At 45.2% G+C, this 144,179-nt stretch overlaps 3 protein-coding genes and 1 pseudogene across 7 annotated transcripts; 2 read left to right on the forward strand and 2 right to left on the reverse strand.

Moving 5' to 3' along the window:
* Positions 1-7,362: 7,362 nt before the first annotated feature.
* Positions 7,363-39,840, reverse strand: LOC140905784 (GTPase IMAP family member 4). The gene is made up of 3 exons (XM_073329256.2): positions 39,425-39,840; positions 37,336-37,390; positions 7,363-12,766 (listed from the first exon to the last, which is right to left on the reverse strand). Exons 2-3 carry the CDS (start codon positions 37,388-37,390, stop codon positions 11,715-11,717), a joined length of 1,107 nt encoding a protein of 368 aa, XP_073185357.2. The 5' UTR covers positions 39,425-39,840; the 3' UTR covers positions 7,363-11,714.
* Positions 14,980-32,469, reverse strand: LOC140907951 (histone H2B 7-like; annotated as a pseudogene).
* A 15,770-nt stretch (positions 39,841-55,610) lies between the features above and the next one.
* Positions 55,611-67,358, forward strand: LOC140905797 (GTPase IMAP family member 2). Of its 3 annotated transcripts, none has more exons than XM_073329287.2 (4): positions 55,611-55,880; positions 58,521-58,593; positions 63,238-63,286; positions 64,925-67,358. In XM_073329287.2, exons 2-4 carry the CDS (start codon positions 58,558-58,560, stop codon positions 65,710-65,712), a joined length of 873 nt encoding a protein of 290 aa, XP_073185388.2. In that variant the 5' UTR covers positions 55,611-55,880; positions 58,521-58,557; the 3' UTR covers positions 65,713-67,358. The 3 variants fall into 3 exon arrangements, with proteins under 3 accessions (XP_073185388.2, XP_073185389.2, XP_073185390.2); XM_073329288.2 differs by having other exon boundaries at positions 55,611-55,846; XM_073329289.2 differs by lacking the exon at positions 58,521-58,593.
* A 10,227-nt stretch (positions 67,359-77,585) lies between these two features.
* On the forward strand, positions 77,586-91,332 carry LOC140905789 (GTPase IMAP family member 9). Of its 3 annotated transcripts, XM_073329268.1 has the most exons (5): positions 77,586-77,792; positions 83,113-83,148; positions 83,784-83,823; positions 87,243-87,351; positions 89,462-91,332. In XM_073329268.1, exons 4-5 carry the CDS (start codon positions 87,261-87,263, stop codon positions 90,436-90,438), a joined length of 1,068 nt encoding a protein of 355 aa, XP_073185369.1. In that variant the 5' UTR covers positions 77,586-77,792; positions 83,113-83,148; positions 83,784-83,823; positions 87,243-87,260; the 3' UTR covers positions 90,439-91,332. The 3 variants fall into 3 exon arrangements, with proteins under 3 accessions (XP_073185369.1, XP_073185370.1, XP_073185371.1); XM_073329269.1 differs by lacking the exon at positions 87,243-87,351 and having other exon boundaries at positions 83,110-83,148; XM_073329270.1 differs by lacking the exon at positions 87,243-87,351.
* Positions 91,333-144,179: the final 52,847 nt, after the last annotated feature.

Raw genomic sequence — 144,179 nt, forward strand, 5'->3', positions numbered from 1 at the left:
ACCAGTGCCGAAGAGAGGGGAATAATCACTTCCCTCGATCTGCTGGCAATGCTCCTACTAATGCAACCCAATATGCTGTTGGCCTTCTTGGCAACAAGGGCACATGGCTGACTCGTATCCATCTTCTCGTCCACTGTAATCCCCACGTCCTTTTCTGCAGACCTGCTGCTCAGCCAGTCGGTCCCCAGCCTGTAGCAGTACATGGGATTCTTCCTTCCTAAGTGCAGGACTCTGCACTTGTCCTTGTTGAACCTCATCAGATTTCTTTTGGCCCAATCCTCCAATTTGTCTAGGTCACTCTGGACCCTATTCCTACCCTTCAGCTTATCTACCTCTCCCCCCAGCTTAATGTCATTTGCGAACTTGCTGAGGGAGCAATTCATCCCATCATCCAGATCATTAATGAAGATGTTGAACAAAACCGGCCCCAGCACCAATCCCTGGGGCACTCCGCTTGATACCGGCTGCCAACTAGACATCAAGCCATTGATCACTACCCATTGAGTACGACAATCTAGCCAGCTTTCTATCCACCTTATAGTCCATTCATCCAATCCATACTTCTTTAGCTTGCTGGCAAGAATACTGTGGGAGACCATATCAAAGGCTTTTCTAAAGTCAAGATATATCAGATTCACCGCTTTCCCCATATCCACTGAGCCAGTTATCTCATCATAGAAGGCAATCAGGTTGGTCAGGCATGACTTGCCCTTGGTGAATCCATGTTGACTCTTCTTGATCACCTTCCACTCCTCCAAGTGCTTCAAAATGGATTTCTTGAGAATCTGCTCAATGATTTTTCAAGGAAAAGTAAGGAAATATTCCCCAATGCACCATATTCTGTCCTAGATCCCCTCCCCGAAGGTCTTGCAAAAAACATTTGGCACCACATTCATCTCCACACCAGAGCAGAACCTGGTATAGGGGTGTGGTGTTGGGATGGTTTCATGGGTCAGACAGGAATCAGTTTGATCCCCAGCACTATTTAGAGCAGTCCACTTGACCTTGGCTGCCCAAGGCCCATGTTGGCCATTCAGCAGCTGGGGACCTGCTGAGTTGTAGGTGCACCCAATCCCTCCCTGCTCCCACTTCCAGAATGCCTCCTACACTGGAATTTCTGGTGGAAGAGTGCTGGCTCTGGTCTGCTGGGGAGAGCCTCCTATAATGGGTAATGAGCCTGGAAGGGGCTCTCATGAACTCGGCCCTGGAGCGCAAAGCCCAAAGATTCTCCTGTGCACAGTTTATTGGTGTTAATCCATTCTTTTCCAGGCACAGTAGATTGTTGTCATTTTTCACAGTACAGCCCATGATGACGAGTACACCCCACACCAGGTCTGAAATGCTACAAGGGCTAATCGGACATGCTGTGCCTGGATGAGGTGTAGGCTGGAAGGACAGCCCTAACTGATGATGAATCCCAGCCAGGTAGGAAAGGGCTGGGCTGCAGGAAGGTGCTGAACTTGAATAAAACCTGGAAGAAGAGAGCAAAAGGGGGGTGCAGGGGGAGAGAGTCTGCAGTCACTCTCGGGGTTGAGAGAAAGGAGTAGGAAGAAGTCCACAGAAACAGCAGCAAGGGGTAAGACTGTACAGATCTTGGCCACTTGTTATAGGGTTTCTGGGCTGGAATCCAGAGTAGAGGGTGGGCATGGGTTCCCATCCCAGCCATTGAAGGAATGGCATAGGCAGGGCAGTGGGCTTTGAAGACTGCCTGAGGCAGTTTGTCCAGTGATACTCTCATACCCTGAAAGGGGCGAACTAAAGTAACCTGGCTGGAGGGCCAAGCCAGGAACAAGAAGTGCTGCAGGTCCTGGATGAGAGAGGCAATGGCACGGGAGATTGCGAAAACAGGCTGAGACTGTTGAGAGGCAGACAGAGACTTAATCCCCAGAGTAACCATGAGGAGGCACCACCTGTGGTGAGTGGAACCCGTCCCAGGCTCCCTAGATCCTTCCCCATACTGGCTGTGCCTGATGGACTCATTTAATCAGTTCTTGGTCGCTGGCTCTGGCTGCTCCTCCTTCCCCACGAGGCAGCTGATGACTGCATCTCGCGCCCAGTGAGGACACTGAGCAGCGACTAAGCCCCAGCTCCAGAAGCTTCCTATTAATCCCAAATATAATGAGAGCTAGTTAGTTAATCATAAAATCCCAGACCATGTGCTGTGTGACCACTTTTTCCTACAGAAACCAATGGAAGTCTCTCAATCTGATAAAGAAATTTCCTCAAATGACCTGCAAAACCAAAAACTTCCAACAATTTCTGCTTCAGACGCCAGAGTCAACATGACTTGGTACACCACCCCTAACCTCCCACCGCCATCAGCTGTGGAGACAAAAGAATCCTGAGTCCCATTCCTTTACCAATGCACTCTGCAGCTTTCTACCCAAATTCTCTCAGAGACCCTCCCTCGCACGTACTCCTCCTTCTCACAACTTCCTGATCAGGGAACCAGGGCTGCTCCAGAGAGTGAGAGACCCCCCCAAGCTGAACTGAGGTAGGAAGCCTGCAGCCTGTCAGGACACTTATCCCTCACAATGTGTGGGGGGGATTGAGGGGGGAGGGAGAAGTAATGTTTGGGGGGTGAGGGGGGAGGGAGAAGTAATGTTTGGGGGGTGGCAGCCGAGAGGGGTGGGGTGACTGTTCTAAGGGAGATGGTAGATTTGGCAATGGTGAGGCTGCTTTTCACTGAGGGTGGGAAGGTTTCAGCAGCAGAGGGCACTCAGTGTCCTGGCCAGTGCAGGCCTCAGGACCATTTGTCAGTGATCGGGTTGAGACTCCTGTTATGTGTGACTCTGAACTAACATTCTCACAGAACCAGGTTGGAGAAACCAAAGAGACAGCTCCTGACCTGTCTAGAAACTAAGCACATGTTCATGGCCTGGGCAATGACTAAGGAGCTGTGCATGAGCTCACACTCCCAATTCAGAGAGAGAAAGAAATTCCAGCTCAGTGAAGGTGACATGCCCCCATTCACACCCACACCCCCCCTACTGATTCTGCACATGCTTCAGATAGAGAGACAGGAAGAGAGACAGGAAGCGAAATTAGTCTCTGGTGCGGGAGACAGAGACCTGCAGTTACTGCTGATTAAGACAGAGGAGCGGGAACTGCTTCAGCAGAGTGTGACCACAATTGCACCCAGAAACATGTGTTTGCAAGTGCTCCCCAGCTACAAAAACAGGAAGGGAAAGAGGCACTAACACAGTGTGGGTAACCACCACGCCTCAGTTATCACACTGCAGACAGAGACAGGAAAGAAAGACGTGAACAGCAAGGTATCTAACTCTATTTCATCGTAAACAAGGTGACTTTTTCCTCTCAGCCTGCCCTGTTAGACGTCCCAGCATCTGACAGTATAGAAATGTATTTCAGATCACACATTTTACAATTAGCATTTTACAGTGTTATTCACACAGCTCTCTCCCATTTCATGGCAGTTACAATAATGGGAAGTCTGCAGTATAAAAGTGGGATGGTGTATGGGGGGGAACAGTGGAAACGGCCAGGTGGGAAGAGGCGTGAGGAACTGGTAAGCAGCTCTCTGATAATAGGTAGGAGAGAAGTGCTGGGTTTTGAGCTCCATTTTAAGATGGACTGGGAAAGCAGAGAAGTCCAGCTAGGTGGGCAGAGTATTCCAGACAGCTTGATGTCAGCAACAAAGAATCAATCCCTGAAAGATGAGAAAAGGGAGCAGGCGGCTGGTAAGGGGCAGAATTGGCAGAGAGGACGAAGCAAATAGGGATCTAGGAGGAGATCACAAAAGTAAGTGATAAGGAACAGGTGGAGTTATAGAGGAGGCCCCCCACTCTGAATTCTGACCCTCGAATTCTAATCCAGGGCTGTGGTCTCCCCTACACCCAAACATTCCCTGTTTCATACTCTCCTGTAGCTAATTCCTACCACTTCAACTTTCGTAGCTCTCAAAGCTTGCCAGAGAGTCCTGGTCATGGATTTTAAGGCCAAAGGGACAATTTGATGATCTAGTCTGACTTCATGCACAGTGCAGAACACCTGACGAAGCAGGTTCCAGCCCACGAAAGCTTATGCCCAAAAAAATTTGTTCGTCTTTAAGGTGCCACAGGACTCCTCGCTGTTAATTCAGAACATAGAACTTCACCCAGTGATTTCTACATCAAACCAAATAATGTGCTGGAATTAGAGCATCCATTTTACAAAGACATCCGATCCTCATTTAAAGATGGAGAATCCAGTTAGTTAGTTGTTCCAGAGGTTGATTATCCTCATTCTCAAAAATGTGTGCCTTATTTGTCTAGCTTTTACTTCCAGGCATAGGAGCTTGTCATACCTATAACTTGTTATTCTAGCCCTAGAAACTGTGATCAAGACATCTCTTAATCTACTCTTTGATAAGGTAATAGTTTGAGCTTCTTAAGCCTTTCATTGGGAGGCATGTTTTCCAGATATTGAATCACTCTCATGACTCTTCTGTGAACCTTTATATTTCTTTCCAGCATCATTTCTGAAGTGTAAACACAGTATTCCAGTAGTGGTCTCAACAACGCCATGTGCCAAGGTCATATAAACTCTATTCCTACTTGAGATTCCCCCGTTCGTGCATCCAAGGATCCCAATAGCTCATCTGGCCACATCTTTGCACTGGAAGCTCATGTTCAGTTGATTCTCTAACATGGACCCCCAGTCCTTTTCAGAGATGGTACTTCTTTCATATCATCCCCCATCCTGTAAATATGGCCTACATTCTTTGTTCCTAGATGCTTGTCCTTCCATTTGGCCACATAAAATGCAAGCTGTTTGATTGTACCCAGTATATGAAGTGATACAGATTGCTCCATAACACGGACCTGTCCTCATGTTATTTCACTTCACTGATCTCAGTTATATGCAAATTTTACCAACAGTTGTATTGTATTTTCTGCCAGATCACTGGAAAAACTCATAAGTAGTGTTGGGGCAAGAACCCATCACTCTGGGACACCACTAGCAACATACCCTGTTCTGAGGTCCAGAGGAAGGAGAGAGGTACTCCTGTTGAAAGTCTCTGGTTGAAGACAAAAGGGGGGTGGAAAGCAGGGTTGATGTCATTGTAGGGGGGTCTTCTATAGGCCACGCAATCAGAACAAGGAGGAGGTGGATGATGCATTTGTAGAACAAATAACAGATGTATCCAAAGCATAGCTAGTGAACAGGAGGGGCAAACAGGAATTTTGCAAGGGAGTTCTCCAGGTGAAGGAGGAGTGATGAGGTGACCCTTGAGGTGAGTTTGTTGTCTGTTAGTTTGTTTGTGTGTGGTGTGCTTGCTTAGTGTGTGACTGCTGGATTAAAGTGTATAATATGGTCTGTCTGAGGGCTGTGAGCTGAGCCAAGCAGTCTGCCAGGGTAGGCTGAGAGTTTACTAATGAGACTCCAGCCTGCCATCCTTCAATCCCTACTCCCTTTAGGATCCCTTGGCAAGGGGGCAGAGCTAACTCAGGGAGAACAGAGGTTTAAAAAGCCAGCTCCTCAGCAAACAGGGGAGTTTTGCAAGGGAGTATGAGACACAGATACACCCAACAAACATACTCTAAATTTGGACCAATAACTGCCCAAAACATAAAGAACAAACGCAGCCCTCCGCCCCGCACCCCATGCCAGGGTAAATGTAATGCAGGCAGAGTCCAGCAGCAGAGCGGGGGCTATCCAACTTATTGCTCTGAATGCAGCAGGTAGAAGTTCCTGCCTTGTGGGCAGGTGGCCTATGTGTGCATTCAGTGAAAGCTGCTCCTGGCCCACTGAGACTGCATACGTGCTCTGGAGGCCAGAGTGGCTGAACTGGAGGAGCTAAGAGAGACAGAGGGGTATAGATGAGACTTTCAGAGACACAGTAGCGTGGCCCCATCCCTGATGCAACAGCCTTTGTGCAGCTGAGGGGCATGAAAGCCCTAGGGAAGGAGAACATGTAGCTACAGTGGAGGGAAATGATCCCGGTGGTTTGGTACTTGAAAGTACCAATAACATAGGGAAAGGTAGGAGAGGACTCCTGGAGTCCAGATTTAGGCTGCTAGGTAAGGATTAAAGACCAGGACCTCCATGGTAACATTCTCTGAGATGCTCCCAGTTCCATGTGGAGGGCCAGTTACGCAGGTGGAATTGTAGGGTCTCAATGCATGGGGGATGAGATGATGATGTAGGGAGGAGGGGGTTAGGTCTATTAGGAACTGGGGAACCTTTTGGGAAAGGAAGAGCCTATACAGGAACAATGGGCTCCACCCAAACCCCCAAGCTGGATTTTGGAGATTTTTAAGAGCAGTTTAGACAAACCGTCAGGGATGATCTAGATACTACTTAGTCATGCAATGAGTGCAGGGGGCTGGACTAGTTGACCTCGTGAGGTACCTCCCAGTCCTACAATTTTATTAGATCTATTTTCTTGGCTCCCTGCAGTGCAGAGCTCAGGTCAGGTGAATGCCCCAAGTTCTGGGCTCTCCCTTTCACTAACCTGCCAGCTCAAATCCAGGCTGACAAGAAAGGGAAGCTTGACTGAAATGAACGAATGCCAGCTGACCTGGGCTGTAGTGTACAGAGTTCCCTGCCCAACAAGCAGAGGGCGCCATCCTGATGATGGCTGTGTGCTGTTGTAGGCAGCAGTGATAGTTATGGAAAGCAACATGCAGAAAGCTGTAGTATTTAAGCAATAATAATTTTTGCAGTCTATCCGAAACAGACGTCAAAACACAAAGCAGCCCATGCTCAGCGATTCCAAGAGGAGTGGCAGTCTCAGGGGCAGTTTAAGTTTGATTTCTGAAAACAGCTGGGCAGCTAACCTCAGGCCAAGCCAGGGGAAGGAGTAAAGAGGAGCTGAAATCAAGCTGGCTCCACCTTTGATCCTAATACGGAGCAGCGAGAAAGATCATCTGGACAAAAACAAGCCCCGGCTAATGTGCTGCTCTCTCCAAAGTGTGCCTGGCTTTCGTAAAACGTTGAATTAGCTTCCACAACCTTCCTTTCCTCCCCTGCAGACTACAGTGATCTCTGCCCAAGAAGCCCTGGAATGTGATTCCTCCCGAGGACATGCTCAATTCAGATGTAATGACATTGACTTGGGGTGCAACAGAATGTAGTGAGGAGAGCATGGAATGGATTGTATTAACACTAGTGAGCTGTTCGTGAATGATTTTATAACTAAACATATTGGTGACTTCTTTCTCTGAACGTCATTGTAGCCGGAAAAGTCGCTAGCTGTGTCGCTGGTCACTTTGATACTTCTTTCCTTGCTAGGGAAACCAAAAAGTCGCTAAATCTAGTGACCAAGTAGCTAAGTTGGGAAAACTCCCGTATGGATACCCACTCTAGACTCCAGGCTCATCAACCATTGCGTCTCTTGACTAGATACCTATATCTCCGTCCCTCCTGACAGGTGTTTCCAGGCAGCACAGTCCCCTGACTCTACTGTGACTTTCTTTGCCCAGCAAAGTCAGACTGCCTAAGCAGACCTGCTTTGCTTTTCTCCTCAGAAAACAGTGTAATTACCCACAGTTAAGTTACTACTCAGGTCGTTCTAAGCAAGCACATTTATTGTTAAGGTAAAATCATTACAGGTAAAACATGTTAAAACAATAAAAGAACTGACACATATGCTGATAAACTTACCAGAGATCACCCAAACTCCAACCAGGTCTCTGACCAGGGAGCAGTCCTTCAAACCCCACTCAGGGGTTTTTTGTTGTCCCAAGCTCCTAATAGTTTATACTCAGAACAAGCACACTCATGAATAATGGGGCCTCGGAGGCCAAAGTCCTTCCGAGCTTCCCTAAGGATTGGGGCCCTCCGTGGATCAAAGGTCTTGTCCATTTGCTGGATCAGGAAGAAGGCTCTGAGTCAGTTTAAACTCAGGTTATTGACTCATCTTTGACTTCTGGTCTCTAGAGAAGCCAGCTGGGACCAATCCATGTGAGTATTTCAAGGGGGTGGTGCCTCTTGGGAAGTGTTACAACCTGAGTGAATTTGCCTAATCGCTCCCCACTGTTGTTAGTTCCTGGAGGGATTTCAGTTCCCCTCCCTCATGGAATTACACACAATCACTGTCCCACAGTGATCCATGAACATAACGTAGCAAGACTTCCCATAATTCAGTCAGGAAATTACCAAACCCTGTCACAAGAGGCAATACATTTTTGTTCACATTACTTTTGCCTGTCAGGGAGGGGGAGTGTGAGATTTTCCTGTTGAAACAAACAATGTGAACACAAATATTTGACAATTATTGTGAAGACAAAAGCCTGCTAGGGAGGAGAGAAAATAAACATGGGAGGAAGAAGGATCATAGAAATCCCCGAATGCTGCTTCCATTCAGAAGTCAAATTGGGGGAAAGGGATGTGGTGACTCTCCTCCAAGATCCTTCCACCAAATAACTTCGGCTAAGGTGAGTTACCAGAATGAGGCATCACACCCAGCGTATTGTGCAAAATCTGATGGTGTGTATCACTGGGCTCCACTGAGCTCAATGAACTTGGTACCCGCATGGCAGAGCTTGAGTATGCCTAAGGATTTTTCTGGACTCATTGGGTTTGGCTCCTTGACTGGGGGAAAAAGTGATGACATCTCCCAAATGTCACCCCCTTGTCTCACCAAAATGAGACATCACTCACCAGAAATGGTGCACATTTGTGACTCTCCCTTTTCTTCTTACACAAGGAGTGAAAGTTGACTATGCTGACATTTAAATCGCCATGACTGGGCATCTGAGCTAACATGTCTCTGAGATGCATACGGCAGTTCACACCTGTTAAAGCTATTGGCCCGGGCTCTGCAGCGGAATCAGGTAGATGTTGCTGCATAGTCACATTTTAAGGTTTTATCTGCAACCATGATAGCTAGAGACCTACCATTTAAAAAAAAATGAAAGCTGAGACACTGGAGAACAAGACAGTATATTCGGTGATGCTCTGGTCATAGAATCATAGAATCATAGAATATCAGGGTTGGAAGGGACCTCAGGAGGTCATCTAGTCCAACCCCCTGCTCAAAGCAGGACCAATCCCCAATTAAATCATCCTAGCCAGGGCTTTGTCAAGCCTGACCTTAAAAATTTCTAAGGAAGGAGATTCTACCACCTCCCTAGGTAACGCATTCCAGTGTTTCACCACCCTCCTAGTGAAAAAGCTTTTCCTAATATCCAATCTAAACCTCCCCCACTGCAACTTGAGACCATTACTCCTTGTCCTGTCCTCTTCCACCACTGAGAATAGTCTAGAACCATCCTCTCTGGAACCACCTCTCAGGTAGTTGAAAGCAGCTATCAAATCCCCCCTGATTCTTCTCTTCTGCAGACTAAACAATCTCAGTTCCCTCAGCCTCTCCTCATAAGTCATGTGTTCCAGACCCCTAATCATTTTTGTTGCCCTTCGCTGGACTCTCTCCAATTTATCCACATCCTTCTTGTAGTGTGGGGCCCAAAACTGGACACAGTACTCCAGATGAGGCCTCACCAATGTCGAATAGAGGGGAATGATCACGTCCCTCGATCTGCTCGCTATGCCCCTACTTATACATCCCAAAATGCCATTGGCCTTCTTGGCAACAAGGGCACACTGCTGACTCATATCCAGCTTCTCGTCCACTGTAACCCCTAGGTCCTTTTCTGCAGAACTGCTGCCTAGCCATTCGGTCCCTAGTCTGTAGCTGTGCATTGGGTTCTTCCGTCCTAAGTGCAGGACCCTGCACTTATCCTTATTGAACCTCATCAGATTTCTTTTGGCCCAATCCTCCAATTTGTCTAGGTCCGTATGTATCCTACCCCTGGTGTGGGTTTCTGAGCCCTGCTTCCATTGAAATCAAAACAAAAACTCATTGACTTCACTGGAGGAGAAGCAGGACCATAGGAGGAAATGAATAAAAAAAATGATGTTTTTTATTTACCTCGTTTAAAAAGCTGTTTTAATTTCAGTAACTTACCAGCCCCATTTCCTTTGTTTTTTGGTAATTTTTTCTTCATTTTCATATAAATTTAGGAGTGTAAAAAGTGTCCTCAAAGTTATAAAGGTGCCTAACTCTCATTGATACCAATGGGTGTTAGGTACCTAAATACCTTTGGAGATCTGAGCCTGAATCTTTACTGAGAATTTCCATTAAGTAATTAGGAAAATCCTTGGGCCTGAATTCATAAATCCATAGATCTTAGGCCAGGAGGGATGCTGATGATCAATTAGTTTGCCTTCCTGAATGGCCCAGGCCATAGAGCCTTACCCAGTAATTTCTGCATCAAACCCATAACTTCTGTTTAAGCCATAATGTATCTTTTAGAAAGATGCACCATATCCCGGGGTAAATTGTTCCAATGGTTAATAACCCTCAAGACTAAAACTTTGTGCTTTATTTCTAGTCTTGCAGCCATTGGATCTTAGATCTTTTTTCTTCTAGATCAGTGGTTCTCAAACTTTTTTTTCACGGACTACTTGAAAATTACGGAGGGTCTCAGTGGACCACTTAACGATCTTTCCAAATGTTGTTTGGACCATTAGCTAACTATTGTAAAGCGCTTTGGATAAAAGCGCTGTCTGTAAAAACCCCTTAATAATAATTAACTATCCCTCTCGCATGCACACTGTCTGCACACATCGCTCAGCTTTAACATGCTAAACAAATCTAGGTGTCAACTAGAAACAGTCATGCTTTCATTGCAAATATTCATACAATATTTTCTTGCTCTGCTCTGTAGAGCCCCTCACGGATACAAAATAGGGTTACCAGATAGCAACTGTGAAAAAACGGGACAGGGGGTGGGGGGCGTAATAGCCGCCTATATAAGAAAAAGTCCCCAAAACTGGGACTGTCCCTTTAAAAACGGGATGGATGGTCACCTAGACAGTCGTTCCCCATTTGGGAGTTGTGCGTTCGATTTTTCCTTCCTAAGTGAAGTACTTTGCACTTGTCTTTATTTTTATTGAATTTCATCTTGTTGAATTCAGACCGATTCTCCAATTTATCAAGGTCATTTTGAATTTTAAACCTGTCCTCTAAAGTGCTTGAAACCTTTCCCAACTTGGTGTCATCTGCAAATGTCATAAGCATACTCTCTAATCCAGTATCATTATTTGTCACTCCACCAACTTTTGTATCATCTGAAAATTTTACCAGCAATATTTCTAAATCCAATAAAAAGATACTGTATAGCACTGGGCCAAAAACAGATCCCTGTAGAATTCCACTAGAAATACGACCAAGGATGATGATTCCTTATGTGCAGTTACATTTTGTGATCTGTTAACCAGTTTTTAATTCAGTTAATGTTGGCAACAATGATTTTGCATAGTATTAATGTTTTTTTCAGCAGACTTTCATGAAAGACTATGTCAAATCAATTGACTGACCGTCATTATTAGCCAATCAGTGCAGGGATTTGTTTAATACTATTAATGAGAAATAACCATAGAATGATTATGGAAATAACTTACCCGTAACCAATCACAGAGTCGGGTATTTCATAATTAGGAAAAAATGTGGGTACACTTCGGTGACAGTACAACATCCCTGTTCTCTGACTGCCTGAGATATTTCCATTTCTGCATAGTACGAAATAATTATTTATGGATGATTTTATTCATGCTCATTCAGTTGTCCCATGCTACTCTGACTGCAAAGTTAACAGAAGAACTAGACATGACACTTCAAAGACTGTACAGTCACAATGGGGTGAAACTTCATTAATAACAAGTCAGATTAAACCACAGGGGAAATGTAAAGAAACATAATTCATTCACCACCAGGATGGAAAATAATTGCCAAATGTGTCCCGGTTTGGCAAATATGAATATACCCAAAGCCACAGATCCCAAATCACACTCACTATTCTATAACTATTCTCAGCTTCTTCTCTGATTTGTTTTTGTTTTTCCTCATAACATTTCTGTATTTCTTCCAACTCTTTCAGCAGCTTTTGCTCCATGGCTTCCATTTCTTTTTGTTCCATGTGCTTCAGCTGCAGGAAAGCATCTTCTTTATCCTTCTCCTGCTTTTCCAGTTTTTCCTTTAATTCTTCTTCTCTCAGGTTTGACTCTTCCTTTATCTTCTTACAGTTCTCTGTAAACCACTGTATTATTTCTTCTTTCTTTCTTTCCATCTCTTCCCTGTACATTTTCTGTAACTCGTCCATTTTGAATTGGAGCTTCTTCTCAACATATTGGTAAGTCTCATTTGTATATCGGCCTCCATTCTCCTGTACCATTCTCTCCATCAATCCCATCAGTTCTTTAACCTGAGCATCCTGTTCTGCTCCTGTGGCTTTGTTGTTGAAAGCGCAGTATCGGTTCCCGCACTCATCAATCAGCCTTTGAAGATCTCTGTTATCTGAATGTGTTACATAGTCACTCAATGAGCCATCCCCTAAATCTTCCTTTCGGGTGAATAAGATAATGACATGCTTCATTACCTCAACTCCAAAAATCTCTTGCATTCGCTGCACGGCATCCTCATCTTCCTCAGTGTAACGGCCCAGCTGGATCACCAGCACCAGGGCGTGGGGGCCTGGAGAGGAGAGCACAACACAGCGACAGATCTCCTGGGAGGTTTCTTCGTCAGGTACCTTTGTGTCCAAAATGGCGGAAGTATCGATAACCACCACCTCCCTCCCATTCCAGCTCCTGCTCCCTTTAACACATTTCTCAGTTACTGGCTTTGCACTGAGTTTGGAGTCAAACACCTTCTGGCCCAGGATGGTGTTCCCTGTTGCACTTTTCCCAGCTCCAGTTATACCAACAAGGATGATTTTCCATTCAGGTTTTCCAGGGTATTGGTCACCATTGCCTTGGGCTGTTGGAACAAATATGACAGAATTGACACATCACTGCAACATTCACAGAGAAGAGATTATTTAGGAGTTCTCTTTCTGGAATAAAAAATGTTTTAACTCTTAAAGAGCTGTTTTAAAAGCACTACTCTTACTGACATGTCATAGCATAATAGTTGAAATATTCTATCATTTTTATTCTATCTTATTTTAAATCAGTAAAATCAGCTGCTGTATATTACTAGTTGAACAATCTTATCTTCTTTCTGGATCAAAGTGTCCCCTGTTTATGTTACAATGGAACAGTCTGGCTCTGTGTGCATGACTATTACTGACGTCATGAAATAAGGTAAAAACAATAAAGATATAAAAATGAAAACGCTCCACAAACTAAGATAAAATTCAGAATAATTTTTTTTCAGTTTGGAATGAAAACAAATTTTGCAACATCCTGCAACATGGAAATTCAGAGTTTTGAGTAGCTCCAGCAGAGAGCTTATGCAAAGTCAAGGCAGGCCCAGAATCCAGCTCTCAAACTAGTTTAGCGAACCCCAGTTTTATCCTGTGCAACAATTTCCTTTTCAAACAGATTACAGCAGACTGGGACATTCTACCCCAACCACTATAATCTCCACTCCTCCCCCATGGCCACAGGTAGAATTCAGGATTCCTTATAACCAATAGTCTATTGCTGATGAGTAAATAGTTGTGTAACACACTCAGAAAGTGTGTATCCAGTCCTCACTCCCGTAATGCAAGTAATAAGGGTCTAAAATATAAATGAGAAGATCAAAGGATTCAAACCTGTTGCTGATCTTTGAGGGGGTTGGTATGGTTTTATATATACCTCTAGAAAAAAAGAATGTCAGCCATACCTACAGGATGGGGGACACTAACCTGGGAAGCAGAGACTCTGAAAAATATTTGAGGATCATGGTGAATAATCAGCTGAACATGAGCTCCCAGTGTGACACTGTGGCCCAAATAGCTAATGTAATCCTGGGATGAATTTGGCACTGTTGAGACCGCGGCTGGAATATGATGCGCAGTTCTGGGGCCCACAATTCAAGAAGGCTGTTGAAAAATTGGAAAGGGGTCAGAGAAGAGCCAGGAGATTGATTAAAGGATTAGAAAACCTGCTTTACTGTGATTGAGCTCTTTGAGTCTATCTATTTAGTTTAACAAAGAGAAGGTTAAGGAATGACTTGATTACGTTCTATAAGTATCTACATGGGTAAGAAATATTGAATAATAAGCTCTTCAGTCTAGCAGAGAAAGGTCTAATATGCTCCAATGGCTGGAAGTTAAAGCTAGACAATTCAAACTGGAAATAAGATGTACATTTTAAACAATGAGAATAATTAACCACTGGAACAATTTACCAAGGGTCATGGGGAATTCGCCATCACTGACAATGTTTAAATCAAGGTTGCATTCTTTTCTCTAGGAATTATTTAGGAGCAGTTCTCTGGCCTGTGTTACACGCAAGGTCAGACTAGATTTAATTCTGTTTGAACCAGAGCAGATCATTTTTTAAAAAAATCCACTCGATTTAAAAATTGCCTGTGCTGGAGAATCCACCACAACCCTTGGTAAGTTTTCCAGTGGTTAATTACTCCCACTGTTAAAAAAGTATGCCTTATTTCCAGTCTGACTTTGCCTAGCTTCAACTTCCAGTCATTGGATCGTGTTATACCCTTCTCTGCTAGATTGAAGGGCCCATTATAAATATTTGTTACCCATGTACATACTCACAGACTGTGATACAGTCACCCCTTAACCTTCTCTTGTTAAGGTAAATAGTTGAGCACCTAACGTTTATCTCTAAGGCATATTTTCCAATCCATTCATTATTCTGAACCTCTACCATTTATCAACACCCTTCTTGAATTGTGGATACCAGAACTGGATACAGTATTCCAGCAAAGGTCATACCAGTGCCAAACACAGAGGTCCTATAACCTCCCTATGATTACTTGAGATTCCTCTGTTTATATATCCACGAATTGCAGTAGCCTTTTTGGCCACTGCATCACATTGGGAACCCATGTTCAACTGATTTAATATGATATTACCAGTACCACCCAGTAACTAATGTAGAAACTAAAAATGCAAAGCAGAGTGTGTATGTAAAGAAGCAATGCATGTTTTAGAGCTAAAGCTCTTTTGCCAAGAAGGTGAGTGTTCCTGAAAACAGCCTTTGGGTTACAGTTGTTAACATTCTTTCAACAGACCTTTACTTAGAGCTGGTGTACTTGGTAACAGGCTTTGTACCCCCGAGACAAAGTCGTGTCTGGCCAACTCCCCTTGAAGCAGCAGGCACACATTGCTTTGGATCTTCCAGGAAGTGATGGTTGAGCACTTGTTGTAATGCACCAAGTGAGATGTTTCTCTAGCAATGTGGTCGAAGACGTAATTTACAAAGGAATTCATAATATCCATGGCCTTAGAGGAGATGCCAGTGTCCACGTGAACTTACTTCAACTTGATTTTGGGGAAGTTCTATGGTCTGTGTTATACAGGACATCAGACTAGATAAGCACAATGGTTCTTCTGGCTTTAAAACTATGACTCTATGAACACTTTATGCACATGGATGCATTTTTTGTCCCCCTTCTTCTGGGTCATGGTCATGACTTTCTTTACAGCCCTTTTTCAGAGCAGGGGTAGATTTTGCTGGCTCAGGCAAGACTTTGCTGGCTCAGGCATTTTGACAGCTCCGTCTTCTCTCCAGTTCAATAACAACTTAGTTAAAATGGCTGCTCCTCTCTTTATTTATAGGTTTCTTATGCAAATGAGCTGCATATACTTTAAAGTTTTCTATTGGAACTTAGATGATGTATATGGGAAAATGTTATATTCTGCAACTTGCAGAAGAGAGATTCTCATCTCCTCTGATTGTTCAGACAATGACATTTTTCAGCCAATCATGAATCACTACCCCTCCAGGGAAAGGGATAAAAGGAAAAGAAACATTGAGTTGCATCACCACACTTATTCTGTGACTGTCTGTGAAAGGTAATTGTTGCAGTAAGAATTACAATGCCTGGTGCCAGGGTTCCAGATTTCTTGAAACATATAGATAGACTTTGATGTAGTGCTGGGGAGGAGTTAGTGGTTGCGGTACATGTAGGTACCAATGACAGGGAAGAATAGGAGAGAGGTCCTGGAGGCCATATTTAGGCTGCTAGGTAAGAGATTGAAGGCCAGAACCTCCATGGTAGCATTCTCTGAAAGGCTTCCAGTCCCAGACACAGGGCCACTTAGACAGGCAGAGCTGCAGGGTCCCAATGCATGGATGAAACGATGGTGTAGGGAAGAGGGGTTTAGATTTATTAGGATTTGAGGAAACTTTTGGGAAAGGGGGAGCCTATACAGGAGGGATGGGCTCCACCTAAACCAAAATGGAACCAGGTTTCTGTCCCTTAACATTAAAAAGGTCATAGAGGAGTTTTCAAACTAAGGGCTGGGGAAAGCTGACAGGTGCGGAGGAGCATGTGGCTCTAACAGAGACCTCCCTTAAGGGAGGATCTACTAATTGAAATTCTCTATGTCCTAGTAAGGAGGAGAGGATGGAAAATAAAATACAGGTGGGATCTGATGAGAAACAGTGAAATGAAAAAAAGTGCCATTCAATTACATCATGTAATGGGAGACAGCTAAAAAGTGACAAGTTTTTGAAGTGCTTATATACCAATGTTAGAAGTCTAAATAATAAGATGGTTGAACAAGAGTGCCTAATATTAAAGAGAATATTGATATAATAGGGTGTAACGATGCTGGTTCTGGCAGGACCCAACCGAGAGTGCCAATTCAGGACAAACTGCTTAAAGCAGGGCAGTTACAGCCCAAGGCTAGGGTTTCTGTGCATACCAAGGCAAACCAAACCAGCCAAACAGAGAAGACTTTGGTTTTACCCCACTGGCTAACCACAAGTCACGCAAGCAACTCCCTTAGACACCCCAGTTTCCCAGTATCACCACCAGTGCCACTCGTTATGGGGACAAATGTTATGAAAACCAATACCCCAGTAAAAGAAAAAAGGTTCTCCCGATCCCAAAGGACCAACCCTCAGACCCAGATCACTATACAAATCAGATCTTACCCACAAATCACGCTGTTGCCAACCCCTTAGAATCTAAAATCTAAAGGCTTATTCATAAAAGGGAAAAGATAGAGATGAGAGCTAGAATTGGTGAAATGGAATCCATGGCATACAGTCATGGCAAAGTTCTTGGTTCAGGCTTGCAGCAGTGATAGAATAAACTGCAGGTTCAAATCAAATCTCTGGAGAACATCACCAGCTGGGATGGGTCATTCAGTCCTTGGTTCAAAGCTTCAGTGTAGCCAAGTCCCTCCAGAGATAAGGAGCAGGATTGAAGACCAGATGGAGGAGCTGCAGCAGCTTTTTATAGTCTCTTGCCGTGTGGTCTCTGCTTCCTTTGTGCCAAGGACAAGCTGCCCATCCCATGGCCTGGAAAAACCTCAGAGTTCTGTCCATAGGCATGTCCCTGCATACCTTGCTGAGTCACAAGGTGTGTCTGCCTTCTCTCAATGGGTCACTTGTATCACTGATGGTCCTTAATGGGCCATCAAGCAGGCTAGGCAGAGCTGACACCAACTTGTCTGGGGTGTCACCCAGAAGCATAGCACAAGTTTGAACTACAGACAGTAGAGCACCAATAATTATAACTTTAAATACAAAAATGATACATGCATATAGATAGCATAATCATAACCAGCAAACCATAACCTTGTCTTAGACACCTTATTTGACCCCCTATATACAAGATTTGGTGCCACTACAGGACCTTCATTGCAACAATGTTCTATATGGTCCCAGTTCAAGTCAATAACATCACATAGGCATCACAGAAACTTGGTGGAATGAGGATAATCTATAGGACAGAGTTGTGATGTTATTGACATGAACTGTGAGCGTACAGATCATTGTTGCAACCAAGGTCTTATAAAAGAAAAGGAGTACTTGTGGCACCTTAGAGACTAACAAATTTATTTGAGAATAAGCTGTCGTGAGCTACAGCTCACTTCGTCGGATGCATTCAGTGGAAAATACAGTGGGGAGATTTATATACACAGAGAACATGAAACAATGGGTGTTACCATACACACTGTAAGGAGAGTGATCACTTAAGATGAGCTATTACCAGCAGGAGAGCAAGGGAGGCAGGGGGAGAAAACCTTTTGTAGTGATAATCAAGGTGGGCCATTTCCAGCAGTTGACAAGAACGTCTGAGGAACAGTGGGGGGTGGGGGTGCGGGAAATAAACATAGGGAAATAGTTTTACTTTGTGTAATGACCCATCCACTCCCAGTCTCTAGTCAAGCCTAAGGTAATTGTATCCAGTTTGCAAATTAATTCCAATTCAGCAGTCTCTTGTTGGAGTCTGTTTTTGAAGTTTTTTTGTTGAAGAATTGCCACTTTTAGATCTGTAATCAAGTGACCAGAGAGATTGAAGTGTTCTCCGACTGGTTTTTGAATGTTATAATTCTTGACGTCTGATTTGTGTCCATTTATTCTTTTACGTAGAGACTGTCCAGTTTGACCAATGTACATGGCAGAGGGGCATTGCTGGTACATGATGGCATATATCACATTGGTAGATGTGCAGGTGAATGAGCCTCTGATAGTGTGGCTGATGTGATTAGGCCCTATGATGGTGTCCCCTGAATAGATATGTGGACATAGTTGGCAACGGGCTTTGTTGCAAGGATAGGTTCCTGGGTTAGTGGTTTTGTTGTGTGGTGTGTGGTTGCTGGTGAGTATTTGCTTCAGGTTGGGGGGCTGTCTGTAAGCAAGGACTGGCCTGTCTCCCAAGATCTGTGAGAGTGATGGGTCATCCTTCAGGATAGGTTGTAGATCCTTGATGATGCATTGGAGAGGTTTTCGTTGGGGGCTGAAGGTGATGGCTAGTGGCGTTCTGTTATTTTCTTTGTTGGGCCTGTCCTGTAGTAGGTGACTTCTGGGTACTCTTCTGGCTCTGTCAATCTGTTTCTTCACTTCAGCAGGTGGGTAGTGTAGTTGTAAGAACGCTTGATAGAGATCTTGCAGGTGTTTGTCTCTGTCTGAGGGGCTGGAGCAAATGTGGTTGTATCGTAGAGCTTGGCTGTAGACAATGGATCGTGTTGTGTGGTCTGGATGAAAGCTGGAGGCATGTAGGTAGGAATAGAGGTCAGTAGGTTTCCGGTATAGGATGGTGTTTATATGACCATCACTTATTAGCACCGTAGTGTCCAGGAAGTGGATCTCTTGTGTGGACTGGTCCAGGCTGAGGTTGATGGTGGGATGGAAATTGTTGAAATCATGGTGGAATTCCTCAAGGGCTTCTTTTCCATGGGTCCAGATGATGAAGATATCATCAGTGTAGTGCAAGTAGAGTAGGGGTATTAGGGGACGAGAGCTGAGGAAGCGTTGTTCTAAGTCAGCCATAAAAATGTTGGCATACTGTGGGGCCATGTGGGTACCCACAGCAGTGCCGCTGATTTGGGTATACATTGGTAGGTATACATTGTCCCCAAATGTGAAATAGTTATGGGTGAGGACAAAGTTACAAAGTTCAGCCACCAGGTTAGCCGTGACATTATCGGGGATAGTGTTCTAGACGGCTTGTAGTCCATCTTTGTGTGGAATGTTGGTGTAGAGGGCTTCTACATCCATAGTGGCCAAGATGGTGTTTTCAGGAAGATCACCGATGGATTGTAGTTTCCTCAGGAAGTTAGTGGTGTCTCGCAGATAGCTGGGAGTGCTGGTAGCGTAGGGCCTGAGGAGGGAGTCTACATAGCCAGACAATCCTGCTGTCAGGGTGCCAATGCCTGAAATGATGGGGCATCCAGGATTTCCAGGTTTATGGATCTTGGGTAGCAGACAGAATACCCCAGGTTGGGGTTCCAGGGGTGTGTCTGTGCGGATTTGTTCTTGTGCTTTTTCAGGGAGTTGCACTCCTAGTGTAGACCTATAGTTGCACCAAATCTTGTGCACAGGAGGTCAAGAAAGGGACTATGAAAAGGTTGTAATTTGCTGGTTATAATTATGCTGTCTGTATGCGTGTATCATTTTTGTATTTGAAGTTATGAATATTGGCTATGTACTTGTATCTCAATGTGTTTGATTCTAAGTAGCATTAGTGAAGCATTTGACCAGCTTATTGTGAAGGGACTCTTCAGATTAAGTGCCCAATCAAGAAACACTTAACTGACAATGGACCTTGGGAGACTCCAGTCCACACATTAGGAGCCTTCCTGGGAACGTTCAAGGTAGCATGTGAGCAATGGCTGCTCTACCTGTAAAGAACTGAGTTAAGCATGGACATGTGACTTGCTCATGTGACTCCAAACTCCATTTTGCTGCTGTGATTTTCCACAGTAAGAACAAAGAGGTGTACTTCCACATGGCAGAGGATATTAAAAGGCCCTGGAATCCCCTCCATTTTGTCTTCATTCCTGCTTCTTACCTCTGGAGGAACTTTGATACAAACTGAAGCTCTGAAAAATGGACTGAATGACTCATCCAAAGCTGTGGATGTTCTCCAGAGACTTGATTTGAGCCTGCAGTTTATTCCATCACTGCTACAAGCCTGAACCAAGAACTTTGCCATTACTGTATGTAATTGATTCCTTGAACCAATTTTAGCTCTCATCTATATTTCTTTCTTTATATGAACAAACCCTTAGATTTTAGATTCAAAAGGACTGGCAACAGCATGATTTGTGGGTAAGATCTGCCTTGTCTGGGGCTTGGTCCTTTGGGATTGGGAGAACCCTTTTTCTTTTACTGGGGTATTGGTTTTCATAACCATACATCCCCATAAGGAGTGGTGCTGGTGGTGATACTGGGAAATTGGAGTGTCTGAGGGAATTGCTTATATGACTTCTGTTTAGCCAGTGAGGTAAAACTGAAGTCCACTCTGTTTGGCTGGTTTGGTGTGCCTTAGTAGTAAAGGAACCCCAGCCTTGGGCTGTGACTGCCCTGCTCTAAGCAATTTGTCCTGAACTGATACTCTCAATAGTGTCCCACCAGAGGCTGCTTTGTTACAACAGTAATATGAGGGTACAAAATATATCAGAAGGAAAGAACAGGTCATGCTGATGGGGGAGTGGCACTATATGTGAAAGAAAGCACAGAAGAGAAGAATGAGGGGGGATTTGATAGCTGCTTTCAACTACCTGAAAGGGGGTTCCAAAGAGGATGGATCTAGACTGTTCTCAGTGGTACCAGATGATAGAACAAGGAGTAATGGTCTCAAGTTGCAGTGCGGGAGGTTTAGGTTGGATATTAGGAAAAACTTTTTCACTAGGAGGGTGGTGAAGCACTGGAATGGGTTACCTAGAGAGGTGGTGGAATCTCCTTCCTTAGAGGTTTTTAAGGTCAGGTTTGACAAAGCCCTGGCTGGGATGATTTAGTTGGGCTGTGGGCGTAATGGAACACCTCCTTGTTGACCTGCTTGTTGGTAATGATTTTTTCTGTGTAGCTCAGGTTAAGGTATTTAGTTGGGGATTGGTCCTGCTTTGAGGAGGGGGTTGGACTAGATGACCTCCTGAGGTCCCTTCCAACCCTGATATTCTATGATTCTATGGGATAATTAGAAAGGCCAAAAAATAATCTGAAGAACCGCTAGCCAAAACTGAAAAAGTGACAGCAAATTTTCTTTAAGTAAATCAGAAGCAAGAAGCCTGCTAGACAACCAGTGGGGCCACTGGACAATCGAGATGCTGAAGGATCACTCAAGGACAATAAGGTCATTGTGGAGAAACTAAATGATTTTTCTGCATCAGTCTTAATGGCTGAGGATGTGAGGGAAATTCCCAAACCTGAGCCATTCTTTTTAGGTAACAAATCTGAGGAGCTGTCCCAGATTGAGGTGTCATTAAAGGAGGTTTTGGAACAAACTGATAAACTAAACAGTAATAAGTCACTAGGACCAGATGGTATTCACCCAAGAGTTCTGAAGGAACTCAAATGTGAAATTGCTGGACTACTAACTGTCATTTAAATCATCTTCTCAACCAAATAACTGGAGGATAGCTAATGTGATTCCAATTTTTAAAAAAGGGCTCCAGAGGTGACCCCAGCAATTACAGGCCTGTAAGCCTGATTTCAGTACTCGGCAAACGGGTGGTAACTAATAAAGAACAAAAGTGTCAGACACATAGATGAACATAATTTGCTGGGGAATAGTCAACGTGGTTTTTGTAAAGGGAAATCATGCCTCACCAATCTACTAGAATTCTTTGAGGAGGTTCAAGAAGCGTGTGGACAAGGGGGATTCAGTGGATATAGTATACTTAGATTTTCAGAAAGCCTTTGACAAGGTCCCTCACCAAAGGCTCTTAAGCAAAATAATCTGCCACGGGTTAAGAGGGAAGGTCCTCATGGATTCGTAACTAGTTAAAAGACAGGAAACAAAGGGTAGGAATAAATGGTCTATTTTCAGAATGGAGAGAGGTATATAATGGTGTCCCTCAGTGGTCTATACTGGGTCCAGTCCTATACAACATATTCATAAATGATCTGGAAAAGGCGTTAAACAGTGAGGTGGCAAAATTTGCAGATGATACAAAAGTATTCAAGAAGTTAAGTCCCAGGAAGACTGCGAAGAGCTACAAAAGGATCTCTCGAAACTGGGTGACTGGGCAACAACATGGCAGAGGAAATTCAGTGTTGATAAATGCAAAGTAATGCACATTGGAGAACATAATCCCAACTATACATATACAACGAGGGGGGTCTAAATTAGCTGTTACCACTCAAGAAAGAGATCTTGGAGGCATTGTGGAGAGTTCCCTGAAAACATCCACTCAATGTGCAGCGGCAGTCAAAAAAGCAAACAGAATGTTGGGAATCATTAAGAAAGGGATAGATAAGGAGACACTACTTTCGGCGGCATGTAAGACAGGTGTAGCTGCATGTCGCAGTGAGAAGTAGGCTGTGTTCACACTGGGGTGTGGAGCTGCATGTGTCCATGAAAGGCTCTGGTGGGGTGAGCAGTGGAAAATGGCCTCAGCAGCTCTGCACTGCCAGAGCCTTTCACTGGGACGAGGAAAGGCTCTGGTGGCATGGAGGCAGCAGGGAAAGCCTCAGCCTGCCCCTGCCGCCTCGCCCCTGCCAGAGCTTTTCCTGGCTGCCTCCCAGCTGCTGGCGTCTTTCCCTGTAGCAAGAAAAGGCTCTGGCAGCAGGGAGGCAATGGGATGCTACCCGGCTAAAAACAGCAGTGTAGATGGAGGCATGGCTTGGGCGAATAGAGAGCCAGACAGGGTGTGAACTCAAGTACATACCCACACCTTTCAGGTGTATGTGTACTCTACCTGCCTAAGCCATCCCTCAGTGAGTACACCACGATTTATACCCATGTTGAGGAGGGGAAGAAGGGAGAGGGCTACTCAGGTATGGACTCTACATGTGGCTGAAATAATGTGCAGTGTAGATACACTCCAAGTCTGGTTCCTTTCAGGCTGGATTTCAGTTCCCAGGGGGCCATGGTCATCGGCTGCTCTTGGAGGGTTATTTTGCTGAGCAAGGTGGGGCTACAGACCTGGTCTATATGGCTATGCTGCTGGAGTATCTGACCACTGAGATTCTCCAGCTGGCTGGTGATGCTGCTCAGGACAACAAGAGAAACCAGAATATAGAATGATAGAACCACAGCATTAGAAGGGACTGCAAGGGTCATGCAGTCTAATCCCCTGCCAAGATGCAGGATTTGTTGTCTAAACCATGTGGTGTGGGAAGGAAGGAAAGTATTTTGACTGTGGGCGTAATGGAACACCTCCTTGTTGGTAATGATTTTTTCTGTGTAGCTCAGGTTAAGGTATTTGCTCACAGCAAGTATTTGCTGGGACCCCCAAGGGAAAGGGTAAGGTCTCAGGAATTGCTTGGGGAATGGGAGAAAGCCTCCTTGATTCCTCTGCGGCAGCGGGAAGCCACATGCTTCCAGGTGTGGAGGTGGTTGAGACCTGCTCCTGCATTGCAGATGAGGGATGGGAGTATAGGGCCTGCCAAGGAGAGAATTGTCCAGGTTGTTAGCTGCCAGCAGGTTGCAGATGAACCAGAGACAGCCCCCGCTCTAGGGAGCATAGAGAAATGTGTATTAGAGGGGAGCCCAGAGAAGGGAGAGGGAACCTCAGAAACCACTGGGGTGGGTGAGGATTCCTGTGACTTTGTAACACAGGGAAGCAGGGTGCTTCCAAATACGGGAGGGGCTGAGACTAGCTCCTTTCCTGCAGAAGGCAGCATGCCTTCAGGATCAGGGGCAGGGGAGGTGTTGTCAGTGATTAAGGAAACTGTCCCAGTTGTTAGCTGGCAGGATTTTGCAGTTGAATAAGGACGGACCCCTTCTCAAGGAGGACAGAGAAATATGTCTTAGTCGGGGGCCCAGAGGAGGAAACTGGGGAGGGAATAGTCGGGGTACAGGAATGTCTCCTCACTGGTCACTCGGGAGAGGATTCCCAGGACCAAATGGATGAGACAGCATCTGAACACCCAGGCAGTCAGCCTGTGACCTAGGTATTCAGAGGGAAGTGTGTAACCGACCTCCTGGAGACACAGCCGACTTCTTAGGGACAGAGAAAGAGGTGACAGAGGGAACCCCAATCCAGGTCCCTGTTTTTCAGGATGCTGTTTCGGATACATTTTTGGAAAGTAACTGTCTCTTTAAACCAAGATGCAGCTCCAATGCCTGTGATAGCAGATGAGTTGAGACCAGAAAATTGCCAGGTGATGGTTTGTGAGAATGCAAACGACCCAACTAACAGAGACGGGGGTGTTTTCCCCCAGGCTGGTGAGACACAGGGAGCAGTTATGGAAAAGCTGCAGGGACAGGTGCACCTGATCAAAGGGTAAACACACCTCGCCCAGGGAACAGAGATCACAGTCCTCTAGGAAAAGGAGGCAGGGAAGGAATCAGGGCTGGGAGGGGGAAACTCAGGGTAACCCCAAAAAGGGAGCTGGATTTTTTCCATATGTACTGCCCTCAGATTGGGAGACAGCTCCCCAGAGGGCCCGCCAATGTGCAGGATCCCCCTGGACCCTTATCTCACCAAACCTTGAGGTACCAAACTCCCAGAAACATGATTAAATTAAGAGCCCACACTGAAGGGAGCACGGGAGGGAAAGAAAACCCAGTGACTGATGACATGGGAGAGAGTCAAAAAACAGGAGTTCTCACAACAAAATGTGGTGGCCTCACAAGGCGGCCATCAACTCGTGTTGGTGGCCACACTGACACGTTTTCCTAAAATATTTAATTAACTTTAGGAATAAATAAATATGCACAGATCCACATCCAAATCATTGTAAGTTAAGTAGGGTTTCTTTTTGCAGACTCGGTAATAAAAATAACACTTTGAAAAGTGATATTTGTATATTTGTTAGTATCACTTTTCACAGGACACTTAATAGCTCCATGGGAGGCTATGAAAAGCAATAAGTGACATCCACAAACATACACCTATCACTTTTCACAGCAAGCCCCAGGACGAGTTAGGCCCTGGGTGGGGAGGTCAGAGGTGGAGGCAGCTGGTGCCAGGGACAATGGTGGGATGGATATGGGGCCAGGGAAGGCAGCCAGGGGGCTTGGGAGGTGAATGCGGGGCCAGGAAGGCAGGAGGGTCCAGAGACGATGGGGTGGGGATTGAATGTGGGGCCGGGGGAGGCAGCAGGAGTCAGGGATGATGAGGGTGGGTGGTGAGCCCGCTGCAGTGTGGCTAAAGCTGGAGTTGGCGGCCTCTGCCACATGGCCAGGGGTCAGTGCCTGTGACCAGAGCCCAGAGCCCAGAGCAGGAGTTACGTGGCTGGAGCTGGGGGTTAGAGCCTGCTGCCAGGTGTCAGTGCCCATGGCCAGAGCCAGGGGTAGGAGCCTCATGGCCAGAGCTGGGAGTCAGAGCCTACTGCTGTGTGGCCAGAGCGGTAGGTCGATGCCTGGGGCCAGTGCCCAGCACCACGTGGCCAGAACCTGGAGCTGAGTGCCGAAGCCCGGGGCTGCGTGGCTGAAGCCAGGGGCCAGTGCTCGGCACTCGCTGCTATGTGGCCAGGGCCAGGGGTTGGCATCCAGGGCCAGCTCCCGCCATCACGTGGCCAGAGCCCAGGATCAGAACCGGATGCATCTGATGAAGTGAGCTGTAGCTCACGAAAGCTTATGCTCAAATAAATTGGTTAGTCTCTAAGGTGCCACAAGTACTCCTTTTCTTTTTGCGAATACAGACTAACACGGCTGCTACTCTGAAACCTGTATTACCTCACTGGTTACTCAGAAATTCAAACAACACAGTTCCCTTAAAGCACCCAGACTCAGGCCGCCATCCAGGTACACAAGTCAACATATGATGATGATTACTGAAAAATCTTATTTTATCATATAAAAGAAAAGGTTCTTCTGATCCCAATGGATCTGCCACATTCCCAGGTCAACATATAACTTAGACCTTACCCAAAATACACACTTATACCCAATTATTAACTAAAATTTATTAAAAAAGAAAAGGGAGAGAATATTGGTTAAAAGATCAATATACATACAGATATGAACTCAATTCTTGAGGTTCAGATTCGTAGAGTTGTTGAGCTTTGTAGATTAAGATAATTCTTTTCAGATCAGTCCAGAGTTATAAAGTCAATGTCCATTATGGGGCACCAGGAATCCTTGGATCTCATTCTTTGTAGCTTGCAGCTTTCCCATAAGCATTCAAGCAGATATGAGATAAAAAAGGATCGTATCCTAGGGTCTTTATAAATTTCGAGCAATCTCTTGGCCTGAGAGAACAATTCGGGTTAACCCTTTTGTCTCTCAAACATCATGGCAATTAGCATTGGGTAATTTATCCATTGAAAAGTTCATATACAGTTTACCACAACCTTCAAAGAGACATGTAGACAATAATACTACCTATTTCAATCAAGTGTCATCACAGATGTTAATATTCCTTTTGGATCTTGAATCAAAGCTAGAGTAACAGACAAGAATTGTTTGTTTACATCACAGGACCTGAGCAAACACCTACCCTTCTATGGCTCTAACAATGCTGGTTTGCATTTCAAAATTCTATTCTAACCTAATGCAATAACCCAACTACCATTTACCTATCTTCCTAACAAGTCTCTAAAGGTCAACCATGGCTCAGCTGGCCTGCAGATTTTCCTTAACCCTTTTCTGGCCATGTGTCATATTTCATAAGATGTTATATTATAGACAGATAACATCACATATGGTTTTCACTAAAATATGCTGTTGGTTTGGGAAGTGCCCAGACACTAGCTGTCCAGAGACAGTGACAAGGGAAGAGGTAACCAATGCCCGGGTGGGTGCTGAAAAGACATCACCAGCTATTGTCCAGCAGAGGAGTTACAATTCAATGACTCATTCACAGGAGACACACAGGAGTATTGATTCACCTTGTGACTGAGTAATGCCCACCAGACATGCCTGGACTTGTGTTCTCCAAGCACATGGGACTAAGGGTATATATCAGAATGCAGGGTCCCCATGCTTGGTTTTTCTCCCTCCCCACCTATGGTGCAAGCAACAAGGATGATCAGAAGACTGAAGACTCCTATGGAGGAGACTGGCCCAGGTTTCAAGAGTGAAATCTCTGTACTATGAACTGAAATGTCCAGTGGGGTGAGAAAAACTGCTTAATCTAGATGTTGCCCTGTGTAATAGGGTTGAGAGTTTAGGCTGCATGCTTATATTTTATTTTATTTTGGTAACTAACTCTGACTTTTTGCCTACCACTTATAATCACGTAAAATCTATCTTTTGTAGTCAATAAATTTGTTTAACTATTTATCTTTATCAGTGAGTTTGGCTGAAGTGTTTGGTAAGGGTGTTTGCTCAGGTTTACAAAGGCTGGTGTATATCCACTTTCCATCGATGAAGTGGTGAACCAATTAATAAATTTGCACTACTCATCTTGATCAGTGCAAAATGGTATATTCCTGAGGTACAGAGCTGGGAGCGGGGGGGAGATTCGGTTGGTGCCTTTCTCTGTGTGATTTATGAGTGGCTCTGGGAGCATTCATGCCATCTAGCTGGATGTGGGGCTCCACATGCGGTTGTGCTGAGTGATCACAGTGCCTGGAGGGGCTTGCTGCTTGTCATTAGCAAAGCATTGTGAGAGACAGCCCAGGTTGGAGAGTTAAGGGGGCACAGCAGTTCCACAGTCCCGGGCTGCACCCCAGGGATCCCGTCACACCCATTGCCTGTCGCTCCTGATGCTGCTCCAGGATGCTGACATTGCCCATTGCCCTGTCGCTCCTGATGCTGAGGAGCTGCTACCACTGTCCTTGGTGGTATATCCCGGGGAGACTGAGGATGACCCCTGGACGAGGTTTGCCCAGGGGGAGAGTAGGAAGCAGCCCAGGGAAACCAGGCAACAGTTGGGTTGAGAGCTGGCCTGGTACAAGGTCAGCGTATTATGGGCAGATCCCTGCTGACCCAGTGGCAGATCACTCTGCTATTAGGGCCTTGGTCTGGGATGTGATGGAACTGGGAGGGCCCACATCCCCCCTGCCACCCCACCCCTGAGGTGGCAGTACTCCCCCTCTTTAGGCCAAGAGGCCTGCATTCCTCGGACACCCCTGCCACAGTCCCATACATTGTGCTTGGCGCTCACCCCTGTTGGAGCCCCACAGACTATGCTTGGCGCTCACCCTGCCTGACTGCAGGCCAGAGCCCTGACTGCTGCCCTACCCTGCTTAAAGGCTGGGTGAGTGAACTGCTACAGCTCTTCCTGGTTGCCAGGCTATTTATAGCCCTGCCCCACTTGAAGGCTGAGGCCCGGTTGCAAGGTGCTAATTCCCCCTTTTCCCTTTGTTTGGAGAATACTCTAATAAGCCAAACTGAGAGCAGGTGTGACCTCCCTCAGAAGGAGGGAGGCCACGCCAACTTATACTCCACAACTCCCATTGGGAGGCTGTTCAAGAACCTCACTCCTCTGATGGTTAGAAACAGTCTTCTAATTTCCAACCTGAATATACTCATGGCCATATTAATAAAAAGAAACCAAGGAAAGAAGAAGTGGGAATTCTAAACCCTGAGGATGGGATGGAGACTAAAGATACACTGGGCATGGCCCAACTCCCAAACGAATACTTTGCCTCAGTTTTAAATAAGGGTAACGAGGAACCTAAGGGTAGTGGCAGAGTGGCTAATGGAAATGAGGATAGGGAAGTAGAAATTACCACATCTGAAGTGGGAGTCAAACTTATACAGCTAAACAATACTAAATCAGGGGGCCCAGATCATCTCCATCCAAGAATATTAAAGGAACTGGCACATGAAATTGCAAGCCCAATAGCAAGGATTTTTAATGAATCTGTAAACTCAGGGGGTCGTACCCTAAGATTGGAGAATTGCTAGTATAGGACCTATTTTTGAGAAAGGGGGAAAAGGTGATCAGAGAAACTATAGGTCTTTTAGTTTGACCTCAGTGGTACACAAGGTCTTGGAACAAATTTTGAAAGAGAAAGTAGTTAAGGACATAGAAGGAAATGGTAGTTGGGATAAAATACAACATGGTTTACAAATGACAGATCTTGCCTAACCAACCTGATCTCTCTCTTTGAGAAGATAACTGATTTTTTTTAGATAAAGGAAATGCAGTAGAGCTCATATGCCTGGATTTCAGTAATGCATTGGGTACAGTTCCACATGGGAAATCATTAGTTAAACTGGAGAAGATGGGGATTAATATGAGAATTGAAAGGTGGATAAATAACTAGTGGGATGCTGTATGATTGAAATATGACCATTTATATAATTAATATTGCCCCATTAGACAATTGCAACAAAACTTGTACAAAAAATATCATGTAAGATGTCAGTGGAAAAATTATGATTCCATAAAGATGATTATCCTGTTTAAATCCATGTATCATCAATGGATCTGAAGTTATGAATATCTGTGTCTCAATATCTGTATTTGTTCCTGGAGGAACACCCAACAGGTAATATCTACATCAAAGCCAGACAGCTTTGTGTTGATGGCCCATCAAAGGCAACTCTCACAGTCGGCCATAGAAGAAATTCATTCTGCCCAGATGGCTCTTCCTGCAGACAACTTAGCCTCCAAGTGGCCAATAGGATCCCCAGGGAGTCAGCAATCCATGTAAGGACAGGTGACTTGCTCATGTGACCCTGGACTCCATCTTGTGCCAGTAATTTTACACAAACTGTGCTGTGTGCTTTGTTTTGGGACAGTAAAATTCCAACCACATGGCAAAGGGTATAAAAGACCCTTCAATCATCTCCATGTTGTCTCTTTCCTGCTCTGATTCTCTGGACTGTGGATTTACAACTAAAAGGAGCACACTGAACTTTGGAAGCTACCAGAGACTTTACAAGCCAGCAGTTTATTCCATCACTGCTTCAAACCTGATGCAAGAAATTTGCAACGATTTATGTATATTATCTATTAACCATTTTAACTCTCTTCTCTTCTTTATAAATAAATGTTTAGATTTTAGTTACTAAAGGATTGGCAACAGCATGATTATTGGGTAAAATCTGAGTTACATATTGAACTGGCTGTGCGGTTGAACTCTTGAGATCAGAAAGAGCCTTTGTTTGATGAAACTGGTTTTCAGTAACCACTCATCATAATGTCTCGTGTCTGGGTGATGAAATAAGGGCTGGAATGCCTAAGGAGACTGCATTTTTGACTTCTTGTTAACCAGTGTGGTGAGATAGAAGTTTACTTTTCTTGCTGGCTTGGTGTAATCTAATAAGGCAGACTACTTCTCAGCAGTTTATCCTGAATCTGTTATCCTCATCTGTGACCAGGCATGGTGACAACTGGTTAAAGGGGAGACTACAAGGGGCCATGCTCAAAGGTGAACTGTCAAGATGGAGGGAGGTTATTAGTCAAGTTCCACAGGGATCAGTCTTGGGACCGATCTTATTTAATATATTAGTGACCTTGGCACAAAAAGTGGGAGTGTGCTAATAAAATTTGTGGATGACAAAAATTTGGGAGGTATTGCCAATACAGATGAGCAGAATATCCTACAATAAGCTCTGAATGACTTTGAAAACTGGAGTAATAGAAATGGGATGAAATTTAATCGCGCAACGTGACAGGTCATGCACTTTATGGACTAACAACAAGAATGTTTGCTATAAGCTGGGGACTTATCAGTTGGAAGTGACAGAGGAGGAGAAAGATCTGGGTGTATTGGTTGATCACAGGATGACTATAAGCCACCAGTGCGATGTGGTCATGAAAAAGGCTAATGAAGTGCTAGGATGCACCAGGTATTTCCAGTAGAGGTAGTGTTAGTACCATTATACAAGGCACTAGTGAGACCTCATCTGGAATACTCTGTGCCATTCTGGTCTCCCATGTTTAAGCAAGATGCATTCAAACTGGAACTGATACAGAGAAAGGCTACTAGGATGATCAGAGGAATGGAAAATCTGCCTTATGAGAGGAGACTAAAAGAGCTTGGCTCATTTATCCTAACAAAAGGACGGCCCAGGAAGATATGATTGCTCTCTATAAATACATCAGAAGGTGAGGAATTATTTTAGTTAGTTAGTTAGGCAGAGTGATGGGGCACTAGATGGGGAGGGCTCTGAGTTACTCCAGAGAATTCTTTCCCAGGTCTTGCAAAAATGCTCAGGGACTAACTGACCACCATATTTGCTGTTGGGAAGAAATTTTCCCCCAGTTCAGATTGGCAGAGACCCCGGAGGGTTTTCACCTTCCTCTGAAGCATAGGATAGTTGCAGATTTAAACTAATGTAAATGGTGGATTCTCTGTAACTTGGAGTCTTTAAATTGTGATTTGAGGACTTCAGTAACTAAACCAGAGGTTATGGGTCTATTAGAGGAATGTGGGGGCGGGGCGCCGAGGTTCTGTGGTTTGTGATGTGCAAGAGGTCAGAGTAGATGATCATGATGGTCTCCTCTGGGCTTAAAGTCTTTGAGTTTATCCCCATTTGTTCTTGTCTCAACATTGTCCTTTAGCTTAAATAGCTCGTAACCCACCCTGATGTTTACCCCTCTAATGTATTTATAGAGAGTAGACAGATCTCCTCTCTGATCAGCCTAGTAGCTGTTCCCTACACATCAATTCATTCTTCATCCAGCTTGAATTCATCCGTCTTCAACATGGGTGACCAGAATTGAACACAGTATTCTGATGACGTTTTACCAATGCCCTGTACAGTGGCATTGATACTTCTCTATCTCCTGATACCTCACCTGATACATCCTAGGATCACATTTGCCTTTTTTTTGCAACTGCATCACACTGGTGGCTTGTAGTCCTCCTGTGACTGACCCACAGTCCCAGGTCTCTCTCCTCTTCTGTCGCTTCCAACTGATGATCCCCCAGGATGTAGCAGAAATACTTACTATTAGACCCAAAGTGCATGACCTTGCACTTTGTATTATTGAATTCCATCCCATTTCTGTCACTCCAGTCTTCCAGATCTTCCTATATAATGTTCTGATCCTCCTCTGTATTGATGATGTCTCCCAATTTTGTATTGGCAGCAACTTTCATTAGCACACTCCTGTGCCAAGGTTATTAATAAAAATATTTAATATGATTCGTGACAAGACTGACCCTTGAGAAACTCCACTAGTAACCTCCCTCTAGCCCAATAATTCACCTTTCAGCACAACCCATTGTCTCCTCCCCTTCAGCCACTTCCTTCTCCTCTGAACATTTCTTGTACTGATTCCCATCTTCGCTAATTCCACTAATCATTTCTCAAGTGGTACTGTATCAAATGCTTTATTGAAGTCCAAGTATTTTAGATCTACTGCATTTCCCTTACCTAAAAAATCAGTTATTTTCTTAAAGAAGGAAATCAGGTTAATCTGGCAAGATCTATCTTTGGTAAAGCCATGTCACATTACATCCCCTTGACCATTTACCTCATGAATTTAATTATTCTTTCTTTCACAATTTGTTCTAAAGCCTTGCATACTACTGAGGTCAGACTCAGAGATCTGTAATTGTCTGGATCACTTTTTTTCCCTTTTGTTAAATACAGATATGCCATTAGCTCTTCTTCAGTCATATGGTACTACCCTCAAATAGACAGATTTATTAAAAATCCTTAGCATTGGAATAGCAATCTCATATGCAAGTATTTTTGGGATGGAAATTATCCGTTTCCCCCAGTTTGAGCTCATTAAGCTCTTTATGTTTTTTCTTCCATCTCTGATGTGATAATTTCCATTTCTACAGACACATTTCCATCAGCAGTCCTGCCTTCATGTTCATGTTCCATATTATCATCCTTATTGTAAACTGAAGCAAAGTATTTAGTTTGAGGGCCACAGCTAGATTATCTTTAATCTCCTTCCCATCCACATGGTGTAGCAGCCCCACCTCATCCTTCCTTAGTCTCTTCTTATTTATATAACTAAAAAACCTCTTATTTATTTTAATTACCTTGGCATGAGCTAATTCAGCTTGACTTGTAGTAATTCTGACTCCTCCTTCAACTCTGTTATCTCTCTAGTGATGCCGCACAACTTCGCCATTCGCATTGACTCCCGTGCCCATAACCCTAGCCACTGATTCAGAACTTTTGAATCCCTCCTAAACCCCTCACCCTCTTCCACACACTTTCTTCCTTCTTTGCACAGCATTCTGCCAGTTAGTTCAAAGAAAAAAATGACAAAAATCCAAGGAAACCCCTCTTCCCCCCCTTCTTCCATCACCTCCTGTCACAGTCTCCTCCTTTTCCTCTGTCACAGATACTAAGACTCTCCTCCACCTGCCCCAGTGACCCCCACACTCTCCAGCCTTTTGAACTTCCTCATCCCCCATTCTCGCCATTGCCCTCACCCTTCTCAATCTCTTGCTCTCATCAGCCTCCTTCTCATAACATGTGTGTGTGTCATCATCACCATCGTCATAAAATAATTGCAGTGTTGAGACAATCCCCCCTTCAAATTACCATCCCACCTCTTTTACCCCTTCAGTCTAGCTCCTGCTCCCTATACTGCACTGAAATGGCTCTTACCAAAGTCTCTAATGATCTTTTCTTGACCAGATTTCCTTCTTTATCTATGGGTGGCCTTTGACACTGTCACCCACAGTCTTCTTTTTCAAATCAGATCATCCCTGGGTTTTCCTGATGCCATCCTCTCTTGGTTCTCCTCCTACCTCTTGGATCACTCCTTCAGTGTCTCATTGGGTGGGTCTTCTTCTTCTCTCTCTTTCAGTAGAGGTCCCTTAGGGCTCTGTCCTTGGCACCCTCCTCTTCTCTCTCTCCCCACTACATCTCTGAGCAATCTCATCTGCAAATATGTCTTTGAAACCCATTCATACTGACGATGCACAAATCCACCTGTCTACTCTGGACCTGTCTCCCTCCAACCAAACTAATATCTGTCACCTATAGGTATAAGTTTTTGCTAGGTAAGGCATAGGTTTAAGTCAAGGCAATAATGCCAGGATCCTACAGGCCTCAAGGTCTGTAAGACAATAGCTTAGCTAAACTAATCAAGGCCTAAAAAGCCTTAGCTTAAGCAGTTAACTAGGAGTAACCCTAAATCATAAACTAACACAAGAGAGAGGGCTGTAATGCCTAAACTGCTGACAGGTAATCACAAGGTGATAGTTTATACCAGCTTGAGATATTTTAAGTTAGGGACATCAGCACATGTCTGACCACAGGAACGCCGTGGTAACTAATGGACGTGTATGCCAAGGAGCTTGAGGTAAAAGGACTAGTAACCTCTGGGAGAAGGGCACCCCAACATTAATAGGATGAGGAAATGCAGATAAGGAAAAGGGGGGAAGCTCCTGCTGAATATGCATCAGGCATAGTAGCTTCAGCATAACACATTATAAAAGCTGTATCTCAGCTGCTGTGCCTTGGGAGATGCCAGGAGGACGACCACTGGTGATGTGATGAGGATGACTAACATTTTAGGTGTGAGTATATGGATGCTCAGATGCTCATGCTGTATTATCTACTTTGCTGGGATGGAGTGTTTGTAACTTTGCTAACTGTATTAATAAAACTAATACAAATAAACACAGGTCTTTCCTAAGTGTAACTGTTGCAATCCTGCACATTGTGGTTGCCAAATTAATAGCAATTCTAATAACTATGGGTCTAATTTTGAGACTACAATCTACAAAACCCTACAGTGTTAAGTGGGCATTCTTGTTGGATCATATTAAAGAAGTTCTGTATTAAAATCACAAATGAGTTTGATTCCCCAGAGTTTAAATTCCAGGGTATTACTAATGAAGAGGTCTCTTGGTTTTTGGTACTGTTTCTCTCCCTCTATGTGTGAAACTTGCAAGCTGCTAACTGTGTTAGTACATTCTAAGACAGAGTCTGTTCTCAAAGCAGTTCACAGAGAGAGAGACTCAAAGCAATACTCTAACAACAGAAACAGCACCCAGAGACTCCCCGCCCTTTTGTTGTATTAACAATTGTGATTAAAATAGAGATAGAGGATGTATGTGGATGGATGTTTGGTGTGGATAATAACTGAATGATCAGGGAGGTGCCAGCCTAAGAATCCAGTGTCCATTGGCTGAAGAAGGCGTCGAGTGGAAATAACCAGAGGACCCCCAGAGGGCAGACTGGAATCCACCCAACAGCCTCAAGAATGGGAGAACCAAAGAACAAGATAACATCTTGGAGCCGTCAGGAATGTGCTATCTGCTGATTGATTCAGCAACAGCATGATGAAGCAATTCCCATAGACTGGCCTAGGAAGAAATTCCTATAAAAATGGACTCTAGAAAGTGAGAACTTTGGGGTCTGATTCTGCAAACCAACTTCCAGGAGCATCAGATGAGCATCTGACAAGGCCCTGCTCCCTCCTCATGTCCAGGCCACCTGGCCAGTGGCTTGGCATGAGCAACTCTAAGGCTGGTAACTATGATAACAACCTTGCAGAACCTGTGTGTGTGTTTGTATGAATGAGTGTGTAAATAAATATGAGATTGAATGGAATGTTATAGCTATAACTAACTGCTTACTATGATTCTCCTCTATTCGACATTGGTGAGGCCTCATCTGGAGTACTGTGTCCAGTTTTGGGCCCCACACTACAAGAAGGATGTGGATAAATTGGAGAGAGTCCAGCGAAGGGCAACAAAAATGATTAGGGGACTGGAACACATGAGTTATGAGGAGAGGCTGAGGGAGCTGGGATTGTTTAGCCTGCAGAAGAGAAGAATGAGGGGGGATTTGATAGCTGCTTTCAACTACCTGAAAGGGGGTTCCAAAGAGGATGGCTCTAGACTGTTCTCAATGGTAGCAGATGACAGAACGAGGAGTAATGGTCTCAAGTTGCAGTGGGGAAGGTTTAGATTGGATATTAGGAAAAACTTTTTCACTAAGAGGGTGGTGAAACACTGGAATGCGTTACCTAGGGAGGTGGTAGAATCTCCTTCCTTAGAGGTTTTTAAGGTCAGGCTTGACAAAGCCCTGGCTGGGATGATTTAACTGGGAATTGGTCCTGCTTTGAGCAGGGGGTTGGACTAGATGACCTTCTGGGGTCCCTTCCAACCCTGATATTCTATGATTCTATGATTCTATGATTCTTTCTGTATTCACAATAAATGTGGTATTTTGCCTTTTTCCCTTTAATAAGATCCTGCTGGTTTTTATTTTATTGGTATAACATTCTTACGTAATCAATAGAATTAATATACAATCAATAGATCAGGCAGCATATCTCAACACGTCTTTCTGACATCTCCTTGTGGATGTCCAGCCATCAGCTGAAATATGTTATGGCCAACAGTAAGCTCCTGATCTTTCCCCAAAAACTCCTGTTACTCAAACCCATACACTTGGCTTCATCTTTGACTTCCCCTTCTCTTCTGACCCTCACTTACCACCTATATATACATTTTGCCATTTCTTGCTGCACTATGTCTCCTGGATGTGACCTTTTCTCTCTGGCTACACCACCAAAACTTCTGCCCATGCCTTGATCATTTTGCATCTTGACTATTGTAATCCCCTCTCTGGCTGACATCCCTGCAGCCTGTCCCTGCAGGTGAGAGTTAAGGTGAACTGGCAGAGTTGTATGGGAATCCTATCAATGGAAAAGTGTGCTGTGCATTGGCAGAGCCATGGAGAAGGAGGGAAGAACTGGAATAATGGGAGATTGCGCATCAGGACTGAGGTACATTGGCAGAGCAACAAACCTTGCACAATTTTTTTTTTGCCATACACTGTACCTGGCTCTACTCCACACTATCATCAGTCTCTTACTTTTCCAACAATTAATAACTCCAGAGTCATCCAAAATAAAAACAATTTTCAAACAGACAAACAAACAAACAAACAACCTGCCATTTGGTCAGAAACACAGAACATTTGGTAGTCCTGGAAACCTGGATTTCCCTCTCCTATTTGAGGAGCTCACATCCGCACTCAGGACAGCCTATTCCCATCCAGGTGGGGAGGCGTTCATCTGTTCCGGGGAGCCACTGTAGCTGTTCAGGTGGATAAAGGTATATCTGACCTGTAAGTTGAAACCTATCATTTTTGGGACTTTCATTTTCCACTACAGGGAAAGCTGAGTAGAGCATAAAGGCAGCAATGGGGGCACAACAAGGATTTTAATGTCACTTTCTTACCATGGGAAAGTTCATCTCTTGCCAGATTTCCTTCTTCCATATCTGGGTGAGCCATCTGTAAAAAAAAAAACACAGACCCAAACGAAAAGCCTATTTACTTGTTTACAGATTTCAAACACCAGAGCTGATCAAACAGCCCAGGACTCTAGCCACGCAGCCCTCCCCAAGCCACAAACAAACAACGAAGAGACCAAACAGACAGTGCCTCACGTGCCTTGACCACTAAGCATAGAATCCAAAGTTACTCCTCCAAAACACCCAGTAGCCTCTCCTGGTCGCCCTCCTTGTAATGTATGTTGTGTAGAGAGTGACCTCAGCTCACACAAACTAGTATTTTTGTGTGCTTGTTAAAGAAGTGACTAGTGGCCCCAGCCAAGACTGCTGGCCCCATTGGGCTAAGTGCTGTGGATACGTTTATAGTAAAATACAATCCATGCCCTGAAGAGCTCACAGAATAATTTTGAGACAAGACGTGACGAGAGAGCAGGGAGGACCAGAGTATCAGCGATGAACTCTTGTAATTAAACAGGTGAGCTAGAGCCCAACTTGATGAGACTTTTGTCTTATAACATAAATGGATTGAGAGCTGGATTGTGGCACAGCCCAGGACTGGGGTACTGAAGAGATTCACAGGCCAGAGGGCACATGGAACCCTTCAGTCCACTGTGTGGAAGCTGCTATACACCTTCCTGGGGTCTGACATATTCTCCCCCGTGGAGCTGAACAGGCCATGGAGGTGGGGGAGCAGGGGCAGAGCAATAGCTCTGTCTACTCTTTTCCCTTCCCCTCCTCTTCTGGGGTGCCAGGGCCCTGCAGGGGAGCATCACAGCAGCAGCCGGGTGGGCCCCTGACCTCAGGGGCAGCAATTTTGGCTGGCACTTATGTGGGCTAGTCTTCAGTGAGCTGTTTTCATGTCAGCATGTGCAAGTTACATTTTCACTGTGATATTGAGGTGGGATTCTTCAGCTCTCTAAACCTCCTTAATGCTTGCAATTTCTTCCGATTTCAGGACTGAGCTAATTAGTCACAGAAAGGCAGGGATGAGTGAACTTTGAATGGCCCATCCACAGCTTTATTGTGAATATTGATAAATCCCATGCGATTATTAAAACACACTTCTCCTCATACATCTTCCCACTGAAAACGGATGTTAACATTAACCATGTAGCTATAGCCAAATTCTGCTCTCGGTTACTCCACTATAAATGGAGTTACAGACACTAAACACAAGCAAAAACTACAGTTAGTGACAGTTAAAGCTGCATCACAATGCACTTGACACACACAACACCTAGAAAGCATGGAGAAAGGAAGCTGAGGGAAAAGTCTCCTGCATTCTTTGCCACCTTCATATTGCCTACAGCACTGTTAATTACACGTTCCAACACTCCTCTAAAGCTTTCACTTCAGTGTCTCACAGATAACAAAAAATAATGCACATTCCCAACATATCCTCCCATGCCCTCGCTCTTTGTGAGGTTTCTTCTCACCCGTGGATCTGTAATGTTAAATGCAGTGGGTTCAGCTTGGTGCGCTTATTTGCAGCTATCAGGAAACCTTATTTTCCCCCCCTCAAAAACAGAAGAAGTGACACAGATAAAACACAAGTGATTCCCAACCATATGTTTTTTCATTAACTGGTAAACCAAATCCCAGCCATTTTTAGGAAGTAATGTTAGTATCAGAGAAAACTAACGCCAAGGCGAGACACTGCCTTGCTCAATTTGCCAAATGAGTAGGCGTAAGTCCTTCTTATAAAAACAATAACCTCCTAACTCCATTCTGAGCAACTGCAAATTCAACCTCCTCTTCCACTGCAGCCTGCCGGGTTTCCTTTTTCCCTGAGCAGCCCAGAATGACCAGGTGTGTTTACGTGCTCGTGCCAGCTGAAGTCTGTAACCCCGTCTTACCTATAGAGTCACAGCCAGGTTGCCCACAGCACCGCTGTGTACCGAGAGAAGAACATGGCCCCTCGAACATCAAAAGGAGGTCTCTGAAAATCCTCTCTCTCTCTCTCACTGGCGCTTCACCTGCCAGTTACACAAACTCATTTCAAACATGCTAAGCAAACTTAACGTAAATAGATCACCTGTGGGCTTCGGTCTCAGCCACAGACCCCTCGATTACTCTTCCTCCCGTGCCCGCAGCTCTCTCCAGCTTCTACGCCGGCCCGCCGGGAAGCCGGTGTCTGAGCGGAGCAGCCTCGGCAGCTCTCACGGGTCCGTGCCTCAGCCAAGTTTGGATCCCCACCTGTGCCCGAGACAGCATTCAGCCGTGAAGGAAGGGATGCAGAGAACTCCTCCAAACTCTTGCTGCGCGTGGGCAGGGTGCAAGGGATGAGAAGAATCCTCTTGACCCGCAAGGCAACCCGAGAGCCTTTCCCAGGGGCTGCCTTTGCGCGGAGCAGCAACCCAGACGGAAGCTGAGGTCCCCCGTGTTTGAGATGTGAAGGGCAGCCTCGGGCAAGCTCTCCCCCCGGAGCTCCAGCTTTACCATGGCAAGCGATGCACCTCACAAGTCCAACCTTCTTCTCACGGTGAATTAGTGGTGAACAGGAAGTGACTTTTACTCATGTCGTCGTTATTTACACTCTGAGCACACTACAATTGCAATAATGACTAACAATAATAATCGTGTCAGCAAATACTTGCCTATGGATTGCTTGCAAACTGATGGTTCAAATCCTCCCTCTGTGCTGTGCAAGTACACAGCTAAGTCACAGGGGGCCAGATATTTAAAAGTATTTAGGAACCAAAAGATGCGGGTCGGCACCTCTTCCATTTTTCAAAAGTGAGTAGATGCCTAACTGCCATGTAAGTGAAAGGCAGTTCGGCACCTAGGTGCTTTTGAAATCCCAGTAGCCACCAAACTGCATCTTTAGGTGCCTAAATACATTTAAAAGTCTGGCCCATGGTATCATTTTGTTCCCTGGTTGGATGACCCAGTCTTATAAACAGAAGTCTCTCTTATAGTGAATTTTCCATGAACCAATTCCAGTGTCTATGTATTCGTTTATTTATTTACTTGTGTTACCACAGCATCTAGGAGCCTCAGTCATAGACCACGACCCCTGTGCATGAGACACTGTAAATACAGAACAAAAAGACAGTCCCCAAAGAGCTGACAATCTAAGTATAAGACAAGAGACAGTAGACGGATACCCACAGACTGATGGGGAAGTGCAAGGAAACAGCAAGACAATATTGGTTAGCATGACAGACAGTGGTCTCTGCACACCAGCAGCCTACCTGTTGTGAAGTTTTTTGTAGACGTCACAATAAAGGGGAGTTTTATGGAGGCATTATGGAGGGAGAACCGGAAGTCCTGGCAAAGTCAAGGAATTATCATGTGATGGAATAACAGAGACTTGGTGGGATAACTCACATGGCTGGAGTACTGTCATGGATGGATATAAATGGTTCAGGAAGGACAGGCAGGGCAGAAAAGGTGGGGGAGTTGCACTGTATGTAAGGGAGCAGTATGACTGCTCAGAGCTCCGGTATGAAACTGCAGAAAAACCTGAGAGTCTCTGGATTAAGTTCAGAAGTGTGAGCAACAAGGGTGATGTCGTGGTGGGAGTCTGATATAGACCACTGGACCAGGGGGATGAGGTGGACGAGGCTTTCTTCCGGCAACTCAAGGAAGTTACTAGATCGCAGACCCTGGTTCTCATGGGAGACTTCAATCACCCTGATATCAGCTGGGAGAGCAATACAGCGGTGCACAGACAATCCAGGAAGTTTTTGGAAACTGTAGGGGACAATTTCCTGGTGCAAGTGCTGGAGGAACCAACTAGGGGCAGAGCTCTTCTTGACTTGCTGCTTACAAACCGGGAAGAATTAGTAGGGGAAGCAAAAGTGGATGGGAACCTGGGAAGCAGTGACCATGAGATGGTCGAGTTCAGGATCCTGACACAGGGAAGAAAGGAAAGCAGCAGAATACGGATCCTGGACTTCAGAAAAGCAGACTTTGACTTCCTCAGGGAACTGATGGGCAGGATCCCCTGGGAGAATAACATGAGGGGGAAAGGAGTCCAGGAGAGCTGGCTGTATTTTAAAGAATCCCTATTGAGGTTACAGGGACAAACCATCCCGATGTGTAGTAGGAATAGTAAATATGGCAGGCGACCAGCTTGGCTTAACAGTGAAATCCTTGCAGATCTTAAACACAAAAAAGCAGCTTACAAGAAGTGGAAGATTGGACAAATGACCAGGGAAGAGTATAAAAATATTGCTTGGGCATGCAGGAATGAAATCAGGAAGGCCAAATCACACCTGGAGTTGCAGCTACCAAGGGATGTTAAGAGTAACAAGAAGGGTTTCTTCAGGTATGTTAGCAACAAGAAGAAAGTCAAGGATAGTGTGGGCCCCTTACTGAATGAGGGAGGCAACCTAGTGACAGAGGATATGGAAAAAGCTAATGTACTCAGTGCTTTTTTTGCCTCTGTCTTCATGAACAAGGTCAGCTCCCAGACTACTGCCTTGGGCAGCACAGCATGGGGAGGAGGTGACCAGCCCTCTGTGAAGGAAGAAGTGGTTCGGGACTATTTGGAAAAGCTGGACGAGCACAAGTCCATGGGGCCGGATGCACTGCATCCGAGAGTGCTAAAGGAGTTGGCGGATGTGGTTGCAGAGCCATTGGCCATTATCTTTGAAAACTCATGGAGATTGGGGGAAGTCCCGGACGACTGGAAAAAGGCTAATGTAGTGCCCATCTTTAAAAAGGGGAAGAAGGAGGATCCTGGGAACTACAGGCCAGTCAGCCTCACCTCAGTCCCTGGAAATATCATGGAGCAGGTCCTCAAGGAATCAATTCTGAAGCACTTAGAGGAGAGGAAAGTGATCAGGAACAGTCAGCATGGATTCACCAAGGGCAAGTCATGCCTGACTAATCTAATTGCCTTCTACAACGAGATAACTGGCTCTGTGGAAGAGGGGAAGGCAGTGGACGTGTTGTTCCTTGACTTTAGCAAAGCTTTTCACATGGTCGCCCACACAATTCTTGCCAGCAAGTTAAGGAAGTATGGGCTGGATGAATGGACGATAAGGTGGATAGAAAGTTGGCTAGATTGTCGGGCTCAACGGGTAGTGATCAATGGCTCCATGTCTAGCTGGCAGCCAGTTTCAAGTGGAGTGCCCCAAGGGTCTGTCCTGGGGCCGGTTTTGTTTAATATCTTCATTAATGATCTGGAGGATGGTGTGGATTGCACCTTCAGCAAGTTTGCAGATGACACTAAACTGGGAGGAGAGGTAGATATGCTGGAGGGTAGGGATAGGATACAGAGGGCCCTAGACAAATTAGAGGATTGGGCCAAGAGAAATCTGATGAGGTTCAACAAGGACAAGTGCAGAGTCCTGCACTTAGGACGGAAGAATCCCATGCACCACTACAGACTAGGGACTGAATGTCTCAGCAGCAGTTCTGCGGAAAAGGACCTAGGGGTTACAGTGGACGAGAAGCTGGATATGAGTCAGCAGTGTGCCCTTGTTGCCAAGAAGGCCAATGGCATTTTGGGATGTATAAGTAGGGGCATTGCCAGCAGATCGAGGGACGTGATTGTTCCCCTCTATTCAACATTGGTGAGGCCTCATCTGGAGTACTGTGTCCAGTTTTGGGCCCCACACTACAAGAAGGATGGGGAAAAATTGGAAAGAGTGCAGCGGAGGGCAATGAAAATGATTAGGGGACTGGAACACATGACTTATGAGGAGAGGCTGAGGGAACTGGCATTGTTTAGTCTGCGGAAGAGAAGAATGAGGGAGGATTTGATAGCTGCTTTCAACTACCTGAAAGGCGGTTCCAAAGAGGATGGATCTAGACTGTTCTCAGTAGTAGCTGATGGCAGAACAAGGAGCAATGGTCTCAAGTTGCAGTGGGGGAGATTTAGGTTGGATATTAGGAAAAAATTTTTCACTCGGAGGGTGGTGAAGCACTGGAATGCGTTACCGAGGGAGGTGGTGGAATCTCCTTCCTTAGAAGTTTTTAAGGTCAGGCTTGACAAAGCCCTGGCTGGGATGATTTAGTTGGGGATTGGTCCTGCTTTGAGCAGGGGGTTGAACTAGATGACCTCCTGAGGTCCCTTCCAACCCTGATATTCTATGATTCTATGATTCTATGATTTGAAAGAGGATAATGAGATAGCTTTGCAGATGTTTATAGGAGGCGCCTCCCAAATATCAGGGGAAGAAGGGAGAAAGCATGAAAGAGCTTGTTTGAAAATTTAAGAAGTGGGCCATAGAGGCTGGCAACATAGGCCAATAGGAGGCAAGCATTGACAGCTCTAGAGCGAATGAAAGATGATAGGCTGGATGGGGATTGACCAGAAAGGACCTTGAAAATGAAGACAAGCAGCTTATACTTGATGCTATAGAGAAGAGGGAGCCAGCGAAAGGATGCAAAGAGAGGGGTGATATGGTGAAAGTGATGGGCTAGGAAAACAATCTTCGCAGCAGCATTCTGAATAGATATGAGCAGGGCAAGACTGCATTTGTCAAGGCCGGAGAAAAGGATGTTGCAGTAATTGAGATGCAAGGTGAGGAGAACCTGGATGAGAATTTTTGCTCTGTGGCTGGACAGGTATCTTAGAGAAGTTACGCAGAAGGAATTGGCAAGATTTGGACATAACCTGGATGTGAGAACTGAGAGAGAGGTCTGAGTCAAAGATGACAATCAACTTACTTGATTACAATCTGTAAGTACCTACATGGGGAACAAGAATTTTATGATAGGCTCCTCAATCTAGCAGAGAAAGGCATAGCATGATCCAATGGCTGGAAGTTGAAGCTAAACAAATTTAGACAGGAAAAAAGCATAACCTTTTAGCAATGAGGGTAATTAATCATAGGAGCAATTTACCAGGGTCAATGGGGATTCTCCACCACTGGCAATTTTTAAATCAAGAGTGGATTTTTTTTTCTAAAAGATCTGCTGTATTTGAAACAGGAATGGATTCAGGGAAGTTCTCTGGACTGTGTTAGGCAGGAGGGCATACTGCCTCCGCACCTCTGCCTCCCAGCCCTCATTAAGGCTCTTTCCCTTTCTTTCATAGATATTGTACAAAACACAGCACGCAGCTTTAATCGAAGCCGATAGTGCACTGTGGCCTCCAACTTTATCCTGAGACGTTACCTGCCTCTCAAACGGCCAGGTGCACACCCCATAGCCATCCTGCAGCTGCTCAGGCAAGTTAAACAGCTTCTGTCTTGTATCCAAGGGCCTGGCAAAGGGCTCCATCAGTCAGGGAAGCAGAGGCTAAACTGGATCTCCTAGGACCATACCATTGATGTCCGTAGTGATCCTGGGGACACATTCTCCACTGCTCATTAAGGGAAACAGACATGAAGTCTGAAAGATCATAGCTTCGTGGACCTTTCCCGACCACCCTGCATTGATGTTTGGGAACCTGCCACAGTGATCCACCAGTGATCATCCAAAGTGATCCACCAGCCTGAGGTATACCCCAGAGAAATACCCCTGTCTGTTTATAAACTCTGATAATTGGTGCAGGGCGGCAAATAATAGGCACATGGATCCCATCAGTTGCCCCAGTACAATTCGGGAACCCCATGTGTGCAATAACTTCCTGAACATTATCAATCTTTAGGACCTGGAGCATCAGTATGTTTTGCATAGCAGCACACACCGGCTGCATGACAACAACCCCAACTGTTGATCTGCCCATGCCAAACTGGTAGCTACAGACCAGTAACAGTCACAGGTGGCCAGCTTCCAGATGGCAATTCTGACCCATTTCTCAATGGGTATGGTAGCTCACATGTTGGAAACTTGTCTTTGTCATCCTAAACTTCTAGCACTGCCGAAGGTCATCCCAAGGCTGCAGAATGAACCTTTCCCTCCAATCAGGAGTGGTTTCTCAAGCCCAGAAATGGCACTGTGTGAAGCAGCTCAAGGAAAAGTTTTATGCAGGAGCAATTGCTGGATATCCTCCTCCTTATTCCCCTGCTGCTATTCACTCATTAGCATATTTCCATAAAACACATGGTATTAGGGGTTTATTAATAAATACTGATAATACTAATAATACTAATGAATTAAATATAGCTGCCTTCACCTTCCCTCTAAGCCTGCAGGTTTTTGAGGCACAGTGGCCTTCTTTCTCAATTCGGGGATTGTGGCATTCTGGGCAGCTAGTAAAGTGTTCTTAAACAATTCCCAATTATCATTCATAGTTTTCTGATTAAATTCTTCCTCCCAGCAGATTTAACTCATCATTTTTTAAATCTTTTTGAAATTGTCCCTTTTAAAGCATCAAGTATGTTTATCCCTGGACTTCATTCTGTTTGCACATTATAAATGTGATCAAGTACTGATCACTTGCACCTAAGTTAGCATTAATTTTTAGTTCTGTGATCAGTTCCTCTTTCTCTGTCAAGATGAGGTTGAATGCAATATTCCCCAGTATTGGATAAAACACTTATTATAATTCATATGTTTTCTCTATAGGGAAATCAGACACATTTTTAGTACATCCCAGTTCTTCACCAGATTCTTTTGTTTGTCTGTTGTGTCCCCATCCCCTACTCTTCATCTGTTTGTGTCATAAGAACATAACTGTAAGCTGTTTTGGGCAGGGATAGCATTTTTTCTGTGTTTGAACACTGCTCAGAATGATGGGGTCCCAAATGGAGCTTTCACATGTTACAAAAATAATAATCCACACAGAGATGTGATTGTGACATTGCACCCCATAATACTCTATAGAAATATGCTTATGTGTGTAAATATGACATAACTGGAATATGTTTTATGCCAGATATGTCATATAACATATCTCTGCAAAGGTTATGGTCTATTGGATATATTCATCCATTTTACAGGCATGTACCATTTTTTGTATTTGAAGCTATGAATGTTGGCTATGTACTTGTTTGATTTTAAGTAGCCTCAGTGAAGCAGTTGGTCAGCTTCTTGAGAAAAGACTATTCTCAGTAAGTGCCCAGTCAAGAAACACTTAAGCTAACAATGAACTTTGAGAGACGCCAATCCACATCTGAGCTTTCCTGGGAATGTAGCTCAGCCTGTAAAGCTCTGAGTCATGCATGGACATGTGACTTGCCCACATGACTCCAAAACTCCATCTTGCAGCTGGATTCTTGAAGGGTTAAAATCCATTGCTGATGTAATAACCTGGTATATGGATTTGTGTACAGGCCCATAGTCCAGAGTTTGGTCAAGAGGTCAGAGGCCTAGCAATAGCTAAGAAAAAGCAGAATAACCAAAGATAACCTTGCTTTTGCTAAGATATGCCTGGTCAGCAAAAAGCCAGATGTTGGGGGAAATAATTGTATCTTATTCAAAGTTTCAAATAGAACAAAGAAGCCCTGTTTCTGTTGCATTCGTTTCTTCTGTAGGGAGATGTTCTTCCCACACATCCAACCTTGAGTTTATGAAAGGTTCAAGCATGCCTCCTCCCACCTCCCTTTCCCAGGGACCAATGCCTGCCTTAAAACACAAATGAACAACTTGAAAGACAATCTCTATTGCCATATACTTTCACTGTTTCTTTGCTTTTACCCCTAGATATGTATCTGTTGGACAATCAAAGGAGCTACTTCATTCCTATGGACCCCAAATCAGAATTCAGCAAATATATTTTACACTAATACATTTATTAAAGTACTAATTAAATGTTAATTTGTCAACTTGAGACCATGGGCGGAGACATTATGTAATCTTTGACCATTGGCTACTGTGCTATCATGTCTTGCAGCTAAACCTATCCGGGGGTATGGGACTGCCTACCTTGTCACTTTGCCCGCCCATGGAAAATCCATATATTCTATTGCAATCAATTGATTGACAGTGTCTCTGAGCCTAATAAGCGAGGTGACACTCTGTCAGTGCTGTACGTAATAAACTCCTGTGCTTGACCTCTACACAGTGTGGATTTATGTCCTTCAATTCTGCATAAAAGAGGGGAAGGGGTTTCCACCCACAAGAGAGAGTCTATTTAAGCCCATGGAAACCCTTCCATTTTGTCTTCAGATGGCTCAAGAGGTAGCCTCTCCACCCCCAACGGATACCTGAAAGAAACTGGAACAAAGGAGAGTAACTACAGGGGTGTGAGTGATTGCTGGACCCAGACCAGAAGGAGACTAACCTGTAAAAGAAGCTTACTGGAACTTCCCTGAAGGTGAGATTTCATCTGCAATCACTTTCTTACTGTACTAGGCTTAGACTTGTGTGTTTTTATTTTATTTTGCTTGGTAATTCACTTTGTTCTGTCTGTTATTACTTAGAACCACTTAAATCCCACTTTTTGTATTTAATACAATCACTTCTTACTTATTAATTAACCCAGAGCGCGTATTAATACGTGGGGGGGGGAGGGGGAGGAAACAAATAGCTGTGTGTATCTCTCTATCAGTGTTATAGAGGGTGAACAATTTATGAGTTTACCCTGTATAAGCTTTATATGGGGTAAAACAGATTTATTTGGGGTTTGGACGCAATTGGGAGTTGGGTACCTGAGTGCTGGAGCTGTTTTCAGTTAAGCCTGCAGCTTTTGGGGGAAGTAGTTCAGACCTGGGTCTGTCTGTAGCAGGCTAGCGTGTCTGGCTCAAACCAGGCAGGGCACTGAAGTCCCAAGCTGGCAGGGAAAACAGGCTCAGAGGTAGTCTCGGCACATCAGGAGGCAATCCCAAAGGGGTTTCTGTGACCCAACACGTCAGTCACTATTATTCATCAGCTGCAGCGGCACAGGAGCCAGCAAACAGAGCTGTAAACAGGAGAGTCTGAGGGGGAGTTTGTAAGGGGAGTTTGCATTGTGGTGCTTGTTTGGGGTTTGTTTTTGTTGTGGGTGGTGGTGTTTGGGTGTGGTTTGTGTTTCCCAGATTAACAGGATTTAGGTGGGAAGGCTATGACAGATACAGAGGCAGCCGTGGGAGTGACCCATGTAGTGGAAGACACAATGGAGATGACTGGATGTGGAAGCTGCAGTATGTCCATGATCCTGGAGGGGGGACCTGGCAAGAGTTTTGTCTGAATGAAATGCCGTCTGATAGAGCTGATGGAGGAGAAGATCCGAAGTTTGGAGATGCAGGTGGAAAGTCTGGTTGAGTTTAGGAAGGGGTTTGAGCAGATTATGGAGCAAAGACATGAGGTATCTGAAGGGAAAAGCTCAGACTTGCAGATGGGAGCAGGACTGGGGAATTCTGAGGGGAGACTGGGTGAGGAAAGTGGTCAGTGGAAGCATGTGACTAAAAGAACCAGGCAGAGGAAAAGATGGGCTCGTGAAGGAGAAACAGAGCTCAAGAACAGGTTTGCAGAGTTGGAAAATGAAGAAGGGGCTCAGCAGGTGGTCATTGAAGATGGAGGGGCAAGGAAGAAGAGAAGAGCGGCTAGTCCTATAGGAAAAGGGGAAGAGTCAATGGAGACTACACCAAATATGAGCCCCAGGAGGATACAGAATGAGTTGAAGAGGATTACAAGGGAGAATAGGAATGGAAAGAACTTGCAGCCACCGTCACCAGGAAAAGGCAGGTCTACGTGATTGGAGACTCTTTGCTTAAAAGAATAGACAGGCCTGTAACCAGAACTGATCCAGAGAATAGAAGGGTGTGCTGTCTTCCAGGTGCTAAGATGTGGGATGTAGACCTGAGGTTGAAAAGGATCCTAAAGGGAGCAGGAAAGAATCCCCTAATTATCCTTCATGTGGGAACAAATGATATAGCTAGATTCTCGCTGGAAAGTATTAAGGGAGACTATGATAGGCTGGGGAAGACGCTTAAGGAAATCGAGGCCCAGGTGATCTGCCGTGGGATTCTGCCTGTTCCTAGAGAAGGGCAACAAAGGTGTGACAAGATTATGACTATCAACAGATGGCTTAGGCAGTGGTGCTATAAGGAGGGCTTGTCCATCCTCCCCGTGGAAGGAAAAGGCCAGGGCAGGGACCGTCGAATCGTGGAAGTCAATAAATGGCTACACAGGTGGTGTCGGAGAGAAGGCTTTGGATTCTTTGACCATGGGATGGTGTTCCATGAAGGAGGAGTGCTGGGCAGAGACGGGTATGAAACTGCAGAAAAACCTGAGTGTCTCTGGATTAGGTTTAGAAGCGTGAGCAACAAGAGTGATGTAGTGGTGGGAGTCTGCTATAGACCACCGGACAGGGGGATGAGGTGGACGAGGCTTTCTACCGGCAACTCGCAGGAGCTACTAGATCGCATGCCTTGGTTCTCATGGGAGACTTTAATCTTCCTGATATCTGCTGGGAGAGCACTACAATCCAGGAAGTTTTTGGATAATGTAGGGGACAATTTCCTGGTGCAAGTGCTAGAGGAGCCAACTAGGGGGGGAGCTTTTCTTGACCTGCTGCTCACAAACCGGGAAGAATTAGCGGGGGAAGCAAAAGTGGATGGGAATCTGGGAGGCAGTGACCATGAGTTGGTTGAGTTCAGGATCCTGACACAGGGAAGAAAGGTAAGCAGCAGAATATGGACCCTGGACTTCAGGAAAGCAGACTTCGACTCCCTCAGGGAACTGATGGGTAGGATCCCCTGGGAGAATAACATGAAGGGGAAAGGAGTCCAGGAAAGCTGGCTGTATTTCAAGGAATCCCTGTTGAGGTTACAGGGACAAACCATCCCGATGTGTCAAAAGAATAGTAAATATGGCAGGCGACCAGCTTGGCTTAATGGTGAAATCCTTGCAGATCTTAAACATAAAAAGAAGCTTACAAGAAGTGGAAGATTGGACAACTGACCAGGGAAGAATATAATAATATTGCTTGGGCATGTAGGAATGAAATCAGGAAGGCCAAATCACACCTGGAGCTGCAGCTACCAAGGGATGTTAAGAGTAACAAGAAGGGTTTCTTCAGGTATGTTGGCAACAAGAAGAAAGCCAAGGAAAGTGTGGGCCCCTTACTGAATGAGGGAGGCAACCTAGTGACAGAGGATGTGGAAAAAGCTAATGTACTCAATGCTCTTTTTGCTTCTGTCTTCATGAACAAGGTCAGCTCCCAGACTGCTGCGCTGGGCATCACAGCATGGGGAGTAGGTGGCCAGCCCTCTGTGGAGAAAGAGGTGGTTAGGGACTATTTAGAAAAGCTGGACGTGAACAAGTCCATGGGGCCGGATGCGTTGCATCCGAGAGTGCTAAAGGAATTTGCGGCTGTGATTGCAGAGCCATTGGCCATTATCTTTGAAAACTCGTGGCAAACGGGGGAAGTCCCGGATGACTGGAAAAAGGCTAATGTAATGCCAATCTTTAAAAAAGGGAAGAAGGAGGATCCTGGGAACTACAGACCAGTCAGCCTCACCTCAGTCCCCGGAAAAATCATGGAGCAGGTCCTCAAGGAATCAATCCTGAAGCACTTACATGAGGGGAAAGTGATCAGGAACAGTCAGCATGGATTCACCAAGGGAAGGTCAAGGCCCCCAGATTCCTAGTTTAAAGTTCTCTTAATCAGTTGTGCCAGCCTCCATCCTAGAAATCTATTTCCTTCCCTACTCAGATGAAGTCCATCCCGAGAGAACTGTCCTCTGTCCATGAATGCATCCCAGTGGCCATACATAGAATCACAGAATCATACTTCTTTAACTTGCTGACAAGAGTACTGTGGGAGACCGTGTCAAAAGCTTTGCTAAAGTCAAGAAACAATACATCCACTGCTTTCCCTTCATCCACAGAACCAGTAATCTCATCATAGACGGCGATTAGATTAGTCAGGCATGACCTTCCCTTGGCGAATCCATGCTGACTGTTCCTGACCACTTTCTTCTCGTGTAAGTGCTTCAGGATTGATTCCTTGAGGACCTGCTCCATGATTTTTCCGGGGACTGAGGTGAGGCTGACTGGCCTGTAGTATACAGCCGTGGGTAGGAGAATGTATATAAGGAGGAAGGGCAGTGTGGATCCCAGTCTAATAGGTCATACTGGCTGTAGAATGACCGTGCCTAATAGGGTACAGAACGTGAGCGAGGCCAAACAGCAAAAATTAAGATGTTTGTACACTAATGCGAGGAGCCGAGGTAACTAAATGGAGGAACTAGAGCTACCGGTGCAGGAAGAGAAACCAGATATTCTAGGGAGAACAGAAACAGGGTGGAATAGTCGTCATGACTGGAGTACGGGTATGGAAGGGTGTGTGCTGTTTAGGAAAGACAGAAATAAAGGCAAAGGTGGTGGAGTAGCATTGTATATCAATGATGAGGTAGAATGTAAAGAAATAAGAAGGGATGGAAAGGATAAGACAGAGTCCATCTGGGCAAAAATTAAATTGGGGAAGAAAACGACTCGAGCCTCCCCTGGGATAGTACTTGGGGTGGGCTATAGACCGCCGGGATCTAATTTGGATATGGATAGAGCCCTTTTTAATGTTTTTAATAAAGTAAATACTAATGGAAACTGTGTGATCATGGGAGACTTTAACTTCCCAGATATAGACTGGAGGATGAGTGCTAGTAATAATAATAGGGCTCAGATTTTCCTAGATGCAATAGCTGATGGATTCCTTCATCAAGTAGTTGCTGAACCGACTAGAGGGGATGCCATTTTAGATTTGGTTTTGGTGAGTAGTGAGGACCTCACAGAAGAAATGGTTGTAGGGGATAATCTTGGTTCAAGTGATCATGAGCTAATTCAGTTCAAACTGAACGGAAGGATTAACAAAAATAAATCTGCAACTAGGGTTTTTGATTTCAAGAGGGCTGACTTTCAAAAATTAAGGAAATTAGTTAGGGAAGTGGATTGGACTGGAGAACTTAGGGATCTAAAGGTAGAGGAGGCCTGTGATTACTTTAAACCAAAGCTGCAGAAGCTATCGGAAGCCTGCATCCCAAGAAAGGGAAAAAAATTCATAGGCAGGAGTTCAGAGTAACAGCCATGTTAGTCTGTATTCACAAAAAGAAAAGGAGGACTTGTGGCACCTTAGAGACTAACCAATTTATTTGAGCATAAGTTTTCGTGAGCTACAGCTCACTTCATCGGATGCATACTGTGGAAAGTGTAGAAGATCTTTTTATACACACAAAGCATGAAAAAATGGGTGTTTACCACTACAAAAGGTTTTCTCTCCCCCCACTCCACTCTCCTGCTGGTAATAGCTTATCTAAAGTGATCACTCTCCTTGCAATGTGTATGATAATCAAGTTGGGCCATTTCCAGCACAAATCCAGGTTTTCTCCCCCCCCCCCGCCCCAAACCCCCTCTCCTGTTAGTAATAGCTTATCTAAAGTGAATACTTTCCTTACAATGTGTATGATAATCAAGGTGGGCCATTTCCAGCACAAATCCAGGGTTTAACAAGAATGGGGGGGGGGGTAGGAAAAAACAAGGGGAAATAGGTTACCTTGCATAATGACTTAGCCACTCCCAGTCTCTATTCAAGCCTAAGTTAATTGTATCCAATTTGCAAATGAATTCCAATTCAACAGTCTCTCGCTGGAGTCTGGTTTTGAAGTTTTTTTTGTTGTAATATCGCAACTTTCATGTCTGTAATCGCATGACCAGAAAGATTGAAGTGTTCTCCGACTGGTTTATGAATGTTATAATTCTTGACATCTGATTTGTGTCCATTTATTCTTTTACGTAGAGAAAAAGGAGTTGTAAACCAAATTGGATGAGCAAGCATCTCAGAGAGGTGATTAAGAAAAAACAGAAAGCATACAGGGACTGGAAGATGGGAGGGATCAGCAAGGAAAGCTACCTTATTGAGGTCAGAACATGTAGGGATAAAGTGAGACAGGCTAAAAGTCAAGTAGAGTTGGACCTTGCAAAGGGAATTAAAACCAATAGTAAAAGGTTCTATAGCCATATAAATAAGAAGAAAACAAAGGAAGAAGAAGTGGGACCGCTAAACACTGAGGATGAAGTGGAGGTCAAGGATAATCTAGGCATGGCCCAACATCTAAACAAATACTTTGCCTCAGTCTTTAATAAGGCTAAAGAGTATCTTAGGGATAATGATAGCATGACAAATGGGAATGAGGATATGGAAGTAGATATTACCATATCTGAGGTAGAAGCGAAACTCAAACAGCTTAATGGGACTAAATCGGGGGGCGCAGATAACCTTCACCCAAGAATATTAAAGGAATTGGCACCCGAAATTGCAAGCCCATTAGCAAAAATTTTTAATGAATCTGTAAACTCAGGAGTTGTACCGTATGATTGGAGAATTGCTAACATAGTTCCTATTTTTAAGAAAGGGGAAAAAAGTGATCTAGGTAACTACAGGCCTGTTAGTTTGACATCTGTAGTATGCAAGGTCTTGGAAAAAAATTTGAAGGAGAAAGTAGTTAAGGACATTGAGGTCAATGGTAAATGGGACAAAATACAACATGGTTTTACAAAAGGTAGATCGTGCCAAACCAACCTGATCTCCTTCTTTGAGAAAGTAACAGATATTTTAGACAAAGGAAATGCAGTGGATCTAATTTACCTCGATTTCAGTAAGGCATTTGATACGGTGCCACATGGGGAATTATTAGTTAAATTGGAAAAGATGGGGATCAATATGAAAATTGAAAGGTGGATAAGGAATTGGTTAAAGGGGAGACTACAACGGGTCCTACTGAAAGGTGAACTGTCAGGCTGGAGGGAGATTACCAGTGGAGTTCCTCAAGGATCAGTTTTGGGACCAATCTTATTTAATCTTTTTATTACTGACCTTGGCATAAAAAGTGGGAGTATGCTAATAAAGTTTGTGGATGATACAAAGCTGGGAGGTATTGCCAATTTAGAGAAGGACAGGGATATCATACAGGAGGATCTGGATGACCTTATAAACTGGAGTAATAGTAATAGGATGAAATTTAATAGTGAGAAGTGTAAGGTCATGCATTTAGGGATTAATAACAAGAATTTTAGTTATAAGCTGGGGATGCATCAATTAGAAGTAACAGAGGAGGAGAAGGACCTTGGAGTATTGGTTGATCATAGGATGACTATGATGCTCACCTGGAATACTGTGTGCAGTTCTGGTCTCCCATGTTTAAGAAGGATGAATTCAAACTGGAACAGGTACAGAGAAGGGCTACTAGGATGATCCGAGGAATGGAAAACTTGTTTTATGAAAGGAGACTCAAGGAGCTTGGCTTGTTTAGCCTAAGTAAAAGAAGGTTGAGGGGAGATATGATTGCTCTCTATAAATACATCAGAGGGATAAAAACTGGAGAAGGAGAGGAATTATTTAAGTTCAGTACCAATGTGGACACAAGAACAAATGGATATAAACTGGCCACCAGGAAGTTTAGTCTTGAAATTAGACAAAGGTTTCTAACCATCAGAGGAGTGAAGTTTTGGAATAGCCTTCCAAGGGAAGCAGCGGGGGCAAAAGATTTATCTGGCTTTAAGATTAAACTCGATAAGTTTATGAAGGAGATGGTATGATGGGATATCATGATTTTGATAGTTAATTGATCTTTAAATATTCATGGTAAATAGGCCTAATGGTCTGTGATGGGATGTTAGATGGGGTGGGATCTGAGTTACCCAGGAAAGAATTTTCTGTAGTATCTGGCTGGTGAATCTTGCCCATATGCTCAGGGTTTAGCTGATCGCCATATTTGGGGTCGGGAAGGAATTTTCCTCCAGGGCAGATTGGAAGAGGCCCTGGAGGTTTTTTGCCTTCCTCTGTAGCATGGGGCACGGGTCACTTGCTGGAGGATTCTCTGCTCCTTGAAGTCCTTTTTCACTCGGAGGGTGGTGAAACACTGGAATGCCGTTACCGAGGGAGGTGGTGGAATCTCCTTCCTTAGAAGTTTTTAAGGTCAGGCTTGACAAAGCCCTGGCTAGGATGATTTAGTTGGGGATTGGTCCTGCTTTGAGCAGGGGGTTGGACTAGATGACCTTCTGAGGTCCCTTTCAACCCTGATATTCTATGATTCTATGATTTGGTAAATATGTCCATTTTAAGGGACAAAATATAGGATTGTACCCTGGAAGATATATGTGCATGAGAAACAATACAAAATGCACAACTGGATTCATCAGGAGTTCTGACCTGCATTCCTGCTCTGGTCCCGGCAAAAGCATCACACAGACAGAGCAAACACTTTGTTCCCCCCCCTCCAGATTTGAAAGAATCTTGTCCTCTCATTGGCCATTTTGGTCAGGCGCCAGCAAGGTTACCTTAGCTTCTTAACCCTTTACAGGTAAAAGGGTTTTGCCTCTGGCCAAGAGGGATTTTATAGCACTGTAAACAGAAAGGTGGTGACCCTTCCCTTTATATTTATGACACAGGCTGAATGTTCTCATACGTTGCTACTGTTCTACACAAACCACTTCCTGTAAAATTCAGACTTGTTTATTTCGCAAATGGTATTTCCTGTTCAGTGGCAGTAGCTCATCCCACTGCATTTACTTAGAATGAAATTTGGATCACTGAGTAGTTTGTTTTCATTTTCACAACAATTTCATTAACTACTAATTTGAAGCAACTGTCAAAAAGAGGAAACCAGAAGACTTCAGACATTTTTGTATAATACCACCGGCTGGAAGGACTGTGCAGAAGATGGAAATATCTGCTTAATCTGAAGAAATATCACAGGTTTGATCTCCAAGTTGACCAGATGATGAAGAAGGTGTGTGTGTGTGTGTGTGTGTGTGTCTATAAGAGTGAGAGAGAGGCATAGGGAGAGAAAATAAGGGTGGGCAAGAGAGGTATTTTAAACTGGCTACAAAGCTTGACAAATGAAAACACTTCTAAGGTAGCAGGAGGAAATACAGGGAACAAGCCTTTGTCTTTCTGTTTGATATTTAGGTGCCTAAAGCCTGCCTGAGATCTGTTTCCAAAGGGGATAAGGGAGCACATGGGGGTGGAGGGGAATAAAGTTTTGACAGAGAATGCTTGACATTTACAGATGGTATGCATTTATTCCCAAATGCTGCAACAACCCAAGATAGCCGGGTGTAATTTTGGACAGCCTGGAGACTACTGTGTCCATGAGAGTCCAGCCCTCCCCCAGCCCTGCCCTTGTCCCAAGTTAGTGGAGGCACAAAGTTATTATAAAGCCACCTTCCTCCTTACTCAATCCCACGGCTGAGCTCAGCTCAGGTGCAGAGATGCCCAGTCCCCTCAAACCTGTCTTCTGATACTTATAATGATTTCTCACTGTCTATCCTCCACCTGCTTTGACTAAATGTATGGCTTTGTCTCATCTGCCTTCAGTTAATGTCTCAAAGACAAAAAGGCATCCTCCCCAGAACTTTATTTTGTCTTATGCGCTCCTCAACTCAATATTTCCCTTTTATTTCATTACCTAAAATCAGCCAAGGGAGGGGACACCAGGGGTAACAGTGTAGGAATCCATGTTTACCTGGGCTTGCTATGTGCACAATTTGCAGGTTTAGAGTCAAACCAGAGTTTTTTAAAGATGGTATTGTATTGAGTCTCTGTAGGCCATCTGCCTAGCTACTTTTTAATTTACTATAGCCATCCTAGCACAACGAGCTCACCGACACTATAGATTCAGGCTTAGTCTGGCACAAAACAAAAGCAAGCAGCCAGTCCAAAAAATGAAAATATGAATATATGATGTGTAATGTAAAATGAAATCCTGAGTGGTCTGTCCTTCCTCCACTCACTGCATACAAACGAGTCCACAGTATGGGGTTCCCATGACAAAGCCAGAGTGTGATCCTCAAACCAGGTGAAAAAGGCAGGGAAATGCCTGTCTTGCCTGCAGGGCCCAATTCAGTAGGACTATGGAACAGTCTGAGGTGGGTGTCTCTCAGTCTCTCACATTGAAGCCATTCCACTTTTTATTCAATGTGTGTTGGGCCAGAATGATTATATAGAGCACAGCACTCACTTGAGACATGGGGAAACCCTGTTCAAATCCCTACTCATCAGACAAAGGGGGAATTGAACTGATGTCTTCTATCCCCTGGGTGACTTCCCTAACCACTGGGCTGAAGGTTATAAGGGAACTGTTGTCTTCCAACCATCAACCATTCTGTAGGGAGTTAGGCTGGCAACGAAGCTGCCTGACTCTACAAGAGGGGTTCCTGGCTGTGGGTTGCAAGTAGAACAAGGTGCCTTCGTGCAGTTCTGGCTTTAGGCACCAAATTCCTTGAGGGGGCAGGACTTAGGACCACACCCTTCTCAGCAGTATCTCCTATTGGCTCCTTGCCTAGCATCCTGGCTTTTACCTATCTCTCCCCATGCATTGTACAGGGAGCCTAGGTGCCTAACCCACAGTTTGTGGATTCCAGTGATTTTCAAGACACCTAAAAGTCCCTTTATAGATTCTGGCCTTAGACCCCGATACTGCAATTGAATCCACTAGCACCATTTCACTTTGGAAAAGCCACAATTACAGTCAATGGATCTCCATGCAGGCACAGCATCCATGCTAGTGTAATGTCGACAAACCCCGGTCGTTGACGGGCAGGATAGAACCGGGGACCTCTGAAGCTTAGTGTATGAGACTCTACCGCATGAGCCAAAAGCCAGATGGCTGGTAGCTAAGCCTGTAGAGCAGACTCATTTGCTTTCTCTCTCTAAGGGTCTCTGTGCCACTAGAGGGGATAGAACACCACACCCAGGAGGTGTGTGGGTTACACTAGCACAGGGGTCGGCAACCGTTGTCAACCAGCCCATCAGGGTAAAGCCGCTGGCGGGCCTGGCCGGTTTGTTTATCTGGAGCATCTGCAAGTATGGAGCCCCGCAGCTCCCATTGGCCGCAGTTCGCCTTTCCTGGCCAATGGGAGCTGCAGGAAGTGGCGTGGGCCGAAGGACGTGCTAGCCACTACTTCCCACAGCTCCCATTGGTCGGGAACAGTGAACCGTGGCCAGTGAGAGCTGCGGGGCTCCGTGCCTGCGGACACTCTAGATAAACAAACCAGCCCAGCCGGCCAGCGGCTTTACCTGACGATAAAGGGTGACAAAGGTTGCCGACCTCTGCACTAGCAGCTCCAATTCTAGGATCGAGATCTTAGCTTCTAAGCTCTTGTGGTAGGGACATGAAGGAAGAGTTTCAAAGGCACAAATATCAGTTAGGGACCTAGCGTCCATGGACATTAAATGCAACTTATGCCTCTGAAAATCTCCCCCCTTGTCTTCACTTCATCTGTAATGCCATGCATATTCATGGCACTGTATAAATAAAATAATTAAGAAATAAACCACCCTTCAGTTTGCACAAGAACAAAGAGACACACATGAGATGGGATTTGGTCTTGGCTTTCATGAGTATTAACCAGTTCCATTGATTTTTCAGGAAAAAAGCTGTTTAAGATCCCTGTTTTAAAGGAGAAATGTCAGCCTATCAATCACTTGGAACAACCATGCCGGTATGTACTAGTGAAGGACAAATCCACAGAGGTTCTAAGGTTTGGTTACTATGTGTCAGAACCAACTTGATAGAGAAACCAGACTTGTAAGCTCATGAGAACAGGCCCTTTTGAGATTGTGAGCAGCACTGTGAGCTGGCAGCAAGTGATCAAAAAGTAGATCATAGAGAAATATAGGTGGGAAGCTTAGGATGGCAAAATCAGATGCACACACAGAATCTATCTTTGACTCTGGGTCTTCCTCTGCTTTCTTGAATCCCGGCTTGAACAATTGCTAGAAAAACACACACTGCCTCCTAACTAGGTCAGATCATGGTCCATCTTGCCCAGTAGCCTGTCTATGACAATCGCTCGTGCCAGAACTTCAGGAGGAGTGTCCAGGACAGGGCAGTATCTTCCACTCCTGGCTTCTGGTAATCAGAGGTTTAGGATCACCCCGAGCATGGGCTTGTGTCGTCTGGCCTTTTTGGCCAATAGCCATTGATAGACCTATTCTCCATAAACGTATCCAGTTCTTTTTTGAACCCAGTTATACTTTTGGACATCATAACTTCCCACAGAAATGAGTTCCACAGGTTAGTTAGGCATTATGTGAAAAAGTACATCCTCTGATTAAACTTCCTGCCTATTAATTTCATCAGGTGAAAGCATTCTTCTAAAGCTGGATGAATAAACGGGGTAGGGAGGAACAGGGATTTTTCAATAAATTTTTATACTGACTTTTTTTCAAAATTTCAAAAAAAAATTGATCAGCTCTGTCGTTGGTAAAAGAACAAAAGAAGTTAATGAAAATATTTTCAAAATTTTCCCTGTTTTCTTTTTAAAACCAGTTCTAGTTCTATGAAGCTTTGCATATGCTGAAATAACAATTTGGAAACAGTTTGAAAATTGTGACAGGTTTCAGAGTGGTAGCCATGTGAGTCTGTATCAGCAAAAAGAACGAGGAGTACTTGTGGCACCTTAGAGACTAACAAATGTATTTGGGCATAAGCTTTCGTGGGCTAAAACCCACTTCATCAGATGATTGGAGTGGAAAATACAGTAGGGAGATAGAGATTAGAGATAGATATATATAGATATAGATATATATAGCCAGAAGAGTACCCAGAAGTAACCTACTACAGGACAGGCCCAACAAAGAAAGTAACAGAACGCCACTAGCCGTCACCTTCAGCCCCCAACTAAAACCTCTCCAGCACATCATCAAGGATCTACAACCTATCCTGAAGGACGATCTCTCACGCTCAAAGACCTTGGGAGACAGGCCAGTCCTCGCTTACAGATAGCCCCCCAACCTGAAGCAAATACTCACTAGCAACCACACAACAAAAACACTAACCCAGGAACCTATCCTTGCAACAAACCCTGTTGCCAACTCTGTCCACATATCTATTCAAGGGACACCATCATAGGACTTAATCACATCAGCCATACCATCAGGGGCTCATTCACATGCACATCTACCAATGTGATATATGCCATCATGTGCCAGCAATGCCCCTCTGCCATGTACATTGGCCAAACTGGACAGTCTCTACGCAAAAGAATAAATGGACACAAATCAGACATCAAGAATTGTAACGTTCAAAAACCAGTTGGAGAACACTTCAACCTCCCTGGACACTCAATTACAGACCTAAAAGTGACAGGTTTCAGAGTAGCAGCCGTGTTAGTCTGTATTCGCAAAAAGAAAAGGAGTACTTGTGGCACCTTAGAGACTAACCAATTTATTTGAGCATAAGCTTTCGTGAGCTACATCTGATGAAGTGAGCGTAAGCTACATCATGAGTTGAATCCGATGAAGTGAGCTGTAACTCATGAAAGCTTATGCTCAGATAAATTGGTTAGTCTCCAGACCTAAAAGTGGCAATTCTTCAACAACAAAACTTCAAAAACAGACTCCAACAAGAAACTACAGAACTGGAATTAATTTGCAAACTGGACACCATCAAATTAAGCCTGAATAAAGACTGGGAGTGGATGGGTCATTACACAAACTAAAAACTGTTTCCCCATGCTAATTTTCCCCCTACTGTTACTCACACCTTCTTGTCAACTGTTTGAAATGGGCCACCCTGATTACCACTACAAAAGTCTTTTTTTCTCCTGCTGATAATAGCCCACCTTAATTGATTTGTCTCATTAAGAGTTGGTATGGCAACCCCCATCTCTTCATGTTCTCTGTGTGTGTGTATATATATATATATATCTTCCTACTGTATTTTCCACTCCATGCGTCTGATGAAGTGGGTTTTAGCCCACAAAAGCTTATGCCCAAATAAATTTGTTAGTCTCTAAGGTGCCACAAGTACTCCTCATTCTTTTTGAAAATTGTGAAACTCTAACCGTGTGATCCCACATAGTCACAATAAGATACCTCAGTTTACTACAGTGATTCATGTTATACCAGTGGAGTTTTCTAATGTAGAAGAAAAGGTCAAATACCCTGTCTAACTCAGTCACTTTAAATTCCACAACACAGTCTGTCACTCTTAGTGCACATTGGTTCTTATGACATCCTCATCATGGTCGTATCTGTGTGTCTTTAGTACCACTGACATGGTGTTGGCAGCCTAGCTGATGGTGAATCACTGTCTCCCCCAGTGCTCTCATGTAAATAGTGAAGAGAAGCGCGGATAGTCTGGATCTCGGTGAGTCTCAGGTGAGGGCCTTCAGAGAAGAGGAACAGTTACCACAGTTACCAGAGTTTTGCTTGAATTTAGTAATAGGAACAGCTATAGTGTTAGGCCATCTACTCCTGCTATGTCACGTCAGTGGGTTAGCAGTGGCTTCTGGTCCACTGTGTCTAAAACTGCAGAAAGGTCCAGCAACATGGGCATGGAAAGCTTACCTGTGTCCATGGTCATCTTTTTAGTGCCACTAGAGCTGTTTCTGTGCTGTGCCCTAGTCTGAACCCTGATTGTGAGACATCCAGGATGTTGTCTGATGTCACATGTTGCTGGCACTTTGTGGTTACTACTTTCTCCTTGATTTTGGCCAGAAATGGAAGGTTGAAGACAGGATAATGGTTGGAGGGCATTAGGGACTACTGATGGATTCTTGAGGATTGGGTGAAGTATTGTGCTTTTCATGGATTTTGGCGGGTTTGTTTTCTGAAGAAGGCATTGACTATTTCCACTGGTAGTGAACATAGTTTTTGCTTTCCCGGGCGTTCATCAACCAAGAGGGGTAGGGATCCATTTCGCAGGTTGCGGCTCTAATATTTTTCAGGTCTTTTTGATCTTCAGCATGTGTCAAGGGATCGAATTCAGTCCAGGGTAGCTAGAGGAATAGTATGATCTGGTCAGGAATGGAGATTTCTTTCCCATTTAGTTCTATGCACATTTGGTTGATCTTATCAGCAAAGTTCACTGATGCAGTGATTAATAGAGTCATAGGACTGGAAGGGACCTTGAAAGGTCATCTAGTCCAGTCCCCTGCATGCACGGCAAGACTAAGTATTATCTAGACAGGTGTTTGCCTAACCTGTTCTTAAAAATCTCCAATGATGGAGACTCCACAACCTCCCTAGGCAATTTATTCCAGTGCTTAACCACCCTGACAGTTAGGAAGTTTTTCCTAATGTCCAACCTAAACTTTACTTGCTGCAATTTAAGCCCATTGCTTCTTGTCCTGTCCTCAGAGGTTAAGAAAAACAATTTTTCTCCCTCCTCCTTGTAACAACCTTTTACATACTTGAAAACTGTTATCATGACCTCTCTCAGTCTTCTTTTCCAGACTAAACAAACCCAATTCTTTCAATCTTCCCCCATAGGTAATGTTTTCTAGACATTTAATCATTTTTGTTGCTCTTCTCTAGACTCTCTCCAATTTGCCAACATCTTCCTGAAATGTGGCGCCCAGAACTAGACACAATACTCCAGTTGAAGCCTAATCAGTGTGGAGTAGAACAGAAGAATTACTTCTCGTGTCTTGCTTACAACACTCCTGCTAATACATCCCAGAATTTAGAAAATGTCAGAATGAAACATTTCAACTTTTTCTGAATTTTTTTCCAGCCAAAATATTTTGGCAAATTCAACCCAAATTCGCAAAATGTTTTGGTTGACCCAATTCAGGATTTTTCAATGAAAAAAATTGCATCAAAATTTTTTGCCCAGCTCTGGTTGTGCCATCTTCTCCCAAAATTGGCTCTAACTGAATCATAGCCACTTAATTTATGAACTGACACCTGTTTTGTACAAGTCAGTGCTGCAAAGGCAGTATCAGTACTGAAGTACAAGCTGCATTCTCTCTGCCTTGTGCGTCAACAGCCAAACTGTTGACTAAGTTCTGATTCCAGAACTTCTATTGCTGATGAAAATGGAGGTATGTACAAGGCTGCAATAACAGAACCGATTTTCAAAGACTAAACTTAACTCTCGACTTCAGGAGGACGACCCATGTGCTTAAAGTTAGGCAGATGTGATGAAAACACTAATGGAGGTTAAACATGAAATATCAAGGTATCATGTTCAGAAACTCACTTTTCCGACCATAATAGACTTACATAGCAGTGATTATTGTTATTACTATTTATTATGTGTATTACTGAGTTTTTCTAAATGAGTATTTTTCTATGTTCTGAGTTCCTTGGTTAAAGTATGTTTGTAAATAACATATGTTTTATTACAAATATTTCAGGATGAGATGGATGGGACCAAGCAAAAAGGAGAGAATGTCACCTTCTATGGTAAGACAGTTACACAAAAGGCCCTATTCTGGTCTCACTTCTATATTTTGCTCAGCTCAAGTTTTTCAGTAAAGTAAAAGAGAACCCCACAAGCTCTAGGGGATTGAGGCATATTCTGAATATACCTTTAGTTGCCCAAAATTATTTTAGTGGCTCTAGCATGGGTGCAGTTACTGGGGGAATGGCAGTGACATTACCTCTGTAACTTTGTCTTCTGCTGGGGACAACCCTCACAAAGAAAATCCCTTTGCCAGTAGCTGTAAATTTGTCCATATCTCAGGCTGCTACAGCAGCTGCAAACTGTAAATCAAGAACATACCACTTTTGATCAAGAAAGAGATGAGAGTAGAAGCAAGGCAGAGCTTCATTCCAATCCAATGACACTGAGAGTCTGTGTACCAGGCACACCCCATTCCCCAGCTCCCCCAATCATTTCCAGGCAGATCCGGACAACTTTTTTCAAATTTTAACCCAAAAAATGGAAACAAATGTGTATGAAATGTGTTATCCTGCTTGACCAGCTATATAGAGCTAGGGAAGAACAGGAGGTAATTTATAGGCAAGTCAACCTGATTCACTGTATGCAACACAGCAGAAGTGGGTTTTTAAGAGGGATTTTGATGTGGACAGAGTAAGAATTTTGCAGGTGAGATTAGCAAGATCATAGCATGCGATGGGGGCTACAATAAAGAAAGCACACAGGTGATTGTGCAAGAATCTGAAAAAACAGATTAGGAGCATTAATAGAGTGGAGGAGATGGGGCAAAGCGAGGATATGTAATGAGGTGCAGAGTCCTATAGTAATTTGAAGGTAGAGACAAGAAGCTTAAATGTGATGGTCAAATGTTCAGAGATTTGAACATCTGAAGGAGGAAATGGTCTGACCAGAACACAAGGGTTTGTTTTTATAGGCCTCGTATTTACATCTGACGTTAGGATCCAGTACAAAGAGCGTCAGCTCTGTGTGTGGGTCCAGGGGTTATCTGTGTAAAACCAGAGACAGAGGTGTTCCGATTCGACAGTGATGAGTGAGGTATAAGAACCTATTCTGTCAGACAGGGAGCCAACGGCAGACTAGAAAGAGAGAAGTTGCATGATCGAACCAACAGGCAAGGAAGACACATTTAGTGGTAATATTTTGAATGGACTGAAGGGTCTGATGTGTATGTCTGGGAAGCCAGAGAGGAGGAGTTGCAGTAATCAAGGCAGAATACACTGAGGTTCTGAAAGGGAACTTAGGTGTAGGGCTGGAGAGAAAAGGACAGAACTTGAAGGTGCTGAGGAAGAAGAACCAGTTGGATTTGGATCTGGCCTAGATGTGTGAGACAGAGGAGAGAGAGGAGTAAAAAAGCGCCCCCGGACTGCTGGCCTGAGTGACGGTGAGAATGGTGGTGATCCAAAGAGTGATAGGGAAAGGAGGAAGCAGAGAAGGTACGGGAGAGAGGATACGGAGTTTAGGTCATGTTCAATTTAAAGTGACAAGACATCCCAGAGGACAGAGACAAGCTGGGATGAGGGACTGGATGGATGTTGTTTACTCTGGGACTCTCAGCCTCAGAATTAGGTGTAACTCCTACTCATTTACTTTTATCTATGCAATGATGTTCTGACTGTCAAACCTGTCCCCATCAACTGCAGATGACGGCAGGAAATCGGAACTCAGAATCATCCTTGTTGGCAAAACTGGAGCTGGGAAAAGTGCAACAGGAAACTCCATCCTTGGGAAAAGAAAGTTTGAGTCCAAACTCGGGGCAAAGTCAGTAACTTTGACTTGTGAAAAGGGGCAAAGGAGCTGGAATGGGAGGGAGCTTGTGGTTATTGACACACCTGCCATTTTTGACCAAAAGGCTTTTGAGCCAGTAACATCTAGAGAGATTGTTCGCTGTATCGCGCTCTCTGCCCCTGGCCCCCACGCTCTGCTGCTGGTGACCCAGCTGGGCCGTTACACTGAGGAAGACAAGTACGCAGTGAAGCGAGTACAGGAGATTTTTGGAGTTGAATCCATGAGGCACATGATTGTCCTGTTCACCCGGAAAGAAGATTTAGCGGTCGGCTCACTGCATGACTACGTGAGATACTCAGATAACAAAGATCTGAAGGGGCTGATTCAGAAGTGTGGGGATCGATATTGTGCTTTCAATAACAGAGCAACCGGAGCAGAACAGGCTGAACAGGTTTCTGAGCTGATTGAAATGATCCAGAGAACGGTTCAGGAGAATGGGGGCAGGTATTACGTCAGTGAGGTGTATTTGGAACCTAATTTAACGGAACAAAAAGTGAGGTATCTTACTGGAATAAATAAAAGAACCAGGGTGACCACTCTGTTTACCAAGTATAGGAAAGTTATTTTGGCCTTTGGGGTTGCTGCAGTAGTTCTTATTATTGTACTTCTCCTGATCTACCTTGTCACTGACAGTCATTCATAAAGTCTCATTGCAACCTAACCCTGCTGCGTCCCAAACCCTGCATCTCAGCTTCTCAGGCACCCTCACCCTTATGCCAGTGCAGCACATTCAGACAATATGACTAAAGCTATCCGCATTTGTTCTTTATTAATGATATATATTAGAATAATTTAAATATGCTGAGCCAGTTTCTACACTCAGATAAACTGTTGTAAATCCAGAGTTACTCCATTAACTTAAGAGCAACCGTATGGATTTACAGTCCTGTATCAGCTCTCAGCCTGCATTTGTAATGGAGTGTTTCCATTAGCTTCACTGGAATACTCTGCATTGACAGCCAGGTCACCGAGGGAAGAATTTGGCCCTTTGGCTAGAGCTGAGAGATCTATTCAGCTTTCACATAAACTTATAGTAGCTCAAACTGCAACATCAAACAGGGCAGTCATTTTACTAAAAATAAAATCTCAGACACTTACAGGGCAAAGTTCAGACTAGGTGTAAATTGGTGAAACTCGACTGACCTTACTGGAGTTACACCAAGGATTAGCCTGGCCCCATTGCCGAAGCTTCTTTTGATATTTTGAAAAGCAAACTTTAAAACCCACCAAAGATGTGACATGGTGATATGCAGCATTGTTTTTTCTTTTCTTTAAGATATCCTGTCTAAGCTCCTAAATGCTTAAATCCCATTTGAAAATGAGACTTATGCTCTTAAACCAGTTAGGCATTGCAATGCTGAGAGCAACAAAGCCTAAATGCCTTTAAGAGTCTAGCCCTATGTCTACAAGGAAAATTAACCTTACAGAATCAGCCTTGGTTTTTCACACTGTTAAAAGTTACAATGCTAAGATTAAATTACTTTAGCTTACTTACAAAGTTGTGACTGTTAAATTAATTTCTCCAAGCAAACCCAGGCTGTGAGTCTGAGTCCCTCAATCCCAACTGCCAAAGGGTCATTGTCCTATAACAGCAACTCCTACTTGGCCTGTCCGCCACATGGCTGTCAGAGTATTTATCTGTAATGAAGGTCATGTGAGAGTCAAATGAAAGCTTATAGCATACTGCATGATGTTTGTACAGGAAATAATTAAATTGTGTGTATGTATTAAAATATGTTCAAATCACAGGGTTTGATAAACGGGGTTGACAAACAAGTCTTTCCCCAGCAAAGGAATGTTGATGTACCTGTCTGCCTAGGTCTCTGATGTAAGTCAAGTATTGTGAAGCCAAATGCAATGGCAGGTACATTTGCATCTGAGGTAAACAGGAAGATTAGGTTAGCCGGAGGATGAAGAAAGCACCATGATGTCAGCACACCAGAGAACAAGCGGAGAGGGGGGTGGGTACACTGGAAAAAGAATCCATTTCCAAGGTTTACTGGATAATAAGAAGGAGGAAGAAAAACTCCTTGGTTATCCTTCACTGAGGAAGCAAACAAGACAGTGCTCTTTGCATTCATGAAAGTTGGATCTTGGCCATGTGAGCCAGTGACTTTAGGTGAGAAACTGCTTTACATAAGATTAACTTGCTGAAGTTAAGTCCTAGTCTTGTAGAAGCGGCTTATCTTTTTGTTTTATTTGTAATCAATTATTTCCATTATCCTTACTCAGTATCACTTAAATCTCTAGCTTTGTTAATAAACTTCTTATTATTTATCACAAGTACCTCTCTGTGTTGTAATATGAAGCCATGTGTGAATCCTCAGTTGAATCAAACAGGCTGATGTGTACAATGTCTCTTGGGAGCCAGCAAACTGGGTAATTTCGGGGAGTGTCCAGTGACGGGGCTGGGCACAACATGGGAATGCTCTTAAAGGGGATTCAGGAACTGGGCTGTACCAAGTGTTACCCACAAGGCCAAGTAAAGGCTAAGGCAGAGGGATAACAACATGACTCATAGTTCTGGGCACCCTGAGAAAGCGTCACAGTGCCGTAGTGATGGCAGAATTTACACACAGTTGGTGAGCGTCACCCTCCAAGCACTGGTCAATTAGATACTACAAGATTCACAGATGAGAAAGTTGGAAAGAGACAAAAAAGATTCCAGTTTTGACATTTTCTGTTTGTTTATCTTGGGTGATAGAAACGGAAGAAAAGAAAGTACAAAAATGATCAAGGCCGAGGCAGGCAACCGTGAAACCTCCATGAAGTTAGAGTTGGCCAGACTAGAATTAGAGAAAGCCGACAAGGAGTGTGAGCACCAGAAATGGGAAGCTGAACAGAGAGCCAAAGAGGGGGAGGCAAAAAAGCAATAGCAAATGGAAGCACACCAGAAAGCTCTGGAACTGGAAGACAGGAAGCGTAGGGTGAGGGAACACCAACAAAAAAAGCTGTTGACACACACGCAAAACCCTCAACCTATAATCAGTCCTTTCCAGAAGCCACCCCGGTGGGACAAAGGGTGCTCTAGTGTAACCCCCACTTGCCTCCCTGGGTTACTCGGGAGCAGGCAACACTCCCCTGTGTCCCTGGGCGCCTGATGTTCCTGACAGCAAATTAGATGCTGGGTATCCTAGTGGTGACATTGGGTAGGTGGGAATCCTCTATCCACCCCTCTGCTGCAGTCCCTTTACTCCCAAAGGAATTTAAAATTGGCGGTGCCTCCATCTGGCTGGTTCCTATACACACTCAATGGTGTGCCTTGGGAACCTACAGGAATAAACCCATTCTAATAATAATAATTATAATTAATAATAATCTGTGGCATGAGTGTAACTCAGAAATACCAATTATCAATATACAGCCCATCCACTTAGATTAGAGTTAACACACCTTTACTTCCTTTACTTAACAACTTATGTAAAGAAACAGGGTATAACCGACTAAGATTAAATGTCACTATTAATTTAAATCCACAGGGGGCAGTTAAATACAATCAATTAACAAATACAGCATATAGTGGGGTGGATAAAAATAAATTATTTTAAAATTTAAAAAAAAATGGATTTTTTTTTAAATTTAAATCAGATTTCTTGATAAGTTTTTTCCTCAAAGAGCATTTTATCTAAAGATAGTTTTTAATTAAGATACATTATAGCTCAAAGATATCTCATCATGGAATAGGAATGTACTCCAGGGACACCTCCATAAAGCTCTCCTGGATGTACTCCCAAAGCCTTATCAAAAGATTTCTGGGGAGGGCAGCCTTATTCTGTCCACCATGGTAGGACACTTTACCACTCCAGGTCAGTAGCATGTACTCGGGAATCATTGTAGAACAAAGCATTGCAGTGTATGTTTGCTGGCATTCAGACAACATCCTTTCTTTATCTCTCCCTGTTATCCTCAGGAGAGTGATATCATTCATGGTCACCTGGTTGAAATAGAGTGCTTTTCTTAACGGGACATTCAGAGGTGCCCGTTCCTGCTGGGCTGTTTGCTTGTGGCTGAACAGAAATGTTCCCCACCGTTAGCCATGGGGAGGGGGGAGGGTTGAGGGGGTAGCCACGCAGTGGGGGGAGGCAAAATGCGACCTTGTAACCAAAGCACATGTGCTATGTATGTAATGTTAACAGCAAGGTTTACCCTGAAAGAGTGTAGCCACTGTTTTATAAAATGTCTTTTTAAATACCACTGTCCCTTTCTTTTCCTCCACCAGCTACACGTGTTTCAATGATCACAGGATCTTCTCCTTCCCAGAGAATAGTGAAGATTAGAAAGAAAAAAAAACGCACTCGTGATGAAATGTTCTCTGAGCTCATGCTGTCCTCCCACACTGACAGAGCACAGATGAATGCATGGAGGCAGACAACGTCAGAGTGCAGGAAAGCACAAAATGACCGGGAGGAGAGGTGGCAGACTGAAGCGAATAAGTGGCGGGCTGAAGACAGGGCTGAAGCTCAAATGTGGCAGCATGATGAGAAGAGGCAGGATTCAATGCTGAGGCTGCTGGAGGATCAAACCAATATGCTCCAGCATATGGTTGAGCTGCAGGAAAGGCAGCAGGAGCACAGACCGCCACTACAGCCCCTGTGTAACCAACCACCCTCCTCCCCAAGTTCCATAGCCTCCACACCCAGACGCCCAAGAATGCAGTGGGGGGGCCTCCGGCCACCCAGCCACTCCACCACAGAGGATTGCTCAAAAAACAGAAGGCTGGCATTCAATAAATTTTAAAGTTGTAAAATTTCAAAGTGCTGTGTGGCATTTTCCTTCCCTCCTCCACCCCTCCTGGGCTACCTTGGTAGTCATCCTCCTATTTGTGTGATGAATGAATAAAGAATGCATGAATGTGAAGCAACAATGACTTTATTGCTTCTGGAAGCAGTGATCAAAGGGAGGTGGGGACGGTGGTTAGCTTACAGGGAAGTAGAGTGAACCAAGGGGTGGGGGGTTTCATCAAGGAGAAACAAACAGAACTTTCACACCATAGCCTGGGCAGTCATGAAACTGGTTTTCAAAGCTTCTGATGCGTACCGCGCCCTCCTGTGCTCTTCTAACAGCCCTGGTGTCTGGCTGCATGTAACCAGCAGCCAGGCGATTTGCCTCAACCTCCCACCCCACCATAAACGTCTCCCCCTTACTCTCACAGATATTGTGGAGCACACAGCAAGCAGTAATAACAGTGGGAATATTGGTTTAGCTGAGCTCTAACCGAGTCAGTAAACTGCGCCAGCGGGCTTTTAAATGTCCAAATGCACATTGTTCCACCATTCTGCACTTGCTCAGCCTGTAGTTGAACAGCTCCTGACTACTGTCCAGGCTGCCTGTGTACGGCTTCATGAGCCATGGCATTAAGGGGTAGGCTGGATCCCCAAGGATAACGATAGGCATTTCAACATCCCCAACAGTTACTTTCTGGTCTGGGAATAAAGTCCCTTCCTGCAGCTTTTGAAGCAGACCAGAGTTCCTGAGGATGCAAGCGTCGTGTACCTTTCCCAGCCATCCCACGTTGATGTTGGTGAAATATCCCTTGTGATCCACCAGTGCTTGCAGCACTATTGAAAAGTACCCCTTGCGGTTTATGTTCTCGCTGGCTTGGTGCTCCGGTGCCAAGATAGGGATATGGGTTCCGTCTATGGCCCCACCACAGTTAGGGAATCCCATTGCAGCAAAGCCATCCACTATGACCTTCACATTTCCCAGGGTCACTACCCTGATATCAGCAGATCTTTGATTGAATGGGCTACTTGCATCACAGCAGCCCCCACAGTAGATTTGCCCACTCCAAATTGATTCCCGACTGACCGGTAGCTGTCTGTCATTACAAGCTTCTACAGGTCTATCCTCACTCGCTTCTCAACTGTGAGGGCTGCTCTCATCTTGGTATTCATGAGCTTCAGGGCAGGGGAAAGTAAGTCACAAAGTTCCATTAAAGTGCCCTTATGCACACAAAAGTTTCGCAGCCACTGGGAATCGTCCCAGACCTGCAACACTATGCGGTCCCACCAGTCTGTGCTTGTTTCCCAAGCCCAGAATCGGCATTCCACTGCATGAACCTGCCCCATTAGCACCACGATGGCAGGACCTATGCTTTCAGAGAAATCTGTGTCCATGTCCTGATCACTCATGTGACCGCGCTGACATCACCTCCTTGCCCGGTATCGCTCTGCCAGGTTCTGGTGCTGCATATACCGCTGGATAATGAGTGTGGTGTTTAATGTGCTCCTAATTGCCAAAGTGAGCTGAGCAGCCTCCATGCTTGCCTTGGTATGGCGTCCGCACAGAAAAAAGGTGCAGAACGATTGTCTGCCGTTGCTCTGACGGAGGGAGGGGTGACTGACGACATGACTTACAGGGAATTAAAATCAACAAAGGGGGTGGCTTTACATCAATGAGTATTTCAGGCAGGACTTCATAGAGGGTTCCAATAAGAAATGGTGCACCTAAGTAATTGTTCTTATTGGAACAAGCAGGTTTGTCTGGCCCATGATTGATACATGGCTAGATTTACCTCTCTGTACCTTCTCTGTGAGTGACTGCAGTGTGACCTAGAGAAATGAGTCCCCTAGAGAGGGGAGGGAGAAAAGCAAATGAGTACAAAACAAATCTGGTCTATTTCTTGTTTTGATCCACTCCATCTATCTTTTACATCTTTGGCTGGCAGCAGATGGTGCAGAAGGACTGCATGCCATCCACATCTCATGGCTGCTTGTCAGAAGATGGTACAATAGGACTGCTAGCAATCCGTATCACCTGCCTGCTCACCATAAGATAGTTCAATGGGACTGACTGCAGGACTAAAGAGAATGACCTGGTCAAGTCATTTCTAATGTAGTCCCTGCACCCATGTCTGCCCAGGCGCTCCTGGCCGATGTGGCCAGGAGCACCTCGGACATGACGATGACGGCTACCAGTCCTATTGTACCGTCTGCTGCCACAAGGCAAGGGGTTGCTGCTGCTGTGTAGCAATGCAGTACCATGTCTGCCAGCACCCAGGAGACATACGGTGACGGTTACCTGAGCGGGCTCCATGCTTGCCGTGGTATGGCATCTGCACAGGTAACTCAAGAAAAAAGGTGCGAAACGATTGTCTGCTGTTGCTTTCATGGAGGGAGGGAGGGAACGGGGGCCTGACGATATGTACCTAGAACCACCAGTGACAATGTTTTAGCCCCATCAGGCAGAATTCCAATGGGCGGCGGAGACTGTGGGATAGCTACCCACAGTGCAACACTCCGGAAGTCAACGCTTGCCTCGGTACCGTGGAAGCACTCCGCCGAGTTAATGCACTTAATGCACTTAGAGCATTTTCTGTGGGGACACACACACTCAAATATATAAAAACAATTTCTAAAAACCCGACTTCTATAAATTTGACCTAATTTCGTAGTGTAGACATACTCGTACAATGCACATTCGGACTCCAACTGTTTTTAAAATTGCTGTGTCTCTTCAGCATCCAGGGTAGGGTTTGTGGTGTTAATTTAGGGTCATTTGGACAAAAGGTTCCTGAGATACAGTACCTGGAATAAAAGCCATGCTGGTCAATTTTTACCATTCTTGTAATTTTTTTAATGCATATCTGTGGCTCTAGCTTTAGCACTGGTCTGCCCCAGAATGATATTACCCACTGGGGCTGGACTCAGCTAGTATCTGGCAACCAATTCCATGGCAGGAAAGTAATATCTTAAAAGGTATTAGACGTTCTTTTTGGATTTCTAAATTAGCATGTGTCAGGGACATGTGCCAGAAAAAGTGATTTCTCCATGCACAGCCGGGCTGCTGCGTCTCAAGCCTGAGGTGCTGTGTCTAACAACTAGGTAGGGCAGGTCAATTCCTGTCATCCTCACTGGTTGGCTCAGGGAAACAAGGTGTCATCTTTGAACGTGAGCTCCACCCACGGACTATGAATTCAAATCCTGCCTCAGTAGGTTTCAGGTATGTCTGGAGTTCCCATTGTACTTCTGGCTGCAGCTTCTTTGGAAATTTTTTCCAGAGCAGAAGATTTTTTTTTAACATTTCATTAGTCAAAGTCCTCCATAGTGCACATACCATATATAGGGAGATTGTTTTGAACACTGATATACCATAACAGGGGCAGGGATATTCTTTGTGGTGGAAATGTTAGTTGTTCCCAAGATATGCCCTCCTCCAAAATAATGATAATAATAATAAATTAGTAAGTTGTTTTCAAAGGTTCCAGATTTGTTTTTTTTTTTCTCTTCAGAGCTAGGGAAATATAGTGAGTCTGACTTTCATAACATTTATATCACTGGCCCACTACTGAGCTCAGCTACTCAACAGCATCAAGAAGCAGTTTAGAAATATTTTGAAAGTTAGCGTACAGAACATGAGCACATATACTGCTGGGTGAGTTACCTTCTTAGGAATAGATCGACCAGTGTGTTCACTTGGTGGTTCAGAGGATAAGGTCCTACCAGTTGTGTTCAAGGACCATCCGTTCAAAATGATTTGTTATGCGATTAGCATGCTAGGCACAACAGCACTCAGCCTATCTTTGACTCAGTGTCTGGGGCTACAATGGGGAACCTTCTGGAAATGTGAGTGACTTGTGAGTTCAAGTCCCCACAATTGTACCTCCATTAGATCTACCCAATTGCTTGGATCCCACCCTGAGATGACTCAGTGGGCAGTTCTGTGTCCAGCATGAAGCCCAGCATAGGGGCATTAGGAGGAATTTGTTACCAGACTGAAAATGACTCCAGGAGAATGAGCTCAAGAGTCCTGGTCAGGGCACATTCTGTTCCAGGTGTGGGTTGCTGGACCCCTACTGGGCTGCACTAGATATGATGCACAAGATCTGTGGTCCAAAGGTGAACCTCTGGAAACCAGGAAATGCAGAGTTAAAGTATTGTCCCCCAGACCACACTGCAAATAACCTTAGTTCTCCCTGCTTTGAGTGATGCCTGTCAGAGATGAAAGGACTGTGTAGTTCTGCTGGGCTCTAAGACTATGGAAAGGGGTGTTAGGGATGAAACACTTGGATATCCCTGTGACGGTGCACCCCATCAGGCTCTATGGAAATATGCTTATGAATGTATACATATGACATAACTGGAATATGTTTTATGCTACATATGCCATGTAACATATCTCTGTAAAGGTTATGATCTACTGAATCTATTCCTCCTATTTATATGCATGTATAATTTTTGTGTCCAAAGTTATGAATATTGGCTGTGTACTTGCTTGATTTCTAAGTAGCCTTAGTGAAGCATTTGGTCAGCTTCTTGAGAAAGGAATGTGCAAATTAAGTGCCCAATCAAGAAACACTTAATGAACAATGGATCTTGGAAGACTCCAATCCACATAAGAAGCCTTCCTGGACACATTCAAGATAGCATCTGGGCAACGGCTGCTGCTTATAAAAATTAAGTCATGCATGGACATGTGACTTGCCCACGCGACTCCAAATCTCCATTTTGTAGCTGGATTCTACACAGGGGGAAAGAGAGAGGGAGGGGTGTCCACCCACAAGAGAAAGTCTATTTAAACCCCTGGGAGACCCCTCCATTTGGTCTTCAGCTGGCTCAGGAGATAGCCTCTCCATCCCCAAGGATACCTGAAAGAAACTGAACAAAGGATAGTAACTACAGGGGGTGTGAGTGATTGCTGGACCCAGACTAGAAGGAGACTAGTCTGTAAAAGGAAGCCTTCTGGAACACCTCTGAGGATGAGGTTTTATCTGAATTCAGTTTTCTTACTGTATTAGACATAGACTTGTGTGTTCTATTTTATTTTGCTTGGTAATTCACTTTGTTCTGTCTGCTATTACTTGGAACCACTTAAATCCTACTTTCTGTATTTAATAAAATCACTTTTTTCTTATTAATTAACCCAGAGTATGTATTAATACCGGGGGGGGGGAGGGGGAGGAACAGCTGCACATATCTCTCTATCAGTGTTATAGAGGGTGAACAGTTTATGAGTTTACCCTGTATAAGCTTTATATAAGGTAAAACGGATTTATTTGGTTTGGACGCCGTTGGGAGATGGGCATCTGAGTGTTAAAGACAGGAACACTTCCTAAGCTGCTTCCAGTTAAACCTACAGCTGTTAGGGGACATGGCTCAGACCTGGGTCTGGGTTTGCAGCAGGCTAGCGGATCTGGCTCATACCAGGTAGGGCACTGAAGTCCCAAGCTGCTAGGGCAGGAAAGCAGGGCAGAAGGAGTCTTGGCACATCAGCTGGCAAACCCAAGGGGGTTTCTGTGATCCAACCTGTCAAAATCCCCCTATCTTCTTGACATACCTCGTGGAATATCAGCCTCTAGGGGTGACAGCATTAGTTTTTCTGGCATCCCTGAAATTGTGCATACACTTTTAAAGCTCTCATGCATTCTCTGATTTTAGAGCTTGGAGGCACTAGTGTGATCATCTGTCTCACCTCCTGCATATCACAGCTCAGGAGAAAAGGGATCCCTGCTTCTTCTAGCTGCATCTGCACCTCTCTGCAGCTGATGGTGTGAGCTCTGGCAACCTGCTGCCACTAATTCCTTAGTTAACACAGCTCCACCTAGCAAGGGGCAGTGAGAGTGCAGGAGAAGGAGTGACAGAATAGATTGTGATGGGTATAGGACTGGTCAAAAATGCCCTGTCACAACTGTTATTCAGCTGCTATTTGGTTTTCAACTAAACAAAATTGTCATGAAAACTGTCTTGTTTCCTCTAAAAGTTTTGGTTTTTCATCAAAAAACTGAACACCTCAAAATTGAAAATTTTGAAAACTGAAATATTTCAGTTCAGAAATGGTGCTGTGGTCTCATGGGAGTTGTAGTTCAGTTTCCTCATGTCCCCATTCTCCTCCACAGGCCATGCTCCCCAGCTGGACTACATCGTCCAGGATACACTATGGCCAAGGATTCTACCAAAAAGGGAAGTCACAATGCATCATAGGAGATGCAGTCCAACCAAGGAGCCCAGACTGTTGAGGAGAATGTGAGCATAAGTCATCCAAACTACAACTCCCATGAGGCACCACAGCTGCATTGCCAAACTGAACTATTCTGGGTTTTGGTCAATTTTTTTAAATTAAAAAAATCAACATTTTCCATGTTAGGAAAACATTTTTGGACCAACACTAGATGGATACAACAGAACAAACAGTGGCACATTTTATTAGGGATGAGACAGGACAGGTTCAGTATGGTCCCACTGGCTATTGCCAACTCCAGGGGGACAGAGTTAAGAGTATATGGAGATGGTGGGATGTAGGTGACATCATGGGTGGTGGGTATCATAGCCGTGGGGAGACTGTGCCTCTCCGAAGAGCCTGGCATGGTCCTGCCCATGCTCTGCCCCCAGGCTCCCTCCTGCCTGCTTCTAGTTTCCTTCCCACTCTTCCGTGGCCCAGAGGCTGGGGTGGGCAGGCTGGGGCCAGTGCTTGTAAGGCCCGTGGCTGGGGATGCTGGGGCCATAACGTGTCACCTGCCCAACGCTCTGGGGTTGGGAGCACTGGGGCCAAGCCGCTCGCCCAGTGCTCCGAGGCTGGAGGCCGTGGGGGGGGGTGCTCTGGGCTCGGGGAGATGGGGGCGCGGAAAGGGATGGGGAGGGACAGGGCCTCAGGCAGAGGAGAAGGAACCAGGGACTAGGCTTCCCCAACAGTTTGTTCACCCACCACCCATGGGTGACACTAGTATTTCCTGATTTTCAAGGTTGACTTTTCTTCACCGTTCACTTTCTAGAAGGGCATGCTGGGAAAGGGCTGGGGAACCTGAACTCTGCTTTAATGAAGTCTGTTGCAGTGAATAGCAGAGTTACAGATGCAAGATTCATTTCAGTCAATTGAGGGACGTAAGAGTTGATTGATCACTCCAGTGTACACAAAGCCTAAATTCACTTTGCCTGTAATGTTTAATAATTGTCTTTTTACTTCTCTCCCCCTTAATCCACTGCTTTGCAAGTGGTATCATCTGCATCCTTCACCATCCCCATTCTCTGCTCTTTCATTCCCTGAGGCTCTCTCCTCCCACCACCATAATTCTCCCTCATCACTCTCTCTTCACTCCCTTATCCCTCCTCTCCTTGCCCAGCTTGGCAGGAGACACTGGGAGCTGGGGAGGAGGCTGCCAGCAAGTGGAGAGATAGTGAGGGGGCTGCTGCTAACAGGAGGGAGAAGAATCTCCCTCTGCACCCTACTGCCTTGGCCACTCTCCTATACCCTCAGCCTCAGCTAATCCCTGCAGGGGCCATCACTACCTGCATGTAATAGAGCAAGAGGCAGCTATCTTCTTAACAGACTCTTCACTGGGTGGGGGGAGTGAAAGTGGGGGAATGTCCCTCTTGTCTAATCCCCTCGCCCTGCCCCTGGAGTTGCACCTCTGGTAACTCTTATTGGTGCTGCTGCTCCTGGCCTGTGTTATTCCTCACATGAGTGTTTGGGGCTTTGGCTGCAGGGTGCATTTGTCTGTGGTGTTTCTCCTCTTTGCAAGCAGCCAATCAAGCTACAGGCAGTTTCTGTAAAAAAGTTTCCCAGGGTTGCTTGTTTGGCACAGTTTGCTGATCAGTGTGCTCAGCCTGCAGGCACCTAACTGCACTGCGCTCACCCTCTGCCTTCCTATCTGCACCTCCGAACTTTACCTCTGCCCTCAGTGTGTCCAGTCTATTGACAAAGAGACAACCCCAGGGGATTGTGTCTGTTCTCATCTGACACCAGCAGCCTGGGAGGAGAGTGCCGAAACAAACCAACAGCACAGAGGAGGTAGTGTGTGTGTGTGTGTGAGAGAGAGAGAGAGAGAGTGATGAGTTTTAATGTCCTGTTTTAAGCTAACATTGCCTAATATTTAGATTTGTAAATTTCCGCCAAATATACTTCCTTGCAGTCTGTGGAATTTACTGAAACCAGGGGAAAATAAAATAGTCTTGAAAAGAATTACACTTTTAGTGTTTCATCGTTTAACTGAAGCTAATTTATCTAAATGAAATGTGAATGACCAGGTCTGACTGTAAAGCCTGGTGGTTTTCAAGCTGAAAAATCTAATGTGAAGAAGTAACAAAGGCTTTCATCTCTAGTATCATTTTTTTCATACTCACTGATAATTTTATAATACAGACGTTAAAAGTTGATCAGTGACTCTCAAAGCGCAGCAGAGGATGCTTGGTTTGCCTGGGCACATATTTGGAGGACTGATGCCCAGAACCACACAAGTGGCACACGGTCACATGGGGGTGGTGGGAGGAAGGTGAGGCTGGTGTGGTCGAGGTGAGTGACAGGGGGTGACAGGCTGGGGTGCCCACATCCCTGGGGCACCCTGCCAGGGTCTGGACATGCAGGCTGGGAGGAGACGACCCTGGCACTTCCCTGAGCTGCAGCCTGGGTGTTGGGAACCCAGGGGGAGGAAAGATCTTGCTATGGGGGCAACCCGGTCTGATGCCGAAGTAGCATGATGTACAGTCATGGGGGGTGGGAGGGCAGGACTGCTGTGTCAGCCATCTTGGCTTAACCTCCCACATCTAACAACTCCTTCCCAGCTGCTGCCCCCACGCCTCCAGGCATCTCTCCCATTCGACAGGCTGCAGGGACTGCACAGGGTCCTCGCTAACAGGTCCCCTGTGATGGACGGATTCCCGGCCAGCTGCCTCTTCCTCTGCTCTCGCTGCTCTCGTGCTGGGCCGAGCTGGCCCAGAGCAGCTGGGAAGTGACTGTGCCCAGATGTCCCAGGGCCCTGCTGGCAAGGGGGACGATAGGAAAGAGAGCAGGGCAGAAGGAAGGGGCAGACACTGGGGTCAGGAGGAGGGGGTGAGCATGGGGGCAGGTGGGGGAGTGACAGAGAATGGGGAACAGGATGAGCAGCAGGAGCAGATGCGTAGAGAGGAACATGGGAGCAGAATAAGGGGCAGTGGCTGAAACAGGACAGGGGCAGCATGGATTAAGCTGATCCAAACAAAACACCACCTCCCCTCCAGACTGTTTCAGGACCTTCTGCTGCCCTTCTTCAAACAGCTCGCTCAGATTCACTCCCCTCCTTCTCCTTCAGCAGCAACCCCTGCCCCTCAAATACCTGTCCCCCCTAGCTCCCTGAACCCCTCCCATAACTGTGGCTCCCTTGAGCTGCCCCTGGCTTTCTCAACCCCCTTGCACCTGCTACTGAGGGGTGGGGGGATAGACTAGTTCCACCTTCCGCCCCCCATCTTCATCAGAGTCTGAACCTTGGACTTCAGTAGTGAGTTCTAGCATTTGAGCTATAGGGCTAACTACATTAGCTGGCAGCAGAAGACTGTTATCTTGTGTGAAGCAGCCACTAGAGGATGATGCATAACACTATGTTATAGGTAGGGACAAATATCGCAGGATCTCTCTGGGGAGCAGCATGGTTAAGTGGATGGGATTTGGGTCTGCCACATCAGAGATCTGGTTCCTGTCTTCACCTTGTGTAGATTCTCAATGACATATGAACCCTGGCTTAACTACAGTGGAGAGTCAACTCAGGCTGAGACTTACCAAGTCATGGAGTCCCGGGGCGATGCTCTGGAACTGCTCCCTACGAAGCCAGGCAGGACTCTGGGGCAGTCTCCTCTCTGTGAGCAGCCTGTCTGCAGGACACACAGCTCACCCGGCTTCCACCTTCCTGGGTCTGACCTCAGAGCATTCAGCCTCCTCTGCCCCTCCGTGCGCTTCCCACAGCGAGTCCGCTCATGTGGGGTCCTGGGGAAGCCAGAGGGTCCTGCCCCCCAACTCCACAGTCAGACGTGATTCTCAGCCAGCCTGTAAAACAGAAGGTTTATTAGATGACAGGAACACAGTCCAAAACAGAGCTTGTAGGCAGTGATGAGCTGCCAAAATCTTAACAATCGGTTCCCGATAAAAAGTTCTGATTTAAGGGATGTGCCCCAGTATGTATTTTTTGTACCAAGAGGGTTACCATACGTCCATATTTTCCCAGGAGGAATTTTTTAAATTTAAAAATTCCTCCCGGACGGCGATTTAAGAACCAAAAAGCCTGACCTGTCCGGGAAAATACGGATGTATGTTAACCCCGCCGAAAGTTCTTTTTTAAAAAGATGGGCCTGAGCTAGAAGCAAGCTCCGTTTCATGTGTGGGTCCCCGCCACGCCCTGGGGCTGTGCTAGGGTGACCAGATGTCTCGATTTTATAGGGACAGTCTCAATTTTGAGTCTTTTTCTTATGTAGGCTCCTATTACTCCCCACCCCCATCCTGATTTTTCACACTTGCTGTCTGGTCACCCTAGGGTGTGAACATGTGTGGGTCCCAGCTGCTCCCTGCCCCCCTCATTGAAGCAGGTGTGCAGGGTTACTGCCCTGGGAACTGCAGGGCACCAGTGGATGTGGGGCCAGCTGCAGACAGGGGCGTGGGGCAGGGCTAGCTGGAAGCAGGGGGGGAAGGGCTGGCTGCGGGCAGGCAGAGGGTGCGGAGCTGGCTTGAGACAGGAGGGTGCAGGGTTGGCTGGAGGCAAGGGGGTGCGGGGCTGGCTGGAGGCAGGGCAGGGGGTGCAGAAGGGGCTGGCTGCGGGCAGGATGGTGGGTGCGGGGCTGGTGTGGACAGGGCACGGGGTGCGGGGCTCGCTGCAAGCAAGGCAGGGGGTATGTGCGGCAGGGGCTGGCTGTGGGCAGGGGGTGCGGGGCTGGCGGGAGAGAGGGCAGGGGGTGCGGCAGGGGCTTGCTGCAGGCAGGGCAGGGGGTGTGGGGCTGGTGCGGACAGGGCACGGGGTGGCTGGAGATGGGCTGGCTACGAGCAGGGCAGGGGGTCCGGGGGTGGCTGGAGACAGGGGCTGGTGCGGGCAGGGCAGGGGGTGGCTGGAGACAGGGGCTGGCTGTGGACAGGGCAGGGGGTGCAGGGCTGGTGCGGGCAGGGCAGGGGGTGCAGGGGGTGGCTGGAGGCAGGGGCTGGCTGCGGGCAGAGGGTGCAGGGGTGGCTGGAGGTAGGGGCTGTCTGCGGGCAGGGTGGTGGGGGCTTGCGGGGAGCAGCCCGAGCAGCAGGACGCAGCCCCGGCCCAGCAGAGCAGCCGGGGACCCCCCAGGCAGCAGCGGGAGCCCCAGGGCCGGGGGAGCAGCAGCACCAGGGCTCGTGCCCAGGGCCGGGGGGGCAGCCCACGTGGCTCCCGCAGCAGCGCCCCCGGTGGCCGGAGGAGGAATCACATCACTTCCCGGCCGGAGCCCAGCAAAGCCTCAGCCCCCCCTGCAGGGAAGTGAGTTAACCAGTTCTAAAACTGCTTAAAAATTTAACAGCCGGTTCACACAAACCAGCTCCAGCTCACCACTGCTTGTAGGTACAGGAAACCGGACCCCTAAGCCAGGTCCATCTTGGGGCCAGGGAGGCCAGACCCCAGGTCTGGGCCTTCTTCTCTTTCCCCAGCCAGCTCCAAACTGAAATTCTCCAGCCCCTCCTCTGGCCTTTGTCTCTTTCCCCAGCCAGGAGGCCACCTGATCTCTTTGTTCTCCAATCCCTTCAGTTGGCTCCTTGCAGGGAGGGGCCCAGGCCACCAGTTGCCTGGGCACAGACAATGGCCAACACTCTGTATCATGGCAACTGATGACCAGGGCCCATCCTCTGCAAGAGCCAGCTGGAAGTGTTGGAAAACAAAACAAGAAGTGGAGGCCAGGTGACCTGTTTTTCTGGGAAAGAGACAAAGGATGGAGGAGGGGCAACTGGGCGTGACTGAGCATGGGCTGCTGGAAGCGAGGCGGTCTCCTGGACTAAATCTCAGGAAGGAGATCTAGGGCTCTGGGCTCTGGATTCCCCAACATGGAATTTGCTGAGTTGATGAGCTAACAAGATCTGTTCTACTCTGTGTCCCAGTCAACCAATAAATCTTCTGTTTTACCTCGCTGCTGAGAGTCACTGATGACTGCGAAGTTGGGTGTATGTCCCCTTAGGGGGGTTGGATGTATAGGTCTTCTCCAGCTGTCCTATCCAGGTGGACTCACTGCAGGGAGCTCATGATGGGAACAGGGGTTCTAAATGCTCCAAGATCAGACCCAAGAGGTGCTGAAGCCAAGGAGGCTTGCCCTAGTGAGTGTGTGCCCTGAGGGGTGTCAACCTGCCAGAGGGTCCTGTGTGAACTTCATTCATGAGTGGTTCCAGGGCACCAAGCCTGTGTGCCCATGACATCCTCCTACCTCACCCCTGCCCCCACCTGCCTCATACAGCCCAGCTCAGAAAGCCCTACTTCTCACTGGGTCTGGAAAACAGGGGCAGAGGTGCTAGAAAGCATGTGCAGATTAGCCTTATGTAAGCAGGACATAAGGCTAATGTGCAATGGTTAAATGGGAGTTCCACAGAGACCTGTTTTATTAGGAAGTAGTTTTCTGAGTAGCCAATGCTAGGGGCCCCAGAGGGAATGAACAGAACAGAGAATCATCAAGTGATCCATCCCCTGTCGCTCAGTCCCAGCTTCTGGCAAACAGAGGCTAGGGACACCATCCCTGCCCAGCCTGGCTAATAGCCATTGATGGACCTATCCTCCAGGAACTTATCTAGTTCTCTTTTAGTTATAGTCTTGGCCTTAACAACATCCCCTGTCAAGGAGTTCCACAGGTTGACTCTGCACTGTGTGAAGAAGAACTTCCTTTTGTTTGTTTGAAACCTGCTGCCTATTCATTTCATTAGGTGACCCCTAGTTTCAGGGTCAGGCAAAAACAATGAGACAAATGGTGTTAAATTTGGTCTCTGTCTCATGGTTATTAACTGGTTTTCTTGACTTTTACTGAATTAGGCGTTCAAGAATATATAAAGAATGCAAAAATAAATTACGAATGAAAAAATCTCAGTAACTGTTTTTAAATAAAAACAAAATAATTGATTGAATAAACTAGTGTTTACTTCCTAGAAATACTATTACTTCCTCATTCCGCATTGTCAAACCTCTCTGGTGAGGGGAAAATTGCATTTCCTTGAATGTTGTGTTCTGTCAGCCTGTCGTTGCTTTACTCAGTGTAACTCTATTGACTTCAGAGAAGTTATTCCTGATTTACACCAGTGTGTGCCAGGGGAGAATCTTGCTGTATGTTTTGTAAATAGCTGCAGGAGAGTCTCATTCGTGCTTTGTTTTGTTTTTTAGCAGACGGCTGAATCCATTATGGGAGGAAAACAAAGTTCAGTGAGTATCATGAGAAATGGATCATTTCAGAGTCCAGCTAAATGAAATGTTCTGGTGCAAAGTATATATAGCACTGAGAGACCTGGGTCGTCAGCAGGGGGGATTGAACCTGGGACCTTTGGCGCTAAAGGCATGAACCTCTACTGCAAGAACCTAAAGCCAGCGGGCATTTAACTAAGGCTGTAGACCAGACTTGCTAATCTCTCTCACAGTGGTCTCAGTACCTCTGGTTTACATATATATAATTCACAGAGAGATTAGATTTGTGTTGTGGCTTCATCTCATCTCTGCTCAGCTTAGTTTCCTAAAGGCAGAGCAGCTTCTCTTAGGCAAGAGAAGCCTCCTCTACCACAACTGCACCCCCTCTTACAGCGTGCTTCTCGACCCAGATATTTGTTCCATTTCCCTACTGTGTCTCTGGCCTTGGTATCATCCTTAACCCTGAATGTGACTCCTCTGCCACTTCCGTGTCTACAGATCTGCTGCCTCTGCAACGTGGCTTTCCCAAATGTAATCAAACGATGCCCAAAGTGGCCTAAGGGAGTTCAGGTCGATGCGTTGCTATTTCATGCGTTCTTTATGTCTATGTTCTAATCATTTTACAATATTCACATTTTTAAAATCAAATATTTCAGCCAGAGTTTTATCCTGGATGGCAAACTGAAGACGAAACGGGTAAGAAAATGACAATTTCCCTGTGCTGTCCTTCTTTCTACATGAATTGTCAGCTTGTGATTTTCCGTAATGAAATTGAGAGCCTCGCTAGCACGGGGGGTTGATCCAAAAATCCCGAAATATCTCTTCTCACTCAACAGGTTTGCGTGGGGCTCAGTAGTTCCCTCTCCCCAATTTGGCCTCTTTGCTCAGCTGCAAGGACAGATGCAATCGTTGTAAAAACAAGAGAAGGAGTTGCTAGGTCACGTGTGTGAGATTCTCATGAGCACTGGTCAAAAAGTTTCCATCAAAGCTGGGGTTTTTTTGGAAAATTGGGTTTTCTACTGAACAAAACTTTTCCTAAGAAGTGGGTGCTTTCCATGGCTAGTTTTGACTTTCCCTCAGAAAACCAAGAACTTGTTGTCTTTTGGCAACTGGATTTAGACTGAAAACGTTTTATGTGTTTTGTTTTGTTTGTGTGAACATCTGAAATTTTTCAAAAAGAAAAGGAGTACTTGTGGCACCTTAGAGACTAACCAATTTATTTGAGCATGAGCTTTTGTGAGCTACAGCTCACTTCATCAGATGCATACCGTGGAAACTTCAGCAGACTTTATATACACACAGAGAATATGAAACAATACCATCCCACCACCAACCTCAGCCTGGTCCAGTCCACACAAGAGATCCACTTCCTGGACACTACAGTGCTAATACACAATGGCCACATAAACACCACCCTATACCGGAAACCTACTGACCGCTATTCCTACCTGCATGCCTCCAGCTTTCACCCTGACCACACCACACGATCCATCGTCTACAGCCAAGCTCTGCGATACAACCGCATTTGCTCCAACCCCTCAGACAGAGACAAACACCTACAAGATCTCTGTCAAGCTTTCTTACAACTACAATACCCACCTGCAGAAGTAAAGAAACAGATTGATAGAGCCAGAAGAGTTCCCAGAAGTTACCTACTACAGGACAGGCCTAACGAAGAAAATAACAGAACGCCACTAGCGGTCACCTTCAGCCCCCAACTAAAACCCCTCCAACGCATTATTAAGGATCTACAACCTATCCTAAAGGATGACCCAACACTCTCACAAGTCTTGGGAGACAGGCCAGTCCTTGCCTACAGACAGCCCCGCAACCTGAAGCAAATACTCACCAACAACCACATACCACACAACAGAACCACTAACCCAGGAACTTATCCTTGCAACAAAGCCCGTTGCCAATTGTGCCCACATATCTATTCAGGGGACACCATCACAGGGCCTAATAACATCAGCCACACTATCAGAGGCTCGTTCACCTGCACATCCACCAATGTGATATATGCCATCATGTGCCAGCAATGCCCTTCTGCCATGTACATTGGTCAAACTGGACAGTCTCTACGTAAAAGAATAAATGGACACAAATCAGATGTCAAGAATTATAACATTCATAAACCAGTCGGAGAACACTTCAATCTCTCTGGTCACACAATCACAGACATGAAGGTCGCTATCTTAAAACAAAAAAACTTCAAATCCAGACTCCAGCGAGAAACTGCTGAATTGGAATTCATTTGCAAATTGGATACTATTAATTTAGGCTTAAATAGAGACTGGGAGTGGCTAAGTCATTATGCAAGGTAGCCTGTTTCCTCTTGTTTTTTCCTACCCCCCCCCCCAGATGTTCTGGTTTAACTTGGATTTAAACTTGAAGAGTGGTCAGTTTGGATGAGCTATTACCAGCAGGAGAGTGAGTTTGTGTGTGTATGGGGGTGGGGGGGATGTGAGAAAACCTGGATCTATGCAGGAAATAGCCCGACTTGATTATGTAAAGAGTTGTCACTTTGGATGGGCTAGCACCAGCAGGAGAGTGAATTTGTGGGGGGGGGGGTGGAGGGTGAGAAAACCAGGATTTGTGCTGGAAATGGCCCACCTGTTGATCACTTTAGATAAGCTATTACCAGCAGGACAGTGGGGTGGGAGGAGGTATTGTTTCATATTCTCTGTGTGTATATAAAGTCTGCTGCAGTTTCCACGGTATGCATCTGATGAAGTGAGCTGTAGCTCACGAAAGCTCATGCTCAAATAAATTGGTTAGTCTCTAAGGTGCCACAAGTCCTCCTTTTCTTTTTGCGAATACAGACTAACACGGCTGTTCCTCTGAAACCTGAAATTTTTCAGTAACAGTAAATTCCACCCAGCTCTACTCTGACAGTACAGGTGGGGTTCTGTTGTTTGGGTCAAAGGAACATACTTACATTTTAGATACGATAACGTTTGACATTTCTATGCTCCTGCAGACAAAGGTTTGAGACTGCTGGTGTGGGTTAAGCTGCCTCCTCCTATCTCTGCCAATGCACCTCAGTCCTGACCTGCGATAGACCCTGGCAGGTCAGTGCCGGTTCTCTCCTGAACAAAGACCCAGGCTACGGGTGCGCTACGGAGCTCATGGCGGCCCAGCTGCATTGGCGCAGCTGAACCGCCATGGCGCTGCTAGTGCCGAGAGCTCTCCTGCCGACTTACTTACTCCAGCCTTGGGGTAGCTGTGCTTCTCCCACCCATATCTCGCCGCCCACACCAGTGCGTAGGTCAGGGTAACTTACATTGCTGGGGGGGGTGACTTATTCACACCTGAGTGACAAAAGTGATGTCACTGTGAACTGTCGTGTAGACATGGTCTGGCAATCAAGGCAAACCTTGCAGTGGTTTTGTGACGTGGGAAGTTGTTTTCTATGGTCCAGGACAACACCAAAAGTGGTTCACTGAAGAGCTGTCCTTACACTGGAACTGACAGTTCACACTCCCACCCAACAGAGCTGGGCTAAAGGTTTTCTCTCTCTCCATCCCACCCCTTTGGGGGCTGCAGTAAGTCCCACAACTGCCTTGAAAAAAACCCAAATCCCCCATACCCCCTCCCAGCACTTCTCCAGATTTTGCAAACAGGGAACTTTTCCCAGGCTGCACTGCTGGTGTAACGCCGACAGACCCCAGTTGTCAATAGGCAGGATCGAACTGGGGACCTCTGAAGTTTAGTGGATGAGCCTCTACTGCATGAGCTAAAAGCCAGTTGGCTCTTAGCTAAGGCTGGAGAGCAGACTCATTTTTTCTCTCTCTCTCTAAGTGGTCTCAGGGCCACTAGATGGGACAGAACACCACACCCAGGAGGTGTGTGGGTTAGACCAGCTCCACAGACAATCTCGGCTTCCTGGGTGTGGTTGGAAGGATGGTCTGTGTCTGTGGCATACCCCATCCCTGCACCCGCCTAATTGGTCTGAGGACAGTCATGCTGATGTGGACACAGGTTCGGTGGGACTCTCCTCACTGATCAAGAGTGAGGGGGTCACTTGTGGGCAGGACAAGTGCTCTCGTGCAACTTAGCTCCCTTCCTCCAATGAGCCTTCCACAAATCCTACCCACCATTTCTCCCCCATGCAGGGGCCAGGGCAGTTACTGATGACCCGGAGCAGCCCAACACCACAGGGAGAGGGGATTCAGAAGGGGAGTTTTAATGAAATCACCGAGGGCCATTTTCTCCATCTCCCAGGCCAGTTTCTCTAGGTGGCTGTTCTTCACCCTGCCAGGCCCACCCTCCCCAGCTGGCAGCTCCACTTACCACCTGTCAGCCAGAGCGGCTTTCTCTGGGCTGCTCACCCGTTCGGTGTCCCGGGCTGTTACCCAGCTGATGAACGGCCTCACTGGCTGAAACAGTTGGGAAGGCGCCATTTCCCCTGGTGTAACTCCCCCCTAGCTGTGTGCCATGCAGACTCCATGCGAGGGGAAGAGCCCAGGGGATGCTGTGGCCATTGTCGAGAGAGGGCTCCTCTCTGGGATCCCATTGCTCCTCTGCTGCTGTGCAGACCGGCTACCCATGGAGGTCCTAAGGGGTCCATGCCACGGAGAAGGTGGGATTTGGCTCTAAAGCCAGGCAATGCAGCTCTGGTGCATTTATTCCCCTGGATGTGTTCATCAGCTCCCCTAACTGAGAGTGACAAGAGCTGCTATTGTGGGCATGGTGCATGTTCTCCATCTATTTCTACTGTCTGTACCTCTCCTACAGTGTTTTCTTCCTGTCCTCCTCCTCTTTTCCCTCACCGTTTTCCCTCCTGTTTTCCTTCTCCTGCTCCCCAGGCTCCACTCTTTTCCCCTTTCATCCATCTCTCCAAATTATTTGTCCCTGTCATACATATAAAGGGAAGGGTAAATCCCTTTAAATCCCTCCTGGCCAGAGGAAAAATCCTCTCACCTGAAAAGGGTTAAGAAGCTAAAGGTAACCTCGCTGGCACCTGACCAAAATGACCAATGAGGAGACAAGATACTTTCAAAAGCTGGGAGGAGGGAGAAAAACAAAGGGTCTGTGTCTGTCTGTGGGATGCTTTTGCCGGAGACAGAACAGGAATGGAGTCTTAGAATTTAGTAAGTAATCTAGCTAGGTATGTGTTAGATTATGATTTCTTTAAATGGCTGAGAAAATAGCTGTGCTGAATAGAATGAATATTCCTGTCTGTGTGTCTCTTTTGTAACTTAAGGTTTTGCCTAGAGGGATTCTCTATGTTTTGAATCTAATTACCCTGTAAGGTATTCACCATCCTGATTTTACAGAGGTGATTCTTTTTTACTTCTATTAAAAGTCTTCTTGTAAGAAAACTGAATGCTTTTTCATTGTTCTAAGATCCAAGGGTTTGGGTCTGTGGTCACCTATGCAAATTGGTGAGGATTTTTACCAAACCTTCCCCAGGAAGTGGGGTGCAAGGGTTGGGATGATTTTTGGGGGAAAGACGTGTCCAAACTATGTTTTTTCGGGAACCCAGATAAAGTTTGGTGGTGGCAGTGGAAGTCCAAGGGCAAAGGGTAAAATTAGTTTGTACCTTGGAGAAGTTTTAACCTAAGCTGGTAAAAGTAAGCTTAGGAGGTTTTCATGCAGGTCCCCACATCTGTACCCTAGAGTTCAGAGTGGGGAAAGAACCTTGACAGTCCCATTCCCCTTTTCCTCTTTTTTTGTATTCCATTCTTTCTCTCCCTAGTCTCCTTCCTTTCTCTTTTTACCTCATCACCCAAAAAAATAAAGCAGGGGCTGATTTGCAGAGCTGCTGAGCACCCAAAACTCCAGCTGAAGTCACTTGGAGCTGGGTATGCTCCACTTCTCTGGGAAGTCAGGTCCAAGTTAAACTCCTTGGGCATCTTCTGCTAACTCGGGAGCCCGTTCTATAGCCTGCCCCTGGCTCTTTCTGCTGCTCCCACATTGCTGGGCTGGCTCCTGGTGACTGCGGCTCCTCTCTGCGTGTAGTAGAGGCTGGACAGGGAGCTAATGAGACCTGGTGGCAACACTGCACCATGAGCAGTGATTCCAAAACAGAACAGTAAGGATCCAGATCAGCATCCCTCCCAGAAACAACACCTGCTCCCTGTGCTGGCCCCTCCAGCCCAAAGCCTGCTGTGTGCTTAGAACTCACTCAAATCTGAACCGAGGCCTCCAAAGGTGACCGGCTGTCAGTGCTAACCACCCACTTTACTGCTCCGCTCCAACATGCAAAATGTTTCCACACCGATTAGCTAAGGCCTTACAATAGGTATAATTACAGAAAGGGAAATCCCCAAACACACCCATTGTTACTTTATTATCTTTACAATAACATTGTCAAACTTACTTCTTCCAGGCCCAAGAACTGCCAGCCCGTGCACTGAGATATCCGAACTAAGGATTGTTCTTGTTGGTAAAACTGGATGTGGGAAAAGTGCAACAGGAAACGCCATCCTCCGTGAGAATCTGTTTGTGTCTAAAATCACAGCACAATCAGTAACAGTGACATGTAAGAAGGAGAGCAGGGCTTGGAACGGCAGGGACATTGCAGTCATTGATACACCTGGTCTTTTTGACACAAAAATTCCTTTAAAAGAAACTATGAAAGAAATTGGGCGTTGTGTCCTAGTCTCTGCCCCAGGACCCCATGCTATAGTTCTGGTGATGCAGCTGAGTCGTTTCACTGAAGAAGAGAAAAAAACAGTTGAACGAATACAAGACATTTTTGGGGAAAGAGCTGTGCAGTACATGATCTTCTTGTTCACCAGAAAAGATGACTTAGGTGACACGACTTTAGAAAAATATTTAAAAGATTTGGGTGACAAAGATCTTGAGAAGTTGATGCAAAAGTGCAAGAATCGATGCTGCGCTTTTAACAACAAAGCAGAAGGACAGGAGAAGGAAGACCAGATTTCAGAGCTGATTGCAATGACTGATAAGATGGTGCAACAGAATGGAGGCTCACATTATACTAATGAGATGTATGAATATGCTCAGAAGAAACTTCAAGAAAATATCGAGGAGAAGAGAAAATACTGTCAGGAAGAGAGGGAAAAAAATATAAGAGAAGTGAAATCTTGGTATGATGAAAAAATTAAGAAAATAGATGAGAAATTTAAGAAAGAAGTCTCAAATAATGAAAACTGTTGGAAAAGAGAGATAGACACCCAGAGACAAGAAAGGAAAAAAGCTTTAGAGAAAATAAATATTCAATACCAGGAACAGCTACGTGAACTCAGGGAAAGAGCTGCTGAGGATGTTACTCTGATACAAGATATTTTAGAAGCATTCTCTTCTGTATTTTCAAAAATCAAAGGCTGGTTTTCTAAATGATTGACTTACTATAATTTCTCCTTCTCTTGCCACTTTGCCACTAGTGATGAATGGAGTTTGTGCTTTGTAACACTTTCACCTCCTCTTTTTTTTCTTCACAGAAGTTTACAGTTGTATCAGCTTCTTAGTCAGCTTTGTACTGTCATACCCTACAGCTAATGCATACAAGCTATGAGTAAATGAAGCCCTTAGCATTTGGTCTTTATTAACAACATGTGTTGCTTCCATTGAAGACTCTGGTTACAGCTCTTAGATCTCTTCTGGACTAAAAGTTGGAATAAGCTAGGGTTGATGTATTATATTAATTGTGACTAATATTGCTGTCAATATGGTGGTAAATGTAGACCGTATTTCTGTTCAGGAATCATTTACAGACATCAGAATCTGTTCATTAAAATAACCATTCATAAGTATTCACTGATCAGTTTGGATCAACAGTTCCCAGCTCATTGGTTGTTCGCAAGCAGTTCATTCAGACTAGTCAGTATTCGATATTTGTAAGTTGTGACTGACCACCCAAGTCACATGATATTGTTTCTGCTTCTGGGGGGAAATTTTGTAAACAAGAAGATAACAAATGATCCATGATGTCAATTTTCAGACCAATAATCTGGAAATTCATGAAACCTTCACAATTTGCAAATATTTTTTTACATTCAATTCAGTACGTCTATTCGCTAAACTCTTTGTGACTAAATGTTTTTTAAATATTCAACCAGTTCTAACTGCTGTGTAACTCCCACAGTGCTCCCACATTTACCCATGGATATAGCCTGCCTGTAATCATGTAATTAGTTCTCCTATATTTTCCTGTTTAGCTTTTGATTTGCTGTGAAATGTGATGATTTCCATGAATTATGAATGATTCTATGAAAATAAATTCTATTATTTGTATTTAACCGTACGGCAGCACTTGGGGGTTTTGAACGTGAGGACTCTACTGCAGCGATGTCTACACTGGCAGGTGTGCAGTGCTGCGGTTACTGCGCTGCTCACAGAGCGCTGCAGGGAAAGCGCTGTTGGGTGTTCACACTGTGCTCCTTGTGACTGTGGCACACGGCCACATGAGCAGCTCTTGCAACGCCACAGAGAGCAGGGCATTGTGGTTGCTATCCCAGCGTGCAAGTGGCGGCAGGGTGCTTAGGGAAGGGTTTGCCTTTTTTATAATGTGATTTTGTCTACACCTACATTCTGTGCGTGTCCATAAAAGCGTCCACCATTGTCAAGGTTCCTTCCCCACTCTGAACTCTAGGGTACAGATGTGGGGACCTGCATGAAAACCTCCTAAGCTTACTTTTACCAGCTTAGGTTAAAACTTCCCCAAGGTACAAACTATTTTACCCTTGGACTTCCACTGCCACCACCAAACTTTATCTGGGTTCCTGAAAAAACGTAGTTTGGACACGTCTTTCCCCCAAAAATCCACCCAACCCTTGCACCCCACTTCCTGGGGAAGGTTTGGTAAAAATCCTCACCAGTTTGCATAGGTGACTACAGACCCAAACCCTTGGATCTTAGAACAATGAAAAAGCATTCAGTTTCCTTACAAGAAGACTTTTAATAGAAGTAAAAAAGAATCATCTCTGTAAAATCAGGATGGTAAATACCTGACAGGGTAATTAGATTCAAAACATAGAGAATCCCTCTAGGCAAAACCTTAAGTTACAAAAAAGACACACAGACAGGAATATTCTGTTTCTTGACTTTAGCAAAGCTTTTGACACGGTCTCCCATAGTATTCTTGTCAGCAAGTTAAGGAAGTATGGGCTGGATGAATGCACTATAAGATGGGTAGAAAGCTGGCTAAATTGTCGGGCTCAACGGGTAGTGATCAATGGCTCCATGTCTAGTTGGCAGCCGGTATCAAGTGGAGTGCCCCAAGGGTCGGTCCTGGGGCCGGTTTTATTCAATATCTTCATAAATGATCTGGAGGATGGTGTGGATTGCACTCTCAGCAAATTTGCGGATGATACTAAACTGGGAGGAGTGGTAGATACGCTGGAGGGGAGGGATAGGATACAGAAGGACCTAGACCAATTGGAAGATTGGGCCAAAAGGAATCTGATGAGGTTCAATAAGGATAAGTGCAGGGTCCTGCACTTAGGACGGAAGAACCCAATGCACAGCTACAGACTAGGGACCGAATGGCTAGGCAGCAGTTCTGCAGAAAAGGACCTAGGGGTGACAGTGGACGAGAAGCTGGATATGAGTCAGCAGTGTGCCCTTGTTGCCAAGAAGGCCAATGGCATTTTGGGATGTATAAGTAGGGGCATAGCGAGCAGATCGAGGGACGTGATCGTTCCCCTCTATTCGACATTGGTGAGGCCTCATCTGGAGTACTGTGTCCAGTTTTGGGCCCCACACTTCAAGAAGGATGTGGATAAATTGGAGAGAGTCCAGCGAAGGGCAACAAAAATGATTAGGGGACTGGAACACATGACTTATGAGGAGAGGCTGAGGGAGCTGGGATTGTTTAGCCTGCAGAAGAGAAGAATGAGGGGGGATTTGATAGCTGCTTTCAACTACCTGAAAGGGGGTTCCAAAGAGGATGGCTCTAGACTGTTCTCAATGGTAGCAGATGACAGAACGAGGAGTAATGGTCTCAAGTTGCAGTGGGGGAGGTTTAGATTGGATATTAGGAAAAACTTTTTCACTAAGAGGGTGGTGAAACACTGGAATGCGTTACCTAGGGAGGTGGTAGAATCTCCTTCCTTGGAGGTTTTTAAGGTCAGGCTTGACAAAGCCCTGGCTGGGATGATTTAACTGGGAATTGGTCCTGCTTTGAGCAGGGGGTTGGACTAGATGACCTTCTGGGGTCCCTTCCAACCCTGATATTCTATGATTCTATGATTCTATGATTCATTCTATTCAGCACAGCTATTTTCTCAGCCATTTGAAGAAATCATAATCTAACACATACATAGCTAGATTACTTACTAAGTTCTAAGACTCCATTCCTGTTCTGTCTCCGGCAAAAGCATCCCACAGACAGACACAGCCCCTTTGTTTTTTCTCCCTCCTCCCAGCTTTTGAAAGTATCTTGTCTCCTCATTGGTCATGTTGGTCAGGTGCCGGCGAGGTTACCTTTAGCTTCTTAACCCTTTTCAGGTGAGAGGATTTTTCCTCTGGCCAGGAGGGATTTTAAAGGGGTTTACCCTTCCCTTTATATTTATGATAACCCTCTTTTCTCTTCTTGGTCTGTGTCCCCTGGAAACTTAAAGGACCCCAATTTCCTGTAGGCTGGGTAAGTTCGCTTTATTCTCATTAGAATTGGTGCACAACCTGTATCCCATGATTAAGATACGTGCCTGAGACAGATGCACCTTTATGGTGTTTTTATGGTCTAATATTAATCTTCTGGTTAATTATGCACAGTACTATCACTTAATACTTCTTTTCCCATTATCTTAGGGCATTGGATTATTTTCCAGCCACTCATGTCATCATTTCTTTTCTCCAAGGCTTAAAATAGATAAACTAAAGTCTTGCAGGCTTTAAGCTGCAGGTTCTTGCATTTCAGCTTGTCTTACTCATATCTAGTACATAGTTCCTCTAAACCCTGAACTATCTTATACTTTTATAGTCCTACAAATTCACTCTAATTAACATACAATGAATATCTGATATAACAGAATCATAACATCACATATTAAATGAATAATGAACTAAAATCATTGGCTACACTCAGCACATACTTGTTTTGGGAGATCATTTATCATAATATTAAATAAGGTTGGGCTGATAACACTTCCCTATTTTGTACCATTTTTAATATTATATATATATATATTTAACATAACTTTCCCTACTCTGATTGCATGGTCCTTTTATTGAAAAAAAATCTCTAATCAACCCATCCATTCTTCCCTTTATCCCTGTTGCACCTGCTTTGTACAACAAGCCTTCCCTCCCTACCATGTCATATGCCTTTTCAACATCTAGAAAGACAGCTATCATGAAACCTTTGTGCCTCATACTTTTTTGAATTTCAGTTTCTAATTTAGCAATTGGATCAATGGTGCATCTTCCTCTCCTAAAATCACTCTGCACCTTGTCTCCAACACCATTATTTTCCAACTAGGTGATCAATCTTTGATTCACCATTCTCCACAGAATTTTACCCAGACAGGTTGTTAGTGCAATTGGTTTATAGGCACCCACTTTTGTAGATCGTTTCCCTGGAATTTTTTTCATATTGGAATTACTACTGCATGTTTCCACCCTCCTGGTATCACTCCCCTTCTCCACATAGAGTGTTAATAATTCCAAGATGACCCTCAAATTGCTTCCAGAGAGAAATTTAAACATTATGTTACATATATGATTGCTCCCTGGGGATGTATTCTTGCTGATATCAATAGTTTTCTCAAGTTCTCGCATACAAAACCATTCATTCTGGATAGTATCTTCATATTTACCCCAACTACGTAATAGACCATGATTCTCTTCAGTGAATTGTCTTTAATCTGGTGGAAAACTTCTCTTTGGTTTTCATCATTCCTTATCCCTCAGAAGTTTCTGCTAAAATTTCTGCTTTCTCACTGTCAGAACTTCTAACTGTATTGTCACTCCCAATAAGACCTGGGATGTGGCTACCGTTAGTCTGAATTCCATTCATTTTTCTAATTTGCCTGTATGTTTTTGATGTTTTCTTATATTTGTTTATCCATTCCCAGTACTTCCTTCAACTCTTTCTTTGATCTTTTTAGAATTCCCTGTGCTATTTCCTTACTTCTTTTATACTTCATTAGATCTTCACCATTCTTCTTTTTTTTTTTTTGCTTTTATATAGGCAGTGTTCCTTTCTTTAATTGCCATTTTGCACTCCTCATTCCACAATGAAAGTGAGTTTTTTAGTCTGCGGTACATCAATATCCTAGGTCTGGCCACAGTAGCTGCTACTAGTAATCCCTTTATTAGATTATCATTGAATTTCTGCATGTAATCACTCACACAATGATAATACACAGATTCAGTACATTTACTTGTAAATGCCCACCTGGGAGCTAATTCCATCACCTCCAACCTTACCTTGCCCTTGAAAATTAACAAGTATAGGGAAATGATCACTTCCCATTCCTTCTCCCTTATATACTTTCCAGTTGTATTTACTTGCAATATCTGCTGTGGAAAAGAAGGCGCTACAGATGGCAAACAGGAAACAGCGGCCGAAGACATTCGATGAAGCAAAGCTGAAGAAAGCGATTTCTGGGTTTGACTGGAGCCAGATGGAAAAGTGCAATGAGGACTATAATATCTTTGCTGACAAGCTGAGACGTTGCATAAAAGCAGCTGAAATCGAAGGAGGTGAAGGAAAGAATCTCGAACGAAACGAAAAGCTTGTTGGAGAAGCAGAAAAACATGAAAAAGAGCTCTGTTAACAACCTTGAGTACTCCATTCTGTGGCAAGCTGATACGGCAAAAGATGAAGAACGACTTTGAGAACTTCTAGAAAGAAAAGCTCCTCAAAACAGCCAAATCACACAAGAGCCTCAGGACATGCAAGCGGGAATTGACACAGTATCGATTGAGCGTAACAGCATTGAAGAACAAGGATGGAGAGACAGTAATCGACAGAGCAGGGATGGAGGAAGTCTGCCAGGACTTCTACACACAACTGTTCAAATAAAGAATCAATGTCCCCCTCCTAATGCTCCAAGAGTCAGAAGAATGCATCCCCCCAATAATCGTTAACAAAGTCCGAACCACACTACACCAGATGAAGAAGGGAAAAGCCCCAGAAAAAGATGGAATAACATCAGAAATGATTTCTGCAGGAGGCGAAGAACTTTGGAAGGCCCTCACTTTAAGATTCAGTTGATATCTCGAAGAAGGAAGAATACCATCAAGCTGGAAGGAGTCAAATACCATCTTGCTGCACAAGAAGGGTGATCGAGAAAATCTTAAGAACTACCTCCCTATATGCCTGCTTTCTCACATATACAAGCTCTTTACAAAGGTGATAGCGAACCAACTCTCGCAGAGTCTGGATGAACAACAGCCGAGAGAGCAGGCAGGATTCTGAAGGAATTTCAGCACGATCGACCATATATTTACCCTCAGCCAGCTCCTGGAAAGAGCGAGGGAGTACAAACTCCCACTGTGCATTGCTTTTGTCGACTGTGAAAAGGCCTTTGATAGCATCGAGTTCAATGCAATATTAAAGGCGCTCACAGAGCAGGCCATTAACATGCAGTACATCAGTTTGTTGAAGGAAGCGAATACTGGATGTACAACAGACATTACTCTCCTCAAAACTCCCCTCCACATCCCAATCGAGAAAGGTGTGAAGCAAGGAGATACAATTTCACTGAAACTATTCACTGCCTGCCTCAAAATGGTTATGAATAAGATCAATTGGAGGAGTGGTGTCAACATAAATGGAGAACGATTATCTCATCTCAGATTCACGGACGACATCGTGCTAATTGCCAAAAGTACCAACCAACTGCAAAGCATGCTACGAAGACTCGACATGAAAAACAGTCAGCTCGGCCTGAAAATGAACTGCTGCAAAATGAAATACATGTGATCAGACGTCTTACGAAAAGCCCGAATAATTGTAGCAGGAGAAGAAATTGAAGAAGTGGAACAGTATGTATATTTGGGCCAAGAAGTCAATATGTGTGAAGACCTGAATGGAGAATTTCATCAAGGACGTCTTCAAAGGAAAAATCGAAAAGATCACACATGCAAATATTTTCATTTCAACAGTGCTGCCAGCCATGTTATATGACAGTGAAACGTGGGCACTGACAAAGAGAGAAGAGCAGCGGTTGTCAGTAGCTGAAAGGGCAATGGAATGAGCTATGTTGCGAATCTCCCTTCTGGATTGCATTCCAAATGAAACAATCAGAGAACGCAGCGGTGTGAAAGATATTGTCGTGGAAAGCAGACATAACAAGATGCGATGGGCGGGCCACACGGCACGGTTCACGGACAATAGATGGACCGCAATCATTGCTGAGTGGTACCCATGAAAATAGAAAAGACCACCCCAAAAAGATGGGAAGATGACATCTTTAAACGTTTCAGACAAACATGGAGAAGAAAGGCAAGAGTGCGAGAAGAATGGTGGATGTGTTGTGATCGGTGCAGTCTTAACGACAGCTGAAGACCGATCGATCCAGGTGATCCAGGTGTGATCTGCTGTTATAATTTCTAGGAAAAACTACTATTTGCTGCCTTAAACCTAGTGGGGTGCCATCACTTAAAACATCTAGATTGTTTTCAGCAATGAACTTTTCTAAGAATGCACCACTTTTATCAGCTGTTTTACTTCTCCACAGTTTATTAAGACTATTTAACTCACCACATATAATGTCTGGTCTTTTAGCATTTTTCACCTTTTCTTGTAACTCTGAACTTTTTAATTTCCCACATAGATATTATAAATCCTGTATATATAGAAAATCTGCTTTGGGATCTCAAGAGCATTATTTTCTAGCCTTACTTCTTTATCTACTGCTATATAGTTTAATCTTTCCCTTATGAAAGTACAAACACCTCCTCCTCTTCCTAGTTTTTGGTCTTGCCTAAAGGCAATATACCCTGGAACTCTAAGAGTAAGATTTTCAACCATCGATGTGTCCTAGATACATATGACATCTTGTTTGTTTTTATTTCAAGGATATTTTCTTTTAGTTCTTGGCTATATGCTAGACTGTGCACATTACATATTTCACCATAAACTTCATTCAAAATTGCATGAAGGTGGTTCATTGACAAGTTGCTAATATACAAGTATTTCTCTGCTGCCTTTGGAAAAAATATTTTTTTCTGTTTTTTTTCCCCCTAGTTTGTGGTGTACATTTTATCACTTCTATCATCAATGCAATAAACCTTTATTTTTCATTACTAGTATGTCATCACCTACTCCTTCCACAGTGTTCATCATATTCTTTGTACAATGAGGCTGTGTCTGAAGTTCTTCTTTTCCTGTGCTGACTGTCTCTTCCATCTCCACTGACATTTGAGAGGCTCCTTACAGCTTCCACAGGAGATATGTTGTTAACATTTTTTGTCGTTTGTACCGTTTTAGCTTGCCTGCTGCAATACACCCTCTATATGCCAGACTGTGATTACCACCAGTTACTGCATTTGACCTCTGTCCCTTCTGTACAATTTTCATTGGAATGATTTCTCCCATATTTACCATATCCTGTTTTCCCTTTAGAAACAGCTGCTACATGCCTAAACCATTAGAACTTGTAACACCTGAGGGGTGAGGGATATGTGGCTTGGTTCCGAATATCTGAAACCCTAGTATTACTTTCTAAGTAATGTTACTTAAATGTAATCAGTACAGCTGTTGATGGCTTGTTTTCTCCTCTTCCTTTGCTAATTAGTTGCTTACAGACTACCATTTTATCTTCTCCTATGCTTTTGGCTATCTCATCCTTGGTCAGCTCTAATGGCACTCCATATATTACCCCTTTATTTAAGAACATAAGAATGGCCACACTGAGTCACACCAAAGGTCTATACAGCCCAGTATCCTGTCTACTGACAGTGGCCAATGCCAGGTGCCCCAGAGGGAGTGAAACTAACTAACAGGTAATGATCTAGTGATCTGTCTCCTGCCATCCAGCTCCACCCTCTGACAAACAGAGGCTAGGGATGCCATTCCTTACTGTAGCAGGGTAGTCCCCCACTCCCTCCCTGACAGGGTTGGAGCCAGCCCTGGGAAGAGGGCTGGAGGGCTGAGAGAGAGAAGCTGGGCTGATTGGGAGGCAGCCTCAACTGAGGGCCACGCCCCAAACAGTCCCAGCTGGCTCTATAAAGGCCAGGGCAGCCAAGCGCTTAGAAGGCTCTTTCCAGTCTTGGAACGAGCAGGGCCTGGCTGCCTGAAAAAAGGATACTGAGACTGAAGCAGGGCTGAGGAAGGGCCAGAGGAGCAGGGAGGCTCCAAGCTGACAATCCCCTGGCCACAGGGCCTGATCCAGGGCCCAGAGAAGTACTGGGGTTGCAGGGGATAGCCCAGGGTAGGCAAGAGCAGCAGGCCAAAAACCCCTTGCCTGTGATGACTGGCTCTTACACTGCAGTCTGCCCCAGGGAGCAGGAGCTTGATGATGACTAGCAGTAGCCCATAGATTGAGGCAAGGTGGGGATAGTGGGTTGGGGGGTTCTCCAGGAAGGGGAGACCCCGAGGCAGATGGTGGGGGTAGCCAGGGTGCAGCATCCCAGGTAAAAGGGCACTGGGGTCTGGGAGGGACACGGGGGCCAGCGATGGGCAAGACAGTGGCCTGCAGGGGGCACTCCAGAGGCTGGAAGAGCTAATTCCCTGGACAACCAGCAGGAGGCGCCACAGGGGTGAGCCTCGCCCCGCCACACTTATCCATCCTGGCTAATAGCCATTAATGGACTCAACCTCCATGAATTTATCCAGTTCTCTTTTAAATCCTGTTATAGTCCTAACCTTCACAACCTCCTCGGGCAAGGAGTTCCACAGGTTGACTGTGCACTGTATGAAGAAGAACTTCCTTTTATTTGTTTTAAACCCTCTGCCCATTAATTTCATTTGGTGGCCCCTAGTTCTTATATTATGGGAACAAGTAAATAACTTTTCCTTATTCACTTTCTCCACACCACTCATGATTTTATAGACCTCTATCATATCCCCCCTTAGTTTCCTCTTTTCCAAGCTGAAAAGTCCTAGCCTCTTTAATCTCTCCTCATATGGGACCTGTCAAGGTTCCTCCCCCACTCTGAATGCTAGGGTACAGATATGGGGACCTGCATAAAAACCTCCTAAGCTTATCTTTACCAGCTTAGGTCAAAAACTTCCCTAAGGTACAAAATATTCCACCCGTTGTCCTTGGATTGGCTGCTACCACCACCAAACAAATACTGGTTACTGGGGAAGAGCTGTTTGGAAACATCTTTCCCCCCAAAATACTTCCCAAAACCTTGCACCCCACTTTCTGGACAAGGTTTGGTAAAAAGCCTCACCAATTTGCCTAGGTGACTACAGACCCAGACCCTTGGATATTAAGAACAATGAACAATCCTCCCAATACTTGCACCCCCCCTTTCCTGGGAAGTGTTGGATAAAAAGCCTCACTAATTTGCATAGGTGACCACAGACCCAAACCCTTGGATCTGAGAACAATGAAAAAGCATTCAGTTTTCTTACAAGAAGACTTTTAATAGAAATAGGAGTAAATAGAAGTAAAGGAATCCCCTCTGTAAAATCAGGATGGTAGATACCTTACAGGGTAATTAGATTCAAAACACAGAGAACCCCTCTAGGCAAAACCTTAAGTTACAAAAAAGATACACAGACAGAAATAGTTATTCTATTCAGCACAATTCTTTTCTCAGCCATTTAAAGAAATCATAATCTAACACATACCTGAAACCTGTTACTCTGAAACCTGTCATAATCTAACACATACCTAGCTAGATTACTTACTAAAAGTTCTAAGACTCCATTCCTGGTCTATCCCTGGCAAAAGCAGCGTATCGACAGACACAGACCCTTTGTTTCTCTCCCTCCTCTCAGCTTTTGAAAGTGTCTTGTCTCCTCATTGGTCATTTTGGTCAGGTGCCAGCGGGGTTACCTTTAGCTTCTTAACCCTTTACAGGTGAGAGGATTTTTCCTCTGGCCAGGTGGGATTTTAATATTTATATTTATGACACCCCGGATCTAAATCACAGATCCGCGGAGCTGCAGGACTCGACAGTGAATTGCAGCAGCGAAAGCGGCAGCATGTTGGGCCGTCGCTCCAGAAGCCAGGGCCCTGCACCAGCAGCTCCTCCAGCATGGCTGTGCCGCCCCCAGCCTGGACAGTCATCCCGTCCACTCAGCCGTCTGCGTTTCCTCTCCAGCGGTGTGCAAGCCGCTCGCACACACTAGTGCGAATAGGGACAGCTGTCGGTGAGCCTGGTTCCAGCCCCAGTGAGCGGGGCCGGGGGCGGGTACAGCCACGCCGGAGAGCTGCCGGCACGGGGCGCTGGTTCCTGGGAGTGGTGGGCCGACATTCTCCTGCTTTCTCCACTGTGGTTCCCAGCAGAGCCCTGAAGCTTCGCTAATATCTGATTATCGCGTCCACAGATATACATTTTGTATCCGTGAGGGGCTCTACAGAGCAGAGCAAGAAAATGTTGTATGAATATTTGCAATGAAAGCATGACTGCTCCTAGTTGATTCCTAGATTTGTTAAAGCTCAGCTATGTGCATGCGAGAGGGATAGCTCATTATTATTAAGGGGTTTTTACAGACAGCGCTTTTATCCAAAGCGCTTTACAATAGTTAGCTAATGGTCCAAACAAAATCTGAAAGGATCATGAAGTGGTCCAGTGAGACTCTCAGCAATTTTCAAGTAGTCCATGGGAAAAAAAAAGTTTGAGAACCACTGATCTAGAAGAATATATATATGTGATCCAATGACTGGAAGCTGAATTTACAACCATTCAGACTAGAAATAAAGCACAAAGTTTTAGTTTTTAGGGTTATTAAGCTCAGATGCCCAGTCACAGCGATTTAAATGTCAGCATAGCCAACTTTCACTCCCAGTGTAAGAAGAAAAGCGAGAGTCACAAATGTGCACCGTTTCCGGTGAGTGATGTCTCATTTTGGTGAGACAAGGGGGTGACATTTGGGAGATGTCATCACTTTTTCCCCCAGTCAAGGAGTCAAACCCAAGGAGCCCAGAAAATCCTTGGGTATCGTCAAGCTCTTCCATGCGGATACCAAGCTCGTTGAGCTTAGTGGAGCCCAGTGATACACACCATCAGATTTTGCACAATACACTGGGAGTGGTGCCTCATTCTGGTAACTCACCTAAGCCGAGGTTATTTGGTGGAAGGATCTTGGAGGAGAGTCACCACATCCCTTTCCCCCAATTTGACTTCTGAATGGAAGCAGCATTCGGGGATTTCTATGATCCTTCTTCCTCCCATGTTTCTTTTCTCTCCTCCCTAGCAGGCTTTTGTCTTCACAATAATTGTCAAATATTTGTGTTCACATTGTTTGTTTCAACAAGAAAATCTCACACTCCCCCTCCCCGTCAGGCAAAAGTAATGTGAACAAAAATGTATTGCCTCTTGTGACAGGGTTTGGTAATTTCCTGACTGAATTATGGGAAGTCTTGCTACGTTATGTTCATGGATCACTGTGGGACAGCGATTGTGTGTAATTCCATGAGGGAGGGGAACCAAAATCCCTCCAGGAACTAACAACAGTGGGAAGTGATTAGGCAAATACACTCAGGTTGTAACACCTCCCAAGAGGCACCACCCCCTTGAAATACTCACATCGATTGGTTCCAGCTGGATTCTCTAGAGTCCAGAAGTCAAAGATGAGACAATAACCTGAGTTTAAACTGACTCAGAGCCTTCTTCCTGATCCAGCAAATAGACAAGGCCTTTGATCCATGGAGGGCCCCAATCCTTAGGAAAGCTTGGAAGGAGTTTGGCCTCTGAGGCCCCATTACCCATGAATGTGCTTGTTCTGAGTATAAACTGTTAGGAGCTTGGGACAACAAAAAACCCATGAGTGCGGTTTGAAGGACTGTTCCCTGGTCAGAGACCTGGTTGGAGTTAGGGTGATCTCTGGTAAGTTTATTAGCATATGTGTCAGTTCTTTTATTGTTTTAACATGTTTTACCTGTAACGATTTTACCTTAACAATAAATGTTCTTGCTTAGAACGACCTGAGTAGTAACTTAACTGTGGGTAATTACACTGTTTTCTGAGGAGAAAAGCAAAGCAGGTCTGCTTAGGCAGTCTGACTTTGCTGGGCAAAGAACGTCACAGTAGAGTCAGGGGACTGTGCTGCCTGGAAATACCTGTCAGGAGGGACGGAGATATAGGTATCTAGTCAAGAGACGCAATGGTTGATGAGCCTGGAGTCTAGAGTGGGTATCCATACAGGAGTTTTGCCAACTTAGCTACTTGGTCACTAGATTTAGTGACTTTTTGATATCCCTAGCGAGGAAAGAAGTGTCAAAGTGACCAGCGACAAAGCTAGCGACTTTGCCGATTACAATGACATTCGGAGAAAGAAGTCACCAATATGTTGAGTCATAAAATCATTCACGAGCAGCTCACTAGTGTTAATACAATCCATTCCATGCTCTCCTCACTACATTCTGTTGCACCCCAAGTCAATGTCATTACATCTGAATTGAGCATGTCCTCGGGAGGAATCACATTCCAGGGCTTCTTGGGCTGAGATCACTGTAGTCTGCAGGGGAGGAAAGGAAGGTTGTGGAGGCTAATTCAACGTTTTGCGAAAGCCAGGCGCACTTTGGAGAGAGCAGCACATTAGCCGGGGCTTGTTTTTGTCCAGATGATCTTTCTCGCTGCTCCGTAGTAGGATCAAAGGTGGAGGCAGCTTGATTTCAGCTCCTCTTTACTCCTTCCCCTGGCTTGGCCTGAGGTTAGCTGCCCAGCTGTTTTCACAAATCAAACTTAAACTGCCCCTGAGACTGCCACTCCTCTTGGAATCGCTGAGCATGGGCTGCTTTGTGTTTTGACGTCTGTTTCGGATAGACTGCAAAAATTATTATTGCTTAAATACTACAGCTTTCTGCATGTTGCTTTCCATAACTATCACTGCTGCCTCCAAGCAGAAACAACCACAACAGCACACAGCCATCATCAGGAGGGTGCCCTCTGCTTGTTGGGCAGGGCGCTCTGTACACTGCAGCCCAGGTCAGCTGGGGTTGGTTCATTTCAGCCAAGCTTCCCTTTCTTGCCAGCCTGGATTTGAGCTGGCAGGTTAGTGAAAGGGAGAGCCCAGAGCTTGGGGCATTCACCTGACCTGAGCTCTGCACTGCAGGGAGCCAAGAAAATAGATCTAATAGAATTGTTGGACTGGGAGGGACCTCACGAGGTCAACTAGTCCAGCCTCCTGCACTCATTGCATGACTAAGTAGTATCTAGATCATCCCTGACGGTTTGTCTAAACTGCTCTTAAACATCTCCAAAATCCAGCTTGGGGGTTTTGGGTGGAGCCCCTTGTTCCAGTATAGGCCCTTCCTTTCCCAAAAGGTTCCCCAGTTCCTAATAAACCTAAACCCCTCCTCCCTACATCATCATCATCTCATTCCCCATACATTGAGACCCTACAATTCTGCCTGTGTAACTGGCCCTCCACCTGGAACTGGGAGCATCTCAGAGAATGTTACCATGAAGGTCCTGGTCTTTAATCCTTACCTAGCAGTCTAAATCTGGACTCCAGGACTCCTCTCCTACCTTTCCCTATGTTATTGGTACTTTCAAGTACCAAAACCATGGGGATCATTTCTCTCCACTCTAGCTTCATGTTCTGCTTCCCTGAGGCTTTCATCCCCTTCAGCAGCACAGAGGCTGTCAGACCGGGGATAGGACCATGCTACTGTGTCCCTGAAAGTCTCATCTATACTCCTCTGTCTCTCTTAGCTCCTCCAGTTCAGCCACTCTGGCCTCCAGAGCACGTATGCAGTCTCAGTGGGCCAGGAGCAGCTTTCACTGAATGCACACATAGGCCACCTGCCCACAAGGCAGGAACTTCTACCTGCTGCATTCAGAGCAATACGCTGGATAGCCCCCGCTCTGCTGCTGGACTCTGCCTGCATTACATTTACCCTGGTGTGGGGTGGGGGCTGTGTTTATTCGTTGTGTTTTGGGGGGTTATTGGTCCAAATTTAGAGTATGTTTGTTAGGTGTATCTGTGTCTCACACTCCCTTGCAAAACTCCCCTGTTTGCTGAGGAGCTGGCTTTTTAAACCTCTGTTCTCCTTGAGTTAGCTCTGCCCCCTTGCCAAGGGATCCTAAAGGTATTAGGGATCGAAGGATGGCAGGCTCATTAGTAAACTCTCAGCCTATCCTGGCAGATTGCTTGGCTCAGCTCACAGCCCTCAAACAGACCATATTATACTCTAATCCAGCAGTCACACACTACGCAAGCACACCACATACAAACAAACAGACAACAAACTCACCTCAAGGGTCACCTCGTCACTCCTCCTTCACCTGGAGAACTCCCTTGCAAAATCCCCCTGTTGGCCCCTCCTGTTCACTAGCCATGCTTTGGATAAGTCTGTTGTTTGTTCTACAAATGCCTCATCCACTTCCTCCTTGTTCTGATTGGGTGACCTATAGGAGACCCCCCCCTACAATGACATCACCCCTGCTTTCCACCCCGCTTTTGTCTTCAACCAGAGACTTTCAACAGGAGTACCTCTCACCTTCCTCTGGACCTCAGAACAGGGTATGTTGCTAGTTGGGTACTGGAGGGATGGGTTCTTGGCCCAAGACTATTTATGAGTTTTTCCAGTGATCTGGCAGAAAATACAATACAACTATTGGTAAAATTTGCATATAACTGAGATCAGTGAAGTGAAATAACATGAGGACAGGTCCGTGTTATGGAGCAATCTGTATCACTTCATATACTGGGTACAATCAAACAGCATGCATTTTATGTGGCCAAATGGAAGGACAAGCATCTAGGAACAAAGAACGTAGGCCATATTTACAGGATGGGGGATGATATGAAAGAAGTACCATCTCTGAAAAGGACTGGGGGTCCATGTTAGAGAATCAACTGAACATGAGCTTCCAGTGCAAAGATGTGGCCAAATGAGCTATTGGGATCCTTGGATGCACGAACGGGGGAATCTCAAGTAGGAATAGAGTTTATATGACCTTGGCACATGGCGTTGTTGAGACCACTACTGGAATACTGTGTTTACACTTCAGAAATGATGCTGGAAAGAAATATAAAGATTCACAGAAGAGTCATGAGAGTGATTCAAAATCTGGAAAACATGCCTCCCAATGAAAGGCTTACGAAGCTCAAACTATTACCTTATCAAAGAGTAGATTAAGAGATGTCTTGATCACAGTTTCTAGGGCTAGAATAACAAGTTATAGGTATGACAAGCTCCTATGCCTGGAAGAAAAAGCTAGACAAATCCAGACTGGAAATAAGGCTCACATTTTTAAGAGAGAGGTTAACCACCACTGGAACAACTAAGTGGATTCTCCATCTTTAAATCAGAATTGGATGTCTTTGTAAAATGGATGCTCTAATTCCCGCACAAGTTATTTGGCTTGATGTAGAAATCACTGGGTGAAGTTCTATGTCCTGCATTAACAATGAGGAGTCCTGTGGTATCTTAAAGACTAACAAATTTATTTGGTCGTAAGCTTTCATCGGCTAGAACCCGCTTCATCATATCTTCTGCATTGTGCATGAAGTCAGACTAGATCATCAAAATGTCTCTTTGGCCTTAAAATCCATGACCAGGACTCTCTGGCAAGCTTTGTCACCTACGAAAGTTGAAGTGGTAGGAATTAGCTACAGGAGAATACGAAACAGGGAATGTTTGGGTGTAGGGGAGACCACAGCCCTGGATTAGAATTCGAGGGTCAGAATTCAGAGTGGGGGGCCTCCTCTACAACTCCACCTGTACCTTATCACTTACTTTTGTGATCTCCTCCTAGATCCCTATTTGCTTCGTCCTCTCTGCCAATTCTGCCCCTTACCAGCCGCCTGCTCCCTTTTCTCATCTTTCAGGGATTGATTCTTTGTTGCTGACATCAAGCTGTCTGGAATACTCTGCCCACCTAGCTGGACTTCTCTGCTTTCCCAGTCCATCTTAAAATGGAGCTCAAAACCCAGCACTTCTCTCCTACCTATTATCAGAGAGCTGCTTACCAGTTCCTCACGCCTCTTCCCACCTGGCCGTTTCCACTGTTCCCCCCCATACACCATCCCACTTTTATACTGCAGACTTCCCATTATTGTAACTGCCATGAAATGGGAGAGAGCTGTGTGAATAACACTGTAAAATGCTAATTGTAAAATGTGTGATCTGAAATACATTTCTATACTGTCAGATGCTGGGACGTCTAACAGGGCAGGCTGAGAGGAAAAAGTCACCTTGTTTACGATGAAATAGAGTTAGATACCTTGCTGTTCACGTCTTTCTTTCCTGTCTCTGTCTGCAGTGTGATAACTGAGGCGTGGTGGTTACCCACACTGTGTTAGTGCCTCTTTCTCTTCCTGTTTTTGTAGCTGGGGAGCAGATGCATACACATGTGGTCTCCAGTCACACCCTGCTGAAGCTTCCATTCCCTCTCCTCTCTCTGATCGGCAATAGCTGCAGGTCTCTGTCTCCTCCACCAGAGACTAATTTCACTTCCTGTCTCTCTTCCTGTCTATCTATCTGAAGCATGTGCAGAATCAGTAGGGGGGGTGTGGGTGTTTAGGGGGGAATGTCACCTTCACTGAGCTGGAATTTCTTTCCCTTGCTCTCTCTGAATTGGGAGTGTGAGCTCATGCACGGCTCCTTAGTTGTTGCCCAGGCCATGAACATGGGCTTTGTTTCTAGACAGGTCAGGAGCTGTCTCTTTGGTTTCTCCAACCTGGTTCTGTGAGAATGTTAGTTCAGAGTCACACATAACAGGAGTCTCAACCCAATCACTGACAAATGGTCCTGAGGCCTGCACTGGACAGGACACTGAGTGCTCTCTGCTGCTGAAACCTTCCCACCCTCAGTGAAAAGCAGCCTCACCATTGCCAAAGCTACCATCTCCCTTAGAACAGTCACCCCGTCCCCTCTCGGCTGCCACCCCCCAAACATTACTTCTCCCTCCCCCCACCACCACACACACATTGTGTCCTGACAGGCTGCAGGCTTCCTGCCTCAGTTCAGCTTGGGGTCTCTCGCTCTGGTTCCCTGATCAGGAAGTTTTGGGAAGGAGGCGCCCTTCTACTTGCAAGGGAGGGTCTCTGAGAAAATTTGGGTAGAAAGCTGCCGAGTGCATTGATAAAGGAATGGGACTCAGGATTCTTTTGCTACATCAACTCTAAGAGACTAATTAATTAAGGTGGGCTATTATCAGCAGGAGAAAAGACCCTTAATTTATTAGTCTCTTAGTGTTGGTATGGCAACCCCCATCTTTCATGTTCGTTCTATCTATCTATCTATCTATCTATCTCCTCCTATTGTATCTTCCACTCCATGCATCTGATGAAGTGGGTTCTAGCCCATGAAAGCTTATACCCAAATAAATGTGTTAGTCTGTAAGGTGCCACAAGTACTCCTCGTTCTTTTTAAAGATAATAGCGTTGATGTAATATACTTAGACCTCTGTTGGGCGTTTGACTTGGTACAACTTGACAATTTGAATTAAGAAACTAGAACAATAGCAAACCAATGTGGCACACATTAAATGGATTAAAACTGGTTAACTGAAAGGTCTCAGAACAGGGAATTGTAATTGTAAACAGGGAATCATCACTGATTGGGTGTTTCTCCCACAAGAATCAGTTCTTGGCCCTACACTGTCCTTTTTATCAATGACCTGGGAGAAAACGTAAACTCATTAATGATAAAATTGTCAAACAACACAAAGATTGGGAGTGTGGCAAAAATATGAAGAGGACAGGTCACGTATACAGAGTGATCTGGATCACATGCTAAACTATCCACAAGCAAGCAATACACATTTCAATTCCAAATATAAGCTCACAGATCTAGGAACAAATGCGTAGGCCATACTTATTAAGATGGGCGCTTCAATCTAGCGCACCCAGGGGTAACACGAGGATCCAATGGCTAGAAACTAAAGCTCAGCAAATTCAGACTGGAAATCAGGCGTACGTTTTTAATAGTGCATCTGATTAGCCTTTGGAACAATTTACCAAGGGCTGTGGTGGATTCTCCATCACTGGCAATTTTAAAACGAAGGTTGGGTGTTTTTCTAAAAGTTCTGCTCTAGGAATTATTTTGGGGAGTTTTCTGGCCTGTGTTATACTGGAGGTTTGACAAGATGATCACAATGGTCCCTTCTGGCCTTGGAATCCATTAATTCATTAAGGCTTGGCATACCTGACATGCTGTCTCAGACAATGGGCCACAGGACCCTGCAACAGAATTCAAACAATTCAGCCACAAATGGGAATTTGAGCTTACGACATCTTCCTCTGGATTTGCACAAAGCAACAAGAAGGTGGGAACAGCAGCAACGACAGCAAAGAGACTGATGACAAAGGCAAAATGGACAGGAAGGGATCCTGCTTACCATGAGGCATAGAGTGAGTCACAGCAGAGGACCAACAGACAGGAGACAGAAGCAGTTAAGAGGATACCAAGCTAAGAAGACAACAGAGCAATCAAGGACCTGCAGACACTATGGACAGGTGAGCAGGTCTAGGTCCAACCACTGAACAGCCACACAAAGCAAAGGCAAATGCAAGAGTCCAAGCTGAAGCTGGTCACAGGTCATCTGAGGCAACTACAGACTCAGGACAATGATGGAGACAACTATGGTGTATCAGCAGACAGCTGGCACATCCGGACAGACAATGCTAAGGTCAGAACGAGGGGAAAATAAAAACATGAGAATGACCATACTGGGTCAGACCAATGGTCCATCTAGTCCAGTATCATGTCTTCTGACAGTGGCCTGGAGCATAGGGTTGTGTCCTTGACCATCTTGTCGAATAGCCATTGATGGGCCTACCCTCCTTGAACTTATCGAATTCTTTTTTTAAATCCTGTTATAGTTTTGGCCTTCACAACTTCCCATGGCAATGAGTTCCACAAGTTGATCATGCATTCCTTTTGTTTGTTTCAGACCTGCTGTCCATTAATTTAATTGGATGATATCTGGTACTTGTGTTATGTGAAGGGGTAAACACTTCCCTATTCTCGTTCTCTATATCAGTCATGATTTTATAGACCTCTATCATATCTCCCCACTTAGACTTCTCTTTTCCAAGATGAGCATTCCCCCAGTCTTTTTAATCCCTCCTCATAAAGAAGCTGTTCCATACCCTTAATCAATTTTGTTGCCCTTCTCTGTACCTTTTCTAATTCTAACGTATCTTTTCTGAGATGGGGTGACCAGAACTGCATATAGTATTCAAGATGTGGGCAAATCATGGATTTATACAGTGGCATTATGGTACTTTCTGTTTGATTATCTATCCCTTTCCTAATGGTACCCAACGTTCAATTAGTTTTTTTGACTGCTACTGCACATTGAGCAGATGTTTCCAGAGAACTATCCATGATGACTCCAAGATCTGTTTCTTGAGTGGTAACAGCCAATTTAGACCCAAACATGTTTTCCAATGTGCGTTACTTTTCACTTATCAAAACTGAATTTCAACTGCCATTTTGTTGCCAAGTCACCCAGTTTTGTGAGATCCCTTTGTAATTCTTTGCAGTCAGCTTTGGACTTACCTATTTTGAGTAATTTTGTATCATCTGCAAACTTTGCCACCTCACGGTTCACTACATTTTCCAGATCATTTATGGATTTGTTAAACAGCATAGGTCCCAATTCAGATCCCTGGGGGACCTTGCTATTTACCTCTCTCCCTTGTGAAAACTGACCATTTATTCCTACCCCTTGTTTCCTGCTTTTTAACCAGTTAGGATCCATGAGAGGACCTTCCCTCTTAGCCAATTATTGCTTAGTTAGAATGAGTCTCCTCCATCAACTTGACTGATGTGGGAGAGTGAGAAGTAACGGGAATACGAACAATACAGAGGATTATCAGGGTGCCACCCAACAGAGTGGAGGAGGCAACAGGGTGAAATCAAGTCCCCCATCAACAGCAATAACACAAAGAAGAAGGGGGAGACTGGTTTGAAGAGTAGCACACTTGAAGGACTATGATGCCTAACCAGCCACAATGGGCTGGTGATAAAGTCCATGTGCCCAGGATGGGCTATGTAGTAGTAACCTCTGACCCTTCCAGTAATGAAATGTTTGCACAAAGACATAATAAAAACAATTAATTTTTAAATGGAAAGATGTGGGAACATGCATGGATTTGTACAGGTTGCAGGAGGGAAGGATTTGGAGGTGGCACCAGGAAGTCAGTCTGTGTATACAAGTCTAGAATGCATGGCTATCAGTAGGAGAAGCCCTGTAAATAATTGCTTTATTAAAGAGCCAGTTTCAGTTTTTATGCATGGAGTCTGACACAGGTTAAACCCCCCATATTCTTCATAGAAATATGGCTATGATATGAATATGGCACAACTAAGGGTACCCGGATCAGCGGGTAGTGATCGATCTTTTGGGGATCGATTTTTCACATCTAGTGTAGACGTGATAAATCAATCCCTGAACACTCTGCCGTCGACTCCGGTAATCCACCACTGCGAGAGGCGGAAGTGGAGTCGACGGGAGAGCGGCGGCAGTCTACCCTGCGCCATGAGGACAGGAGGTAAGTCGATCTAAGATACTTCAAACTTCAGCTATGTTATTCTCGTAGCTGAAGTGGCGTATCTTAGATCGATCCCCCCACCCCCGCAGTGTAGACCAGGGCTAAGATATACTTTATGCAAGATGTCTCATGTAAGATATCATTGAAAAGGTTATGATCTACTGAATGTATTTATCCAATTTCCATGCATGTATCATTTTTGTATCTGAAGCTGGGGATATTGACCATGTCTCTGTATTTCAAATGTGCTACTTTAGGGCTTATTGAGGAAATGTGCAAAAACATAAGGATTACCCCAGGAACTGTGTGCAATAGAAACCTCTCAGAGAGAGCTCCACACAATGGGAACTGTTTGACCCAGATCACAGCAAAAGAGCTTTCCAGGAAGTGGGGGAAAGATATAAAAGGGGGACAATGACAACATGAGGTGAGCTCATTTTCCCTGCAACAACACACCTGGAAACACCTGGGTAACAAAGACTGAACTGGGGGAAGTGATGGTCCTAGGATAAGATTTTTAGCCTGTGTATGAAAACCTGGGAAAGCCAAGGCAGCTTGTGCCTTAAGAATCTGCCAGCCTGATTATCACTCAGGGGGAGAATTTGCTAATTTGTATCCTACCTATCTAGTGTGTTTAGATCAGTTTGTGGTTTCTGTTTATTTACTGAGGTGATCTGCTTTATTTTGTTGCCTGTCTCTTATAATCACTTAAAATCTGCATTTTATAGTTAATTTGTTTTGTTTATTATTAAACCCAGTTTGTGCAATTTATAATTGGGGGGTGGGAGATGCTGTGCATATCTCTCTTCACATTGATGGAGAGGGTGAATTTTTATGAGTTTGCACTGTGCAGATCTTTCTATACAGTGCAAGACAGTGTTATTTTGGGCACACGTGTTATTACCCAAAATGCCAGTGGTGGATTTAGAGTTAGTGGGGCCTTGTGCTCAGCTTCATTTTTGCCCCTGCCCCTTGGGACCCAGCCAAGAAAAAGAACATTCTCTCTTATCTCCCCCCCACCCCATTTTTCATTCTTTTTTCTTCCTCCTCCTCCCATAAGTAATAGGAAGTAAATGAAAATAAAGTGAGGTACCGTGATTGTTTTTGTAGTCTAACTTATTTTTCTCCAGACCACTTGAAAATTGCTGAGGGTCTCAGCGGACCACTTAATGATCTTTCCAAATATTGTTTGTATGGTTAGCTACCTATTGTAAAGCACTTTGGATAAGAGCGCTTTATTAAAAAAATGTAAAAAACCATTGGGGTGCGGGGTTTGGCCAGGAGTTAGGATGTGGGAGGAGGCTCCAGGCTGAGGTGCAGGGTCTGGGAGGGAGTTAAGGTGCGGGAGGGGGCTCAGGGCTGGGGCAGGAGGTTGGGGTGTGGAGTGCTTACCTGGGGCAGCTCCTGTTTGGTGCGAGGGGTGCAGGGTAGGTGGGTGGAGGAGTCAGGGCATGGGGTGTGGGGGGCTGGGTATGTGTGGGTGATGCAGGAGTCAGATAGGGCAGGGAGCTGGGGGTGTGTGAGGGGGGGTTCAGAAGTCGGGCTGGGGGTATGGGGCTGCTCCCAATCCCCTGCTCCACCCCAGCCCCCTGTCCTGAGCGGCACCACCCTGCCCCGATTCCACCCACTTCCCCAAGGCCCCTTCCCTGCCCCTGCTCCACCTCTGCCCCACCCCTATCCCACCCCTTCACCAAGGCCCCACCCACCCCACCTCTTCCCCACCTCCTCTCCTGAGTGTCCTGAGGCCCCGCCACTCCCGCTCCCTCCTGGAGCATGGCAAACAGCTGTTCAGCAGCGGGGGTAGCGCTGGGGGGAGGAGGAGAGGCGGGAACACAGAGTGCTCGAGGCAGTAGGCGGGGAAGGGGGAGCTTGCCTGGGGGTGGGAGCGGAGCCTGCAGCAGGAGCCACAGGAGCCAGAAGGACCAAGCTTCTGCCCCTGCAGCTGCCCGGCCCTGGGGCCACCCCATTGTTGGGGGGCCCCTTGCCAGCACACCCTGTGTTGTACTGCAAATCCGCCTCTGCAAAATGTAGTACATGAAACTCAGAAGATTTCTCCCTGCTTCTACATTTTGTTAGCAATTTGTGGTTTCACTTTTCTATTCTCAAATTCTGTTATCTTTCATCATTATGCATTAAGAACAATACCAAACTTCAATCTCTATAACTTTATTTCCGATTAAGAAAAAACAGAAAAAAATCAGAACAAATATAAAGTTTCGATGTGAGTAACAGCCCAGCTTCAGTCTCTGGAACATCCTCCATCTTGAACTGCCTCACAGCACTGCCCTTGCAGGCAGGCTATGGAGACCCGTTTACACTTAAAGAAGCAGAACTGTGCATCAAAACCAGAGTGACACCTTTTGTTTGCAGATTTCTATACCCCCAGTCCTGAAAAATCACTGAGGTCAGAGCGCCTGGAAACAGAAATCTCTGCAAAATGAATTGCATTCCCTGAATCAGCACTGCCAGATGTTCTATTACATGGATTCATCTTTAGAAAAGTTTTTGATGTTATCATGATTTGTTCACACAAGGTACTGGACAAATGCTGATCTCTATATTCAGGGGAAATTGCCATTGTATTTGGCAGCAGTTCTAATTGAGAAAGAAACCGAAGTTTATTTATCTAAAGCAAGAATTCCGTATATTACCATATTTCATACGCATGTCTCTGGTGATTTTATACTCTTTGCTTTCAAAATATCAAATGAGGGTACACTGAATGGGCCACATTAATTCCTTGTGTAACTGAAGCCAATGGAGTTTCATCTACTCACAGGTCTAAGTTTGGACCTCTAAATGTTCAAGATTTAATTTTTAGTGGAAACTTTACAGCGTTCAATGTCTCAGAGTTTGAGCTACTGTAAATTTACAAAATAACTGAAGTTATTTGACACCTCTGTTCAGAGGGCTACATTGTAGTCTGTTGCTTGACTGTAAATTCACAATACTCCACTGAAATTAATAGAGCTACCCCACTGCAACTCCAGAGTATCTGGGAGCAGTTACATGGCCATAATCCAGATTACTTCACTGAACTTAATGGACTCAAACTACTGCAAATGCAGGGTAAGTGAGGGCAGAGTTTGGTCCAGAATCTTTAAAGCAACCTAGTATTGAGGCCTCATGGCTGGACCACTGGACTATTCCCAGTTCTGCCACTTGCCTGCGGAGTGACTATGGGCAAATCACGTCACCTCTCTGAGCCTTAGTTTCCCCATCTGTAAAATGGGGAGAATGATACCGACCTCCTTTGTGAAGCACTTTGAGATCTACTTAGGAAAATCTCTATATAAGAACTCGATATTATTATAATACATAATGTTAATAAGGAAGAAATATTAACATTATTACTTGTATTTTGTATGAACGTGCTGCACTAGCATAAGAGTGAGGTGCTGGAGAAGCTGAGAGGCAGGGTTTGGGAAGCAGTTGGGTTAGGTTGCAATGAAACTTTATTAATGGGTGTTAATGAGGGAGATAAATCAGGAGAAATACAACAACAATACAAACTGCAGCAACCCCGAAGCCCAAAATAACGTCACTATATTTTGTACCACCCGCTTTCACATCCTTCACTGTGGCTGTTTTATTTATTCCCATTGGGCATCTCCTGTTTTGTTCAGTTACATAGATCTCACTGATATACCTACCCCCATTCTCCTGAACCATTCCCTGGATCACTTCAGTCAGCTCAGAAACTCGTTCAGCCTGTTCTGCTCCAGTTGCTGTTATTGAAAGCACAATATCGGTCCCCACACTTCTGAATCAGTGATTGGACAGTGATGAAGGCTAGCATCATTGGCAGAGTGGAGGTGCAAGTCCACTTCCCTTTACTGTATGAGAGATGATAGGTAGGTCAGACATAGATTATGAAGGGACATAAAATTAAAGACAGTGGAAGGGGTGGAAAAGGGGGAGCCAGTGTGAGAGAGCAAAGAGGAAGAGTGATATGGTTGAAGCAATGAGCCAGGAAGATGGTTTCCCACAGTATTCTTGCCAGCAAGTTAAAAAAAGTATTGATTGGATGAATGGACTATAAGGTGGATAGAAAGCTGGCTAGATTGTCAGGTTCAATGGGTAGTGATCAATGGCTTGATGTCTAGTTGGCAGTCGGTATCAAGCGGAGTGTCTCAGTGGTCGGTCCTAGGGCTGGTTTTGTTCAACATCTTCAGTAACAATCTGGATGTTGGGATGGATTGCACCCTCACCCAATTTGAAGATGACACGAACTGGGAGGATAGGTAAATATGCTGGAGGGTAGGGATAGGGTCCAGAGTGTCCTAGACAAATTGTAGGATTGGGCCAAAAGAAATCTGATGAGGTTCAACAAGGACAAGTGCAGAGTCCTGCACTTAGGACGGAAGAATCCCATGCACTGCTACAGGCTGGGGACTGACTGGCTGAGCGGCAGTTCTGCAGAAAAGGACCTGGGGATTACAGTGGACGAGAAGCTGGATATGAGTCAGCAGTGTGCCCTTGTTGCCAAGAAGGCTAACGGCATATTGGGCTGCATTAGTAGGAGAATTGCTAGCAGATCGAGGGAAGGGATTATTCCCTTCTATTCAGCACTGGTGAGGCCACATCTGGAGTATTGTGTCCAGTTTTGGTCCCCACACTACAAGAAGGATGTGGACAAATTGGAGAGAGTCCAGCGAAGGGCAATGGAAATGATTAGGGAGCTGGGACACATGACTTATGAGGAGAGGCTAAGGGAACTGGGCTTGTTTAGTCCCCAGAAGAGAAGAGTGAGGGGGGGATTGACAGCAGCCTTCAACTCCCTGAAGGGGGTTCCAAAGAGGATGGAGCTCAGCTGTTCTCAGTGGTAGCAGATGAGAGAACAGGAAGCAAAGGTCTCAAGTTGCAGTGAGGGAGGTCTAGGGTGGATATTAGGAAACGCTATTTCACTAGGAGGGTGCTAAAGCACTGGAATGGGTTACCTAGGGAGGTGGTGGAATCTCCATCCTTACAGGTTTTTAAGGTCAGGCTTGACAAAGCCCTGGCTGGGATGATTTAGTTGGAGTTGGTCCTTCTTTGAGCAGGGGGTTGGACGAGATGACTTCCGGAGGTCTCTTCCAACCCTAATCTTCTATGATTCGATGATTCTATGTTTTGTGCAATACTATATTCTATGGATAGGCTTGGAACAAGAGTGTTCCTCCAGAGGGGAGGCTGAAAGATAAACAGGTTCTGGAGAAGAGTTTTAGCAGAGCAGACAGAAAGGAAAGGCTGAATCCGAGAGAGGCTGTGCAGGAGGAATCAGCAAGATGTAGACATGACCTGGAGATAAGGGTCTGAAGAAATGGTGGTGTTAAAGATCATGCCCAGGTCATAGCCTGAGTGACATGGAGGATGGTGGTGTTGGGCACAGTAACTAAGAAAGGGAAGAAAAGTGGAGAGCGTTATTGAGAAAGATTAAAGGCTCTGGTGTGGCCATTTGAAATAGGTTTTAAGGCTGGACATCAACAATAACATGTCAGAAAGACAGGCTGAGGCTTTAGTTTGGGGAGAAGGAGATAGGTCAGAAGTGGAGATTTTTGAGTTGTCAGCCCAGAGATAAAACAATATTTATGTACTAAGTAGATCGGATCAGAGGGAAAATAGGAGGGGCCCCAGAACAGAGTCCTCTGGAATCCTCACTGAAAGTTGGTGCAGAGAAGAGGAAGGTCCTCTGAATGAAGCATTGAAATGTGGCCAGAACAAGGCTCTTGGTGTAACTTTCTCACCATAGGTTATGTCTTCTCCTTTGCTCTTCCTCCCTTTCATCTCTCCCTGAAATAGATTAAAATGTGCTATTTATTTAAAACATCCTTTTACCTCCAAGCTAAGAATTTAGAAAGCAGGATATTAGAAATACTCTGCTATCAACGTTGAAATCTTGATTATGGCCACAATAGTGAGGTTCTGAAAATGATACTTTGATTCTTAATATTTAATGACAGGTTTCAGAGTAACAGCCGTGTTAGTCTGTATTCGCAAAAAGAAAAGGAGTACTTGTGGCACCTTAGAGACTAACCAATTTATTAGAGCATAAGCTTTTGTGAGCTACAGCTCACTTCCTCAGATGCATATCGTGGAAACTGCAGCAGGCTTTATATATACACAGAGAATATGAAACAATACCTATTCCCACCCCACTGTCCTGCTGGTAATAGCTTATCTAAAGTGATCATCAGGTGGGCCATTTCCAGCACAAATCCAGGTTTTCTCACCCTCCACCCCCCCACACAAATTCACTCTCCTGCTGGTGATAGCCCATCCAAAGTGACAACTCTTTACACAATGTGCATGACAATCAAGTTGGGCTATTTCCTGCACAAATCCAGGTTTTCTCACATCCCCCCCACCCCCATACACACACAAACTCACTCTCCTGCTGGTAATAGCTCATCCAAACTGACCACTCTTCAAGTTAAAATCCAAGTTAAACCAGAACATCTGGGGGGGGAGGGGGGTAGGAAAAAACAAGAGGAAACAGGCTACCTTGCATAATGACTTAGCCACTCCAAGTCTCTATTTAAGCCTAAATTAATAGTATCCAATTTGCAAATGAATTCCAATTCAGCAGTTTCTCGCTGGAGTCTGGATTTGAAGTTTTTTTGTTTTAAGATAGCAACCTTCATGTCTGTGATCGCGTGACCAGAGAGATTGAAGTGTTCTCCGACTGGTTTATGAATGTTATAATTCTTGACATCTGATTTGTGTCCATTTATTCTTTTACGTAGAGACTGTCTAGTTTGACCAATGTACATGGCAGAGGGGCATTGCTGGCACATGATGGCATATATCACATTGGTGGATGTGCAGGTGAACGAGCCTCTGATAGTGTGGCTGATGTTATTAGGCCCTGTGATGGTGTCCCCTGAATAGATATGTGGGCACAATTGGCAACGGGCTTTGTTGCAAGGATAAGTTCCTGGGTTAGTGGTTCTGTTGTGTGGTATGTGGTTGTTGGTGAGTATTTGCTTCAGGTTGCGGGGCTGTCTGTAGGCAAGGACTGGCCTGTCTCCCAAGATTTGTGAGAGTGTTGGGTCATCCTTTAGGATAGGTTGTAGATCCTTAATAATGCGTTGGAGGGGTTTTAGTTGGGGGCTGAAGGTGACGGCTAGTGGCGTTCTGTTATTTTCTTTGTTAGGCCTGTCCTGTAGTAGGTAACTTCTGGGAACTCTTCTGGCTCTATCAATCTGTTTCTTTACTTCTGCAGGTGGGTATTGTAGTTGTAAGAAAGCTTGACAGAGATCTTGTAGGTGTTTGTCTCTGTCTGAGGGGTTGGAGCAAATGCGGTTGTATCACAGAGCTTGGCTGTAGACGATGGATCGTGTGGTGGATCCCAAATCCTGGGAGACAGGCCAGTCCTTGCCTACAGACAGCCCCGCAACCTGAAGCAAATACTCACCAACAACCACATACCACACAACAGAACCATTAACCCAGGAACTTATCCTTGCAACAAAGCCCGTTGCCAATTGTGCCCACATATCTATTCAGGGGACACCATCACAGGGCCTAATAACATCAGCCACACTATCAGAGGCTCGTTCACCTGCACATCCACCAATGTGATATATGCCATCATGTGCCAGCAATGCCCCTCTGCCATGTACATTGGTCAAACTAGACAGTCTCTACGTAAAAGAATAAATGGACACAAATCAGATGTCAAGAATTATAACATTCATAAACCAGTCGGAGAACACTTCAATCTCTCTGGTCACGCGATCACAGACATGAAGGTCGCTATCTTAAAACAAAAAAACTTCAAATCCAGACTCCAGCGAGAAACTGCTGAATTGGAATTCATTTGCAAATTGGATACTATTAATTTAGGCTTAAATAGAGACTTGGAGTGGCTAAGTCATTATGCAAGGTAGCCTGTTTCCTCTTGTTTTTTCCTACCCCCCTCCCCCCCCAGATGTTCTGGTTTAACTTGGATTTAAACTTGAAGAGTGGTCAGTTTGGATGAGCTATTACCAGCAGGAGAGTGAGTTTGTGTGCGTATGGGGGTGGGGGGGATGTGAGAAAACCTGGATTTGTGCAGGAAATAGCCCAACTTGATTGTCATGCACATTGTGTAAAGAGTTGTCACTTTGGATGGGCTATCACCAGCAGGAGAGTGAATTTGTGTGGGGGGGTGGAGGGTGAGAAAACCTGGATTTGTGCTGGAAATGGCCCACCTGATGATCACTTTAGATAAGCTATTACCAGCAGGACAGTGGGGTGGGAATAGGTATTGTTTCATATTCTCTGTGTATATATAAAGCCTGCTGCAGTTTCCACGATATGCATCTGAGGAAGTGAGCTGTAGCTCACGAAAGCTTATGCTCTAATAAATTGGTTAGTCTCTAAGGTGCCACAAGTACTCCTTTTCTTTTTGTTAATATTTAATGTCCATCATTCTTCTTCCTCCTCAAATTTTCCTAGTTTTTAGAAAGCAAGACCCTGATTCAGCAAGGTACTTAAGTATGTGCTTAACTTTAATCACAATTAGTACTACTGACGTATGACTTCGATGGAACTACTTATGTGCTTAGAGTTAGGCATATGCTTAAGTACCAAGCTATACTGTAGCCATAGGCATTGATCCTGCAAACACGTTTTGTCTTGTTTAAGAACATGGCTCGTCCCAGGAAGGCAATGGGTATATCCACATTCACACACGTGGAAGTGTTTGCAGGATTAGGGCCATATCAATTTTCCTAACTGCCAGTAACTCAAGCTGAGGTGGGTATATGAAAATCAGTCTCTGGTATGGAGGATGGGTCCATCAATGGCTATAAGCCAAGATGCTCAGGGATGGAACCCCGTGCTCTGGGTGTACCTAAACCTCTGCCTGCCAGAAGCTGGGAGTGGATGGCAGGGGATGGATCACTCAATAAACTGCCCTGTCCTGTTCATTCCCTCTGGGGCACCTGGCATTGGCCACTGTCAGGAGACGGGACCCTGTGCTAGATGGACCTTTGCTCTGAACCAGTGTGGCCATTCCTATGTACTGCTCTATGTATACAAATACATTTTCATTAGGAATCAGAACTGGAATAAGAAATTACCTGACAGTTTGACTTTTCATGCATCAGGTTGACGAGAATGCACCCTGCACTTTGTCATTGATTCTTTCACTCTCTCTTTTATCTGCTCTTTTATCTTAGGGCTCAGTCCTGCTAAGTGCTTAGCGTTCTCGCCCCAATTTCGTAAAGCACTTAAGTACATGCTTAATTTTAGGTATGTGAATAGTCCCACTGAAATCAGTGAGATCACTCATACAGTACATGAAGCCACTAATCTCTTCTCCTTCAAATTCCTCCTCAAGTTTTAATTATACTGAGATATCCACAAGAAACTGGCTAGGTAAAGGGCCAGTGGGGTTGCTGGTAGTTATTTCAGAGGGGTAGCCGTGTTCCTCTGTTTCAGCAAAAACAAGGAGGAGTCCTGTGGCACCTTTAAGTCCTGTGGCACCTTATTTAACCAATAAGGCTCTGTGACTTCAGAGTTATGGTATACATGCTTGCTGGAAACTAACCCCAATAAACATTGCATTGCACTGCAGACTTCTGGTCGTCTGCGTGACAAGAACCAGAGGGGAGGGTAAAGGGAAAGCCCTCCCATATGAAGGTGCTCCAATGTTGATTACTCTCACTGTTAAAAAATACGTGCCTTATTTCGAGTTTGACTTTGGCTTCAGCTTCCAACCACTGAATCTTTTTATGCTTTAATCTGCTAGATATAGGTACTTACAGACTGTGATCAGCTTTCTCTTGGATCAAAAAAATAGACGGAGCTTCTTAAGTTATTCACTATAAGGCAGGTTTCCCAGACCTCATTCTTCTCCAAATCCTCTCCAATTTGTCAACATAATGTTTGAAGTGTGGACATAGGAGCTGGACGCAGTGTTCTAGTAATGGTCTCACTAATGTTGTATACAGGTGATATCACCTCCCTGCTCCTACTTGATATTTTGCTGCTTGTACATCCAAGAGTTGTGTTAACCCTCTTAGCTACAGCATTGCTCTGGGAGCTCATGTGAAACAGGTTATACATTGTAATCCCTAAGTCCTTTTCTGTGTCACTGCATTCCAGGGTGCACTCCCCTGTCTTGTAAGTGTGACCTACACATTCTTTCTTCCTAGCTGTATGACCTTGCATTTGGCTGTGTTAAAAAGTATGTTGTTACAGTGCTCTACAACTGATCTAGCCCCATTGTTATTTACCACTCCACCAATGTTTGTGTCCTCTACAAACTTTACCAGCAATGATTTTATATTTTCATCCATATCACTGATAAAGATATTGAACAGCACTGGGCCAAGAATAGGTTCCTGTGGGACCCCATGAGAAACACTCCCACACAAGAATGATCCCCTATTTACAATTACTATTAGGGCTCTATGAGTTAACCATTTTTGTTTTATTTAATGTGAGCTACATTGATATTGTATTAATTCTTTTTTATCAGAATGTGATGGGGGACTAAACCACATGCCTTACAGAAGCATGAATACATTACTGTGTATCAACCAAACTTGTGATCTCGTCAAAAATTATTTCATTTTTGTCCATAAAACCATGCTGATTAGAATTAATTATAGGTTTCAGAGTAACAGCCGTGTTAGTCTGTATTCGCAAAAAGAAAAGGAGTACTTGTGGCACCTTAGAGACTAACCAATTTATTTGAGCATGAGCTTTCGTGAGCTACATCGCATGAGCTTTCATGAGCTACATTGCATCCGATGAAGTGAGCTGTAGCTCACGAAAGCTCATGCTCAAATAAATTGGTTAGTCTCTAAGGTGCCACAAGTCCTCCTTTTCTTTTTGAGAATTAATTATGTTTCCATCCTTTAATTCTTTACTGGTTGCATCCCATATTATCTTTCCTGGGATTTTGCTCAGGACTAATGCCAGGCTAAGCAGCCTATAGTTTTCTGCTTTACTTTACCATTACAGACTGGCATTTTGTCATTGGTCTCCACTGGGAGATCCAGCAGGCATAATCTTGGGGGGAGGAAGTGTGCATCCAGTATCCTCCTTTGGGATGCTTTTGTCTCTGGGCTGCCTCCTCCCAGCCGCCTATAGTGTGGATTCTATCCCCGGAGCGCACAGCTCAGCATGTACTTCCACCAGTTTCAAGGGCTGGAACTGGTCAAAGGCCTGATGCAGGGAGCACAGAGGTGGAAGGCTTCTTGCACCCATCCTGCACGGCCCCGCTAGAACAAGGGCATGGCTAACCCTGCACTAATTATTCACATACTCGGATGAGCAGCAATTATGCTACTTTTCTTCTCCTCCCCCAAGGAGTGCACCTGATGGCCATAGGTCACTAGAAAGGGAGGGACAGCAGACCCCAGTCCTGTCTCCTGACCAATAATTCTGTGTGGGCGTAAAGCCTCTAAAAGGGCCTGTTCTCTTTCAGGATCCAGCCAACAGTCAGGTTCATAGACTTTAAGATCAGAAGGGACCATTATGATCGTCTAGTCTGACCTCTTGCACAACGCAGGCCACAGAATCTCACCCACCCACTCCTGTAATAAACCCCTGACCTATGTCTGAGCCACTGGAGTCCTCAAATCATGGTTTAAAGACTTCAAGGAGCAGAGAATTCTCCAGCAAGTGACGCGTGCCCCACGCTGCAGAGGAAGGCGAAAAACCCACGGGGCCTCTGCCAATCTGCCCTGGAAGAAAATTCCTTCCTGACCCCAAATATGGCGATCAGCTAAACCCTGAGCATGTGGGCAAAACTCACCAGCCAGACACCCAGGAAAGAATTCTCTGTAGTAACTCAGATCCCACCCCATCTAACATCCCATCACAGGCCATTGGGCATATTTACAGCTAATAGTCAAAGATCAATTAATTGCAAATATTAGGCTATCCCATCATACCACCCCCTCCATAAACTCATCAAGCTTAGTCTTGAAGCCAGATATGTCTTTTGCCCCCATTGCTCCCCTTGGAAGGCTGTTCCAGAACTTCAACCCTCTGATGGTTAGAAACCTTCATCTAATTTCTAGTCTAAACTTCCCGATGGCCAGTTTATATCCATTTGTTCTTGTGTCCACACTGGTACTGAGCTTAAATAATTCCTCTCCCTCCCTGGTATTTATCCCTCTGATGTATTTATAGAGAGCAATCATATCTCCCCTCAGCCTTCTTTTGGTCAGGCTAAACAAGCCAAGCTCCTTGAGCCTCCTTTCATAAGACAGGTTTTCCATTCCTCGGATCATCCTAGTAGCCCTTCTCTGTACCTGTTCCAGTTTGAATTCATCCTTCTTAAACATGGGAGACCAGAACTGCACACAGTATTCCAGGTGAGGTCTCACCAGTGCCTTGTATAATAAGAACCAATTCGCGGACTCAGAGCTCAGAGGAGGGGTCTTACCATGCTGGAGGTGGACATGGGAAGCACATGTGTGGCTGAGCCAGTGAGGAATTGCCAGGAGCAAGCATCCCAGTTTCTGGAGCAGGGGCCTGTTTGCCGACACACAACACTGTAATTTTGGGTGGATTTTGGCGGTTGCTTGAGATCCCGGGCAGCCCGGGGATTTCGCCTGCAGCGTCATCTTCTGACCACCCGCAGTTGCTGTGCTACTTGTGCCATATGCAGCAGCAGTCAGGGGCGGTACCCGGTTGCCCCTCTGATGTGAGCTGGGCAGAGGCTCAAACTGGGCAAAGGGCTGCGGAGCGGCCCCCTCCCCTTTTCACTCGGAGCTCAGCAGCAAACCTCCTCTCACCTCAGTGGAGGAAGGAGCACAGGGGAAGCCCCCTTCTGTGCAAGTTGAAGACGGGGCAGCTGCTGGGATCTGTTGGGGTCCTGGGGACTGAGGGCCACTGGCGCCTGCCAATGGGAATCAGGGGGTCCCAGGAGCAATGTGGGAAGGGAGCCAGGGATGAGGTGAGTAGGGGAGCTGGGGGCTTTGTTTTTGCACATTTTCTGTGCACTTATGATGTTTCTACTCGTCATTGTCACACACATTCTGTGGCTGGGCAGGGAAGTTTAAAAAATCCACATGATTTATTCTTTCTTTTAAAACTCTCCTGATTTCTAAGCCAGGCACTTGGAGAGCTGGGATGGGGAGGCCGCGTGAAGGACAGAGCCCAGCAGAGGTGCCGAATAAAGGTCTGGAGGAAGTCACAGAGCCTGGGCCACAGGGGATCAGGGGACAGAAAACAGAATAGGGAGTGGTCTGAAATGGGACTTGGTTTGGAGCCCAGAGGCAGCAGCTCTCTGAGGCTCGTAAAGAAGCAGCAACCCCTGCAGCCAAGATGCCCCAGACCCTGGGGATTAGCCAGGGAAAAGGGTCAGTGAGATCTCAGCAGTTGTTAAAACAAAAGGAGGGGCAGCTCTGCTTGAAAAGGCAGGTGAAGGGCATGGAAAGGTGGGGCTGGTAGTGTAATTGTCAGCCAGAGGGGGAGTAAGCCGGAGGTGTGAGGCATCGGCTACATCTAATGCCAGGAGGAAAATACAGAAAAGTGGTACCCAGACTCTGGAACTAGCACTCTCTCTATGGGACCTTTCAGCTGATATAGGGGCAACCCAAGTGCTATGCTGGAAAAGTCTCACATGCAATGGAGCCCCTCTTGCAGCTCTATTGGACTGTTCCCGAGAGGGACAAATGAGGGCTTCAGTTTGCCACTTACAAATGCTGGAACTGCAGCAGCCTCTGGGGCGAAGGGCAGCCGTTAACGAGTGGGCAGGTCTCTGTGCTAGAGTGGGGGAAGGAGACAATTTGGTCAATGACACTGGGACAAATCCTACGTGTAAAAAAATTGATCATGACAGTGTCTGCACCCAGCCAACAGAACTCATGCACTGCAGATTTGGTCTGAAAAATCCAAATGCTAAGCTACATGAAAATTATTTTATCTACGGCTGTGATGGGTGGATCACAGAAACCTTGGGAACTGCCACTTGATGTGCCAAGGCTACTTCTGCCCCTGCTTTCCAACCCTGGCAGCTTGGGACTTCAGTGCCCTGCCTGGTTTGAGTCAGACCCGCTAGCCAGCTGCAAAGCCTGACCCAGGTCTGAACCATGTCCCCTAACAGCTGTAAGATTAATTGGAAGCAGCTTAAGAAATGTTCCTGTCTTTAACATTCAGATGCTCAACTCCCAATGCGGTCCAAACCCCAAATAAATCTGTTTTACCCTGTATAAAGCGTATACAGGATAAACTCCTAAATTGTTCACTCTCTATAACACTGAGAGATATGCACAGCTGTTTGCCCTCCCCAGGTACTAATACATACTCCGGATTAATTTATAAGTAAAAAGTGATTTTATTAAGTACAGAATTTAGGATTTAAGTGGTTCGAAGTAGTAACAGACAGAACATAGTGAATTACCAAGGAAAATAAAATAGAACACGCAAGTCTATGTCTAATACAGTGATAAAACTGAATACAGATAAAACCTCACCCTCAGAGGAGATCCAGTAAGCTTCATTTAACAGACTAGTCTCCTCCTAGTCTGGGTTCAGCAATCACTCACACTCCCCTGTAGTTACTGAACTATGTTCCACTTTCTTTCAGGTATCCTTGGGAGTGGAGAGGCTCTCTCTTGAGCCAGGTGAAGATGAAATGGAGGGGTGTTCTAGGGGTTTAAATTGACTTTTTCTTGTGGGTGGACACCCCTCCCACCCCCTGTGTAGACTCCAGCTCCAAGATGGAGTTTTGGAGTCACATGGGCAAGTCACATGTCCATGCACAACTGAATTCCTTACCAGCCAAACCACATTCCTGGGAAAGCTCAGATGTGAATTGGCGTCTCCAAGTTCATCCTTGGCTTAAATGTTTCTTGATTGGGCACTTACTGAGAATAGTCTTTTCTCAGGCAGCAGACCAACTGCTTCACTGAGGTAACTTAAAATTAACCAAGTACACAGCCAATACTCATAACTTTGAGTACAAAAATGACACATGCATACAAATAGGATGAATATTTCCAGTCGATCATAATCTTTACAGAGATATGTTACATGGCATATGTAGCATAAAACATATTCCAGTTATGTCATAAATACATTCATAAGCATTTTTCCATAAAGCCTTCTGGGGTGCACTGTCACAACAGCATCTTGAGAACTAAATTTGAAACAGTAGCTCCTAGGAAGCTACATATTTTAGATGTAGTGTTTAAACTCCTAACTCTCCTCTTCAGCAGAGCTTGAATTCTCCAAAACTACTTTGGGTGCTCGCACTGAGCATTTCCATATCTTAACACATTTGGATTCCTTTAAAATTGAACCTTAACTCTGAACTTGCACAATTTGTACTACTTGTTTTTAGGGCAATTGCAACATTCTTGTAATAAATATTCTTTAACCTGAACTCCAGTCTAACGTAGCTTTTCTCTGGGAATACATATGTAACAAATGTTAAGTATTCTCACCTCTTGTCATATGTAGTAACTATAACCGGAAGTGCTTGAATTACTTATTTCCCCTGCCCCTTTATCACCCGCAACTCCTGCAGCCTTTCCTGCCTCTGCTCATTTGCTTCACGGTTGTTTCTTGTTCTAAGCTAAGGCCTTGATCCTGCAGACACTAACACGCACGCTTAAATTTAACAACACGAGGTGTCCAAATTGATTTAGATGGCACATAAATGTTTGCAGGATCAGAGCCTCAGATCAGTAGCTCTTCAGGGTTTTACTCTGACTCCACATGTTCTTCTAAGGCAAATAAGAAAAGATGTTGATAGAGATCAAATTTCATCATGACTCTATCGACACCCAGCCAACAAAACTTGCATTTTGCAGGCTTGGTTTGAAAAATGTGCACACTGAACGACAAGAAAATTCTCTATAAAAAAATCCCTATTGATGTCACCATTTGAACGTATATTTTTGGAACTGATATATGATTGAATGTGTGACTGGTATGTCAGATCATCTACAGGTAAATACAAAACTAGGAAAATTAACAAGTTCAAAACCAAGTAAAGAAATTCACTGAAATGATCTTAAATGGTTCATGATTTAACCATTTAAAGCATTACTTCAAATAAGCTTACATTTTTTTCAAAAATATTTACAAACAGATTTAGGATCTAGATAGTATAGTATGAGCTCTGAAAATTCAAGCTGGTGTTCTTCCCATCAATTGCTGGAATCATTAAAACTCTCACTTTCCTGTCCTATTCTCACCACTTAGCTGATGAATGATTCAAAACAGCATATTTCTAGAAATAGTATAGAAATAGTATATTTCTAACCAAAAATTCAGAAGTCCTTCTAACTACAGACTAGGTTATGGGGTGGTCAATGACCTCTGAGAGGGTCTGAGGACCCAGTTCATCCCTGTGCCAGAGCTAAACTTGACACAGGGGAAAAGGTATAACAAGACCTTTGCATCTCCTCAAACCTGGGATAAATATAGCTGCCCAGAAATGGACCCAGTTGCCCAGAGGCTATTGCAGCTGTTCAAATTAACTATTTCTATCACCTGTAAATCTGATGAATTCTCTTAAAACTTTTAATAATTTCTTCCCATCTGCTCCCTTCCACCCTTTGGGAATAGCTATGAGGCAGAATTGATGCCCAGAGGAAAATCACCATGCTCACTGCATTGTCTCCTGGTAACTCAGTAGCATTTTCAGCTTTGTAACCATTTTTAAATTCACCTTAAATGCCCACACAGACAACCCCTTCACACATCTCCTCACCCCTGTTCCTGCCCAGATAGATAGACAGACTCTCTCTCTCTCTCACGTTATCTCTATGCTGAAGGCTCAGCTTGAAGATCAAATCATTATTTCTTCAGATTAAGCCAATATTTCCAATTTCTTCACTGTCCGCCAGGCTGCTGGTGTTAATCAAGAATGACTGGCTGCCAGTTTCTTTCATTTAACAGCAGTGTCAGATTAATAGCTGAATAGACTGAGGACAAATGTTAAAATGAAAAGAGAGAATGATTCAATGATTTAAACTTCCTTCTGTTTATACATGATGTGGGGTGAGCCAAAGCCAATGATCAGCAAATACACAATTGGGAGTTTTACAGGAAGTCAGCTTGTGGTGAACAGCAGCAACTTATGAGAACATTGAGCCTAAAACCAACGTCCCCAGTGTTCAAATAAGAAATAACCTACATCAAAATGATCCATTCCTCACATAGAAATGGTATCCTTACAAAATGAAGTATGTGGAATTTTTTTTCGATATGTCATATAAACTATTTGGTATGCTATCTAATACCATAGCAAATGAACTAAAATGCTCAGTTATATTTTCACCTCGTGGTGTCCTATGGTTCTCATCTTATAGTGACACCTGGAGGAGAAAAGCTTTCAAAATAAGAACAAGCCTGAGTTAAGGCTGGTGTGTGTAGTGAGATATGTGTTTTAGTATCCAGGACACAAAGCAACAATAAGAACTGAATTTGCATTAAAAACTTCTCCCATCCCCAGATGAGATGCCTCATGACCAAAAAAAAAAAAAAAATCACAGCTAACCCAGCAACAATGTACTTATCTATTTCAATATTTACAAAACCCACATTAAATAAAAGGAAATAAATCTTGCTCTGGCCACGTGGTAAGCATATGCCTATTCTTCTTACCAAGTACAAAGAAATACATACCTTACCACACACACAAACATGAACTCAGACTTTCTTATATTCTGACAACTTTCAGACCTCGAGGCATCTCTGTAACATAAGGACTACAGGACACAACTACTGAGTAAACTTCTCTTCTTTTTGGTGATTGATATTTTGTCTCCATTGTCTTGTCTCTTGTGTAATCAAGACAGAATTGTAGAATTTTATACAAGTATAACTTACTAGTTAGGGTGCAAAACTGTGAAGAGCCAGGCCCACAGTTCTTACCAAGTACAAAGAAATGCATATCTCTTGTTGCCAGATGTCCTTACAAGACCAGGCTAAGTCTGTGCTCACTGCTCTCAACTAGCTGAGAGCATCCATAACCACATTTTCTTTCCTGGCTTATGATAAACTGAGAACATATTGTCAGACAGTCTGTGAATCCATCTCCACAGGCTGTCCTTCATTGTGCTTAGTAAGCCACTGCAGGACACTGTGGTCTGTGCAACTGTGAATTCTGTACCTAGTAAATAGGGATGATAACCCTTCAGTACCTCCACAATCACCAGACATGCCAGTTCTGGCAAGAACACTCCCTCACTATCAACTTCCTGGACTCCACCATCAGCTTCAACAATGGAACCCTACAGACAGCCATATACAAGAAATGCACAAGTCAACACGCCTACCTTCATAGATTCAGTAACCAACCCAAACACACCAAGAAATCAGTTATCTACAGCCAGGTACTCAGATTCCTCTGAATATGCTCCGAGGTGAAAGTCAGGGATTCATACCTTAACACTCTCGAAACTGGCTTCACCAAATAATGACACTCCACCAAAGAAGTAGATTGCATCATAGAAGCATAGACTATCTGGAAGAGACCTCAGGAGGTCATCTATTCCAATCCCCTGCTCAAAGCAGGACCAACACTAACTAAATTATCCCAGACAGGGCTTTGTCAAGCCAGGCTTTCAAAACCTCTAAGGATGGAGATTCCACCACCTCCCTAGGTAATCCATTCCAGATCTTCACCACCCTCCTAGTGAAATAATGTTTCCTAATATCCAACCTAAACCTCCCCCACTGCAACCTGAGACCATTACTCCTTGTTCTGTCATCTGCTACCACTGAGAACAGCCTAGATCCATCCTCTTTGGAACCCCCTTTCAGGCAGTTGAAGGCTGCTATCAAATCCCCCCCTCACTCTTCTCTTCTGCAGACCAAATAAACCCAGTTCCCTCAGCCTTTCGTTGTAAGTCATGTGCCCCAGCCCCCAATCATTTTCATTGCTCTCCGCTGGACTCTCTGTAATTTGTCCACGTCCTTTCTGTAGTGGGGGGACCAAAACTGGATGCAATACTCCAGATGTGGCCTCACCAGTGCCAAATAAAATGGAATAATCCCTTCCCTCGATCTGCTGGCAATGCTCCTGCTAATACAACCCCAATATGCCTTCTAGGCAACGAGGGCACACTGCTGACTCATATCCAGCTTCTCATCCCCTGTAATCCCCTTTTCTGCAGGTCTTTTTTCTGCAGAACTGCTGCTTAGCCAGTTGGTCCCCAGTCTGTAGCAGAGCAGGACTCTGCACTTGTCCTTGTTGAACCTCATCAGATAAGATGGTGAAAGAAAATGAGACACATTGTAATAATGGGACATAAAAATATCCTGAGAAAAATATTCAAGAAAAAACAGAAGCGCTGCAGAAAAGATATGGAAAGAAGAAAGAAAGTAACACATAATTATGAGGAACAATTAAAAAAACTGAAGGAAGAATTAAAGATGACTGAAGTTGAGTTTAAAAGCAGTTAAATAGCCCATGAAAATGAGTGTTTTCTTTGGCAAAAAGATCTAACACAAAAGGGGAAAGCTCTGGAGCAGTGTAATGAGAGGGATTTAAGAAAGAGCCAGAAATATGTTTCAGCAAAGCAGGAAGTCCAAGGAAGAAGCCAAGATAAGACTGGCCAAATTATTTGGCAAATAGTGCAGATGACCTTGGAAGGATTTAACTTTATATTCTACTCCCAGGGGAATTCTGCACCAAAAAATTAAAAATGCTGCACACACTATTTTAAAATTCTGCATATTTTATTTGTCAAAATAATACAATCATGCCAGTTGCAATTGTTTTGGTAATTTATTTCAAAATACTTGCCAATTGATTCTGATTAATGTAAAGGTCACAAGGTTCTTGTTCCAGAACCAGGAAACACAGAACTAAAACCAATGAGTTTACTATCTTGGCAAGGTGCTTGGCAAGGACAATGACATGGAGGGCAAAGCAAAGCCCTGGTGGTTTTTATTAGAACCAATAATAAAGACAGAACAACTGCAAACCACATAAACAGCTAGGAATAGTACAGTATTGGGGATAACTGTGGGATCATTCTTTGCATATGCTCTTAGACTTGCATGCTCACACCCTTTCTTGAGGACCTGGTGGTGAGAGACAAAGGACAAGCCTTGCCTCTCACATGCTGAATATGTCTGATGGTCCAGATTTCTCAATGCCCACAACTGATGGAAGATAATAATAGTGCTGATGGATCAAAAGATGGAAAGTTAACCCCCTCCACGTGGTGGTTTGCACTGTTATAGGGCCATGGCTCTATCATGAATATTTATTCTAATGTCCCGCCTTCCATGTCCAAATCCACTTCTTCACCCTCATAATATTGGGGGTGCATTTATCCTATAGGTTAACGTATTAATGCCATTTAACTCATTATCAGATATGTCACCATTGGTCAAGCAAGCTGGTGCTTAGACATCTGCCAACGATTCTATCCTAAAATATCCCAGTCCGCTATCACTTCCATGTTCCTGCAGTTGCCTGGTACCATTACGTTCCAACGCCTGTTATTGACCAAGCTAGTCCTAGTTCCCCAAAATCTAAGGGTACCTGTCAGGCCATTTATCTAAGCCAACGGTCAGAGGCCTAATATACTTGGCTATTCTTATGCTAAGTTGCTTATACTGATGTCTGACAAGATACAGGCCTGTAGTTTCCTTGTGTTACTGCTGAATGTAATGAAAAGTAAAATTAGCTCTATGGGCTACACTGGAAGGCACAACTTACAATGTCCTAATTATTCCTTGTGCCTTACCTTTTGTACTTCCTCTCTCTCTCTCTCTCTTTTAATACTTACAGAAGGTTATGAAAAATTCTGTGTATCTTTTAGTAAAAAGATTAATATTCACCCTCTAAAAACAACTGTGTCTTTAAACCAGGGATCTCAACACATGCCCTGCATGGTTATTTCCTGCTGCTCGCCAAGCTCCCCTCCCCAAGCTCCCTCTCCCCCAGCGCACCGCATCCCCGCTCCTCTGCTTACCTCGAGGTGCTTCCCGCCGCCAAACAGCTGTTTGGCAGTGCTTAGTGCTTTCCAGGAGGGATGGGGGAGGAGCGGGGAGCCACATGCTCAGGGGAGGAGGCGGAGTAGAGGCGGGGCAGGGGTGGCGATTTGAGGAAGGGGTTGGAATGGGGGCAGGAAAGGGGTGGGGAAAGGGTGGAGTGGGGGGCGGGGCTGGGGCAGGGGGGGTGTCAGTGATGCGGCCCTCGGGCCAATGTACTAGTCCTCATCTGGCCCTCCTGGTGATTCGAGTTTGAGATCCCTGCTTTAAACATATATAATTTATATCACAGATTATTGTAAAGTATCTTAAATACTCCAGTCTTTTGCCATTTTCTCTCCAATTCATCACTTGGAAAAACACGCTGGCATGTGTGAGCTAACATGTACACCTATGAATGTTCCCTTTGCCTAAACAAAGCTCTTTGCAAGTATTTTAAAACATGTCTCTGTCTTTTTTACATTTTAACTTTTCATTATTTTGGCTGCAGTTCTTTATAATTTCTAGAGGGTATGCTACATATAAATCATGGTTCTACGGGCATGGGGTCACATACCAAATCCTATGGCCTTCCTTCTCTAGATCAGGAGGGTCTTGGGGAGTTGGAAGACTTGGTCAAATCCTCCTCCAATTAAACATATTTATTAACACTTAAATTCAAACAGACCTTTTTACATTCATTTTTTCTTAACAGATCTATTTGTATATATTTTAAAACATCTTCCTCTGTCTTTTTACATTTTAGGTTTTTTCATGCATTTAGCTGTGTTTCTTTATCACTTCTAGAGGGGGTGCTTTTATCAGTCACTAATTTAGAGGTGCAGGCCTGTATCCCAAATCCTATTGGCTTCCTGCTCTTGGTAAAAGGGTCTTTTGGTTACAGGTCAAATGGACTTAAGCTGGAAGGATGAGTTAGACCACAACCCCTGTCTCCAGTGCTTCCAGACCACCACAGCAGAGCTATGACCAATGTACCAGCAATGCAGATACAGATGAGCAACTGTTTTCATGTTCTCTTCACAGGTACTAATGCGGAGAGTGGACTACATGATACATCTGAGGGAAGGGAGCAGAAGGAGACTCCATCAGTTGGAAGGCATGAGATGCACTGTCCTAGGGATGGGGGTACCACGACCACCGTTCCCAACAGGAGGCGGATGGCGGTGATTGGGAACTTCCTCCTAAGGGTGACCGAGTAATCTATCTGCCATTCCGACCAGGAAAACCGAGAAGTGTGCTGCTTGCCAGGAGCTAGGATTCACGATGTGATGGAGAGACAGCTGAGACTCATCAAGCCCTCTGATCTCTACCTCTTACTGCTTCTCCACATGGGCATCAATGATACTGCCAAGAATGACCTTGAGCGGATCACTGCTGACTACGTGGCTCTGGGAAGAAGGATAAAGGAGTTTGAGGTGCAAGTGGTGTTCTCATTGTGATGAAGTGGGAATGTTCTTAATGTTCTTTCTGGATACTGTGTGAGTGCCTATGCATTTATAAAGTCTCTAGGTGGTGGGATAAGGGTGTGTGGTTGTTGCAGAGCAGAGGGCCAGTGTGAGAGAATGGCCGACACCCTGTCTCCTGACAACTAATGGGCTGGGCCCTTCCCCCCTGCAAGGTGCCAACTGAAGGTATTGGAGAATAAAGGGATCAGGTGACCTCCTGGCCCAGGAAAGAGACAAAGGGAGAGGAGGGGCTGGAGGGTTTCAGTTTGGAGCTGGTGGAGGAAATGGAGGGAGGTGCAGAAGTGGTGGTCTGGCCTCACTGCCCCCAAGATGGACCTGGCTGAGGGGTCCTGGTCTCTGTACCTACAAGCTCAGTTTTAAACTGTGTTCCTGTCATCTCTAATAAATCTTCTGTTTTACAGGCTAGCTGAGCATCACGTCTGACTGTGAAGTTGTGGGGCAGGACCCTCTGGCTTCCCCAGGACCCCGCCTGGGCGGACTCGCTGTGGGAAGTGCACAGAGGGGCAGAGGATGCTGAATGCTCCAAGGTCAGACCCAGGAACGTGGAAGCTGTGTGAGCTTCTTGCCCTGAAGACAGTCTGCTCACAGAGAGGAAGCTTCCCCAGAGTCCTGACTGGCTTCATAGGAGGCAGTTCCAGGGCATCGCCCGGTGATTCCATGACAACTGGTGTTAGCGGTGGGATGTACTGCACCCCATGGATGGCGCTTCCTTCAGTAAGTGACTGGGGAGCAGTAAAACGAAGGGGGGTTAACGAGGTCCAGGTGTGCTGAAGGCTCAGAGAGGGGCAGCTTCAGGGGGCGAAGGAGCTACACTTAACCCCTGGGAGTGTGTGACCAGCGAGAAGGACGGTGGCAGTAACAGGGTCCCTCTGAGGACTGCGGAGAGCAGTCTCAGGGGTGGAGGAGCCTGTGGCTTGGTCCTGGGAGAGAGAACATTAAGAACATTCCCACTTCATCACACTTGTCCATCCACCCCATGGAAGGAAAAGGCCTGGGTAGAGACCATCGAATCATTGAAGTCAATGAATGGCTACGCAGGTGGTGTCAGAGAGAAGGCTTTGGATTCTTTGATCATGGGATGGTGTTCCAAGAAGTAGGAGTGGTAGGCAGAGACAGGCTCCACCTAACGAAGAGAGGGAAGAGCATCTTCGCAAGCAGGCTGGCTAACCTAGTGAGGAGGGCTTTAAACTAGGTTCACCGGGGGAAGGAGACCAAAGCCCTGAGGTAAGTGGGGACGTGGGATATCGGGAGGAAGCACGAGCAGGATCGCACGAGAGGGGAGGGCTCCTGCCTCATACTGAAAAAGAGGGATGAGCAGCAAGTTATCTGAAGTGCCTATACACAAATACAAGAAGCCTGGGAAACAAGCAGGGAGAACTGGAAGTCCTGGCAAAGTCAAGGAATTATGATGTGATTGGAATAACAGAGACTTGGTGGGATAACTCACATGACTGGAGTACTGTCATGGATGGATATAAACTGTTCCAGAAGGACAGGCAGGGAAGAAAAGGTGGGGGAGTTGCATTGTATGTAAGAGAGCAGTATGACTGCTCAGAGCTCTGGTATGATACTGCAGAAAAACCTGAGAGTCTCCAGATTAAGTTTAGAAGTGTGAGCAACAAGGGTGATGTTGTGGTGGGAGTCTGCTATAGACCACCAGACCAGGGCAATGAGGTGGACGAGGCTTTCTTCAGGCAACTAACAGAAGTTACTAGATCACAGAGCCTAGTTCTCATGAGGGACTTCAATAACCCTGATATCTGCTGGGAGAACAATACAGCGGTGCACAGACAATCCAGGAAGTTTTTGAAAATGTAGGGGACAATTTCCTGGTGCCAGTACTGGAAGAACCAACTAGGGGCAGAGCTCTTCTTAACCTGCTGCTCACAACCCGGGAAGAATTGGTAGGGGAAGCAAAAGTGGATGGGAACCTGGGAGGCAGTGACCATGAGATGGTCGAGTTCAGGATCCTGACAAAAAGAAGAAAGGAGAGAAGCGGAATATGGTCAGGTCCTCAAAGAATCAATTTCGAAGCACTTTGAGGAGAGGAAAGTGATCAGGAACAGTCAGCATGGATTCACCAAGGGCAAGTCATGCCTTACTAACCTAATTGCCTTTTATGACAAGATAACTGGCTCTGTGGATGAGGGGAAAGCAGTGGACTTCTTATTCCTTGACTTTATCAAAGCTTTTGATGTGGTCTCCCGCGGTATTCTTTCCAGCAAGTTAAAGAAGTATGAGCTGGATGAATGGACTATAAGGTGGATAGAAAGCTGGCTAGATCATCGGGTTCAACAGGTAGTGATCAATGGCTCCATGTCTAGTTGGCAGCCACTATCAAGCGGAGTGCCCCAAGGGTCGGTTCTGGGGCCGGTTTTGTTCAATATCTTCATTAATGATCTGGAGGATGGCATGGACTGTACCCTCAGCAAGTTTGCAGATGACACATTGGCCGGGAACAGCGAACAGTGGCCTGTGGGAGCTGCAGGGCTCTGTGACTGCGGACAGTCAAGGTAAACAAACCGGCTCGGCCCGCCAGCAGCTTACCCTCAGGGGCCGGGTGCCAAAGGTTGCCTACCTCTGGTCTAGTTATTATGTAGTTCTGCCTTGAGTGCAAGTGACAGGACTAGATGACGTCTTGAGGTCTCTTCCAATCCTGCACTTCTGTGATTCTACGAAAGACTGCCTGGGAGAATCCCATGATTTCCATGCAGGCCATGAGTACTTTTAAATCCTTGGGAAACCTCTCAAAGTCCCTTCCAGTTCTACCATTCTATGGTTCTATGATCAAGGTTGTAATCTTGTGACCATCTACTTAAGTAACACTCTGTCAAAACCAATGTAGCTCTCAGGAGTCAGAATGTGAAAGTTACTCTACATTTATGCTCTTTTTTGGTTTAAGAATGAATGCCGATATTCTGCAGCAAATAGTAGGCCCAATAGTAAATTCCACAGCTGCAGAATTACAGATACAGATGCTCCCCGAGTTACGTAAACCCGATGTACGCAAATCCTAGCTTATGGAAAAAGTTCTGTAAGTTAGAAATAGGAGGGGCTTGGGGTTTTTTTGAGCGTAATGGTCAGAGATACGTTTCCGACTTATGCAAAATTCAAGTTACTCAAGGCATTTTGGAACGGAACGTGTGCGTTAGTCGGAGAGCTTCTGTACACAATTCTGTTTCATATTATTTATCATTTGTATTACAGTGCGTCCCAGGGGTCCTGACCAAGATCAGGACCCCATTGTGCTGGAGAACATACAGCACAGAAAAAACAATCCCTGCTCCAAAGTGTTTACAGACTGTATAGAAAAGACAATTATGTCTTGTCGATGTTGCACATTGCAAACACTGTCCACAGAAGAGTTGTAACTGGCTCTCCTGACTCAAGTGCAGTTGCACTGTGCCTGTACTTATAGCTGAGCTGCTCGTCTTGAGCTATGTCTACGCTACGGAATAAGGTTGAATTTATAGAAGTCGGTTTTTTAGAAATCGGTTTTATATATTCGAGTGTGTGTGTCCCCACACAAAATGCTCTAAGTGCATTAAGTGCATTAACTCGGCGGAGCGCTTCCACAGGACCGAGGCTAGCGTCAACTTCCGTAGCGTTGCACTGTGGGTAGCTATCCCACAGTTCCCACAGTCTCCATCGCCCATTGGAATTCTGGGTTGAGATCCCAATGCCTGATGGGGCTAAAACATTGTCGCGGGTGGTTCTGGGTACCTGTTGTCAGGCCCCCGTTCCCTCCCTCCCTCCGTGAAAGCAACAGCAGACAATCGTTTGGCACCTTTTTTCCTGAGTTACCTGTGCAGACGCCATACCACGGCAAGCATGGAGCCTGCTCAGCTCACTGTCACCATACGTCTCCTGGGTGCTGGCAGACATGGTACTGCATTGCTACACAGCAGCAGCTCATTGCCTTGTGGCAGCAGATGGTGCAATAGGCCTGCTAACCGTTGTCATCATGTCTGAGGTGCTCTTGGCTGCCTTGGTAAGGTCGGTCAAGAGCCCCTGGGCAGACATGGGCGCAGGGACTGAAATAGGAGTGACTCGACCAGGACATTCTCTTTAGTCCTGCCGGCAGTCCTATTGCACCGTCTTCTGGTGAGCAGCTGGGAGATGAGGATGGCTAGCAGTCCTATTGCGCCATCTTCTGCCGAGCAGCCAGGAGATGAGGGTGGCTAGCAGTCCTACTGCACCGTCTTCTGCCAGCTAAAGATGTAAAAGATAGATGGAGTGGATCAAAACAAGAAATACACCAGATTTGTTTTGTATTCATTTGCTCCTCCCTCCATGAAATCAATGGCCGACAATTATTTCGGTGAGGTCTGTCAGGAGCACCTTGAAAAGTTTAATGGAGATTCAGTCCTGCCTGAAATACCGAGGGGAGGAATAGCTCAGTGGGTTGAGCATTGGGTTGAGCATTGACCTGCTAAAACCAGGGTTTTGAGTTCAATCCTTGAGTAGGTGACGTCAGTGCAGTGATGAGAGTGATGAGGACATGGACACAGACTTCTCTCAAAGCACGGGCCCTGGCAATGTGGGCATCATGGTGCTAATGGGGCAGGTTCATGCCATGGAAAGCCAATTCTGGGCCCGGGAAACAAGCACAGACTGGTGGGACCTCATAGTGTTGCAGGTCTAGGACGATTCCCAGTGGCTGTGAAACTTTCGCATGCGTAAGGGCACTTTCATGGAAATTTGTGACTTGCTTTCTCCTGCCCTCACAGTTGAGAATACCAGATGAGAGCAGCCCTCACAGTTAAGAAGCGAGTGGCGATAGCCCTGTGGAAGCTTGCAACGCCAGACAGCTACCGGTCAGTTGGTAATCAATTTGGAGTGGGCAAATCTACTGTGGGGGTTGCTGTGATGCAAGTAGCCAATGCAATCAAAGATCTGCTGATATCAAGGGTAGTGACCCTGGAAAATGTGCAGGTCATAGTGGATGGCTTTGCTGCAATGGGATTCCCTAACTGTGGTGGGGCCATAGAATCATAGAATCATAGAATCATAGACGGAACCCATATCCCTATCTTGGCACCGGAGCACCAAGCCGGCGAGTACATAAACCGCAAGGGGTACTTTTCGATAGTGCTGCAAGCTCTGGTGGATCACAAGGGACGTTTCACCAACATCAACGTGGGATGGCCGGGAAAGGTGCATGACGCTCGCATCTTCAGGAACTCTGGTCTGTTTCAAAAGCTGCAGGAAGGGACTTTATTCCCAGACCAGAAAATAACAGTTGGGGATGTTGAAATGCCTATATGTATCCTTGGGGACCCAGCCTACCCCTTAATGCCATGGCTCATGAAGCCGTACACAGGCAGCCTGGACAGTAGTCAGGAGCTGTTCAACTGCAGGCTGAGCAAGTGCAGAATGGTGGTAGAATGTGCATTTGGATGTTTAAAAGCGTGCTGGTGCAGCTCACTGACTTGGTCAGACCTCAGCAAAACCAATATTCCCATTGTTATTACTACTTGCTGTGCGCTCCACAATATCTGTGAGAGTAAGGGGGAGATGTTTATGGCGGGGTGGAAGGTTGAGGCAAATTGCCTGGCCGCTGGTTATGCACAGACAGACACCATGGTGGTTAGAAGAGCACAGGAGGGCGCGGTACACATCAGAGAAGCTTTGAAAACTAGTTTCATGACTGGCCAGGCTACGGTGTGAAAGTTCTGTTTGTTTCTCTTTGATGAAACCCCCCCACCAACTTGGTTCACTCTACTTCCCTGCAAGCTAACCACCCGCCCCTCCCCCATTCAATCACTGCTCACAGAGGCAATAAAGTCATTGTTGCTTCACATTCATGCATTCTTTATTAATTCATCACACAAATAGGGGGATAACTGCCAAGGTAGCCCGGGAGGGGTGGTGGAGGAGGAAAGCACTGGGTGGGGTGGTGGAGTAGGGAAGGACAAGGCCACACAGCACTTTAAAAGTTTAAAACTTTAAAACTGATTGAATGCCAGCCTTCTGTTGCTTGGGCAATCCTCTGGGGTGGAGTGGCTGGGTCGCCGGAGAACCCCCCACCGTGTTCTTGGGCATCTGGGTGAGGAGGCTATAGAACTTGGGGAGGAGGACGGTTAGTTACACAGGGGCTGTAGCGGCGGTCTGTGCTCCTGCTGCCTTTCCTGCAGCTCACCCATATGCTGGAGCATATTAGTTTGATCCTCCAGCAGCCTCAACATTGAATCCTGCCTCCTCTCATCACGCTGCCACCACCTATCAGCTTCAGCCCTGTCTTCAGCCCGCCACTTACTCTCTTCAGCCCGCCACCTCTCCTCCTGGTCATTTTGTGCTTTCCTGCACTCTGACATTGTGTGCCTCCACGCATTCGTCTGTGCTCTGTCACTGTGGGAGGACAGCATGAGCTCAGAGAAGATTTCATTGCGAGTGCATTTTTTTCGCCTTCTAATCTTCCCTAGCCTCTGGGAAAGAGAAGATCCTATGATCCTTGAAACACATGCAGCTGGTGGAGAAAAAAAAAGGTGGTATTTAAAAAGACATATTTTATAGAACAATGGATACACTCTTTCATGGTAAACCTTGCTGTTAAGATTACATACATAGCACATGTGCTTTCATTACAAGGTCACATTTTGCCTCCCCCCACCGCGTGGCTAACCCCTCCCCGCTTCCCGTGGCTAACAGCAGGGAACATTTCTGTTCAGCCACAGGCAAACAGCCCAGCAGGAACAGGCACCTCTGAATGTCCCCTTGAGAAAAGCACCCTATTTCAATGAAGTGACCATGAATGATATCACTCTCCTGAGGATAACACAGAGAGATAAAGAAAGGATGTTGTTTGAATGCCGCAAACATACACTGCAATGCTTTGTTCTACAATGATTCCCGAGTACGTGCTACTGGCCTGGAGTGGTAAAGTGTCCTACCATGGTGGACGGAATAAGGCTGCCCTCCCCAGAAACCTTTTGATAAGGCTTTGGGAGTACATCCAGGAGAGCTTTATGGAGATGTCCCTGGAGGATTTCCACTCCATCCCCAGACACATTAACAGACTTTTCCAGTAGCTGTACTGGACGCGAATGCCAGGGCAAATTAATCATTAAACACCCTTGCTTTTAAACCATGTATACTATTTAAAAAGTTACACTCACCAGAGGTCCCTTCTCCACCTGGTGGGTCCGGGAGGCAGCCTTGGGTGGGTTCGGGGGGTACTGGCTCCAGGTCCAGAGTGAGAAACAGTTCCTGGCTGTCAGGAAAACCGGTTTCTCCGCTTGTTTGCTGTGAGCTATCTACAACCTCATCATCATCATCTTCCTCGTTCCCCAAACCTGCTTCCGTGTTGCCTCCATCTCCATTGAAGGAGTCAAACAACACGGTTGGGGTAGTGGTGGCTAAACCTCCTAAAATGGCATGCAGCTCATCATAGAAGCGGCATGTTTGGGGCTCTGACCCAGAGCAGCCCTTTGCCTCTCTGGTTTTCTGGTAGGCTTACCTCAGCTCCTTAAGTTTCAGATGGCACTGCTTTGGGTCCCTGTTATGGCCTCTGTCCTTCATGAACTGGGAGATTTTGACAAATGTTTTGGCATTTCGAAAACTGGAACGGAGTTCTGATAGCACGGATTCCTCTCCCCATACAGCGATCAGATCCCATACCTCCCGTTCGGTCCATGATGGAGCTCTTTCACGATTCTGGGAGTCCATCATGGTCACCTCTGCTGATGAGCTCTGCGCTCACTTGCAGCTTGCCACACTGGCCAAACAGGAAATGAAATTCAAAAGTTCGCGGGCCTTTTCTTGTCTACCTGGCCAGTGCATCTGAGTTGAGAGTGCTGTCCAGAGCGGTCACAATGGAGCACTCTGGGATAGCTCCCGGAGGCCAGTACCTTCTAATTGCGTCCACAGTACCCCAAATTCGACCCGGCAAGGCCGATTTCAGTGCTAATCCCCTTGTCGGGGGTGGAGTAAATAAATCGATTTTAAGAGCCCTTTAAATAAAAAAAAGGGCTCTATTTTGTGGATGGATGAAGGGTTAAATCGATTTAACACTGCTAAATTCGACCTCAACTCCTAGTGTAGACCGGGTCTTGTTCTCTCCTGTGCACTAAAGGCTTTAGTTTCACTTTGATTTTTTTCATGTGTTCCTCTCACTGCTTTGTGACAAGCTGATCTCCACAAAATCAGTTCCTGTAAAACTTTGCTAGGTTGTTCTTCCCTTAATGGTGACTGACTGACCCATTTGTATGCATGCCTCCACACACACAGAAGGGGACTGAACTCATTCTTTGCTTTACTCTCATTCCTTTGCCACTCCAACACTTTGTGCAAGAGCATCTGAGACTGTTTTGTAAGCTGAAGAAAGCAGAGGAGCTCCCAACCCTCTGGGTAAAGCAGCAGCAGCAGCATCCTGGAAGGCTGTTGTAGAAGGCAGAAGGATTTGCAGCTGTAGGAGATACAATATGTCCTGTGAGCAGAGCCGGAAGGGGAGAGGTAAAGCACTGTGGGGGGTGAGGGGGAAGAAGAGGAGAGGAGAGGAGAGAGGGGAGGGGGGATGGTTCAAACTTGGCTACAACATCAGAAAAAAACTTGTATCAGTGAGCCTTGTCACTGAACATGTTTCCTGCGTTACAAGGGGCAATGGTTTTTCTCTCTTTGGGATCTAGATACACTAAAAACTCTCTGATCCCCATTTCTAAGGGGGGATGAGAACACACAGAGGCGATGATTAAAAGGTATAGCAGAGACTAATTTATAATATTGTTTGGGGGTAACTGAAACTTTCCTGAACTGATCTCAGCAGTAAATGTGTATGATAGTCTCAGCTCCACGCTACTCGCCCACTGTAAGTGATAGTCACCAGACAAACATATTTAATATACAGTTAAAATTGTGGCTTGATGATCTATGCACCCTTCCTAACTAGGAGAGCTCAAATTAAGGTGACCAGACAGCAAATGTGAAAAATTGGGACTGGGATGACACGTAATAGGAGCCTATATAAAAAAAAGACCAAAAAATCAGGACTGTCCATATAAAATCGGGACATCTGGTCACCCTAGTTCAAATGCCCCAACTGCAATGTTGGAAAACAAACAAATCTGGTAATAAGGTTGCCCCCTGCCCCAATCCCACTCCCCATATCCCTTATGTAAGTCCCAGAGCTAGAAGGTGTGAAGGGAAAAAAGACACTCTGTGATCTCTCTTTAAAAGAAAGGGGAAAAGCTGGCTTTGACAGTCTTAACTTACATACATTCACCATAATGCAGGTCCATATGGTGTTGTCTATTTGGAGTTGATTTCTCATGTTTTTAAACTGTCATGTAACTTAGTTTATGAAAGGGGAATACACTAGAAATGATATACCATAGAAAACGTGGGGCACCCTGGGCTGAAGAGTAATGGGTTCAAATTGGGCAGCTATTATTTGTTTTACCAGAGTGCCTAGAAAGTCCTAGTCATAGACCAGGAACGCTTTGTGCGAGGCCCTGTATAAAAATGGTGCCTGCGATGTTGCACTCCATGTGTTTTATGGAATATGCTGATGAGTGTGAATATGATGGAGCTGGAATATGCTTTCTGCAAAAGGTCTCTTGTAAGGTATCATAACAAAGGTTATAACCTACTGAATATATTCCTCCTATTTGTATGCATGTATCATTCCTGTATCTGAAGCTAGAAATATGAAGTATAACTCTGAGGCCCTATTGTAATTATGCAAAGTGTGGGCCATTGATGGTGGTTGAGAATCTTGATGGCTCCCATAGACTAGAACAACTGGTTGTTGTCAAGGTTCCTCCCCCACCCTGAACTCTAGGGTACAGATGTGGGGACCTGCATGAAAACCTTCTAAGCTTACTTTTACCAGCTTAGGTTAAAACTTCCCCAAGGTACAAATTAATTTCATCCTTTGTCCTTGGAATATCCACTGCCACCACCAAACTAACTGGGTTTACTGGGAAATGTAGTTTGGACACATCTTTCCCCCCAAAATCCTCCCAACCCTTGCACCCCACTTCCTGGGAAAGGTTTGGTAAAAATCCTCACCAATTTGCATAGGTGACCACAGACCCAAACCCTTGGATCTGAGAACAACGAAAAAGCATTGAGTTTTCTTACAAAAAGACTTTTTATAGAAATAGAAGTAAGTAGAAGTAAAGGAATCCCCTCTGTAAAATCAGGATGGTAGATACCTTACAGGGTAATTAGATTCAAAACATAGAGAATCCCTCTAGGCA

Source organism: Lepidochelys kempii, chromosome 2 (assembly GCF_965140285.1).
Source record: "Lepidochelys kempii isolate rLepKem1 chromosome 2, rLepKem1.hap1, whole genome shotgun sequence".
NCBI classification, from domain to species: domain Eukaryota; kingdom Metazoa; phylum Chordata; order Testudines; family Cheloniidae; genus Lepidochelys; species Lepidochelys kempii.

Excerpts from the sequence above, each read along its gene's own strand:
- LOC140905789 (XM_073329268.1), top strand. The coding sequence starts at position 87,261 with ATGACCCGGAGCAGCCCAACACCACAGGGAGAGGGGATTCAGAAGGGG. Across the intron at positions 87,352-89,461 it reads CCATTTTCTCCATCTCCCAG|GCCCAAGAACTGCCAGCCCG; the intron begins GCCAGTTTCTCT and ends TACTTCTTCCAG.
- LOC140905797 (XM_073329287.2), top strand. The coding sequence starts at position 58,558 with ATGTCAGCCTATCAATCACTTGGAACAACCATGCCG. Across the intron at positions 58,594-63,237 it reads CACTTGGAACAACCATGCCG|GATGAGATGGATGGGACCAA; the intron begins GTATGTACTAGT and ends CAAATATTTCAG. Across the intron at positions 63,287-64,924 it reads AGAGAATGTCACCTTCTATG|ATGACGGCAGGAAATCGGAA; the intron begins GTAAGACAGTTA and ends CATCAACTGCAG.
- LOC140905784 (XM_073329256.2), bottom strand. The coding sequence starts at position 37,390 with ATGGCTCACCCAGATATGGAAGAAGGAAATCTGGCAAGAGATGAACTT. Across the intron at positions 12,767-37,335 it reads AAGAGATGAACTTTCCCATG|CCCAAGGCAATGGTGACCAA; the intron begins GTAAGAAAGTGA and ends TTGTTCCAACAG.